Here is a 144,179-nt window from a genome sequence, read left to right on the forward strand (position 1 = left end):
TTTTGTTCTACTGTGCAAGGTACAAGATTATGAAAAGTGTCCAGCTCTGCTTGTTCTGTACTAGTTGCGCTGAGAGAAGAACCCTTCACACTAAAACACTTCAGCCTGAACGACAGCAGAGGTCAGGGAGAACTGTGGCATCACTTACAGTTTTAGGGGCCCGACTGATGTCATGGCAACTAAGATGGCCTTTCCCCCCTTTTTTATCAGTTTTATTTATCTCAAGGATAGGATGAGAGAAAGATAGAGAGGCGGAAAGGGGAGAGAGAAGAGAGAGGTGTTTGTGATGGGAAAGACTTGTCTTTATAAACATAACTTAATTGCCATTCTTTCTCAGTCCAAACACAGTCAGAGCACCACACCCTAGCACTCCAACTCTATAGAAACCGACTGACCTCTTTCCCTCCATCACCACCTGTGCCAGCTCCTCTACCAATCATCCACTAGCACAGAGATTTAGGATTTTCACAGAGGACCTAAAATTAGTGGCTACTCACCCCTGTGTTGTTACAAATCCCTATACATTTATTTATGTTAGGCAGGATATTAGCCTCAGTCACCATTCATTGTCATTGTATGGATAAGAGATTCAATGACTGAGGCTGTTAGTCCGCAACATTCAACCTAACATATCCTTTTGTGTTCCACAAAAGATTAATATTAATATGGGTTTGGAACAATACAAGGGTGAGCAAATTATGACATATGTTCATATTCAACTCATATTCAAACTTTTATATTTTGAGACTGTATGGAGAGAATAGCATATTTCTATGCAATTGATAAGACTGCAATTGTCTGAATTGTAAGTTAAAAGTATTTGATGATGGAAGTGTGTGATTTAGCTAGTAAGAATGGATGATGTAAACACATGGAGGTTCCCAGATCTGTGTTTATGGCTGAGGACTGAGATTTAGTCTGCTCTCTCACACACACTTAGACCCTGTGTCAGCTCTCTTTTTACGGCTTAGTGCTGAAACACCACTCCAGAACTCTAGCCTTCATAAATCTACTGACTTCAAATCACAAGTAGAGAATAAACCAGTGCACTGAGCAGGTATGTGCCTTTATCTCTGTGTGTGACTGTGTTTTTCTATCTCTCTTCTTTTTTCTCAGCCCTCCATTCTCTCTCCCTGCTTTCTGGCTCTGACTTTTCTCTTTTCTTCCTTGCCAAAGCGATAAAGATACAGAGATCTGAGAAAGTACTCTCTCTCTCTGTGATTTTACTGCACAATTCTTGCAGGGAAGTTATTCCATAAACTGCTTCTCTATTTACAAGTTCTCAGGAAACATCACATTTTGTCTGATTTGCATGTATCTAAGCATATATTTGCACAAAATCAAGCAAAGATAATGAATCAGTAGGTGATTATTAATTTTATATATATATATATAAACTGTGTTTAAGTTTGTTCACAATTCAAATAAAGAAGTACATAATTTTAAATAAATTAATAGCTATCAGAAAAATTAAAAAGGCAACAAGAAAGTAATAGAAAATGCCATAATTGAACAATACATCTTAGTGATTAATCAAATTGAGAATCTATGGCACTATCTGAAAAATGTGATGCATCATCCAACTAACTTGTATAAGCTTGAGAAAATCTGGCATCAAGAATGGGATAAAATTGTAAATAAAACTGGTTCAGATTAATGGTATATAAAACATTTAATGTTTTTAATGAGGCAAAAAAGTGCCTTTACAAAGCATTACAAAGTGGGAATTTAACACTTATGAATTTCACTGCTTAGAAAAAAACAAAACAAAACAAAACAATTTTTTTTTTAAATTAAACTATTCCAATTAATGTTGGAAACATGGCCTAGAGTTTATTGTACCATACTGTACATTCCAACACATTAAATTAATATTTCGTGTTCATTAGAAGTTATGCTCAATCTACAGCATTTGTGGAATAATGTTGATTACCACAAAAAAAAAAAAAAAAAATGTAGACTCATCAGTCAGTTGCTTTTATATATATACATATATATATATATATAAAAGCAAAAATCGAGGTTACAGTGAGGCATTTAGAACTGAAGTAATTGGGGCCCATTTTTGCAGGGTCTAAAGACAGATAAGTAGCTTATAATTGTATAAAAGCACTTATATAAATTTTTCTGTTAACATTTGTGTATTATTTGAGCTGTTAAGTTTAAATCATCGTTTTTGAAATCGTTTTGTGTGTTTTGCATTGTTACATCGTCATTGCAACGAAGTTGTAAAATTGGATACAACTTTGCACAGAAAAGGTTCGTAATCAATTTGATCACACTAAAATCATGTTAACATGTATATTGCTGATGTCTTGTGGTTGTACTTGAAACAGTGAACATTTTAACGTTTACAGATTGGCCCTATTCACTTCCATTGTAAGTGCCTCACGGAAACCCTGATTTTGGGGCAGTTGCACCTCTTGGCTGCCCCCCAGCTGATGGTGCCCTAGGCAACCTCCTAGTTCACACATGCATAAACTTGGCCCTGCACAGAGCACACACCTACAAAATTGCTTCAACAGACATAGATTTAACCACAGGAGTCGTATGGATTACTTTTATGCTGCCTTTTATGTGATTTTTAAGGTCTGGTCTTCAAAGGTCTGGTCACCATTCACTTGCATTGTAAGGACCAACAGAGCTGAGATAAGGTCAACATTTCCTTTAAAGTGTTTTTGATCTTTCCGCTGATTTGTTTTATTTTCTCTCCCTCATGTCTCGCAGTCGAAGCCGGCATGCATGATCATTGTTTCCATGGGAACATTGATTGTTCCTAGGAGAACTCTGATAATGCCACTAATTAGCATGCTAACAACACCTGGTTCTCCTCTAATTCACTCCCTACTTAAACTCTTCGTGTTCTCAGTATCCTTGCTAGATTGTTGTTTGATGTGAAGTAACTTACCTCACACTCTCTGCCTAGTTGGTCCTGTCTAGTGTATCTGTTTAGTTGCCTGTCTCTGCCTGCGTGTCGGTAGTGTGGTTACCTTCCAATCTGATGGGCGTTGTTCTCTGCACCTCACTACGCTTCTATGGAGGATTCCTACGAATCTGCTCCTGACTTCCACAATGCACACACTCATCTACGAACACACACTTCACGGATCTGCCCATTGTGCGGCTATGGCACGCACTCAACCACAAAACTCCTTTCCTCAACTGTAGCCGGTGCCGGGATCTCCTGTCTTCGCCAGCACAGATAAAGTTATAATTTTATTGTTAATAAATCTTTTGAACTGTTCCTCTGCTCTTGGATCTCTTTGCCTCGCTCTCTGACAACTTTTCAAACTTTGTTTTCATTCCCATTTAGAATAAAAAATGCCACTTCTGTGAATAAGGTAATTTGTGCAAAAAGGCATTAAATTACACAGTTTATTAAGAGAACCTTTGCAAACGTAGTTGCTGTACATTAAGCAGTGATAAGTGTTACCTGATTAGCATCGCTCCAACTTTAATGAATGTGTTTCCTTCACCCACTTGGTATATAACTTAATATAATTTTTTTTAAATTATGCAGATGATATGGCACTAGTTGCACTTTTATATAGGAATATTCCAAACAATAGATAATATGAGCAGATCTCTATGTTGGAACAATGGTCTAAATCAAATTTATTACAATTAAATGTTGGAAAAACAAAGGAACTGATTTTAAATCACCTAGAACCCCTCTCGGAAATTACATTATGTGGGCAGATGGTGGATATTGTTGTTTTAAGTATTTGGGGGCCTTGACTGACAGCAAACTAACTTTTTCAGATAACGTTGATCTCGTTTGTAAGAAGGAAAATCAGAGGTTATTCTTGCTGCGGAAGTAAGGAGAGTTTGCTGTCAGCCAAGATGTCCTGCAAAGAGTCTATACTAGCCTGGATGGAAGTATTCTAGTGTTCAACATAATCGTTTGGTATGGACAACTGGCATTGGCAAATAAAACAAAACTTGGTAGGATTGTTAAAACAGCTGGAAAAATTGTGGGTGCCAGACAAAAATCACTGGACAACTTATACATTATCATAGTACACAGAAAGGCCTTGTCAATCCCAACTGACATAACACATCCTCTAAATCATGAATTTCAGTTTCTTCCATTGGGACGACGTTATAGGACACCAAAGTCCACAAAGTTAATTTATAAAAAATCCTTTGTTCCATGTGCAATAGGCATCCTTCATAAAATAAAGTAGAAGGCAAGTGGGCATCATATTGGATTTAGGTTTTTTCTCTAATACTTGCTGTATTGTATGTAATATACCTGGAATGTATTTGCATTGGGGTGTGGTAAATGTAATTGTGTTTTGTCGAGACCAAAGGTAAATTTTCAGCTATGGCTGGACAATTAACTAAACTAAAACTAAACTAAACTATTATTTTTTTATAGTAATAAAAAAAAAAAGAAAAAAAAGAAAAAATCCTTTCTGTGTCATGCTCTACTCTAGCTACCATGGGAACTTGGCAGTATGATACTGCAGAAATTGTTAGCTTCTCTATGACAAATTGCTTATGTTCCTCATTTGTAAGTTTCTTTGTGTAAAAGTGCATGCTAAATGACTAAATGTAAATGTAATATGTGAATCTGCATTCCCCTGCCTACTAGTTTATGATGGACCATCTCATGAAGAACATTTAAAGGCATATTCAACTATTAAGATCACAAAATCTGAAATGGCTGCTCCCAAACATGTATGCAGAATGACTTACTGTAGTGCAGCAATCACAGTGTTTGGTTCCTGCGATGTCTGCCCAATGTAAACACTGAGTGGAGGTCATGCTCCAGCCCTCCTTGTTTACAAATCGCCCTCATTACCTCAGAAACATGTCCAATAGAACAAACATCTTTAATATGACATGGCAATCTAGCATCTCAGTCCTAAAAACCAGACAAAGGCGTCCAGATGCATTTGATTTTTCTTTTACAAAATTCAAAAGGATTCCAGAACTCACATCCTCCTGTACAAGCAAAGCTATGCACCGTCCAATACCCCTCAGCTAACCTCAAACACTCTCCTACAAAACCGACCCTTCTTCACCTCTGACCCGAGTTCAGAATGACCTTCAATGTGCTCTGTTCTAGCACGATATGCAAATCAAGCGTCATTCTGGTATTAAGCCATTGGGCCATGTTAGTGTTTATGTTGTTTGTCAGAGGAGATAACAGTGATAGCACTTCCTCCATTTGACCTCCAGAGCTGTTCCAGTCCAGTAAACAAGAATGATGGTTCTGGAATCGTCCGGAGTAAAAGCCATGGCTATTTTCCCTCATCCAAAGATGAGCAGATAGTAGAACTGAAGATCTGAGTAGAGCTTGGTGGTCGAGGCTGGGAAGGGTTTACAGAGTAGCAAGGGAGTAATGGAGAATGTGTTTATGCTCCTTGTTTTGTCTGTTTATGTATCTTCTATCTTAATGAACAGTGCATTATTTCTCTCAGAAAGAGAATTTCAGTGATGCTAAGTTCTATTTTATAGTCTATAAACACACTTAGTCTCTGAAGATCCAGTGCGGCAGGGGGCGCAGCGAGAGGGGAGGGGGAAATGTTGCTTGTGGTCTGACACAGCACTAACCTGCTTTAAATCTCAGGCTTTATAGTAAACAGCTCTGGACATCTCTACAGGGCTTTCCACACACAACTTATTTTATTTACTTCAGTATATTTCTTCCAGAGAGGCCCTTGAGATTTCACAAAGCCTATCTGGTAAGCAAGGAGGAATCAAACAACAGCACTGAATCACTCTGAAGCTATTGTGCTGTTTTGCTTGGGAAATATCCAGTTTGGAAAAAGAGAAAGAAAGATATAGAGAGGGAGTTAAGGTTCTTAGGGTGCAGCAGAGTTCATCCGAGCCCAAATTAGTAAAATCAGAATGGCTTGGTAAACACATTTGAATGAAAAATTAGTGAGAGATAAAATAAATATCTCCTCACTTCTAGACACCTTACTAATAATTTTCATATAAATGAGGACGATTTGTCTCAGGCTAGTTATAATCTATGAACATGGAATGCAGGGGACCAGGTGTTGTGAGTTCATTCAGTAAAACTTTTTTTCATCTTCAGCCACTGTTGAACTTCCATTCAGACAGCTGAAAACTCTCATTTATATCCTCTTCTTTCAGCCATGCCAGAGTGGCTACTTCAAGTTCGCTGTCACCCTTCCAGAAACCGCAAAACCACTAACAATGCATTTAGTCCAGATGTGTCCACTGTGCACAAAAGCTGCTGACCCCTAAACCTGGACCAGAAAAAGGACAAAATAAACAGCCGTGGAAAGCTGTGAATAATATCTTGGAAAAAGGGTGTCAGACACAAACTTTGATAAATGCAATCCTCGACAATACAGTCAGGCTCAAAGGCAGATGGCCAATGTGTGATTGTCACTAAGTATACTTGAGTTTCTTCAAGCTTTTATTGACACGATTGACTCCCAATCTTCACCTAAACTGTGGAATCCATTGTAATTTTCAATAAATCAGCTGAAGACACACCTTTTCCAGGAGTACTTCACTAACTAAAAAAATAAAAACTTTTATACATTTACACTTGCACTCTATCTTTTCCCCCAAAGAAAAGAAAAATCACAATTGACATCTCCTTTATGTCACAGTTGTTTCTCACAGACAGCAGTGAGCTCATTTTGCTTAAGTCTCATGCTTCTCAGACATTTGTCCTCAGAAAAATACCCTAGCAATCCCACGTCTCCTATAGAGTTTCAGAGAGATCTCAACATGTCTCAAATTGTGCTCAGATGTGCCAAGATTCCAAAGACTACAATCAAAAGTTAGAGATCTCAATATGTACTTAAATTTGTCATTACATTCTTCCAAGACTTTCAAGTTTTTTTTAAAGGAATAGATCACTCAAAAATGAACATTGTCTCATCTTGCTCACCCTCATGCCATCCTTGAAAAATGATTTATGAAATGTTTAAAATGATTAAGTGTGAAATGTCTACCTTAAAAATGATTTGGCTATTTTCCTCCTGTCCTGCCAGGAGGCGCTGTAGTATTTTTGAATGGACTGTTTACTCATCTCGTGCAGGAACTAAGAGGTCCTTGACAACAACCTGTTGTTGGAGGAAAAATATTTAATTGGATAATGGATTTTCTAGATAGAAGAACTATCCAAGTGTGGATGGGAACAGAGATTTCCAAACAGTACATTGCAGAGAATGGAACACCCCAAGGGAGCATATTAAACTCTGTTCACCATTATGATTAATGATATATTCTTAAATATCACAAAAGACATGGGATTGTGGATGACGGATGACAGCTCTATGGAAAAGAGGAAGAAATGTTGAGTATGTAATAAAGAAAGTGCAAGATGGAATTAACCAAGTGGAAAGTTGGGGTATAAAATTGGGTTTTAAATTTTCAATTGAAAAAACAAAGGATATGTTCTTTACAAGGAAACAAATCAGAGGTCACTTGAAATTGTATGGGAACTGTTTAGAAAAAATGAAAAGTTTCAGTTCCTGGGAATATATTTTGATGCAAATTTAACATGGAAACAACATATAAAATATGTAGTCGAAAGATTTTAAAAAGTGATAAATGTCATGAGATGTCTTTCAGGACTAAAATGGGGGGCTAATTTTATAGCTTTGAAATATATTTATATAGCTTTAATAAGGTCAGTATTAGATTATGGAAGTATTGCTTATGGCTCAGCGTCAAAGTCTGTGCTAGCAGATCTAGATATTGTGCAAGCTCAAGCTTTAAGAGTTTGTCTAGGAGCAGTAAGATCTATACCAGTGTGTGCAATACAAGTGGAAGCTGGAGAAATGCCATTGGGGTTACGCCGAAACCAGTTGGTAGCCATTTACTGGATTAATCTGAGGGGGCATAGAGACTACCACCCAACAAAAAAGGTGTTGCAAACATGTTGGGAGAAGGAGAGGATGCATAGAGAAAGCTTTGGGTGGACAGGAGATCAAATAGCAAATGATGTGGGAATATATGATAAAGAATATGGAGAAACTGTTATATGGCCCATTAAACCAGTATGGGTGCTGGAGTATCCAAACGAAGATATGGAATTACTGAAGATTAGATAAAATAGCAAGACTTCAGATATTATAGATGAGTACTATAGGTATAGGGACCGTAAATACAAGGACAATATTCAGATTTTCACCGATGGATCAAAAGATTTAGATACAAATGCTACAGGATCAGGAGTTAATGTGCCTAGTTTCCAAGTGGATCTTAATAAAAGAATGTCTGACTATCTAAATGTCTATGCTGTTGAATTATTTGCCATATTGATGGCAGTAGAGTGGATTGAACAAACCAGGGAGAACACATTTTTAGTATGCAGTGATTCTATAGCTGCTCTTGTAAGCATCAAATCAGGCACAGCCAGAAACCATCAGGATCTGCTCTATGAAATCATGTTTAGCTATTCAAGAATAACTAGACAGGGGAAAAAAGTCTCATTCATGTGGGTCCTAGCCCATTCAGGTATCCAGGGCAATGAAAGAGCAGAAAAATTGGCAAAAAAAAAAAAAAAGCAGTCAAAAAAGAAAATGTTGAAATTAATATTAAGTTATCAAAATCAGAAGGGAAAAGCATTGTGTGGAGGAAAATAAATCAAAAATGGCAACAACAGTGGGATGATGCAGTAAAAGGGAGACATTTATACTCAAAACAAAGCAGGTATTGTAAAAAATAGAGAAGTGAGAGAGCAGGCTAAGAATGGGACATAGTAACCTTAACGGTACACTTCACATCATGGGAAAACATCCAACAGGTCTGTGCACTCAGTGTCAGGAATATGAGACAGTTGAACATATTCTTACGTCATGTGAGAAATTCAATCAAGAAAGACAAGAAATGATGATACAATTACGGGAAAAAGGATGGTTAGAGGACAATATTAAAAGTATGCTAGAATGTGCAGACAGTAAACAAGGGAGGAAGTGTCTATTTCATTTTCTAAAAAAGACTGGACTGGACAAGCGACTTTAAATAAATGGACTCTAGGGCTATGTCTCATTTGGAAGGATGCGTCCTCCGGAGGTCGCATTTGTCGGCCGCATACGTCATCGAGGCTGTCTCGTTTCAGAAAAGCGAGTAGGACACTTCGAATGCAGCCTTCGAATGTGACCTTCTTCCACGGAAATTCGGAGGATGCATGAGGTGTATCCTTCGTGGGCACTCACAACCCACAATTCTTTGCTTCAACGGAAATGTCTAAAAAAAATTTATGCCGATTTGCCCGTAAATATGATGTTCAAACACAAGGAATGTTAATTCCCAAGTTGAAGTACCTCAGTAGATGGGTGCAGAGTATATAATATGTATAATTATATTAATATATAATTAAAATAAAGTATTAGACTAAAATTACACCTGTAAAATCTATTTTCTTTTCTCTTTACATCATTATAACTCTTCTAAATTGTACCTCATACATTCCCTTCCAAAGGGACTTTGTTCCCTTCTCACTCGAAGCGCTCGCGCTTGTTAAAGAGTGGCGTGCTGTCATAGCAACCATGTTACGTTCCATTTCGGTTTGTCCTACGAAGGCCGTTTCGTTTAAACGAGAAATGTTTAAAGGAGGACGCTCGGTATACTGAAGTATTCAAAGGACACGTCCTACCTAGCATGCAGCCTTCCAAACGAGACACAGCCTAGGTAAATGTAGAACAGAAGGTGGCAGTAATGCAACAATCCGGATGCCAACTGCCATAAAACTCCAACGATGAAGAAGAACAATCGCCGAAGAGAAAGGCATAGAATACGATGCATTAAACTGAACAGTAGGTGGCGGCATGTGCTCATGACCCCAGTCCGTCATTAAAATAATAGAAGAAGAACAATCGCCGGTTGCCTGTTGTGGCTTTTGTTTACCTCTAATACTCTTCCGAACACTCGTTTTAATAACGTTTCATCACATTTTTTAGCATAAATCTCTCTCGGTCGTACAATATATGCCAATTTCAGTCAAGTAAGTGAAACTTTTATTAGCTAAGTGTGTTTGCTAATTATTCAGGTAATAAATAAAACTCCGTTTGTTGTTAAAACGAATATCCTGTATGGTCGCTTTTGCATTGTTGTCGACCCATTACATTGTATTTCTAATAGTGCAATTCTACTGTTTCGATCACAAATTACTAATAAGTTCTTAAAACGTTGAATGTATGAATCGCTTGTGATGTATCATTCCTCGCATGTAAGTCGCTTTATATACACTTATTTACTCAATTAAAATGTTTACTTTTATTTGATCTTGAACTGGTTGGTGCATAAATCTACTAACATCCTGCTTGCTTGACTGGTAGCACTTGCAGTTACGACGTTTCGCTCTGTTTAAACTCTGAGACGATGCTTTGTGGGTGCGTTTTGAGTCTTGGACTAATAAAGAGAGAGAGAGTGAGACAATGAAAGCTGAATAATGCCAAAGCATCCATGATTTTGCAAGTAGTCTTATCAAATGCTGTACATTTAGATGCCTTTTCACTTTGGTGTATCATGTAAGTTATCCAAGCAACTTACAGTACATTTATTACAGTTACAGTTCCCTTTGCAAAGGTTAAGTGCCTTTGTTTAGGGCACAATGGTGATAGTTAATGAATAACCTCCATAGCTTTTTGGTTACCAGCTTTAGCCATTGCACTACATGACCTGTGATCCAAACCCAGGCCATGGGACGATCCAGCAACTATCAGCACAGTATGCTTGAGCAAGATATTTACCTTTTGGTTACTTTTGGAAGGATTGTTAGTAACCTTGCATAAAGATTTAGCTAAATGATTACATGTAATGTAGTCACGCAGTTGCTTTGCCTCTACACTGGAAGTATTAAATCCTTATCTGTTTATGTGTTCTTGCAGGTTGTGCTTTGGATTGTGACATGCATCTTTAAAGGGGTTGTCAAACTTAAAATCTCACCCAGAACGGCCCCATGGAACCCAGTAACGATGTGGCGCTTGATATTATCATTACCAATGTCGTATCTGTCTTCAGAACAAGGTGCCATTTAAACCTGCGCACCATCGGCTTAGAGGGCACTAATGTCATCTACAAGCCTGAAATGGGAGTAAGTTTATACAATCAAAGTTCTGATAATGAGTACCTGAATTGTGCATAAATATGCATTAGTCATAACGAATGCAATTCCATAGTTCATACTTGCATATTTTAATTACAGAATGTCTCTTAAAGATCATTGAGTGCAAAGATTAGTAACAGCATCAGCGTTATGTATTCACCCGTCGCCTGGAATCATTGGTATCAGCAGTATTAATCAGTATAGGGCCAATCATTTACACACATTGTTGCTTATGTTCTATGGATGTTTTTCACTCTGTTTTTCCAGAAAGTCTTGATGAAGCTGCGGAAACCACGCATCACTGCCTCTATATGGTCGTCAGGGAAAATTATTTGCACTGGAGCAACAAGGTCACACTAATATCTCCATTGTAAATCTCAGAATACGTAATACTAAGCCAAGAGTTGTTTGTGCTGCACTTTAGTCTTGTGATGTTCAAGTTATTTGGTTAACTGGTAAATTGGATAATTTACAACCCCAATTGTGAAAACGTTGGGACAGTATGGAAAAATACAAATAAAAACAAAAAGGAGTGATTTGTAAATTCTGTTCACCTTATGCTATATTGAAAGCACTACAACACATTATTTGATGTTTTACCTTTTGAATTTAATTATTAATATTATTAATTTTAAATATACACTAAATCAGATGATTGCTAAATGCACCAAAAAAGTTGGGACAGTCAAGTGTTTAGCACTGTGTAACATCACCATTTCTTCTAAAAACACTTAACCATATATGCATTTATTATATTAACACTTATTATGTTAATATACTGTATATACTCTGTATGTAGGGCTGGGCAGTTTTTCCGATTAATTCAAATTTGCGTTTTGACACAATGAAATTTTTTTTTAATTGGCAAATCGAGATTTTGCATAAAAAATTTTGCAAACGCTATAGTTAGATACGTTGTAAATCCACCAATGGCTGAATAAGGAAGAGAAAAAGAATTCACAGCATTTGTCTTAATGCCACTTCCGATCTGATCAGCTGCACGTGCGTGTACACGCTTCAAATGAACATGACAGGTTAACAACACGAAGACTGATATAAAAGACATCAGTAATATTCCCAGTATGATTGAACACAGTGTGATTGCAGCTCAGCTTCGTCCATCATGCATGTATACACCGGCTTAAGACCATAACTGGCCTCAGCGTGCACATGTTGATGAATGGTCTCCTTTCTTGTTACCAATTATAAAGCATTAGTTATGTGACAGTTACGGGCGCTTCATATCAAATCATATGAATATTATTCACGCTAGCGCAATCTTTGATTTTTAATGGGAATGACAACAAGGCCTTGAGGGATAGACTTACAGTCTCTTCAATGGCACTGTAACAGATTCGAGGAATGAGGAAGCGGGAGATGGCGAATCCAACTAAAAGATAAATTTATTTACACACAAACACGTTTGCTTTACTGCGTAACGGTGAAGCTTCAGACATACACTCAAACTCAAACGATGGCTGCACTGACACACACACACATGTGCAGGCTCGGCTCTCTCTCACTCTGAGGTCTGGTCCCTTTTATTTCCACCGTCTCTCACTGTGAACACAGAAAAAGCAATTACCAGCAATTCATCTCAGGTGAAAACCCTTACCGCTTCCTCTCTCCCCAGACGAACGCTCGACAACGCTAGGGCATGCCCTAGCCTCCACAGGCACGAACAGTATAAAGCTGTTTAAAGCTCCTAGATCACATCTGATTTCCCACAACTCATTTTCTCTGGAGTTTTTTTGTCTACTGAATCTTCTTAGAAACATATTTTTTCAATGTTTTGTCTGTGGAACGAACTAAGAACACTTTAAACTGCAGTACAGTCCATTGAAGAGACTGTACGTCTATCCCTCACAGCCTCATTATCATTCCCATTAAAAATCAAAGATGGCGCTGCAGTGAATAAGGGCTATAGGCTATATATTGGAGAATTAAACATCCGCTGCTTCTTTTACCATGATGATTCAGATAGATTGCTAATTATTGCTTTGTTCTGTGACGTGTTTCAAGTGTACTGCATCTATAGCCATTTGGCAAGCGATCATTTTGACAGTCTGTGCAAGTTGAATTTTAATGATAAATTATTTCATATTGCTGCACTGCTCAACATGAACCGCTAGAGGGCACGTCTCTGTCTGCAGGGGTTTATGCTTGTACATACAGTTTGTTTTATATACAATGAGTCCTTTCTAGATAAACTTGATAATTTATAGATATTGATTTCTAGATAGACTTGATTTAGATAAAAATGACTGGCTACACTGGCTAAGGAGTATTTTGCAGTTTTTTTTTTATTTTGTTATATTATTTCTGAACATCTGGATTTATTCGATTTTAATTTATTTTACCTTTATACTGCTGACATCTTCCCCCTGCGGTGCATTTGGTGCGTTTGTAAATTTGTCTTGCACACATTTGTATAATGAAAAGAACTTGGATTTCTGTAAAGAACATGCAATTTGAATCATGTTGAAGTATATTTAAAAGTAAAAAAAAAATCTAAATCGTGAATTGTCCATTAGTTTGATAAAAATCGAGATTAAATTTTTTTGCCATATCGCCCAGCCCTGTGTATGTGTGTGAGTGTGTGTACAGTTGAAGTTAGAAGTTTACATACACTTAGGTTGAAGTCATTAAAACTTATTTTTTAACCACTCCACAGATTTAATATTAGTAAACTGTAGTTTTGGCAAGTCGTTTAGGACATCTACTTTGTGCATGACACGAGTAATTTTTCCAACAATTGTTTACAGACAGATTGTTTCACTTTTAATTTACTATATCACAATTCCAGTGGGTCAGAATTTTACATATAGTAAGTTAACTGTGTCTTTCAGCAGCTTGGAAAATTCCAGAAAATGATGTCAAGCCTTTAGACAATTAGTTTCTCATAGGCAGTGTACCTGTGGATGTATTTTAAGGCCTACCTTCAAACTCAGTGCCTCTTTGCTTGACATCATGTGAAAATCAAAAGAAATCAGCCAAGACCTCAGAAAAAAAATGTGTGGACCTCCACATGTCTAGTTCATCTTAGGGAGCTTAGGGTTCATCTTCCAAACGCCTGAAGGTACCACATTCATCTGTACAAACAATAGTATGCAAGTATAAACACCATGGGACCACGTAGCCATCATACTGCTCAGGAAGGAGATGCATTCTGTCTCCTAGAGATTAATGGAGTTTGGTGCGAAAAGTGCAAATCAATCCCAGAACAACAGCAAAGGAACATGTGAAGATGCTGGAGGAAACAGGTAGACAAGTATCTATATCCACAGTAAAAAGAGTCCTATATCGACATAACCTGAAAGGCTGCTCAGCAAGGAAGAAGCCAATGCTCCAAAACCACCATAAAAAAGCCAGACTACAGTTTGCATGTGCACATGGGGACAGAGTTCTTACTTTCTGGAAAAATTTTCTCTGGTCTGATGAAACAAAAGTTCAACCTTTTGGCCATAATGACCATCGTTGTATTTGGAGGAAAAAGGTTGAGGCTTGTAAGTCGAAGAACACCATCCCAACCGTGAAGCATGGGAGTCGCAAATGGGTCTTCCAAATGGACTATGACCCCAAGCATACCTCCAAAGTTGTGGCAAAATGGCTTGAGGACAACAAAGTCAAGGTATTGGAGTGGCCATCGCAAAGCCCTGACTTCAATCTGATAGATAATTTGTGAGCAGAACTAAAAAAGTTCAGTGTTTGGCGAGCAAAGAAGCCTACAATCCTGACTCAATTACACCAGTTCTGTCTGGAGGAATGGGCCAAAACAATTTAAAGGCAATACTACCAAATACTAACAAAGTGTATGTAAACATCTGACCCTCTGGGAATGTGATGAAAGACATAAAAGCTGAAATAAATTATTCTCTCTACTATTATTCTGACATTTCACATTCTTACAATAAAGTAGTGATCCTAACTGATCTTAGACAGGGAATGGTTTCTACGATTAAATGTCAGGAATTGTGAAAAACTGAGTTTAAATGTGGTGTATGGTGTGTGTAAACTTCTGACTTCAACTACACTGGCAGCCAAAAGTTTGGAATAATGTACAGAGTTTGCTGTTTCGGAAGGAAATTGGTACTTTAATTCACCAAAGTGGCATTCAACTGATCACAAAGTATAGTCAGGACATTACTGATGTAAAAAAAAACAGCATCATCACTATTTGAAAAAAGTAATTTTTGATCAAATCTAGAAAGGCCCCATTCCAGCAGCCATCACTCCAACACCTTATCCTTGAGTAATCATGCTAAATTTCTAATTTGGTACTAGAAAATTACTTACCATTATATCAAACACAGTTGAAAGCTATTTGGTTCGTTAAATTAAGCTTAACATTGTCTTTGTGTTTGTTTTTGAGTTGCTACAGTATGCAATAGACTGGCATGTCTTAAGGTCAATATTAGGTCAAAAATGGCACACACACAAAAAAAAAGAAACCGCTTTCTCTAGAAACTCATCAGTCAATCATTGTTTTGAGGAATGAAGGCTATACAATGTTTGAAATTGACAAAGGTGTACACTACAGTCTTCAAAGACAGAAAGAGAAGTGAAAGGCCCAAATGTACAACTAAACAAGAGGATAAGTACATCAGAGTCTCTAGTTCGAGAAATAGATGCCTCACGTCCTCAGCTGACAGCTTCATTGAATTCTACCTGCTCAACACCAGTTTCATGTACAACAGTAAATAGAAGACTCAGGGGTGCAGGCCTTATGGGAAGAATTGCAAAGAAAATGCCACTTTTGAAACAGAAAAACAAGAAGAAAAGGTTAGAGTGGGCAAAGTAACACAGACACTGGACAACAGAAAAACTGGAAAAGAGTGTTATGGATCTTAACCCCATTGAGCTTTTGTGGGATCAGCTAGAATGTAAGGTGCGTGAGAAGTGCCCAACAAGACAGCCACATCTATGGCAAGTGCTACAGGAAGTATGGGGTAAAATGTCACCTGAGTATCTGGACAGAATGACAGCTGGAATGCCAAGGATCTGCAAAGCTGTCATTGCTTCACATGGAGAATTTTTTTGATGTGAACTCTTTGAAGTAGTTTAAGAAGTTCTGAATTAAAAAAAAAAAATTGTAATAGTAATTTTTCATGTTATTAATGTCCATACTATACATTGTGATCAGTCGAATGCCAATTTGATGAATAAAAGTACCAATTTCTTTTCATAAGAGCAAAATCTGTACATTATTCCAAACTTTTGGCAGCCAGTGAATGAATATATATATATATATATATATATATATATATATAGTTGCAATCAAAATTATTCAAATCCCCGCCCCCCAAGACAGTAAGGATTTACAAAGGTAAGCTTTTCTGATGACCCAGAATTTTTAAACTTTACATCTACAGGTGCATCTCAATAAATTAGAATGTCGTGGAAAAGTTCATTTATTTCAGTAATTCAACTCAAATTGTGAAACTCGCGTATTAAATAAATTCAGTGCACACAGACTGAAGTAGTTTAAGTCTTTGGTTCTTTTAATTGTGATGATTTTGGCTCACATTTAACAAAAACCCACCAATTCACTATCTCAAAAAATTAGAATACATCATAAGACCAATAAAAAAAACATTTTTAGTGAATTGTTGGCCTTCTGGAAAGTATGTTCATTTACTGTATATGTACTCAATACTTGGTAGGGGCTCCTTTTGCTTTAATTACTGCCTCAATTCGGCGTGGCATGGAGGTGATCAGTTTGTGGCACTGCTGAGGTGGTATGGAAGCCCAGGTTTCTTTGACAGTGGACTTCAGCTCATCTGCATTTTTTGGTCTCTTGTTTCTCATTTTCCTCTTGACAATACCCCATAGATTCTCTATGGGGTTCAGGTCTGGTGAGTTTGCTGGCCAGTCAAGCACACCAACACCATGGTCATTTAACCAACTTTTGGTGCTTTTGGCAGTGTGGGCAGGTGCCAAATCCTGCTGGAAAATGAAATCAGCATCTTTAAAAAGCTGGTCAGCAGAAGGAAGCATGAAGTACTCCAAAATTTCTTGGTAAACGGGTGCAGTGACTTTGGTTTTCAAAAAACACAATGGACCAACACCAGCAGATGACATTGCACCCCAAATCAACACAGGCTGTGGAAACTTAACACTGGACTTCAAGCAACTTGGGCTATGAGCTTCTCCACCCTTCCTCCAGACTCTAGGACCTTGGTTTTCAAATGAAATACAAAACTTGCTCTCATCTGAAAAGAGGACTTTGGACCACTGGGCAACAGTCCAGTTCTTCTTCTCCTTAGCCCAGGTAAGACGCCTCTGACGTTGTCTGTGGTTCAGGAGTGGCATAACAAGTGGAATACGACAACTGTAGCCAAATTCCTTGACACGTCTGTGTGTGGTGGCTCTTGATGCCTTGACCCCAGCCTCAGTCCATTCCTTGTGAAGTTCACCCAAATTCTTGAATCGATTTTGCTTGACAATCATAAGGCTGCGGTTCTCTTGGTTGGTTGTGCATCTTTTTCTTCCACACTTTTTCCTTCCACTCAACTTTCTGTTAACATGCTTGGATACAGCACTCTGTGAACAGCCAGCTTCTTTGGCAATGAATGTTTGTGGCTTACCCTCCTTGTGAAGGGTGTCAATGATTGTCTTCTGGACAACTGTCAGATCAGCAGTCTTCCCCATGATTGTGTAGCCTAGTGAACCAAACTGAGAGACCATTTTGAAGGCTCAGGAAACCTTTGCAGGTGTTTTGAGTTGATCAGCTGATTGGCATGTCACCATATTCTAATTTTTTGAGATAGTGAATTGGTGGATTTTTGTTAAATGTGAGCCAAAATCATCACAATTAAAAGAACCAAAGACTTAAACTACTTCAGTCTGTGTGCGTTGAATTTATTTAATACACGAGTTTCTCAATTTGAGTTGAATTACTGAAATAAATGAACTTTTCCACGACATTCTAATTTATTGAGATGCACCTGTATATCAGTTCAGTGACACATTCAAAGTCATAGTGTGAATATATAACCTAATATTTCTAAATAACAGGATTTTTTTAAAATACAGCCATGTCATAATTATTCAACCCCTATTGCATGTAGCTGTTTCTTAAATATGTAAGGCTACACAAGTAATTGTTTTAAAACAAAATTAAGTCATCAATCTGCAATGGCACTTAAGTTTTAAAATTTAAGTTTAGCGTTGTAAGCAAAAATTTATTTCTATGCAAAAGATGCAATTAAATATAAGCTGTCTCAAAAGGAGATTATTTCATTACACAAGAAAGGTCATGGCTAAAAGTACATTTCCAAGGTGCTTCAATTTCCAATAGACAAAGTTGGCAGCACCATTCATACATTTTTTAAATATGGTACAACAGCAACCTTCTTGAGGTGTGGAAGAAAGCAAAACTTCACCAAGGGAAATGTTGACTCCAGTTGACTGAATATTCAAGAAGTAATTAGGAAAGACCTGTGGAGTCCTGGAAGAAGGTTTTATAGACGTATGACACTAAACTGAAAATGAGTTTCAGACCCATGGGTTAGCAATCCGTCTGGAGTAAGATGACAAGGTGATGACAAGAATGACACCATCCCCACAGTCAAGCATGGAGGTGGGTCAGTCCTGTTATGGGGGTGTTTTGCGGCTGCAGGAAACAGCTATCCTGACTATGTGACTGACACCATGGATTCTTTCAGGTATCAGGCCATTTTGGCATGAAAAATGTGATGACTTCAGTGTGTAAATTGAAGCTCGTGATCACTGGACTTTTCAGCGAGACAATAACACCAAGGATACATCCAAATTGTCCAAAGTCTGGCTCAGGGATAGGTCGTGGAATGTCCTTAAATGGCCCTTTCAGTTCATCATTAAAATCCCATTGCAAACCTTTGTTGGGATTTCAAGGAAGCAGTGGCAGCACAGAAACCAAAGAATGTCAATGAGCTGGAAGCTTTTGCTCATGAGAAATGTGTAAAAATTCTAATAGAGAGGTGTCTGAAGCCTGAGAACACTTACCTGAAACATTTATTTGCTGTTATTAAGGATAAAGGATGCTCCACAAATGATTGACTTTGGGGGTTGAATATTTTTGACATGACATTTGTGGAGAGAATTGGTTGTTTTTTATTTTAAAAATTGGGTAAATTGAACTCTTTGTTCTCAAAATCACTCAAATGTGTATTAAAAACTTACTTTGACTGTTTACTGAGGTTTTAGTTGATGTGTTTTAATTCACATAACCACAATGTATTGCTGGTCAGGGGGGTTGAATAATTTTGATTGCAACTGTATGTATGTGTATATATATATATGCACACTCACCAGCCACTTTATTAGGTACACCTGTACATCTGCTTATTCATGCAATTATGTAGTCAGACAATTGTGTGGCAGCAGTGTAATGTATAAAATCATGCAGATATGTTCACAATAACCATCAGAATGGGGGAAAATTGTGATCTCAATGATTTAGACCGTGGCATGATTGTTGGTGCCAGACGGGCTGGTTTGAGTATTTCTGTAACTGCTGATCTCCTGGAATTTTCATGCACTATAGTCTCTAGAGTGTAAAGAGAATGGTGCGAAAAACCAAAAACATCCAATGAGTGGCAGTTCTGTGGATGAAAACGCCTTGTTTATAACAGAGGTCAGCGGAGAATGGCCAGACTGGTTCGAGCTGACAGAAAGGCTACGGTAACTCAGAAAACCCCTCTGTTCAATTGTAGTGAGCGTAATAGCATCTCAGAATGCACAACATGTCGAACCTTGAGGCGGATGGGCTACAACAGCAGAAGACCACGTTGGGTTCCAATTCTGTTAGCCAAGAACAGAAAACTGGCTGCAGTGGGCCTGCAATTTGTGTACCTCAGCAGAAATCCAGATTTGTCAGACCAGGCGATTGTTTTTCCAATCATCTACTGTCCAGTTTTGGTGAGCCTGTGCCCACTGCAGTTTCCTGTACTTAGCTGACAGTAGTGGTACCCGAAGGGGTCTTCTGCTGCTGTAGCCCTTCCGCCTCAATGTTTGACTTGTACATTCAGAAATGCTTTTCTGCATAGCACTGTTGTAACGTGGTTATTTTGGGACTGTCACCTTCCTGTCAGCTTGGACCAGTCTAGCCATTCTTCTCTGACCTCTGTCACTAACAAACCGTTTTCGCCCACAAAACTGCCACTTGCTGGATGTTTTTTGTTTTTCACACCATTCTCTATACACTCTGGAGACTTGTGTGTGAAAATCCCAGGAGATCAGCAGTTACAGAACGGTCTAAATCACTGAGATCACATTTTTTCCCATTCTGATTGTTGATGTGAAATTTAACTATACATTACACTGCTGCCACACAATTGACTGATTAGATAATCGCATAAATAAGTAGGTGTACCTAATAAAGTGGCCAGTGAGTGTATATACAGTGTGTATATATATATATATATATATATATATATATATATATATACCGATCAGCCGCAACATTAAAACCACCTGCCTAATATTGTGTAGATCCCCCTTGTACCGCCAAAACAGTGCCAACCCACATCTCAGAATAGCATTTTGAGATGCTATTATTCTCAACACAGTGGTACAGAGCGGTTATCTTAGTTACTGTAGACTGTCATTTCGAACCAATCTGGCCATTCTCCGTTGACCTCTCTCATCAACAAGGCATTTCCATCCACAGAACTGCAGCTCACTGGATGTTTTTTGTTTTTGGCACCATTCTGAGTAAATTCTAGAGATTGTTGTGTATGAAAATCTGAGGAGATCAGGTCTGGCACCAACAATCATCCATGCGTTTATCTAATCAGCCAATCGTGTGGCAGCAGTGCATAAAATCATGCAGACACGGGTCAGGAGCTTCAGTCACATCAACCATCAGAATGGGGAAAAAATTTGATCTCAGTGATTTGGACTGTGGCATGATTGTTGGTGCCGGATGGGCTGGTTTGAGTATTTTTTGTAACTGCTGATCTCCTGGGATTTTCACACAAAACAGTTCACATCAACCATCTAGAATCTCTAGAATTTGCACTGAATGGTGCCAAAAACATCCGGTAAGCGGCAGTTCTGTGGACGGAAATGCCTTGTTGATGAGAGAGGTCAACAGAGAATGGTCAGACTGGTTCGAACTGACAAAGTCTACAGTAACTCAGATAACCGCTCTGTACAACTGTGATGAGAAGAATAGCATCTGAGAATGCTATTCTGAGATGCGGGTTGGCGCTGTTTTGGCAGCACGAGGGGAACCTACACAATATTAGGCAGGTGGTTTTAATGTTGTGGCTGATCGGTGTGTATGTGTGTGTGTATATATATATATATATATATATATATATATATATATATATATATATATATATATATATGTATGTATATATATATATATATTAGATATACACACACACACACACTGTATATGGGTCATTCTACAGAAGTAGTGCAAATTCAGGGTTGGATGAGTTTTACATTTCTTCCCAAATTTCTTTTACATTTATATCACACTGTATCTGAAATATATAAATTCACTATGAGTTCACTGAAATCTTTTAATGGATTTTTCATATTTATTCCTAATTTAAGACAGCGTCCCTATTTTTGTCAATACAGTAACAAAACAACTGTAATAAATAGGAAACAACTACTGTAAGTATTCTTCATTTTTGTTGATTCAATATAAAATAATCCATTTTATTAGATTTTTTGGTACCTATATTAACATTTAAGTAATTGCAGAACTATTTTCTATTCCCTATTATACTTAATTTAGGCAACTAATGTAAAAATCAATCACTTTTTTCTTTGCTATATGTTAAATATTGAAGATATCATGTTGATATTCATAGAATAATAATATGAAACATTTTCCAATTCTGGTCACCATTTAAAAAAAAGAAATCATGGTATAACATTAATTATTTGTAAAAAAACAAAAAAAAACAAACAACAACAACAACAAAAATACTGTTTCGGTTGTGACCTTGATGTTTTGGTAGTGACCTTATTTTCATGGAACACCCTTTACTTTTTTGTTTTACATGTCAAGTCACTTAATGACACTAAGCAAGTATGCTCAGGTTTCAGGTATGTTGTGGTCTGGTGTACGTTCACCCTCAGTTGACATCCAAGGTGGAGTTGTTTCCCTGCAGAAGGTCTCTAACTCTTTCTGTGCTTTCTTCCGTGCCCTATGCTGTTTTTAACTTGCGCTCCATCTTGCACGAGTGTAACTCTTCTCCCTGTCAGTCAAGTTTTTTACATTTTTTAATTTTCCCTCTTGCTTTTGTCTTAATTTTTTATTCTCTTTGTTTTTGTAAGTTAATTTTGATATCTTATGGGGTCATCCCTGATCCTCCGCCAATATTCACTGAGGCGCTCAGCTGTACTCTTGGGTATATTTGCATCTTTTGTGTCTATCTGCCTGTATCAGTCTACAAGTAAACAAATGCATATATTTACTCTCACTGAGCACTTTATTAGAAACATTATGGTCTTAATTAAGTGCCCGATGTGGTCTTCTGCTGTTGTACCCCATCCGCCTCAAGGTTTGACGTGTTGTGCATTCTGAGATGCTGTTCTGCTCACTACAATTGTACAGAGTGGTTATCTGAGTTACAGTAGCATTTCTGACAGCTCAAACCAGTCTGGCCATTTTCTGTTGACCTCTCTCATCAACAAGGCGTTTCCGTCCACAGAACTGTCGCTCACTGGATGTTTTTTTGTTTTTGTTTTTTTAACACCATTCTGAGTAAACTCTAGAGACTGTTGTATGTGAAAATCCCAGAAGATCATCAGTTACAGAAATACTCAAACCAGCCCATCTGGCAACAACAATCATGCCACGGGCGAAATCACTGAGATCAAATTTTTTCCCCCCATTTTGATGGTTGATGTGAAGACTTACTGAAGCTCCTGACCTGTATCTGCACGATTTTATGCATTGCACTGCTGCCACATGATTGGTTGATTAGATAATCACATGGATAATTAGGTGCACATTTCTTCCTAATAAAGTGCTTGGTGTGTGTATGTATTATGTATTTGTATAAATTATGTATATTTTTATAAATAACTTAATATCACTACCAAAGCAAATATGTCAATACCAAAACAACCATAGCTTGTTCGGTAATGACAAAAACAAATTCAGTATTGACTGTTTCGGCTTTGACAATTCAAGCTAATCTTACCCTTATATAAAAATTTCAGCACAGTAGATTTCTTGACATTACTCATTTGAGCAGAGGAAATTCACACAAAAAAAAACCGTAATTTTTTCAAACATCACATCTTGTGTATTATAAGACTAACAAGTTTGGTAATGACACTCTTTAAAAACACATCCAGGTTTTCTGACTTTACAACACTATTATTTCAAAATGTTACAATACATCTACTCTACCACCCCTGGACTAGCAGGTTTGAATCCAGGGCGTGCTGAGTGAATCCAGCCAGGTCTCCTAAGCAACCAAATTGGCCCGGTTGCTAGGGAGGGTAGAGTCACATGGGGTAAACTCCTCGTGGTTGCAATAATGTGGTTCGCTCTTGTTAGGGCACGTGGTGAGTTGTGCGTGGATGCCGCGGAGAATAGCGTGAAGCCACGCGATAAGATGCACGGATTCACGGTCTCAGACGCTGAGGCAACTGAGATTCGTCCTCCACCACCTGGATTGAGGCGAGTCACTACGCCACCATGAGGACATAGAGCGCATTGGGAGTTGGGCATGTCAAATTGGGGAGAAAAAAATAAATACATCTACTCACCACCTGGTCCAGGGAGAGGAAATTGCTTAATTTGTTTTTCTGATCACATAGTTTGGGGTGTGGCCAAGTTTTGCTTCAGTCCAGAGAGACTTATTGTGTTTGTTTCGGTGTTGACAAAAAAACATGGGGGACAGCAATTTTTCACTCTAAATAAATTCTTTTTTTTCTTTCTTTTTTTAAAGGCAGAAAACTCATGTCAACTAAATTTTGGTAGGACTTGACAAGGTACATTAGGATTAAGTGTTTAAAAAATATGAAAAGAACATTTAGGTGTTTAAGTTTTAAAGATTTGTAAAGTTATTATATAAATTATTTCTATTGCCTCTGTTAGAACTCAGCTTGACTTATAAATATGTGTCAGTTGCCTATATACAGTATATGCCCTTTTAAATATATATATTTATGCGGGGGACAGCATTTTGCACCACTCCTGTAGAATGACCTATATATACAGTGCGTATATATATATATATATATATATATATATATATATATATATATATATATATATATATATATATATATATATATAAATACAGTATGTGTGTGTGTGTGTGTGTGTGTGATATATATATATATATATATATATATATATATATATATATATATATATATAAATACAGTATGTGTGTGTATAGATATATATATATATATACACACATACATACTGTATTTATATATATATATATATATATACACACACACTGTATATATATATATATAAATACAGTATGTGTGTGTGTATATATATATATATATATATATATATATACAGTGCGTATATATATATAAATACAGTATGTGTGTGTATATATGTGTATATATATATATATATATAAATACAGTATGTATGTGTATATATATATATATATATCTATACACACACATACTGTATTTATATATATATATATATATATATGCACTGTATATATATACACACACACACACACACATACTGTATGTGTATATATATATACACGCACTGTATAGTATATATATATATAAATACAGTATGTGTGTGTATATATATATATATATATATATATATATATATATATATATATATATATATACACACACATATAAATTATTTTATGTATTTTTTTAGTGAGGAGGAGGCCAAACTGGGTGCCCGACGGCTGGCCCGCTGTCTGCAGAAGATTGGATTTAAGGTGTCAGACTGGGTTTATTGCTACTAGATCATTTTGTTTTTGTTCTTATCAACTTGTTTTGTTCGTATGGATGAACTTTCAATATTTGCTCTTCTGCAGGTGAGATTCTCAGACTTTAAGGTTGTAAATGTGCTGGCGGTGTGCTCCCTGCCTTTTCAAATCCGTCTCATTGAGTTCACCAAAAATAACCGTCCCATTGCCAGGTAATACATTAAAATTCCTTCCTGTGTGTCTCCAACTGCATTTTAAATGCATAGTGTAGTTGAATTTCCATTGTACCCATACATTTAAATAGTATGTACTCTTGCATTGTTAATGGCCAGTATTACTGTAAAACAATTAAGGCCCTGTTTACACCTGCTAATAATGTCCGTCTTAGGTGATCCGAACACAAGTGGTCAGCCGAGACAGATCAGTATTTACATGTGTCTCCTGTGACCACTTGTGATCATATTTTGTCAAGGGGAGGGTCTCTGATTTTGTGACTACATTTATCACTCAATATGTCTGTGTGTTATTGCATGTTCAGTGGAGACTCATCATTATTGGTGCAATGATTGTCATGGAAAAATTTAATAAAAACACATTTGAAATATTCAATAAAAGATCCATGTCAGTTTAAGCTATCCAAGACTAGTGTGAGTACTATAGCTTCCTCAGTGGTCCTCTAAGATCACCGCTATAAAAGAAATCCATTAGCCAACCCATTATTATTAATTACACGCTTGTAGGGTTAAACAAAGAACAACTCCAACCATGTGGAGATATGGAACCGCACTCTCTAATGTTGAAATCGTGTATCCTGCATTGAGAAAAGTGTCAGTTCTTCATAATCAACATGTTTTCCTATTGTTAGATTGCACCAGTAATCTCATCAGTATGTGTTTGTATGGATATATTTTCAGCTATGAACCTGAGCTCCATCCTGCTGCGTCATACAGAATCAAAAACCTCAGGGCTACGGTGCAGGTGTTTTCCACAGGCAATATCACTGTTACAGGTGAAATATTCGCATAACCAGTTTTTCTGTATCAATTTAGCAGATCAGAAGAACTCCATAGGGGAACTTAACTTCTTAATACAAAGCTAAGTCACCTAATATGCTAAATTCATATGGAAAATATCTTGGCTTCGTCTCCCCTGGATGTTGTGTCTGAAGATTAGCTAATATAATTCAGATTTTCAAGCAGTCAGCTATAAATACATTTTTGTTTAATCATCCATGACATTGATTACCAATGACGTGTTATTTATTACCAGAAAAGGTATGATTCATAACCCGGAAACTGTTAAAGGGAGGTTCTTTAATCACAGGGCCACTTTTGATCTCTTTAATCATGAAAAATGAAACTTTTTCCAACAAATTTCACATGGCTTGAAATAAAGATCTTATCATGGCCTTGTTTTGCCTTCAAGTGAATTTTGGTATGTTTGATGGTGTGGATTTTTTATATTGTGTGTGATGGCATTGACATTTGACACTTTTTGGAGGAAAAAGTTGGATAAGCTTAGGACGTGCTCACACAACAAGTTACCAACAGTCATTTAACTTTGAATAATTGATTTTTTTTTAAAATTCAGTCAAATTTATGATTTAATATTCTCAGATTCTACTGCGTTTAGTAATGACACCTCAGATCATGATTTGAAAATCTTAAAATGAATCACTTTCCTGATATTTAAGCTCTCACTCTGTGACCCTGGCTGATGTCTGCTCCTTTGTCACTTCTCGTTTCCATCATAACTAAATATAAAAAATATAAAAAAAATTGAAAAAAATAAAAAAAAAAAATATATATATATATATATATATATATATATATATATATATATATATATATATATATATATCCATTGTACTCTAAAATGCTTGGCATGATGGTAATACAGCTTTCTTAGGGATAGCGATTCTTTGTTATGGTAAAAATTATGCCATTTTTCAAGAATTTTCATGATTTTGACACTTTAAAAATAAATTTAAATAGAGGGGTCAGAATCACCATTAAATGTTGATAAATCTGTCATAATGTTGTTTATCTCTTAATCTTTGACTTATTTCCCTCTCTCCAGGACCAAATGTGCAAAGCGTGGCATCTGCAGTGGAACAAATTTATCCTCTCTTGTTTGAGTGTCAGAAAACACTGGCATAAAACAAACACACACACAGGCACCAGTTTGAAAAAGAAGCACCTTATCATTGAATGTTTTAAGGCTTGTAACTATTGTACTGTATGTCTCCCCGAGGCAGCTTTTGCCACTTCACGTCCAAGCGGGTCTGGGTCGTGTGTTTTCGGAGTCATGCCTTTGAACGATGGTGTTCGGACCCCACAGCGAATAATGACGACTTCCTCAAGCTCAGAAGAGGACCATTAGTGCATTGTGTTGCTGCCGTTGTGTCGTTTAAAAACACTTGAAGTAACTGTATTACAGTGCATGGACACCAAAGTAAAATCTGGCAAACAGTGACATTTAAGGATCACATTTTACTTTTGGCAAATTTTAGCTAAGTTGATTCTAGTGATGTCTTTTACAGCTAATTTAATGATATTAGGAGGAGTGAGAGGTTAAATGGCACACACTTCACATTTAAACAGCAGATGATGTATAGTATATTTCTGGTGTATGCTGTTGGACAAGAGCACTGGTTGTGAAGCTTATGTTAATGTACTATGTGACAACTTTTGTATTTTATAATAAACAAAATAAAGTAATCCCTATATTAATTGATAATTTTCACTCATTTTTTATTTTATTTCTTTATTTTCTGTGATATGTATGTGTGTAAATTTAAGAGAAGGAATATCCCAGCATTACTCATATTCTACCTGGCTACCACATACATATATACATATTCATCATGTTTTGACAGAGTGAGATCATGTGGCTTTCTTAATGATCAAAAATGTAGTATTGTACTAAAAAAAAAAATATCATATTGGTTTACGATTGGATACACCTTCAGGGGCTGACCACAGCAGTGCTCAGCACACAAATACTATATGTGGTTGTGCCACAGAACTTGGCTTTGACTTGCCATGTCATGATTAGGAACATATTTAAATCATTTAAAACAGTGATTGTACAAAGGCCTTTGTCAAAACAAAACTGCAGTGTTTTAATGTGCATTTCAAAAATGTATACAAATCAATCAAACTGATTTATTAAACTCTTCTCAACTGACCTTTCATGCCACGAGAAGTTACATTGTTAAAGGTGCACTCAGTAATTTTACCCCATAAAAAAATGTTTACTCAAAGAAATTAATTGTAATTTTGAAACATACACTGGCTAAACTTTTGGCCGCCAGTGTATGTATAAAATCATGAGCACTCACATGAGATGAGGGCTCTATTCATATCAGTAACCTTATAAAATCTGTTTTATTATACATGGGGCAGGGGCGCCCTCATGGGGGCTGCCATTTTAGAATCACATGACCATCTGAATACTACTGGCTTGATCTCAGTAACCGTCTTGTTATTGGACACTTTCGCTCATTGATTAAATTAATCATGGCTGATTGTGAATAGTGAATTTATTCAATGGCATCTGTAACTAAAAACTATTAACTTTAATGCTGCATCCACAACACCAGGCGTCAATGTGAGTCTAAGATGACATGAACACTTAAAAAATCGCTTGCAAATTTCATCTAGCTCTTCGACTCTTCATTTGAGTGAAATGTCAAACAGTTGCAAGAGCTTTTTCCTCTGGTGAGGATTGTGTTTTAGCCTCCTTTTTTCTTCTGTGACACAGCAGTGCACTGCTCAGTTGATTCCTGCAAAACAGGACAAGTTCTTGAACATGTGAGCACATGATTCAATGCACTTTGCACAGGAACTCCCTGTTGAATAACAATGTACAAGAGGTGTCAAACACTGTAAATCCAGAAGTGTACTTGTGTATGTGGGTCTCGCATCACTTTTGAAGTGTGTTTCAGAATGTTTTGGCACATGAGTGTGCCTGTTGTAGAACAGGTTGCAGAAACAACATTAAGCTGTAACCTGTTTCTGCATCTAGCATCTTGCTAACTAAATCAGAATGAAAAACCTAAATAGTGTGGTAAAAGAAAAAGAAATAAGAAAATAATTGTGTTTTTAGGACAATTTTTGGCATTGTCACATCATTTTCATGGCAATTATTAATGTCATTCCAAACATGTATGACTTTATTTCTGCTGTGGAACACAAAGAGGAGATTTTTTAGAAGAATGTATATACAGTAATTTGTTTTGTTTTTTTCCATACAATGAAGGTTAATGGTGACAGTGGTTGTCAGTCCCAAACATTTTGCCAAACATATTTTGTGTTCCATAGAAGAAATAGAGTTATATGGGTTTGGAACAACATCATGGTGTGTAAATAATGACAGAATTTTAATTTTTGGGTGAACTTACCTATTGTATTACTGTTATAACGTAAAAAAAAATAAATAAATAATGTATTTCACCAAGAATCTAATAAGAACAATCAATGACAATAATGAATTACTGTGATGAGGAGGAGGGCATGGCCGGGCTGTGATGGTGCATGGCCGGCGCTGAATAAGCTGATCAGCGGGAGAGCGAGATAAAGGGGAGCTGGAGGCGCCAGTTCGAGAGAGAGACGCACATGGCCCCGCTGCATGTGTGTTTGTTTTATGTTGTTTTAAGTTAATTTATACCATTAAACTTTCTCCCACTTGCCTGTCTTTATACTGTTACAATTACATAAAAATAAAAACAATCTAATCTAAAACATCTGAAAACATTACGGTAATAAGAATTCGGGCAGGAAATGTGCTTATTAGTCATGAAACTAGTAAAAAATCTTAATGATGCTAAAAGGCTTTATTTGCTTTACGCTAAATCTAAAATCTTTTTTTTTTTTTTACATTTTGCAGTGAAACTGGACACAGAATTATGAAACGTAGGATGGCAGGGGAAGAGTCATTTGTATTTTGGGGTAAAGCACTCACTATCTGATTTGTTAGAGTTAGGGTTAAGGTTGGGCTATAGTTTCTCTGACCAATCAGGTAGAGATTTACTGATGAATTTTAATTAAACGTCCAATCAGGTACTGCTTTCCTCATGAATAGAAATTACTCTTGTGACCTGAATATGTTTTCGTGAGCTTCCCCCCCAATAGGAGGTCTACACCATCAACATGAGGTGTGTTCTCACTTCATGGCAAGCTCCTTGGAAATCTGTTCCAGCGATCGGCCTTTCGTTTCTGGCACAAATACAATCACAAACACCACCAACACGAAGCTCATAGCAGCATAGGAGAAGATCACGCTGGGCAAACCGATCCTTTCTACAAACACAAAACGTTACAGTTAGTCATCAGTAAACACTCTTTTTTTCTACAGAAACTATTTATTGTTTATTTTACAGTACTGAACTTCATAAGCTTGCGTTTTCATTCCAACTCTGCAGGAACAACCCCCAGGTGCCAAATTAATGTTTGGCTGATCGCCTTGTCATCTTTCAAAGTCTTAGGAAATTAACCTTTGTGTCTATTAATGACAAAAATAAAAATGACGAAATCACCGTTTCACCCTCATGTTGTTCCATGTGCAGGGTAGGGGAGTAACAGAATACATGTAACAGGATTACATATTTAAAATACAAAATATAAGTAACTGTATTCCACTACAATTACAATTTAAATAATTAGTAATTAGAATACAGTTACATTCAAAAAGTATTTTGATTACTGAAGAGATTACTTTGCATTTTATTGTCATTTGTTTCATTTAATATTTAGTCCTTTCAGATGGAAAACATTTATACATATAAATGATGTGATCCAAAGTGCATTTGAACAGCGGTGAAACACTTTCTTATGATGTTACATTCATACGAGCAGACAGAGAAGTAAGTTTGAAGCAAGTTTGGAGCAGAAGAAATAGAAATAAACCTTGTGTAAATTGTCAGCTTTACGCTAAGCTAAAATGCTATTTCTAGCCATTTTACACGCACATGTTACCAGGCACGATCATATTTTTTTATCAAGAAAATTCACGTTGGATCATAATTTCTTTTTTTCTAGTAAGACCTTTGATATTTAGGCAAAAATCGTATTCTTGATAATAATTTTTGTATTGTTTTCCTGTAAAAATATCTAAAAATCCTTAAAACAAGATCAATTAGATTGATCTTGTTTTAGAAACAACACTGCATAAGATATTTAGGTTTTTCAGAGAATGTATTTTTAACATGTGTATTTTGTCTTACTGTACTGGAAGAGTTTTTATAGTCAAAACAAGTGAAAAAATCTACCAGTGCTGAAGAAGTAATCCAAAGTATTTAGAATACATTACTGATCTTGAGTAATCTAATGGAATACGTTACAAATTACATTTTACAGCATGTATTCTGTAATCTGTAGTGGAATACATTTAAAAAGTAACCCTCCAAACCCTGTCCATGTTGTTCCAGCCCCATGTAAATTTCTGTTTTTCGTTGGGACACAAAATGAGATGTTAGACAGAATATTAGCCTCATTCACTATTCACTTTCATTGTATGAAGAAAAAAAAAAGCAATAAAAGTGAATGTTGACTGAAGCTGTTAGTCCCTACCATTCTGCCTAATGTTTCCTTTTATGAGAAAGAAAGTCATTAGGGTTTGAAATTACAGTGCTGTGGAAAAGCATTTGCCCCAACCCTGATTTCTTCTGTTTTTGTGTATATCTCATACTAAATTGTTTCAAAAATTCAAACAAAATCTAACACAAAACAAAGGCAATCTGGTTAAACACAAAATACAGTTTTTAAATGATAATGTTATTTATTGAAGCAAAAACGTTATCCAATACCAACTGGGCCTGTGTGAAAAAGTATTTGCCCTTAGTTACTAAATCCCCAAATTTTCGAAACTGCATTCATAATGGGGTTCAGCTGGACTAGACACACCCAGGCCTGATTACTGCCAGCCTTGTGGAATCAAATCAACACCTAAATAGAACTTTTTCAGCAGCATGAATTTGGCTAAAAGGTCTCACCCAGTAGCACACTATGCCAAGGTCGAAAGAAATACATACAACAAGATTGAAATACATCAGTCTGTGAAGGGTTACAAAGCTATTTCAAAGGCTCTGGGACTCCAAAGAACCACAGTGAGAGCCATTATCCCCAAATTGAGAAAACTTGGCATAGTAGTGAACCTTCCAGAAGTGGCTGATCTTTCAAAATTCCTCCAAGAGCACAGCGATGACTCATCCAGGAAGTCACAAAAAAATCAAGGACAACATCCAAGGAACTGCAGGCCTCTCTCGCATCGATAAAGGTCACTGTTCATGACTCCACTATCAGAAAGACACTGGCCAAAAATGCCATTCATGGAAGAGTGCCGTGGCGAAAACCATGGCTAGCCCAGAAGAACATTACGGCTTGTCTGAATTTTGCCAAAACACACCCTGATGATCCTCAAAACTTTTGGGTGAATGTTCTGTGGACTGAGTCGAAAGTGGAACTGTTTGGAAGACAGGAATCCCGTTACATCTGGTGTAAATCAAACACAGAATTCCACAAAAAGAACATCATACCTATGGTCAAGCATGGTGGTGGTAGTGTTATGGTGTGGGGATGCTTTGCTGCTTCAAGGTCAGGGCGACTTGCAATAATTGAGGAAAACATGAATTCTGCTCTCTACCAGAAAATCCTAAAGGAGAACGTCCGGTCATCAGTCCATGAGTTGAAGCTCAAGCGCAACTGGATTATGCAGCAAGACAATGATCCAAAGCATAGGAGTAAGTCCACCTCTGAATGGCTCAAAAGAAGCAAAATGAAAGTTTTGGAGTGGCCTAGTCAAAGTCCTGACGTGAACCTGATTGAGATGATGTGGCAGGACCTTAAACGGGCAGTTCATGCTCGAAAACCCTCCAATGTGGTTGAACTAAAGCAGTTCTGCAAAGGAGAGTGGGCCAAAATTCCACCACAGCGTGGTGAAAGACTGATCTCCAGTTATCGGAAACATTTGGTTGCAGTTGTTGCTGCTAAAGGTGGCACAACCAGCTATTAAGTTTAAGGGGGCAGTAGGTTTTTCACATGGGTGATATAGGTGTTGGATAGCATTCTTGCTTCAGTAAAAAATATATATATATTTGAAAACTGTATTTAGTGTTTACACAGGTTGCCTTTATTTTATGTTATATCTCGTTTGAAGATCTAAAACAATTTAGTATGAAAAGTACACAAAAACAAGAAATCAGGACGAGGGTAAATACTTTTCCACAGCACTGTATATGAGGGTGAGTAAATTATGACAGCATTTTCATTTTTGTGTTAACTATCCCTTTAAGAACACTGTAAAAATCTACACAATTCTCAATCAGTACGATACATGGGCTGATTCAATCTTTTTACCCTTAAAATTAGTTAACAAACTATTGTTTTCATTTTCATTGTCATTTTTTTTTTTTTTTTTTTTGAGTATTTCAGTCTACAGTATAAAGAGTCTTTGTTTAAATATTAATATAATCTTAGCTAGCACTATGCTAGTGTAGCTCTAGTTAGACATGGGAACAACATGGTGGGATAAATTCTAACATTAATAATTGATCCACTGTTTTTCCAGCATAGTAGCTCTAATAAAAACAACACTACCTTTTTTCCCCTTATTCAATGATCTATGGTTAAATGAACTAACATTGCTCTTACATAACTTGTTGTGGGGAAATACGGTGTCTCGCTCTCTCAGAATCCATATATAAATATGATGACTTGCATTCCTGGAGTATGTGGATCACAAGGTTGTGTACAATACCCTGACTCACCACCACAATGCTAGGGTTTTGTAGGTCTCTGTTAATTCGCTGCAACTGCAAGGTAGTTGCTTGGGTGTTCTGGGTGGTTGCTAAGTTGTTACTTTTTGGCCCAAGTCAGTGGTTTCTGTGATATTCTAGTTCCTCGATCTGGCACAGGTCCCTTCTTCAATGTAAGTCTATTAGATTTTTTTTTTATTTTTTTTTTATTGTCTGCCAGGCAAAAAAATCGAATGACCGATTGCTTAAAAAAGTAATAGCACACCTCTTGCCTGAGTTGAGGTTCATAGCACAAATGGTGTGGGAAGGATTACTCACCAAATTTGAGTACTTAGCATTAGGGGTTTGTTCCGATAGTAGTAATAGAATCAGTTATAGTGATGCTTGCCTTAAAAAGCACCACTAATGTTCATTTTTCTTCCTAACAATTTTAGAAAAAGGACTACTGACCAAGACTCTAACAAACAATTGCTGACCCCATGAGAAAGGGCTATTTAACCACTTTATCTAAATTGAGACAACCTCAATCTTCGTTGTTTTATAGGATGACCTTCAGAAGCCAGTGCTGTCTAACTGATACTAATAAATACACTGCAGTAGAACCAGGTCATGATGATTTACTGATATCACTGTACAACCTCCTTTGTGTGTTTGAGGTACCTGTCAGGGTAAGGAAGGTCATCGATATGAGCAAATTGGTGGCCCAGTTGAAGGCAGAGATGACGGACACAGCTTTTCCTCGGATGCCAGTTGGGAAGATTGCACTCAAAACAACATGTACCACTATAGATTGATGATAACACACAGGAAAGTAATATAAAAAAGAAAGAAATATTGTAAGAGATATTGAGGGAAAGAAAAAGCAACTTATGAAAACTATCAATGTGTAACATGAGCTTTTCCAAGAATCAAATATTAACAGGACTTTAATGTTAAGATTTTGAAAAGTATTTGAATTAACTATAATAATTCTCTTATATATATATATATATATATATATATATATATATATATATATATGATATATATATATATATATATATACACACACACACACACACACACACACACACACTATATAGCCACAACATTAAAACCACCTGCCTATCTAATGCTAATCTTCTCACCACAGTTGTACAGAGCACTGTGAAAATCCCAGGAGATCAGCAATTACAGAAATACTCAAACCAGCCTGTCTGGCACCAACAATCATGCCACAGTCCAAATCACTGAGATCACATTTTTTCCCCATTCTGATGGTTGATGTGAACATTAACTGAAGCTCCTGACCCCATCTGCATGATTTTATGCACTGCACTGCTGCCACACGATTGGCTGATTAGATAATCACATGGATGATTGTTGGTGCCAGACAAGCTGGTTTGCGTATTTCTGTAACTGCTGATCTCCTGGGATTTTCACACACAACAGTCTCTAGGATTTACTCCGAATGGTGCAAAAAACAAAAAACATCCAGTGAGCGGCAGTTCTGTGGACGGAAATACCTTGTTGACAGAGAATGGCCAGACTGGTTCGAACTGACAAAGTCTATGGTAACTCAGATAACTGCTCTGTACAACTGTGGTGAGAAGAATAGCATATCAGAATGCTATTCTGAGATGCGGGTTGGCGCTGTTTTGGCGGCATGAGGGGGACCTACACAATATTAGGCAGGTGGTTTTAATGTTGTGGCTGATTGGTGAATATACACTGGCAGCCAAAAGTTTGGAATAATGTACAGATTTTGCTGTTTTGGAAGGAAACTGGTACATTAATTCACCAAAGTGGCATTCAACTGATCATAAAGTATAGTCAGGACATTACTGATGTAAAAAACAGCACCATCACTATTTGAAAAAAGTAATTTTTGATCAAATCACGACAGGCCTCATTCCCAGCAGCCATCACTCCAACACCTTATCCTTGAGTATTTATGCTAAATTGCTAATTTGGTACTAGAAAATCACTTGCCATTATATCAAACACAAAAATGTGGTTCGTTAAATGAAGCTTAACATTGTCTTTGTGTTTGTTTTTGAGTTGCCAGAGTATGCAATAGACTGGCATGACTTAATGTCAATTTTAGGTCAAAAATGGCAAAAAAAGAAACAGCTTTCTCTAGAAACTCATCAGTCAATCTTTGTTTTGAAGAATGAAGGCTATACAATGCTTGAAATTGCCAAAAAAACTGAAGATTTCATTCAAAGGTGTACAATACAGTCTTCAAAGACAAAGAACAACTGGCACTAACAAGGACAGAAAGAGATGTGGAAGGCCAGATGTACAACTAAACAAGAGGATAAATACATCAGAGTCTCTAGTTTGAGAAATAGACGCCTCACATGTCCTCAGCTGACAGCTTCATTGAATTCTACCCGATCAACACCAGTTTCATGTACAACAGTAAAGAGAAGACTCAGGGGTGCAGGCCTTATGGGAAGAATTGCAAAGAAAAAGCCACTTTTGAAACAGAAAAACAAAAAGAAAAGGTTAGAGTGGGCAAAGAAACAGAAATTGGACAACAGATAATTGGAAAAGAGTGTTATGGATCTTAACCCCATTGAGCTTTTGTGGGATCAGCTAGACTGTAAGGTGTGTGAGAAGTGCCCGACATGACAGCCACATCCATGGCAAGTGCTACAGGAAGTGTGGGGTGAAATGTCACCTGAGTATCTGGACAAACTGACAGCTAGAATGTCAAGGATCTGCAAAGCTGTCATTGCTGCACGTGGAGAATTTTTTGATGTGAATTCTTTGAAGTAGTTTAAGAAGTTCTGAGTAATTTTTCACGTTAATAATGTCCTGACTATACATTGTCATCAGTTGAATGCCACATTGGTTAATAAAAGTAACAATTTCTTTTCAAATTATTCCAAATTTTTGGCCACCAGTGTGTGTATATGTATAATTCTTATAGAATTATCATAGCTAATTTAACACAGTTTCATCATAAACTCAACAATTCAAAGGGTTTGTTGACATTACATCATCATAGTAATGAAGTTGTAAAATTGGCTATAACTTTACACAGAAAAGGTTAGTAAGTGATTTTATCATACTAATATCATGTTTACACACATATTGTTTATGTCTTGTGGCTATACTTTTGAAAAAGTGAGTATTTCAAAAATTGGCCCCCATTCACTGCCATTGTAAGTGCCTCAGTGCAACCTCGATTTTTGCTTTTTTTTAAAGAAAAGGAGGGACGATGAATTTTGACGAATGAATTTTTGTGGTAATCAACATGCTGTCGATTGAGCTTAACTTGTATTGAACCCGGAATATTCTTTTAAATTGTACTTGAAACCAGAGTAAATTATTTTCATGGCTGTTGTCACTACATCACAAATTCGGGTCACTGGACAATGCCCACATTCCTGTATGAAGTATGTCTGAGAATATTTACTTAAAGAACAGCCGATTCATCAAATGCAGTACATACTCTGACAGTAGGCAAATTCAGACGCAGGTATTGTCTTCTGATTTTATGGGGTAGATTTGAGTTAGAGTTAGGGTTAATGTTAGTATTATCATTGGTTGTCAGGAATATTGTTCCAGGACCAACAAAGTATGTTGATCCCGGAACGCTCCCAACGTAACTTTTTGAATGCATCTCTAATGTGACGAAATACTTGTTCTTTGTTCTATAATGCATTGTGAAGGTGTAAATGGTGACTGAATCTTACTTGGTCCCAAGCTGATGGAGAATCCAGCTACATATACCAGCAGGCTGACCAGAGAAATCCATTTCAGAGAGGGTGAAACCCCCAGTTCTGCAGGGTCCACAAAAGCTGTCCTATGATCATAAGTGTGGTTTAAAATCCAATGGTCCTTACTATCATTAATACTAATGAGGAAAGGATTTATTCTGTGGCTGGTTTGAAGTTCATGGTGAGATGGGGAGGGCCGAGACAAGCCAAGTAGTGTGTTTGTCTGAATATCAGTCTCATCTCCCATCCCAAATAAAGTGAGGTTTGCTTTGATCATGGGGCCCTGGCATAGGCTGGAAACGTGAGTCCGGCTCTGCATAGTAACGGCCCCCAGTGTTGCTGTTGACAACATCATTACAACAGTTCCGACACACAGGAGCACTTTAGGCCCCACTCTGTCCACCAGAAACACGGCAGGAATGGTCCCTCCCACTTTAGCCACCCCAAACCCTGTAGAGGCAAGAGTTGCCGCCTCATTCCCATGGAAGCCCACACTGCTGAGAACAGTTGATGCATATGCCAGAATATTGGGCTGTCCTGTTGCCTGCTGCAAGAAAACCAACGCAGCACCAATAAGCAGTCTGTGAAGCATGTTGTTGCGGGAACGGAAGAGGTCCAGGAAGTCATGCAGGCGTTCCGCCCCCAGGGCCAGGCGAATTGCCTGAAGTTCTTCCTCCACGGTGTCCTTCCCTTTGATTCCTGCACGAAGACGGAGGAGAGTGGCGTGAGCCTCTTTCTCTCTCTGTTGCGCGAGCAGGAAACGTGGACTTTGTGGCAACAGAGGCATAATGCCGGCTTGCAGCAGCGCAGGTAGCAGCACACCACCGAACATAAACCTCCATCCATTTGGAATACCTGCAAATGCCCAGCTTAACCAGAATCCCAACAGCATCCCTAATACTACCATCAGCTCGTACACGCACACGCACCTCCCACGCCAGGCGGCCGGTGCCACTTCCGCCGCATACAGGCATGATGCGGTGCCCGACAGTGCCACTGCCATTCCAACCAACATTCGCCCAGCCACGAGTGCCCAGAACGATACCACACACACACTCAGAAGTGTTCCTAAAACACACAGCAGGGCTGTGAGGATGATGGAGAAGCGGCGTCCGTAACGGTCCAGGATGGTGCCGCCACCCAGGGAGAGAAAGAAGGCTCCAAGCAGAAGAGACCCGACGACTTGCTCTTGCTGGGGGCACGAGAGAGTCAAAACTTCTCTGAGCTGAAGCAAAGCTCCAGATATCAGACTCATCTCATAGCCCATCATCAACCCACTCAGGCAGGCCACTGACACAGAACACAACAAAAGCATTGCACCACTGCCTAGAGAGAGAAAGAGAGATAGAGAGAGGGGGAAGATAAACAGTTAAAGGAATATTCCGGGTTCAATACAAGCTAAGCTTAATCGGCAACATTTTTGGCAACACGCTGAGTATTTCGACTCGTCCCTCCTTTTCCTTAGAAAAAGCAAAAATCTGGGTTCATGTGAGGCACTTACAATGGAAGTGAATTATGAACATTATGCCACAAATGCTGTGATTGAGCTTAACTTGTATTGAGCCTGGAATATTCCTTTAACACTTCCTTACAAAGCTCTTTAGAACACTTCATTTTGACTGGTCAAATGAGGCATTCTGCAGTCAAATACTTTTCTATATTTATATTATAATTACATTATAATATAAATACATAAATTATTATAATTACAAAATATAATTAAAATACATAATTAACTGTTGTCCCAGGGAACAGATTTCCTGCACTGCTTTGCTAGATTTATGTCCCTTGTAACATTCACGATCTCTTTCTTTTGACATCATAAAATGATTTTAACTCAAATCAATATATCATCCACATGTAACTGGTCCTGCTCGACCCGCTCTGAGCGGGATTCGGACGGCGGCAGCCGGCATGGGAGGTGGCCACGCTAAAGAGGAGGCTAAAGGCTATAGCATCTAGCGTCAGTGTGCCTCTTGACGCCAGAGGAATGAGGTTTTACAAATACCGCACAGCTATCATGTACCATCTGGCTCTTGTTACACACATTTTTTTATTTATATTTCCTAACAAGCGGTCAGGGTTGGGATTGTATCTGTAGTGGAATACAGTTACTTATATTTTGTATTTTAAATACATATTCCCGTTACATGTATTCCGTTACTCCCCAACCATGCAAGCGGCATAATGTACCATCAGTCATTCTGGCAAAATAAACGCTGTCAGGGTGATACACTTCTCTCCTTTGTTGGGGTTTATTTGCAATAATGACCAGCTGACTGTATATTACCCCATACATATTATATTTGGTATATTATATTATATATATTATATATGTAGTGTAGGCTTATTTACAATTGCATTTATTAGTTTAAAGCAGATGCTTTGCATGCTTTTTGATCCAAAGGTACTGAAAATTGAGGAATGATAAAACATAATCGATTCATTAAAGAGACAGCAACATAAGAAGTGCTGCAATGTAAAGTTTCAAAATTGGCTAGAAAAGTGTGACACCTCAGGCGACAGTATATAATAAGTGTAAGAGTATTTTTAGTATTTTTCTGGATATAATGTACACATGATATAATTAAACAGATTATCTAAACTGTCAACATCTAGAGTCCCAAATCATTATAAACTCAGCAAAAAAAGAAACGTCCTTTCACTTTCAACTGCTTTTATTTTCAGCAAACTTAACATGTGTAAATATTTGTATGAACATAAAAAGATTCAACAACTAAGACATAAACTGAACAAGCTTCACAGACATGTGACTAACAGAAATGGAATAATTTGTCCCTGAACAAAGGGACACAAAAAGTGTGAAGAGCACTTTTTGCCAGTCCTGTCTGGTCCAGCGAAGGTGGGTTTGTGCCCATAGGCGACATTGTTGCCGGTGATGTCTGGTAAGAACCTGCCTTACAACAGGCCTACAAGACCTCAGTCCAGCCTCTCTCAGCCTATTGCAGACAGTCTTAGCACTGATGGAGGGATTGTGCGTTCCTGGTGTAACTCGGGCAGTTGTTGTTGCCATCCTGTACCTGTTCCGCATGTGTGATATTCGGATGTACCGATCCTGTGCAGGTGTTTTTACACATGGTCTGCCACTGCGAGGAGGATCAGCTGTCTTTCCTGTCTCCCTGTAGCGCTGTCTTAGGCGTCTCACAGTACAGACATTGCAATTTATTGCCCTGGCCACATCTGCAGTCCTCATGCCTCCATGCAGCATACTTAAGGCACATTCATGCAGATGAGCAGGGACCCTGGGCATCTTTCTTTTGGTGTTTTTCAGAGTCAGTAGAAAGGTCTCTTTAGTGTCCTAAGTTTTTATAACTGTGGCCTTAATTGCCTACCGTCTGTAAGCTGTTAGTGTCTTAACGACCGTTCCACAGGTGCATGTTCATTAATAGTTTATGGTTCATTGAACAAGCATGGAAAACATTGTTTAAACCCTTTACAATAAAGATCTGTAAAGTTATTTAGATTTTTACAAAATTATCTTTAAAATACAGTGTCCTGAAAAAGGGACGTTTCTTTTTTTGCTGAGTTTATATTAAGCACATCCATCACTGTACAAAAGTTTTAGGTAGATGTGAAAATGTTGTATAGCAAGGATGTTTTTAAAAAATTATTCCACGAATAATTGTTATTTATTCATTAACTTCATACGAAGTGCAGTAAACATAAAAAAAACTAAATCAATATTTGGTGTAACAACCTTTGCCTTCAAAACAGCACCAATTCTCCTAGGTACACCTGGACACAGTTTGTCTTGGTTGTTGGCAGATAGGTTGTTCCAAGCTTCTTGGAGAACTTGCCACAGTTCTTCTATCTATTTCGGCTTACTCAGTTGCTTCTGTCTCTTCATGTAATCCTAGACTGACTTAATGATGATGAGTTCTGGGCTCTGTGGGGGCCATGCCATCTCTTGCAGGACTCCTTGTTCTACTTCTATTCTATTTGCAAAAGCAATGTTTGGAAATCTAAAAGGTATATTTCCTATTGACACACTTAAGTAGAAGATATAAAATAACCATCTTAAGACCTGTGTTTTTGTGAAACTTCTACTGCAATTTTGCACAGTATTGTATGTTTAAAACATTTTAAAGCAAGTAAATGCATTTATTTATTTATTTATTTTCCCCTTTTCTCCCCAATTTGGAATGCCCAATTCCCACTACTTAGTAGGTCCTCATGGTGGCACGGTTACTCACCTCAATCCAGGTGGTGGAGGACAAGTCTCAGTTGCCTCCGCTTCTGAGACAGTCAATCCGTGCATCTTATCACGTGGCTCGCTGTGAATGACACCACAGAGACTCCCAGCATGTGGAGGCTCATGCTACTCTCCGCGATCCACGCACAACTTACCACGCACCCCACTGAGAACGAGAACCACTAATCGCAACCACGAGGAGGTTACCCCATGTGACTCTACCCTCCCTAGCAACCGGGCCAATTTGGTTGCTTAAGAGACCTGGCTGGAGTCACTCAGCACACCCTGAATTCGAACACATGACTCCAGGGGTGGTTGTCAGCGCCAATACTTGCTGAGCTACCCAGGCCCCCAAAGCAAGTTCAATTTTAGAGTTAAATTGATCAGTAACATTGTGTGTGACTTACTGTATGGTACTTAATCATTACTAGTTACTATTACTCATTACCAAGTCATTAGTCATAAACAGCAAAGTATGAATTTTCATCTTAAAATTAATTTAAAATATCAAAATGAATTTAAACCTGACCTATAGAATCCATACGATTGAAAAAAGAGAAAATAGGGCTAATATCTAAAGAACACAAATTACAGATAACTTTTAGTTAGCCTGCTGAATACATCCGCTTGCATTACCCTATTTTAGAATGTGATCAATTACCAATGTGTGTTAATGTCTGTTACCTGTATGTTAACCAGTGTACTAACCTGATTGTGCAGATGGGCTTTTCTCTAGGGGTGTGTGTGTGTCCTGACTCGGCAGAGCTGGTTTTATCTGGGGGTCGGTCATTCTTATGGACTCTTCGGAAGTGTACATGTTCTTCCAGCGTTGAGGTTGAACTAGGTGAAGAGTAAACCATAAAAAGAAATAACACAGAACGTTCTGTTCATTTATAACCTGTTTATGGACATCATTGCTGTCACCAGTTTCAATAGAGCTGATATTAGTGTGATAAAAAGGATTTTTCTATGCTTGAATGGGCAACATTTTGCAATAAGGTTCAATTCGTTATCATTCATTATTGCATTAGGTATCCTGAATATCATCATAGCCCTAGTTTCATATATTAAAGTATAATTTCATATTTTTATTAATTTCATACTTCTACATTCATAATTGTATTTTTAAAACATTAATCTCATAGCATTGTTTATACAATTGTAATTGCTGTGTAAATGCGTTGCCTGCTCTGAGCAGCATTAAACAGTCTGCGTAAATACACATAAATGCAACTTCATTTGCAGTTTCTGTGCCACCTTTCCAGAGTAAAGATGGCTTAAATAACGTGAATAAACAAGATTGTTGATACTATAACTAACAAACCTACCATTAATAGTGGCAGAACATTCACCAAGCTTTTCATCTGCTGTCAACAAATTTAAAAGTGTAACATTATGTTCCAATCAGGATTGCACAGCCATTGACAATTTAGGATTTCTCAGTGCCATGCTCTAAGCGCAGATCCAGAAGTTAACGCGTTTAACATTCATGATCATTCTAACAGTCTGCAGTCAGCTGCATTCAAGTCACAATGCACCCGTTATTACCTGTTTTATCGCAATGCTTTCTATGATATCATCACAGCTGGTCGCGTCGCTCCTCCCGGGTGGAAGTAACTGATTCCGACCTTGTGTCAACACACGTTTCTTGTTTTGGAAAGCACAGGGACTTTAAACTCCGCCTATGTTCACCAACGCACAAACAGCGAGACGGAAAGTCAGTAGTAGGGGGGTTGAAGAACTTTGAAACAAGTTTGATTAAAACTTAAATGAACACAGACTATTGCATTATTTAATTTTGAAATGCATTCTGCCTTTAATGAGGTATTTTGGACTGAACTAGATTGAACGGGGACAACTTGTTTTTAATGCAGACTGCATAAGTGAGTTATCAGCTTGTCAGCTGATTTCCTGCCTGCAGAAAACGTCACGCTGTAAAGAACAGGATGCATGTATGTATTTGAGTAGGAAACAGACTGCAGCTTAATTTGTTAAGAAAACACTAAGTGTTCGCATTTGTAAGTAAGGGCTGGTGCAATTATTGATTATTATTATTATTATTATTATTATTATTATTATTATTACTACTACTACTACTACTACTACTACTACTATTATTATTATTATTATTATTATTATTATTATTATTATTATTATTATTACTACTACTACTACTACTACTACTACTACTATTATTATTATTATTATTATTATTATTATTATTATTATTACTACTATTATTATTATTATTATTATTATTATTATTATTATTTCTACTACTATTATTATTACTACTACTACTATTATCATTATTATTATTATTATTACTATTATTACTACTACTACTATTATTATTATTATTATTATTATTATCATTATTATTATTATTATTATTACTACTACTACTACTACTACTACTACTACTATAATTATTATTATTATTATTATTATTATTATTATTATTACTACTACTATTATTATTATTATTATTATTATTATTATTATTTCTACTACTATTATTATTACTACTACTACTATTATCATTATTATTATTATTATTACTATTATTACTACTACTACTACTACTATTATTATCAATATTATTATTATTACTACTACTACTATTATTATTACTACTACTACTACTACTACTACTACTATTATCATTATTATTATTACTACTACTACTACTACTACTACTACTACTACTATTATTATTATTATTATTATTATTATTACTACTATTATTATTATTATTATTATTATTATTATTATTTCTACTACTATTATTATTACTACTACTACTATTATCATTATTATTATTATTATTATTACTATTATTACTACTACTACTACTACTATTATTATCAATATTATTATTATTACTACTACTACTATTATTATTACTACTACTATTATTATTATTACTACTACTACTACTACTACTACTATTATCATTATTATTATTATTACTACTACTACTACTACTACTACTACTATTATTATTATTATTATTATTACTACTACTACTATTATTATCTTTATTATTATTATTACTACTACTACTACTACTACTACTACTACTATTATAATAATAATAATAATTATTATTATTATTATTATTATTATTATTATTATTATTATTATTATCTTAAGTAATGTAATTTTTATACTTCTAATTTTATTCTACTTTTTCTGCACATTATTATTAGCCAATTTGTCATAGCCCATATCTGCATGTATAGTCAGTGTTTATTGTTCAAATTTTATTTTAAAATGGTTTGTATTTTCGTTAAAGTGGTTCACAAGTGAAGGCCTGTTTTATATGTGCTGCACTGTAGCTCTTGGAGATATTGTATTTTCTTTCTGAAGCCTATGCACTATACCATGCATCAAAGAAATGACTGTAAAAACTTTGATAGCAGTGTTGTCTGCATGTTCATACAATATAGCAATATAGATTATATGTTAGTATAGAACTCTACCATGAGATAAGGCTGTATAATCTCATTACAATAGGTTGAGATATATATATATATATATATATATATATATATATATATATATATATATATATATATATATATATATATATATATATATATATATATATATATATATATGCTGTAATTTAAAGGTTATATAATCAATAAATGCAGTATATATTAGTATGTAATGTGAATTATGATTTAAATGTAACTTATTGTGATAATGTAGTTAACATGTAATGTGGTGATCTACTGTGTCACACAAGTTGAGTTTAAGTCATCATCACACACTTAAACTGATGTGATGTGTAACATTTGAGTGGCAACTGTGGCCTTTTCTTAGAGGAAATACATTTATAGATGTACATGATTACATCCATAGATGTTGCTCTGCAAATGAATTTACATGCCATGTTTTTCTGAATAATAGTAGCACCCAGGCATGTTTTCCCATTTGTAAAAAAGAAACTTATGTCCTTTTCTGGAATTGTTTTTTTTGTTTTTTTTTTTTTGCCTATTGATTGTAAAAAGCAGTCTGGGAATTTCACGTTTCTTTTGATTATATAGTACCATCTACTGGCCAAAGCAATACATGAACGTGAGAGAGTGACTTTGCGAGAAAGTGTCAGGCCTGGTCTGGAATCTCTAAAAAAGACATAAAAGACAAAAAATAATGATAGCCTATTCAAAAAATCTTTCAGTGCAATGAAAAAAATAAATAAAAAAAAAAAAAAAAAAATGAAAGAAAGAAAGAAAGAAAAAAAAGATCAAAGTTGACATCCTAGTCTGAATCTTGATACAATTTTGTAATATATGGCAAACAAAGATTCTCCTACCGAAATAATGATTGAAGTACAGAATTAGGACAACGCTAATAATAATAATAATAAGTGACCTTGGAAAACTACTAGCCACAGTGACCGGACAGTTTTGAATCAGAACTAAAGATGTCCGATCACAAATGAATCACTCATCTGAGTCGGTTCTTTCAAATGAATTGGTCACACGTGATAGGAAAGCAGTCTGAATCGGTTCGCGAATCCATTTGAATGCCTCAGAAAGCTTGCGCGCGCAAGCTTTCTGAGGCATTCAAGATATTTTCTTGAATGCATTCATGATATTTTAAATTGCCAATAAGCTCACAGAGTATTTTATAACACGTAAAATAAAGATAACTCTGGTTGCAGTGGATCTGCAATCAATGGAAACCAAACCTGCTAATGCGTCCTATCGTTTGCAAGTGACGAAGAAGGTCTTTATAAAGTTCAACACGTTTGCAGCTTGTAAACGACTTCTGCAGGTAAATACATTTTCCATCCAAAAGAGTATCAAAACACGTATTAGCCTACACGAAAACACATAAAAAGTACCATGCATTACCATGTTTTTTTGGACATGTACCATTACCTGGACGCACTATGTTAATACAATGGTATATGAATGTGGTAATCATATAGCGAAGTACCATGGTATTTTTTTAAAATTGCCTTGAAGCACCATGTAAATATAAAAGTATATGAATATGGTAATCATATATCATTTTACCATGGTAGTAACATGGTATTCTTTGAAGTAGGCTACTTTGAAGCACCATGCAGATACAGAATGGTACATAAATATGGTAACTGTATATCAAATTACCATGGTATTACCAACTGATACCATCAGAAATCACATTGTTATTGCCCAGATGTGCTCTCTCGCTCTCTCTCTCTCTCTCTCTCTCTCTCTCTCTCTCTCTCTCTCTCTCTCTCTCTCTCGTCTCTCTCTCTCTCTCTCACTCACTCACTCACTCTCTCTCTCTCTCTCTCTCACTCACTCACTCACTCTCTCTCTCTCACTCACTCACTCACTCTCTCTCTCACTCACTCTCTCACTCTCTCTCTCCTCACTCACTCACTCTCTCTCTCTCTCTCGCTCTCTCTCTCTCTCTCACTCACTCACTCACTCACTCACTCACTCACTCTCTCTCTCACTCACTCACTCACTCACTCTCTCTCTCTCTCTCTCTCTCTCTCACAAACACACACACACACAAGAAATTTGGCCTCTGATGATATATCCTGTAATTCTGTGTCTAGATGCTGTATTTCTGTATTGTATAGATGAATAGTATACTGTATATACGCAGAATTTTTATACAGGAATGTGCAAATTAAATTATGTTTAAATGGGTATGGTTTTGTAGTAGTAGTCTAAATCTGTAAAATAAAATGTAAAAATAATGATTTTTCATATTGAACATGTGTTTGTAGAGGTAGTAGTATAAATATGAAAAATAAAATGTAAAAATAGTGACTTTAAATGTTGAACACATGGGTTTGTATAAGTAGCATGTCTAAATATGAATTTACGTTTACTTGCACATACATATTGCACATACTGTATACTTGTATACTGTACCTAGGCTTTGATAAACATCATGTGAGTCTTTTAGATGCTTTGTCTAGGACAGTATGCTCCGTGCATCTGTGGTTGAAAAAAAATATGAAGTAGCTTAAATGTAGCAAGCTAATTTTAGCGTGTAGCTTTTTGTGTAACTTGCTACTTTCTCTGAAGTGTAGCTTTTAGCTTAGCTTAACTAAAATTTTGAGTAGCTTGCCCAACACTGCTATCTATCTGACTACCAGGTTTACGCACATTTTATTGCAATTTACAGTAATATCGTCCCACATAAGATATCCAGGAACTTTTTATTTATGTTGTGTCATTTTATGATACCACACCACATTTTAGCAGCCAGTTGAGTGTTGTTTAGTAACCTTTGAGTTTCAGTCAGTCTAGTTTGCACGCTGGCCAGTCGAGAGTCAAAGTACCTTTACAGCTTTCCTTTTCCTAATGTCTCTCTGAAATATCGCTTAAGAAATGCTCAGGTTTAACCTTTAACATTTTACCAGTAATTTTGCTGATGTGTGAGTGTGACCTAGTTTAAGGCCTCAGGTACAGTATTTCTGATGAACTTCCATACACCATTATGTCTGATCTCAGAAAAATAGGCTACTTCCAGGAGGTGGTTGAACTAGAGTTAATATATGCAACCATTGACAGCTGCCATAGAAGTTACAATTATGTATGGTTAAAGATTGGGTCAATGTGCAGGGGTGGTGTGAGCAATAAGTTGAGCAAGACAACTGACGCACAATATGAGGGCAAACAGCTCATAGTCTGACCTTTTCACCAGCTGAGGTAACCAATGTAATTGTCATGGCAACATACCCCCTCAACACACCAGTTAAATTACACCATCTAAAGACTTCATTCCTCTGCTTATTTTCTTACACTTATATTAATGCATTTGGCAGACACTGTTATCCAAAACAACTTAACAGTGCATTAAAGCTGTACATCTATTCAGTTTGTGTGTTCCCTAGGAATTACCAGTTGAGCTAAAGAAACTCTTCCAAAAGAAAACACAAAGATGCAAAGGTTGTTTGGGGAAAAATAACAATAATGTTTTATTGCGAATCAAACAAGGTCACATAGTTCAAACATTTTACAATTTTACAGTACATTTATAGTTACATACAAGCATCCATTTAAGTTTTTGTTCCATATACATTAAAACTAATACATATATTTAATATATACAAACAAACTTAAATAGTCTATTTAGTGGAATGTGATGTTCAGAAAAAACGGTCCATGGAGGCTGGAAGGCTATGGTAAGATAGAGGCTTCTGATTCGTTGGTCCAGGTGCCTATCTACACATAGTAGCAGCAGATCCCTCTAGCATCTCCCATTCAAGTCAAAAGAACAAAAAACAAACTAAGAAAAAGGGGAAGTGCTCTTTAAATTAGGAAGATAATAACAAACTAAATGTGCAACTTGATCCCAGAAGCGTAACTGATCACAAAACATCAGATGCTGATATATTTCCGTGGTTTTAACGTCATGATGACTATATTTATATCTGACACTGACTGACATGCCAGATCACATCATTTAGGTTAAACAAACATATGTAAAAGGGTAAGGGGTGTCAAGATGAAGGCACATACATACTCCCAGTCCCACATACACACCATCCAAAACAATGTCTCATTCCAGCATCAACAATCCTACAGAAGAAAACCTAAAAGGAAAATATACAATAATAAACATCCATCAGCATTAATCTTCTCACTCTCCATTTCACCATCTATCGATCGGACACAACCTGGGGTGAAATTGAAGGAGAATCCGTGCAGTTGGATGCGGACGTTGAAGATGAGAAGTCTTTTATTATGTGTAAAACTCCAGCCTCTTGTAACAAAGGCCTTCTAAGCTGCCGTTACGCCATGTGCAAATACCCCCATCTGGAGGCAGGGAAATGAGACCGGGTTTTCTCTCATAGTGATGCACTACAGGTGTGATTCCATGGGACAGTGTTTCCATGGTAATGAGCTACTACAGGTAAGAGTCTATGAGATGCCAATTCTGAGTTGATGGGCTACAGATAGGAATCCATGGCAGGGGCGTAAGAGAAGCCTAGGAAAGCCTCGGCTGCATCAGTAATGCTGGCTGTGACAAGAGCGCTGTCTGGGGAACAGCCGATTGAACTTGGCACTGGCTCGTCGGTGAACTCCGGGTCAAAGTGCCTTAAGTCATTAGGTCCCGTCTGAAACAAAATATGCATTCTTGTCAAAATGACGTCATTGTACGTGTGTGTGTGTGTGTGTGTGTGTGTGTATATATATATATATATATTTTTTGTCAATAGTAAAAAATTGGCTGATGTGTATATAATATAATATTATTTTGGATTGCTGTCCTTAGGTTCAAGAAAGCATGTTCTTGTCAGATATTGTGCAAGCATGACTAAGTTCTTTTTATCTCTAACATCCAGGACAATGTGGTAATAACCTAAGATCAACAAAAGAGCAATGGAACGTACCACATTAGGGTTGAAGGGGGGAGTTAGCTTCTTGGCATTCAGATCATCCCAGTTTATGGGAGAGAAGAACATGTGGTTTTTTATCTCATTCTAGAGAAAACGTGAAACAGTTTATATATTAGATATAAGAGCAAAATATAAGTAATATCACTAAAATTTAAACACACTCATACAAACTTACAAAGTCATCAGTGAAGCCCAGTCTCTTAGTGCGGTCCTTTTGCAGCAGACCCTCCAGCAGGTGTCTGGCAGCATTGGAGATGTTGGGTTTGAGTTGCAGTGGCTTGTTCAGGATGTTATCGTACATTTCTGCTGTGTTACGACTGTAGAATGGAGGCTGTGAAGCAACCATAAAAAAAACAGTTCTCCATCAAGCTCATGTAAGCATTCAGTAACACAAAGAAATCTCTATGTGAAGTCATAAAGTGCAGCACAGTAGTCAATTCCAATTCAATATAGCTAATTAAGTAAACACATTCAATTAAAGTGGCAAAATCGATTTATTCTGAAATAACTCACCAGGCCATATAACATTTCATACAGCACTGCACCCAAACACCACCAGTCCACCGTTCTGTCATATGGCTGTTTATGCAAGACCTCTGGTGCTAAATACTGCAAGACAAAAGGAGAAAAATTGAGAACAGTTATCTTACTTTTGGTAAATACAACTGCACTGAGGGAGACAACCATCTACTAATCTGTAGATATAGTCAGATGTTGCCATTGAATATCATTTACCTCTGGCGTTCCACAGAATGTCGATGTTGTTCCGTTGGGTTCTATGTTCTCTTTGCAGAGGCCGAAGTCGGTCAGGATGATGTGTCCTTGTGAGTCCAGAAGAATGTTCTCAGGCTTCAGATCTCTGTACACAATGTTCAAAGAGTGTAGGTACCCCAAGGCGCTTGCAATCTCAGCAGCATAAAACCGTGCACGTGGCTCCAGAAAACATCGCTCCCTTTGCAAGTGATAGAACAGCTAGAGAACGACAAAGATAAACGGAGACAGATTAGGCCATGAGTTCCAGATCCTGAATGGTGTATTTAATCAAGGCTTTCTAGACTCTTCAATCCTGAACAATGGCAGGAAATGAGAATGTACTCTGTTTAAAGAGCTCCTGTCCACAGCCCCTCTGAGACATCTGTATAGATAAACTGAGTTTAAACCTCCACAGCTGCTAAATCTGGTTCCCCCCTCGCACACTCTCCCCACCCAGTCATTTCCTGAGGAGAGTTTCCTTTTCAGAGATCAGACTCTCCTCTTTGCTTCTCAGGACAGGATATCCTTTTTCAGTCTGCATCTACCTCACTGTCTCCATCTATATCTTTTACTATTCTATTTTCACTCTCATCACTCTTGTCTATTCCTCTTTCCTGCAATCTCTTTCTCTTCCCCGCTGCGTGTATTTGAAATTCTCAGGTTTCTCTTTGGAATGTTTGCAAAGTGTAATTCTCCCATGGAAGCAAATTTGTGACCTGCTCCATCATTTTGAGTCACCTGACTCGAAAAGCACATTTTATGGGTTTTATGCACTAAAGTTAAAAGGAAATTATCAGCTAACATTTTAAAATGTATATCCTGGCAACGCTTTGGAGTAGAAACATGATGATTATATCATTCGAAAGTTGAGACTTTCCTTTTTGCTTTGGTGCATACAAACAAAAAATGTGCATCTGTCCTAGCCAAAAGAAAAACATGGTATTACCATGGTACATGTTCAAAAACCATAATATTTCCATGGTATGTGTCCAAAAACATGGCATAACCATGGTAGATGCCCATAAACCATGGTATTACAGTACCATGTGCAAAAATGATATTACCATGGCACCATGAGAACAAAACATGGTAGGTTACATTTACAAACATAATTTAAAATACATACCTCGCCGCCATTAATGTAGTCCAGTACAAAGTAGAGTTTATCAGCAGTCTGAAAGGAATAATGCAGGCCCACCAGGAATGGATGCTTGACATTCTTCAGTAACACGTTTCGCTCTGACATAATGTGTTTCTCCTGAACATCACAAAAGCAGAGATCAGAGGTTAAGGTTTATGATAACACAGAGATCTAACTAAATGACAACATACTTAAAAGTATGATCGCAACCTTCTAATATTATACTACAGTTACTACATTAATGTATTTTCCAAAGCTCTCAATATTCGGCAATGGACCAAGAGGCTTTGTGCGATTCCATACCTCTTTCTTCTTCAAGATGGCTTTCTTCTGCAACACCTTGACTGCATAGGACTGCTCATCATTACGGTGTCGGGCCAGCAGAACTTTGCCAAAGCTGCCTTTTCCAATGACTTTGAGAAAGTCGAAGTCTGAGGGTTTGGCAGTGGGGTTTGAAGAGGGACCAAGGTTGATCTGTTGAGAAGGGCTAGGCTGGAGAGGAAACAGAAAGATGATCAGACAAATATTTAGTAGACATATTTATGTGCAAACATATACAGGCATGATTGCGGTGCTCAACCAACATAAATATAAACAGATTTACCGGTGGGGAAGGGTTGCTGTTCATCAGCTCAGCATCTTGTGGAGGGGTCAAGTTCAAGATGGACTGAACCTCAGAACTACAGCAAGAAAAAAAAAAAAAGAGAGATAGATGATCAGTTTACAGCAAAGACAACTTCAAAAGCAAACAAACAAGAATTGCATGAACATGCACACTGAAAAAAACATTAAAATATTACTGAGCTGATATATTAAAAACAAGGTTTTAGCAATAACAAAATTGGAAAAAGTATAAAAAATTAAATAAAGCTTAAAATAATAATAATAATAATAAAAACTTACTGTTTGCATGCATAATTGTTTGTGGAAAGCTTCTGGATAAAGTCATTCAGCCCCATCTTCCTCTGTTTCATAAACGCTGCACATGCAAAAGAAAGAAACAGAAAACCCCCATTTAGAAGTGAGATCACATAATATTCCTTCCTCTCTTTTCTGGCAGAGGCTCGAGCGGCTCCAATTCAACTAAAAAACAAAGCCTACCACTGAAATTAGCGACAAGTCCTCTTGTTTTAGAGTACGTCAACTCCGAAGCTGCCACGCTCGTCTCCGTGTGGATTGTCATCGCTGTACTTTTCCACCGTGGGTCCGTAACCAAAACGACACAAACCGCTACTGAACTCCTACACTACAGTTCCAACTATTTAAAAGTCCGGGGAGGAGGCAAGAGATCATGTTCCGCTAAGAGGCGGGGCCTGACCTATATTCCTCGCTTGAGGAGGCGTGGACTGACGCAGGTCTCTGGTTTGAGGAGGCGTGGCTTTGCGAATGTACAGCAGCGAGTGGGTGTGTTCGAGTTTTGAGCCGTGACGTCTATGGGGGGCCAGCGAATCTTCTGTGATGTTACACATACCGCTGAAAACAAGATTGCAGCGCATCTAACAAGCGGACCAGAACTACATGTTCTGTTGAGAGGAACGTTAAAGTGTTCAGCAGCAATGCAATTAAGGGAACGAGTCAGTACACTTTTCTTTCAAAAGCAACCCTAAAAACTTGGATTAAAGCAATACAAAAACATAACAGTCCCAGTCTTGTCACACATTCTGATAAAAACGTCACAAGTCTACCCAAGTGCAGTTAAACTAGTCAAGCTATTCTTTTCAGTCAACTACACTAATTTACTAACAAACAATTGCTATTGCTAACTACACTGAAACTATTTAAAGTATTTTTAAAAAATAAAAAGTCAATTAGATTATATTATTTAATTCCAAATATAGTGATAAACAGCAACAATAGAGCTGTTCAGCCATGACATCAATTTGTAGGCGAACCCATAAGGCGAATTCGCCATGGGTTCCCTCAGGAATTTTCTATGGGGTTTTTCAATTTGAGTAAAATAAGGTCTGTGGTAAACCTTACTTGAAGATACTTTGTTTTGCACATAAACTACAGACAGTCACACCTCAAATGTAAATTTGGATGGCGCTGTGTTTTTAAAAAGTTGCTAGATAAGAACTACAAATACCACAAGCATGTAAATGACCGTGCTTGACAAAACAGAAAACGGTAGCAATTATTTTTTAGCAACTTGTTAGCAATATATATTTTTTTAAAACACACGACGGCTTCACAATTCATGTTTGGGGTATGACTGTGTGTAATTTATGTTGTAGAACAAAACGTGCATGTATCTTTAAGAAATGTTTACCACAGACATTATTTTACTCACAAATCCAAAACTACCATTATAAAAACCCATAGGAAAATCCAGAGGGGACCCATGGCTCGCAAATGTTAATTCTCTTCCAAGTTTTTGGACTACTACCTGAACAGCTCTATATTAACTAAATATTTTGCAGTCCTTTTAACGCTGCACAGATGCTCAGGTGAATCATTTATCAGTGAATCATTTATGTGAACTAGTTCATTATGAAGCATCTGAACAAACCAACTCACTAAAATGAATTGGGAGTTCTCAGTGCTAAATATAAGTGAATATAAGTGAATAATTAATTAATTTACATTAACTGTCCGCAATAACCGATTCACATGATGTGAATTTCCAGTGATTTGGTAAATGTGGATAAAACTACAATATTGTGGAAATAGCTTAGCTACTTTCACACTACTGAAAGAGTCGTTAAGTTAATAGCATCACTACTTCTAGTAAGTTACTTCCCAAAACTGTTCGGTATAACACCTGTAGCCTATAGGTAAATTCAAAAGAACCATTTGACCATACCTGATCATATGCTACCTGTGCAAGTGCCTCCAAAAACAACCTCTTGCCATCCACAAGTGCACAACATTTATAGATTATGTGCTGGATCTGATTGCAGTTCACTCTTTCAGTCCCTTTCTCTCTAGTCTTGTCCCTAAAGCCCCACTTCAACCGTTGGGCTAGGTGACGCATGAATGGGACAAAAGCAAAGGGACTCGGGCCAAATTTCAGCCCTCACTGGAAAAGTACTGGCTGCAGGAGGCCCGGTGACTTTCAGCTCTATGACTGCCACTTCTTAGAAAATTCAAGCATTGTTATGCATTCCTTTTCTTGCTGTCATTTAAAGTTAGGAGGAAAAGATCCATGCCTCGTGTTAGGAAATTTACATAAGATCATGCCATGCCCTAGTTTGCCACAGTTACGCAATGCCCCAGCCGACTATTGATTACCCTTGTCATTCATATAACTCATTAGGTTATAATAAAAGTTCAAGAGAGAAAGGTTTAGACTCGTTAATGGGTTGGGGTCAAAGCCATTCTGACTCAGGCACTTCAAGTTCAGGCTGTAATTCTAGTAATCATATCTCATTTTGCAACTAAATTTTTTTTACATGTTGAACTAAAACTGAACTCAGTAGTCAAATGGCACTGACCCCAGCACTGCTTTTAAAGTTTTACAACAAAACATGTCTGAGTCACCAGCTGTTTTCACGCTAGTATTACTAGATAAACGACAATGGGACATTAATAAACACAAACAATAAAATAGAAACGAGCAACATCAAATAAAGAAACATCCCAAAAACATAATTTTCTGGTGACACTTTATTTCTGCTGCCGTTCTCACTGCGCTGTAAATCCTGGCAAGCCTTTATTAATAAATGAGGCTTGGCAAAGGTAAACCCAAGTTCTTATTAGTCTGAATTTATATGAGTGCAGTGTTAAAACCGGGTCACGGCCCCTAAGGTCTAACCCACATTCCACCTGGCACAAGTTGGCAATGTCTCAGTAGTACACCCGGTTAAGAAGACCCCCTCTAGTGCGCCATCATTCAAATAAAAACAGTTTCTCAGTACAAACTTCCCGCGATAGATTCAGTGAGATTCAACAAGATCACTTACATGTCAGCGGTGAAGTTTTGTCTTTCATATGGGCGAGTCAATGAAGAAGGTAAAATGCCGAAAACACGGTCAGTCAGGAAGTTTAAAAGTGAAAGAATTTTCTCAAATACGCCGCATTCCATCCCGGCAGATCGACACCGGATATCTGAGGGGCGGAGTTTGTTTCAGCACTCTAATAATGGTGTGGCTTCTTCTTCAGCGACTGCTTTCATCTGCAACCCGGCGGCCAGAGGTAAGTGAACTCAGTAAGGCTGTTTTAAAACCTGTTGAGACACCTACCTAGACAACATTCTTGGCCATCATATGTACGTGCATGAGGCCAAAAAAAATGTTCTACATCGACAAAAGTTCTAAAGGAATGCTAACAGAACTTCTATATTTATGGGATTTAGAATCCTCAAAGAATCAAATAAGTTCCAAATGGATAAACAGTAGCCATTACATTTTTTGGCATCAAACGTTTTGTGTAAAATTCACGAAAATGCTTAATACCATGCATTTCCCTAATACTAATACTAATAGATTGCTAATGGAATTGTATTGAGTAGTTATCGAATAGGATCTTAATTGATTCTTAGAGGACACTTATTTGATCCTATTAGAATTTGTTCCAAATTATGGAAATTTGACAAGCATTCTTTTAGGATTTTTTTTTTATATGGGTTATGATGCCTATTATTCTGTCTAGATAGGCAGCTCACTGGGTTTTAAGACACAAGAGTTATAATCACTGCTTGTTCACTTATAGGAATAATTCACCCAAAAATTAAAATTCTCTCATCATTCTCTCACCCACATGCCATCCCAGATGTTTATGACTTTCTTTCTTCTAAAGAACACAAACTAAGTTATTTAGAAGAATATCTCAGCTCTGTAAGTCCATACAATGCTAGTGAATGGTGATCAAAACTTTAAAGCTCCTAAAAGCACATAAAGACAGCATATAAGTAATCCATAAGACTCCAGTGGTTAAACTCATGTCTTCAGAAGTGATATGATAGGTGTGGGTGAGAAACAGATAAATATTTAAGTCCTTTTTGCTATAGTATTTTTTTATATGTAATATATATAATTCTCCTCCCTGCCCAGTAGGTGGCGATGTGCATGAAGGAAGCAAATTCACACCTATCATATCTCTTCTGAAGACATGGATTAAACCACTGGAGTCGTATGGATTACTTTTATGCTGACTTTGTACTTTTTGGAGCTTTAAAGTTCTGACCACCATTCACACTGTTGGCATTGAATAGACCAACAGAGCTGAGATATTTTTCTAAAAATCTTAATTTGTGTTCTGCAGAAGAAAGAAAGTCATACACATCCGGGATGGCATGAGGGAGAGTAAATGAGGAGAGAATTTTCATTTTTGGGTGAACAATTCCTTTAAAGTGAAGTAAATTAAAAGGCAGATTTGGAATGTATAAGGGTGCATCTTTGGTTTTGTATCCTTTTTGTCCAGTTTAAGAGATTGAATCATATAATCTTCCAACAAACAATGCTTATAGTTTATCAGAAGATGAAGCATGAAAATACTCACTCAAAACACCTTAGTAAATCTCAGTTGGTGTAATCTTTAATATACTTGATCTTGATATGGATGTAAGCAAAAAGTAATTTACTTGCTAAATTTACTCTAGTAAGATTTCTGTGTTCTGTACATTATATTCTCTGTAGTTGACTCTACAGTTATTCCCCATCATTCTTTGCAATAGATTTATGGAATATTTTGAAACTTCTCAACTTTCAAAACTTCTAAACTTTCAATTCTCAGTTCATTACTCCCAATTCTGATTCCGTATCCCTTTGTGCTCATCTCATTCAGATTCCTGTCTCTTTCTATCTCTCATTCTTTGTGTAAGTGAGAAGTTGTGTGTGTGGGTGAACAGGGGTCTGGAAAAGGATAGAAGATACACAGAGAGCACTCGGAGAACAAAGGAGGCTCAGTCTTAAGTGTCCAAACACTTTGTTTATTTATGCTTGAGGATGGGGATTACGTAAAATCCCATTTAAATGCAGCTAAAAACTTAATCCAGGTCTCAAACATTATGTATACCAATGTAGTCTTGGATCATATGCTGGTTTCAACAGCATTATGCAGTTTCCTTCAGATACACACATACATGTCAACCCAAGTATACACAGATACACCTGCAATGACTCCCTCAAGACAAACTCTAGAACTTTACAGTTAGAAACACATCAGAAGAGAGATTCTATTCAGTCAAAAATAATGATGAGGGTATGAGCTATGTAATATAAAACACAAACAAATACACACCCATATATTAAAGATGTGCTATAGCTGTATACAGTTGAAACTTATTGTGCATTGTGCCAAAGAACTACAATACCACATTGCAAATTTATGAGATTACTTAACTCATTCACAGCACCAGCATCAATCTTTTATACATTAAATCATCATTCTATTTTGGGGAAAGGATCAGGTCAACCAAAACAACGTATGTTCACAATCGCTTGATAAATCTCCTTGGTGAGTTAGCAGCACTATCTGGTGTCACTGGGTGTTTGTAATTGTATGGTTTAGAAGTGTTTTACAGAAGTGCTGTTTTGAGCACTGTCCCAAACATAGTTATTAAACTTTCTACTCTGAACCTACATGGCTCAAGGAGATTATAGGCTATGCTTTTACCAGCAGAAAGGGAGAGAGAAATTGAGAAAGGGAGAGCAATGAAAACAACCCAAACAGAAAGAGAAGTGCAGTGGGGTTATCAGAGTGAATAAGATACCAAGAGAAAGAGACAGAGAGTACTGAAATAAGGCAATGAATGAATGAAATTAAGTCTGCTGAGAAAAAGACAGAATGACTTACTGGTGTCAGATGGACAGGAATAATCTGACTCAAGATCTCCATGGTAGTAGAGGTCCATTGCCTGGTGGGGAAAAGGGTAATGTAGGTCAGCACAATGTGTCTTTAGTTAAAACACTCTTTTGTTGTTTTAGTATTGCATGTATCTTTTAATTTAAGTTTAAGGACACAATGGGCTTTGGTCCTTTAGAACAGAGGTTCTCAACTGGTTTTGCTTCAGGGTCTAGTTTGTACATTAGACATCAAGTCGCGATTCAACAATGTACCAAAATTGCTTATCCTACAAAAGTAAACAAAAATGTCCTTAAAATCAAACATTATTGAAAATTTAATATCAATTTGAACTGCATAGGCACAGCTATATGTGTAAAGTGCTTTGGTCAACACGTGTTGTTTTTTAAATGTGCTAAATAAATGTGATTGATTGATATGTAAAATAACATGACATAGGAAAAGTTGAAGATGCATAAACAATAAAAGAAGTACGATTTACCAGTGTAACACAATAAATATTGTATTAATATTACACTGTTAAGAATTAAGAGAACTTAAAAAAAATCCGTGCAACATGATGAAGTACGATTTTTAAATTTTCTCAACAACTGTCTTTAATTGTCCTCAGTAGCATTCCTTTGTTTAGTCAATGTGAATTTCACTAAATGTAAAAAATTCTTGTTGGGAGAACTACTAATTTCTTGTTCAACCAACTATCAATTCGCAATTTGAGAACTTTCATTTTTTTACCATTTCAATTACTTTTGACAATGACGTTCAATGACGTTAACAGAAATCTTTGCCTCTGAAGAGAGGTATGTCTTACAAGGCAAGGCAGTATATACAATTGTTTGACATAGACACACAAGAGACCTCAACCCTTAGCACACAAACCTTAATAATGGTGAGAATCAACAAACCTCATTTAGTTCTGAACTAACTCATTTAGAGCTCCTAACATCGCCACTAAATACATTTAACATTTTAGATACATTTCAGTCTAGTTTCAGACCCTTGCACAACACTGAATCTGCACTGTTGAAGGTCACTAATTATATTTTTCTCTCCATTAATTCAGGTTCACCTGTTGTCTTAGTTTTATTAGATCTCAGTTCGACACTATCAACCATAATATTCTTCTCAATCGTCTGGAATGTATGGTTGGCATCCAGGCTATGGCCCTCCAGTGGTTTTCCTCCTATCTAAAAGAAAGGACTTTCTTTGTAAATTTTGGTAATTTTTCTTCTACTTCAGCTCAATTACAGTGTGGTGTCCCTCAAGGGTCGATTTTAGGACCCTTGTTATTTTCCCTGTATATGCTTCCTCTGAGCTCTATTTTTCAGAAGTACAGCATATCATATCACTGTTTTGCTGACGATTCACAATTTTATTTCCCGGTGAGTGTAGATAAGAATTGTTCATCTGAGAATGCCCTAAATTGCTTCAAAGATATTAAACATTGGCTGGCAAACAATTTCTTCTAATTAAATGAAAGCAAAAGCAAAGTTCTGATTTTAGGTTCCTCCATGTCCTCCTTACCCGGCCTGGTTGCCCAGTTAGGTCCTCTGTCGTCGAATGTACAAGATCATGTGAGGAGTCTTGGAGTAATTTTAGACTCCTGGTTACTTTTCAATAAGCAGATAAGTGCTGTTGTCAAGGGTAGCTTTTTCCACCTGAGATCTAACGCTAAGATAAAACATTTTCTTTCCCATAAAGACTTGGAAATTGTGATCCACTCACTTATTACATCAAGGTTAGACTATTGTAACTCATTGTACATTGGTCTGCCCCAAACTGCCTTATCCCGCCTACAGTTAGTTCAAAACGCGGCAGCTGGGTGTTTAACAGGGTCAAGAAAGAGGGATCACATTTCCCCATTTTTAGCATCTCTACACTGGCTTCCTGTGAAATTCAGGGTCGATTTAAAAATTCTGATTTTTGTCTACAAGGCACTATCTGGTCTCGTGCCCCAATATATCAGTGACCTTCTACACCCTTACTCCCCCACCAGAGTGCTCAGATCTTCTGATCAACTTCTATTGAGGGTTCCTCATTATCGCTATAGATCTAAGGGTGACCGTGCCTTTTCTGTGATAGTTCCTAATCTATGGAATAGTTTTCCTTTCCATGCGAGGTCAGCTTCATCATTAGCCATTTTTAAATCTTCTTTAAAAACATATTTATATTCTGTAGCTTTTGAATAGATCATTGAATAGTTTGAAATGGATAAATACATGATGTTGTATTTAAATGTTTTTATTTGTTTTATTATGTTTTATATTTAAATTAAATCAATCTGTTTTTATATCACTCTGTCATTTTATTTGTTTGATCTGTAAAGCACTTTGGGTCAACTTCTGTTGTTTTTAAATGTGCTCTATAAATAACTTTGACTTGACCACACAAAAACTGACTAATGGTGGCAAAAAAAACAAAAAACCACAACAACAATTACAGCATAAACAAAGTCAGCAAACAGCAAAAAACACTAAACTCATAATGCATTCATGTTGCAAGGCACGCTGGGAACTCGCAAATCAGCAACGTTGTTTAATAGGAAATTGTACGTTCAAACAACCCTCTTAGGCTAGTTGGAAAAACATTTGGGGGAATATTTTTGGTCTAACGTGTTTTTATGTAGATGCAAAGTAATTCACATTTCATAGGATCTGTGACTCAAAACCTCCCATAAGCTGGATAAAATTCAATTAAAATTTTTACTGAAAAAAAAAAAAAACATGTAGGGAAAGAGATGTGGAAACATAGAATTAAGGGAGACATTTTCAAAAGCAAATAGAAAATAAATTAGAAGTGGTGGGTACTGCACTGGTAGGTCACAACACAAAGAAAATGCACTACTAAATGCAAATAATAATATGCAACTAACCACATATTGTAACCACAATGTGCATTGTTGGGATATCAAAATACATAGGCTTATCAACTTTTATAAGGGATGAGAAAACGTTTCCTATGTCTGTTGTTGTTAACATCAAAGGCTGCACGTCCAGTTAGACTTGGTATTTTGGCACAAATTCATCACTTGGTAATATGGCTATAACAATATAAGGATTTTTCTTTAATAATGCACTTCAGATTTACTGTCTATAGAAATGAGTCGGTGGGAAGAATTTTGAACATTTAAAATCGAATTTATTGCATCACATGTGCACGCGCTCACATTGCAGCAGAATTATAAATTTAAGATGGACTGTCACATCTGTCTTAATCTACGGCTAGCAAAAATGAAACCATGTGACATCTGGCATGCAGTTTTGTACCCACAGCAGCAAGATTTCCATGTGAGATGAGCGAGAGAGAAAGAAATAAAGGAGGTGAAGAAAGAGAGAGAGCAATTATTGAAAACCACTTCTTTACAGTAATACCTTCCTTGTAGACTGGGTTAACAGAATGCTAAAATATGTGCGGGATACATTAACATCTTTGCACATGCACCTACACTAAGTGAAACCAGACCCTGTGTGTCTCACAGCTCTTTTATCTTCTTTAAACAGCTAAGATAGAACTATTTGATCTTTACATGACTACAGTAAAGCCCAGCTAGAAAGAATGAAGAGAAAAGTAAAAAGGACAAAGTAGCAGTTCACATGTAATACTTGTACATTTTAGAAATCTGCAGTACAATTTGAATGTGCTGATTTAGAGTGTGTGCAGAGCCAAGTGGATTTTAAATGCAACAAAAGAAATTAAGTTTCACAATGTTGGTTAAAAAGTGTTTGTCTAAAACTCTGTGACAGAAGTCACCCATTCATGTGTGTAAAAATGGTGAGTCCAATGAAGTCACTTATCATTTGATTTAAACTGGTTTTCTGTCAAAATATACCCACGCTCATGTCGTTTTTTTATTTATTTTTAATTACTTTTTGCCGTTGAACACAAAAGCAGTTATTTTAAAAATGTAAATGCTGCTCTGTTCCCTTGCAACGAAAATGCATGGTGATCACTTCTGCTGCAGTTTTGTTTTGTTTATATATACTGTGTGTGTGTATATATACGTATATACACACTGTATATAAATCTTGCAAACATTTAAAAACTACAGTTGTGTTTTAATACCGGGCAGAGAATTTTAATTTCTTTTTGTTCATGTCTGCCACTGGTGAGTGTGTATCAAATGGCTTTGTAGGTCTGAGAACACTGGCATTAGAAGTAATCATGACCTCCTCAAATTGTCTGCTGGCTACATGACTTGTGCCACTGGCGAGCTGTTGCTGTGCTTGAGCCTGGATCTGAGTCAGAACTTCACTCAGTATGGTATATTAAGTGTGTGGATCTGATCTGTTGGTACAAGAGAGTGTAGATGTTCACTTGTTTGTGTAATGTAGGGATATGTGTGTAACTTGTGTATTGGGATGAGTGTTGGAAATGTACTATGGAGTCTTAGATTTAAGACCTCACTACTTACATTTTATTTGTCTGACCAATGTGTGAACCTGATAAACTACAGCAGCCCAAAAAGTATTTGGACACTTAAGATGTGCTAAAATGAATTAATGTCATTGCATTAGGTATAGAATTATCAAACCAAATGGCATCAAATGGTGATTGAGCTTTTCACAGAACTATGACTTTTCTCAGCTATTTTTGCAATTACTTTTATCAAACTGGTTAATTTTAGTGGATGTATGAAGTAATTTTATCTCAAGTTCACACAGGTGTCCAAGCAGAGTAACCACAGGTGTAGTTTTTCAGATTAACTAAGGACTATGTCCATGAAGTTTGACAACCAGAAGATGTCCAGCTTGTAATGTTGCTGGAAACAGGCAGACGAAGACATGATGAACCCAAGTGCAGTTTTATTTACAAACGTGGAATCCCAAAAAACCCTAACTATAAACATGAACTAAACAAACTACTTGACATGAAACTAGACCTGGCTTAAACAAAACAACGTTACATTCACAATACCACACACCAGAGGTAGGGTTCCTTGAAATATGGCCTGGCAAGACATGGCGTGGGGCCTGGCGAGACAGGGCAAAGTCAATGGAAAGTTGGGGCCCTGAGAGGCTCGAGGGGTGGAGCTGATGGGGATGGAGGTCCCCGGTGGGGCAGAGGTGGGCCTGGACCATTGAGCAGAGACGGGCTTGTGACATGGAGCAGTCTGAGGCGTGGCTGTGACATGGCCTGGAGCGGACTCTGGCGTGGCTGTGACATGGCCTGGAGCGGACTCTGGCGTGGCTGTGACATGGCGTGGGGCAAAGTCGTGAAGGCGGAGCCGTGGTAGGCTCGAGGAGCGAAGCCGTAGAAGGCAGAGCCGTGGTAGGCTTGAGATTAAGAGCCCTGGATGATTGGGAAATGACCTTAGTGGTCGTGGGCATGGACTGAGTCTCAGGAACGACCTCCGTGGTCATGAACATGGGCAGAGACTTGGAAACAAAAGCCCTTCTCCTCCTCCGGGAGGCCGAAGTTGGCAACGCTGGCTCTGGGATGGACGAGGCTGGCAACGCTGGCTCTGGGACGGACGAGGCTTCCAGCTCGTTGGCCGTGGCAGGCATGGGCTCGGCAGCCATGACGTGGGACTCCGGCTCAGCAGCCACCTCCCCCACAGTGAACGTAGAACCAGTGATCTGCAGGGCAAGGTGGATATACTGAGCGAGGCTGAGGGAACTGCGACCACCAGGCATCAGGGTGGAAATTGGCTCAGTTAATCCGAAACAGAAACAGTCTTTGAGGGCGACCTCATTAAAGACCACCTCGCTGGCCAGAGAGCAGAAGTCCCCCACATAATCCTCCAGGGACCTATTCCCCTGACATAGGTGCAGTAGTCGGACCGCTGGGTTCATGGTTGGCAGTGAGGTATTCTGTAACATTGCTGGAACAGGCAGACGAAGAGTCGATGACATGATGAACCCAAGTGCAGTTTTATTTACAAACGTGGAATCCCAAAAAACCCTAACTATAAACGTGAACTAAACATAAATGACCTGACCTGACCTGACCTGACCTGACCTGACCTGACCTGACCTGACCTGACCTGACCTGACCTGACCTGACCTGACCTGACCTGACCTGACCTGACCTGACCTGCAAAGTTACATTCACAATACCTCACACCAGACAATGGCAAACATGAGGGCTTAAATACAAGGACATGGGTAACAAGTAAACAAGACAACCAATCACAAGACTAAACTAATAAACAAGATAACAAGACTAATAAACTTAAACCAATGACAAACTAGAACTAATAACAAAGTAATCAAACAAGGAACCAATGAAAACAAGACACATGAACTGGGGAAACACATGACAAGATCACATGAGGGAACAGGAAATCACATGACAGGAACAGGAACTGAACTTGAAAATAAAAGACATGAAAAAACATGAACAAATCTCATAAACGTGACACAGATACTTTGTATCTTAATTTTCAACAGTACATCTTACAATTAAAAACTTAAACTTCTTTTTATAAAATGTTTAGCTTTAAAAGTGTGCTTGTGCTTCATTTCTTTAAAATAAATGCCACTTGGTTTGCTATACTGTTATCTAATGCAATTACATTCATAAATTTGTAAATGTAGCTTAAGTGTCGTAATCCTTTTGGGGACCAATGTAAATGTTTTGTATTTGGAGAGTTGTTATCTGTTTATGTGCATATGTGAGTGTGTTTGTGTGTTGACCTGTGTGCGTTGACGGGGTTGCCATGCCTCCTCATTCCCATACGTGATGAAGGGTCCATTGCAGATGCAACATTCCAGCAGTACAGGACTTCCCAGCATTGGTGACATTGTCCAGGGGCAGATCACATGGGTCTCTGTCTCTGCCTCCTTCACATTATTATCACCATGATGACGACTGAGCATTTTCCATTTTCTTGCCTGTTGGAAAAACACAAAAGAAGTAAGCCATTCTACCAAAAGGGCCTAAAACTTGAGTAATAAATAAGTAGGCAGTCATTTAGAAGACGCTTTTACTTGAAATATAACTTACAGTGCACAGTCGCAATGGAACAATCTGAGGTTAAGGATCTCACCCAAGGCCTTAATGATAAAAGTTCATGGCATTGTTTGCGAGATTTGTACCTACAACTTTTTGGTTTCCTACAAAGATCTTGAACCACAACACAACACCAGTGCATAAGTAAACATTTGTGAGGCAACAAAGTAAGAGCAGATTTTTATAAGATTTTATAAGGAAAATGTGAGTGGTGCATGTTTGTGCAAAGTTACCGCCATAATGCTAGGGTGGTTGCCAAGGCATTGCTGTGTGAAAGCTAAAGGCCAAAGTATACTTCAGTTGTCCGCGTTGCTGATTGCTCTTAGATTTTCTCGACACGCGGACAGTCCTCGTCTGTGCACATCGTCGGACCATGCACCTGCTCTTGACTGTATGAAAAGACTATCACAAAGCAGTTGTAGTGGGCATACGTCGAACATGTTTGTGCTTGCTCGCGGTCAAAAGAGTATACAGTTGTGCTCAAAAGTTTGCATACCCTTGGAGAATTGGTAATATATGTAAAATTTTTAAAGAAAACATGAGTTAGCAGGCAAAACACATTTCTTTTATTTCTTATGGGATTCATATTCAACTGTAGGTTATAACAGAATGGCACAATCATAAAACAAAACATGGCAACAAAGAAAAAAATGAAATGACCTCTGTTCAAAAGTCTGCATACCCTTGTTCTTAATACTATGTATTGACCCCTTTAGCATCAATGACAGCATGCAGTCTTGTGTAATAGTTGGCTATGAGGCCCCAAATTCTTGCAGGTGGTATAACTGCCCATTCGTCTTGGCAAAATGCCTCCAGGTCATGCAAAGCCTTTGGTCGTCTTGCATGAACAGCACGTTTGAGATCTCCCCAGAGTGGCTCGATGATATGTGGCTCGACTGTGATGGCCACTCCAGAACCTTCACCTTTTTCTGCTGTAACCACTGGAGGGTCAATTTGGCCTTGTGCTTAGGGTCATTGCCGTGCTGGAAAGTCCAAGAGCGTCCCATGCGCAGCTTTCATGCAGAAGAATGCAAATTGTCTGCCAGTATTTCCTGATAACATGCTGCATTCATCTTGCCATCAATTTTCACAAGATTCCCCATGCCTTTAGAGCTCACTCACCCCCAAAACATCAGTGAGCCACCACCGTGCTTCACCAGTGGGGATGGTATTCTTTTTACTATAGGCCTTGTTGACCCCTCTCCAAACATAGCGCTTATGGTTGTGACCATAAAGCTCTATTTTGGGCTCGTCACTCCAAATTACAGTGTGCCAGAAGCTGTGAGGCGTGTCAAGGTGTTGTCAGGCATATTGTAACCGGGCTTTTTTGTGGCATTGGCATAGTAAAGGCTTCTTACTGGCAACTCGACCATGCAGCTCATTTTTGTTCAAGTATTGTCATATTGTGCTCCTTGAAACAACCACACCGTCTTTTTCCAGAGCAGCCTGTATTTCTCCTGAGGTTACTTGTGGGTTTTTCTTTGTATCCCGAACAATTCTTCTGGCAGTTGTGGCTGAAATCTTTCATGGTCTACCTGACCTTGGCTTGGTATCAAGAGATCCCCGAATTTTCCACTTCTTAATAAGTGATTGAACAGTACTGACTGGCATTTTCAAGGCTTTGGATATCTTTTTATATCCTTTTCCATCTTTATAAAGTTCTATTACCTTGTTATGCAGGTCTTTTGACAGTTCTTTTCTGCTCCCCATGGCTCAGTATCTTGCCTGCTCAGTGCATCCATGTGAGAGCTAACAAACTCATTGACTATTTATACACAAACACTAATTGCAATTTAAAAAGCCACAGGTGTGGGAAATTAACCTTTAATTGCCATTTAAACCTGTGTGTGTCACCTTGTGTGTCTGTAACAAGGCCAAACATTCAAGGGTATGTAAACGTTTGATCAGGGCCATTTGGGTGATTTCTGTTATCATTATGATGTAAAAAGGAGCCAAACAACTATGTGATAATAAATGGCTTCATATGATCACTATCCTTAAATAAAAGACAGTTTTGGGCTCCATTGTCCATAGCACAAATGTGCACAAGTTGCACACTGAAGTTTAATACTTGGGTGTAGGGTTTTCTTCAAATCCATACTAATTATACCACCACAAATTATAAATAGAATCAAACATTTCATCATCATTGCTAGGTCTCTTTGTCATGTGGTTTCCACTGTACTGCTCAGATTTACATATCTGCAGTAATATAAAGCACTTTAAGAAACAAATAGATAATATCAGATATCAAAGATTAAAGTTCAGAGCAAGAAGCAGATCTGAATTTGAATCAAAGACACAGATTAAAATGAAGTGTGTACAGCTGTATGCGGGTTTATGGAATTCAGCTGATAAAAGCTCAAGGTTCAGTGAAAAGACGTCACTGCACTGACTCAAGATTATTCTATAATCCACAACAATCAGAGGGACACACACTAATACACACAAACACACACACTTTGCTCTTTATCCCCTGATTCTAAGGATGTAGCACAGATTCAAGGGAAAGGTGATCTTGGAACTGTAACTACCCTTTCTCAGGACCTAGTCTTGTGCACACTCACTCAGCCTGTCCCAAATATTTCAACATCAAAAGCTGCCGATTATGTAAGTGCACTTACAGGAAAATGTTAAGATAAAAACGGTTAATCAGCAACTCTGCTCTCCCTTCCTCCCTTTTCTTCTCTCCTCCTAAGAGTGTGTAAGTTAGCATTTCTCTTGCCAGGCTTTGCACAGCCATTGTATTGAAATCTTCCAGACTGTATTTTCCAGGCAGAGATTTACCAGTCAATACAAAGTAAATGCAATTGCTAAAGCAACAACATCATTTTATGGTGCTTTTATGACACTTTTGGCTCACAAGTCGATTCACGGTAATTTGGGAAGTTGACATGTCCAGTGGTGCTCCAACTAAAACTATTTTTAACAGCACTTTGCTTATTCTTTTATCATTATTATGCATGCATTTTTTTAATAAACATTTCAATGAAGAGGATACATGGGATATTTGTACTTTTTACTATTTGTATTGTAAAATAATCTGACACCCAACAGGACCATTTAAAATGAGTAACTAATGATGGCAAAAAGGCCATTAAAATAGTTAAAAACTTAAGATAAATGATGACCAGCAGTGTCAGAAATTAACTTTTCATTAAGGGGTAATATTTGCCCACTGGAATTCATTTTCAGGGGCATATTTTTTTCTAACCCAATAAAAACACTGTATGTCATCCTTTTATTCTTTAAATCAATTTATTAAAATACATTAGGTTATCACCTATAAATGAAATCATCATAAACTCATATTTTGTATGATAGTATATTTAACTAGGCCTAGAATAAAATATATTAGATGATATAAACAAAAATAATTTATTACGGGGTTATTTATTTATTTTTTTTTATTATTTTTTGCCCCCACATTTTGAATTTTGGGAGCATTTTTGTCAATTTCTGTGACATTTTTGCCCCAAGCCCCTGTTAATTTCTGACCTGGTGACCAGTCACTGCACATAAAATATCAACTTTTCCTTATGCATATATATCCATTCGAATCTAAATAGTAATAAACATCAAGTAATATTCATGCTGATTACTGTAAGAAAAAGTTCATTGACATGTTATGGGTCAATTATGCATTATTAGTCTTCTTAAAAGCTAAATATTTTGAGCACTTAAGTGTGTGAATCTGTGTCTATGAGTCTCGTCTCTACAGTCTGGTCTTTCTCAGTTTATGTTTAACTAGCCATCCATATGAAGATATACCATAGACTTCTGATGTAAAGTTAATTAAAATGGCTACACTATAAATCCTAATGTAATCACTGAAACAATCAAGTTGTCCCAATTAAACATTACTAGATATGTCAAGTTTTGGAATCATAACTCAAATGTCTATGTTCCTTGAACTTATTTGACTTAGAAATCTATAAGATAAACATTTTAAGTGTTAATAACTCAAACAATCAAGTACAAAATTGGGTGTTGTAATGTTTGTCCCCCTTGACTGTGACATCATTTGTGAATCATTGCCGTCACACAGCGTACTTCAAGCACTGAAATTATTAAATATAAACAATTATAGTTTAAGCAAATCTCAGTTTAGGCAATTTAAAGGAGTATTCCGGGTTCAATACAAGTTAAGATCAATCGAGCAGTGGCATCTCAGGGTCATTATTTAGTGTGGCGCACAAACAATCACTTAACAATCAATTATTTGACCGATCTTTGAAACATTGATAAATAATTCCAAATTCTGTCTGTCATTTTGACAGATAAAAAAGAAACCAGAAAAACATTTTAACCTTGTGCATCAGTTTTGACTTCACTCTTTGTCCCTCACATTCCCGCAGTGCATGTGCCCTGCTTATTCCCTGGTATTAATATGCGTATTAGATGCGTAACTGGAGCCATCATCATTTACACCTGGTACTGTGCATCTCTTTTATGTTTAGATTTTGAGTAGAGGGTGTCTGATTTCATGACTGCATACATCAATCATTACTTCAGTGTGTTAATGTATGATAATAAAGTGCAAACTGCATAAAAACAAAAAGAAAACACACACACAAAAAAGCAGTGCATCATTTCAGCCAATTATGCATGCATTTAATAAGTGCAAACATCATGTTTAGAGCAGTATTGTTTGTTATTTTAGCAGAGTAACTGTTAATTGAGCTTCACAGATGTGCTTCTCATGTTACAGTTTATGTTCACATCAGGGACTATGAAGTTCTGTGAACTAGTGCATGTGTGTATGCACTTTAACCGGCAAAGTTTGAAAACCTAATTTTAGCGCAGTGGTTGATTGACAGGAAGAAGTTTCACACTAGAACTCATTGGTTTCACAAAAGCCTATCTACTGTCATGTATGTGCCATTATAATGGTTGCTACGCTCCTCAATGCCCTAGTACTTATAAAATGAAAACAATTATGACTGATAAAAATAGACCATGACAAAAATTTTACAGAGAGTGACGAATTTTTGGACTCAAGATGGCGCCGAGTATGGCTGCTGCGTTGCGAGCTCCGACACAACATAGCAATGTTTTGTTTGTTTTGTTCACAATTCTTATGTTGTTTGTCTTGGATGTTGTCTGCCTTATTGTCTATGACAGACAAACACTTTTGGACATTGGTTCAGCAATCTCACACCGAAAACCGGACTTCACATTCCTCAATGCCGACCCGCTGTTTACAAATACGCAAGCGGAGCCCTTTGTCTGGGTAGCACGGCCACGGAAATGCAGGAGGAAAAGGGGAAACAGAGCCGGCGTTCTCATCAGAGTAAGACGCCGTGCAAATCGACCCCCGCTACCCACTATTCTACTGGCAAATGTTCAGTCTCTGGATAACAAGCTCTGCGAGCTGAAAGCGCGGATCTCTTTCCAACAAGACACGAGGGACTGCTGCATTATCTGCCTAACAGAAACTTGGATGTCTGCGGAGATTCCAGACTCAGCCATTGAACCCACGGGGTTCTCCGTGCACCGAGCGGACAGAGCGAAAGACCTCTCAGGTAAAAGCAGAGGTGGTGGTGTATGTTTTATGATCAACAAATCCTGGTGTGATCAGAGGAACGTACATTCTATCACGTCTTTCTGCTCTCCTGATCTGGAATTTATTATGCTTCTGTGTCGACCATTCTGGCTACCGAGGGAATTCACAGCGGTCATTATCACTGCTGTGTACATCCCCCCACAAGCCGACACAGACCGGGCACTCAAGGATCTGTATGGGAGAATAAGTGAGCAGGAAACCGCGCACCCTGAGGCCGCGTTCATTGTGACCGGGGACTTTAATAAAGCCAGTTTAAAATCAGTCGCACCAAAATATCACCAGCACATTAGTTTCAACACACGAGGGGACCGGGTTTTGGACCATTGTTACTCTCCGTTCCGGGATGGCTACAAATCCCTCCCCCGCCCACCATTTGGCAAATCGGACCACTCTTCCATTCTGCTTCTGCCCGCTTATAGGCAGAAACTGAAACAGGAAGCACCCACCCTCAGAACGATCCAGTGCTGGTTGGACCAATCAGATTCTACGCTACAAGACTGTTTTGATCACATGGACTGGGAGATGTTCCGGTCCGCCTCTGATGACGACATCGAGCTTTACGCTGATAGCGTAATGTGTTTCATCAGAACGTGCATAGAGGACGTGATTCCGACCAAGACAATACGGATCTATCTGAATCAGAAACCTTGGATCAATAGCGATGTTCGCGCGGCACTTAATGTGCGGACCTCCGCTTTTAATTCCGGGAATGCGGAGGAGCATAAACAAGCCAGTTATGCCCTCCGAAAAACTATCAGAACCGCAAAACGCCAGTACAGGAGCAAGATTGAAGGACAGTTTAACACCTCCAACTCTAGAAGCATGTGGCAGGGAATTAACATCATCACGGACTTTAAAGGGAATAAAAACTCCGCCATGAACACCGCTGCCTCTCTACCGGATGAGCTAAATACTTTTTATGCTCGTTTCGAGGGAAATAACACCGCCCTCGCGGAGAGAGCTCTCGCGGCTGAAGCTACAGAGGTTAGTTCACTCTCCGTCTCTGTAGCGGATGTAACATGATCCTTCCGACGGGTGAATATCCGCAAAGCCGCGGGCCCAGACGGCATTCCGGGCCGCGTCATCAGAGCGTGCGCGAACCAGCTGGCTGGTGTTTTTACGGATATTTTCAACCTTTCCCTCTCTTTGTCTGTAGTCCCCACATGCTTTAAAACATCCACAATTGTGCCTGTACCAAAGCAATCAAAAATAACTTGTTTAAATGACTGACGTCCTGTTGCTCTGACCCCCATCATCAGCAAATGCTTTGAGAGACTAATCAGAGATTACATCTGCTCTGTATTGCCACTCTCTCTTGACCCGCTGCAGTTTGCTTACCGCAACAATCGCTCCACTGATGATGCCATTGCATCTACAATACACACTGCTCTCTCCCACCTGGAAAAAAAGAACACTTATGTGAGAATGCTGTTTGTAGACTACAGCTCAGCATTCAACACCATAGTGCCCTCCAAGCTAGACGAGAAACTCCGGGCTCTGAGCTTAAACAGCTCGCTGTGCAACTGGATCCTGGACTTCCTGTCAAGCAGACGCCAGGTGGTTAGAACAGGCAGCAACATCTCCTCATCACTAACCCTCAACACTGGAGCCCCACAGGGCTGTGTTCTCAGCCCACTACTGTATTCCTTGTACACACATGACTGTGTGGCAACACATAGCTCCAATGCCATCATTAAGTTTGCTGATGACACGACGATGGTAGGTCTGATCACTGACAATGATGAAACAGCCTACAGAGAGGAGGTGCACACCCTGACACACTGGTGTCAGGAGCACAACCTCTCCCTCAATGTCAGTAAGACAAAGGAGCTTGTGGTGGACTTCAGAAGAAAAGACAGAGAACACAGTCCCATCACCATCAATGGAGCACCAGTGGAGAGAGTCAGCAGCTTCAAGTTCCTGGGTGTCCACATCACTGAGGAACTCACATGGTCCGTCCACACTAAAGTCGTTGTGAAGAAGGCTCATCAGCGCCTCTTCTTCCTGAGACGGCTGAGGAAGTTTGGAATGAACCACCACATCCTCACACGGTTCTACACCTGCACTGTGGAGAGCATCCTGACTGGCTGTATCTCCGCCTGGTACGGCAATAGCACCGCCCACAACCGCAAAGCACTGCAAAGGGTGGTGCGAACTGCCAGACACATCATCGGAGGTGAGCTTCCCTCCCTCCAGGAAATATATACAAGGCGGTGTGTGAAAAAGCTCGGAGGATCATCAGAGACTCCAGCCACCCGAGCCATGGGCTGTTCTCACTGCTACCATCAGGTAGGCGGTATCGCAGCATCAGGACCCGCACCAGCCGACTCCATGATAGCTTCTTCCCCCAAGCAATCAGACTTCTGAACTCTTGATCTCCCACGATCAAAATACATCAGCACTGCACTTTATTACCCTTACTCTTATATCTCACACCGGACTGTCATAAATTATATTATTATTATTATATTATGTTCTCTCTTAACAACTGACTATCAACCGACAGCCTGAATGTCAATACAGTACAATACTGTACATTCTATATATATATACTTTTTTATATATTTTTATTTTTAATTTTTATTGAATAAGGTGTATCTATATAGTTTTAGGCGTATTGTATACTGTACAGTGTATGTTATTATTTGTATATTGTTGAGTGTAATTATGTGTATATCAGATGTTTAAATTGTGCTGTGTTTATTTGATGTTATTGTAAATTGGTATATGTCTCATCACTGTCACGAATGCTATGTTGATCGGAACTGCACCCAAGAATTTCACACACCATTGCACTTGTGTATATGGCTGTGTGACAATAAAGTGATTTGATTTGATTTGATTTGAATAAAGAATTTTTTTTTGGGCAACTTCTGAACATGATGCCACACAGACATCCCTAATAATTTAATCTCAGCACAAAACACCACTAAGATGTTCACATCCACGTCAAAAAGCTCAAGTGACCGTGAAAGTAAACCACAAATAGGCAAATCATCAAAGGGTGTGCATATAATCTCACTAACTTAAATGAACAGCATAACAAAACTAATCAAAACGACAGACTCCCAATATTTAGCAGTCATTGATATTTAATACAAACCAATGCATCAACAACACCTCAACGCAATGGCATACAATTCAATGAAATGATGAATGCTGCTTAACTAATCCAACCAACAGCACATTAGAAAAAAAATTTGCTTTTAAAACTTACCAATGAAGTTCACTACGCAGGTTTGCAGTCAAGAGCAGTAACTTCCAATGCTCATGTCAACATCTGACATAAATATGATCAAATTTTTTGATTGGCTCAGGGACAAAGGTAAACGAGCCCTTCAGGCCATTGTTGAACGCTCGTTGCACATGCGCATGATGTTCTCCAGATCTCCGTTGATTAACAATGTGGATGAAGGGCTAGCCCCGCGCATAGCAAATAAGAATGATTAAATGGCTTTTACACAACATACCTTAATAATAATATAATTTCTCAAAAGAATATATACTTTTTTCTTGTATAATAGACATTAAAACACGTTTAAGTTGCAGAAAATATATTATTTCTTAAAATACATTTATGATGATGGGCAAATTCCAATCGAAAATGATCATCCCTTTGCCCTACTCACTATGAAGGACAGAGCTCTTGATGTGGGCACACTGAAGGGCGCATGACATTACAGTTTGAATGTAGCCATCACTAAAAGCCTTGTGACAGGGCCCTTTGTGAAAAAATTAACTTTCTTTTGTTTGGAACGACCCTTCGAGTGGCATCCCCTTCTTGAAGTGCCCTTCAAGAGCATAAAATGCCACTTGGAAAATGACCGATGCCATGCAATTTGCACAAGAGAGCCACCTCTGGTGGGGCTTAGCCCCACTTGCCCCTAATGTAGAGATGCGGCTGATCGACAGCATTTGTGGCATAATGTTGATTACCACAAAAAGTAATTTGTACCGTCCCTCCTTTTCTTTAAAAAAAAAGCAAAAATTGAGGTGACAGTGAGGCACTTACAATGGAAGTGAATGGGGCCAGTTTTTTAATGTTAAAATACTCACTTTTTCAAAAGTATAGCCACAAGACATAAACAATATGTGTGTAAACATGATTTTAGTGTAATAAAATCACTTACTAACCTATATGTATAAAGTTATAGCCAATTTTACAACTTTGTTGCCATGATGATGTAGTCAACAAACCCTAATACACTAAAATGACTGTTAAAATGATAATTTAAACAACTTACCAACTCAAATAATACATTAGTTTTAACAGAAGAATTCATTTTAGTGCTTTTATAAAATTATAAACTTCACATTTTTGCCTTTAAACCCTCAAAAAATTGGCCCCATTCACTTCCATTGTAAGTGCCTCACTGTAACCTCCATTTTTCCTTCTTTTTAAATGGTTAAGTCTAACTCTAGGTAAACACCATGTTATTAGGTGAACTTGATGACACAAGTTTTGAGAGACACAATTACTCATTTAAATTGAGGGACTCAATTTATTGGATTATGTATACTTACTTTATTAGGGTTGACAGTGTATGGAATAGCCCTAACCAAGTTCCTAACCCTACCTCTAAATATGAGCTTTTTTTATTTTATTTATTTTTTTAGAACTCATTTACTTTACTTATGAATCACTTTTACTTTTGAGGACATTCTAATCTAAGGACAATCTGGACACGCTTTTAGAGTGATTCAGAAATTATTACACAATGATTCAGGGCTTTTATACACCAGTAGAAACCTCTCTCTAAATATTATACTGTTCCTCCTTCACCACGATAGCAGTAAATATATAAAGTAGGTGAAGGTCAAAAACTTCCTTCAAATAACTTCTACCCAGCTGACACTGCTAGTCCACGCTTGGAAGGTAAGAGGGAATTTGGCTCAGATCCACACTCAACTGGCATAGTACCAGAGAGCAACACAGTTGTCGGCCACCGAAAGTCTCAGGGCCCAATACAGAGATAAAGAATCACTTGGACCAGCGCAGTGCTATTGTCACTTTAAGGACCCTAGTGACAGCACTTCTGTGTGGCTAGATGGTAGGTGTATGTGTTTTCCTCAGAACCTAGTAACCATTAGCCTCATTAACCCTAACCAGAGATTCACAGGGGATAAAGGGCTTCAGTGCCAGAGGCTGTAGCGTGAACAAACAGATTGAACAAACAAACAATTACATTACTAATTGGTCCACGCGTAGCCTGATGATGGTCTGATATGATGGTCCAGAAGCCATGATTGTATAATCCTACTGAATTATACAACAAATATGCTGTTTTGTTGTTTTGTACTTGAAACGAGTACTAATAAATGCAAAGTCCACAACAGCTCAGCGGTGTGAGGAAAATTGTTGCTTGATCCGTTTGTTTAAGCGAGGAGTCAACGCTCTGGAATTCCAGTGGCTGACATCAAAAACAGCTTTGAGTTTACTGGAACTAATGACACATGCACTGGATTGTGGACAGGGAATGGTGGTTGGTGTGTTTTTGTGGTTGTGCTAGCACTGTTGCCCATAGGAGCATTTTATAACCCAAAAGTTGCTCTTTCATGGCTCAGAAAACTTAAAAGAGCTCTAAATTCTGTTTATTTGAGTATCAACTTTGTCTCAGATATTTACCCTGAAATGATTTAGGGGGAATACAAATAGAAACAAATGAGACAATAGTTAATATAAAGTAAGATCTATAACATTAATGTGGATAGCATAGCTCAGATAATTTGGTCTTGGAAGAATTCAATGAGAAATTTATCAGCAAATCTGAGCACATCTCTGCTGAGCCATTATAATTTTTTTATAATTTATAATTTTCTTTATTTATCACACATTATACATTTGCACATATACAGTGAAATTCTTCTTTTTCACATATCCCAGCTAGGCTGGGGTCAGAGTGCAGGGTCAGCCATGATACGGCGCCCCTGGAGCAGATAGGGTCAAGGGCCTTGCTCAAGGACCCAACAGTGGCATCTTGGCGGTGCTGGGGCTTGAACCCCCGACTTTCTGATCAGTAACCCAGAGCCTTAACCACTGAGCCACCACTGCCCAACATTAGAACTTCTATGTAAACAACAAGTGTAATGAGTTGCAGAGAGTTCTGTAGGGTTCAATATAGTTTTTAACTGCCTGCCCCATCCTTCAATAACAGCCTCTTTACAAAGCCTGCATTACATTTTAACAGGTTGTACCGCAATACTGTCTTAGTTTGCTGAAATGCCAACCTGATCTCATAGAAACATGTTACTATACCTGCTTTTTTGCAAAATGATTTTTACATGGCTCATTGTATGTATCGCAGAAGTTTCCTGGTGAAATTAACACTAGAGGTGCTAAAACAACAACTTTATTCCCTTTCACACAAATCACAAGTAAAACGGCAGATTATTTGTCCATAAACACTTACTTTTCACACTGTTCCTTACACAATCCTATCTTATGACATCTAAACACTTTTACTATAGCACATGACTTGTAAGATTGTACAACATCTGCATTACATAAGTAACTACATTTAGAAGCTTGTTCGAGTGTGATCAAATTGCATCATAGCTCAACTGAGCGTTGCACTTGCGATGCAAAGGACTGGGGTACGAGTCCTGAAGTGCACACAAGTCGACTTGTGGGTCGAACGGTCATAGTAGTACCAAAAAATGATGTGATAATTGCACAATTGCATGCTCCATCTCACATTTGCTTTATATGACACTATAGGTTAGGTTTAGGTATAAGGTTCTGGGTAGAGAGTTTGGTTTTGATGATTTAAAATATAATATTTTTCGGGAGAAAATCTTACTTGCTTTTAGCGCCACTCAGTGGAACTGCCACAATACTTGTAAGGAACCATGTAATTCATGAGATCAGGCTGTATTTATCTGTATGCCATCAGAAAGTTACTGAACAGAAGTGTTTTATTTTATTTATTTTTTTTATGGCTTAGTTTCAATAAATGGAATTCTGAGAAAGTTGCAGTATGCTTTTCATAGTACATCAGGCTTTTATCTGAAAATAATTAGATTTTGCATATGACCAAGTTCAATCAGTGGACTCTCATCATAGCCAATCAGATGTTATATTGTTGTCATAACAGCCAAAAGTCTTTTTTATATACAATAATTATTTTGTTGGGACTTTACACAAATCACAGAAGATATTGTTATAGGCCACAATGCCACTCAACCTGATGCTGAGAGCAATGTGGTCAATCAAACTTTATGTTCAGTTCAACCCGGTGAAATATGGCACTAAAAAAACTTGCACTGCATGTGTGTGTTTGTGTGATACCACAGACCTCTGAGCGATGAGTCATCGGCACAACCCCCCACTCCTTACATCTTTCTACCACATTAACTCCACGAACACACACAGACACAAACGAGCACACTAACCCTTATGCAGAGCAAGGAGCCTCACTGCTCTCCATATTTTCACAAGGTGTGAAATAAAAATCCTTCCAGGCAATTTTTACTGTAAAACACTATCATATTGCTTCTTTTGAGTCAATAAAACCAAATAAATTAAATGCAATACAGATACCTCACATGGCTGAGTTACTGGGGTAACATTTTGGAAGGAAGTTAAAGGAATAGTTCACCCAAAAATGAAAATTCTGTTATCATTTACTCTAGTTTCTGTTACAGCTGTAACTTTAGCAGAAAGTATGAAAAGTAATTTAGGATGATTGCTCAGAGAAAGATTCAATCCGACAGTAATGATGAAGGCAGGCGGTAAGAGTGAGCTGAATCAGATATGGCTTAGGATGCTGAATGAATTCAGTCATTTATAGTTGCTGCTCCTGTGATTCTCATCATTCATACACTGATATACGTTACATAACATCACCCTCAGGACAGCAACTGGACAGAAAATGTGTCATCGCTCTTGCTTTCTCTTGCTCCCATAATATTTCCTTCTCTGCTCTCTCATTCTCCTTGTCAGGATTTTTAACCAAACCTAACCTTGGCTTGTAAGCCGCCCAGTGAACTGTATCTCCTACATAAAATTCATGAATAATACAGCTTCTGCATTAGTCTTGTGGTTATTTGAGAACTGTTTTTGGCAAAGCAAAGAATAAGTAGGCAATGGGTTATCAAATCAGCCATATGCAACCAACACCAGACCAAAGTTTAGCAATTGTTACTTAACTGACACTTTTATTTGCATTTTCATTTAGTGTGCAACGATACAGATGAAAAACACTTACTGGGTATTACAACCTTTTCAACTCGGGTCCAAAAGGGGGCGCTATTCCACGAAAAAGTTTACACTTACAATGTTCAAGTCCCCAGATACATAAGTCAGGCATATGTGGTATCGTTTGTAAGCTTAGAATCTGAACTTTTCATAGATAACTATCACTTCTGCATTTATGTTACATAAAATAACATAATAAGGCCTGAAAACATCTGCATCGCAAATAAGATCCACCTAGTGGTAATGTGAAATATTAATATGAATATAAAAGTCTTTCAAATAGCACCTAAATAGACAAGTCACATATCAAATGAAAGCTCTCATTCTCAGGAATGTGACAGTACTGTTTTTACATGATACCACAGTTCAAAAGATTTCCAAAAGAATCATAAAGTGAAAAATGATTTCTGTAAGACATCAAATACATATGTCTCATTTATGCAGCAATCACTGCTGCTGTAAGCCACAAATAGTTAAAAACTTGATACTTGCTCTTACTGTAAGCAGTTTTATAAATTTTTTACTTGTCTGTGAGCTTGCTTGTGTAAATAATCCAATGTTATATCTTAGATGTCCAGAACAAAATATGCAGTCCAGCAGGAAAAGCGGGCCAAATCATTGAAAATATATATTATCGACAATTGATGGTAAAATATATAATTATAAAGGGGAGTAACTCAACTTTCTAATGACACCTAGAGTGAGCTTATAGTCCACTCTGAGGCTGAGATACTCAATGAAACAATGGGGGTGGTGCAAGATCTGAAAATTAAAAAGAATATATATGGATGAGCACATCTGTGAGGGCTAAAATGCGTTAGGGCGCCACCTAAATTTCAGATCTGCATATTGTGATGAAAGGTGATTTTATTACTAGCTGACATCTTAGTGGAAAAAAAAAACAGAATTTTTGAGGGAGATAGAGCAAAAAAAAAAAAAAAAAGAAAAAGAAAAAAAAAATGATAAATTTTTGACAATTAGTCAACAGTCTATGTGAATGGTGAGCTTTTAAATTTGAGTGTGAAAAATTGCAGGTGGCAACCCAAAAATGCCCCAGAGTTGAAGAGGTTGATTTAACAAATTTAGTTAGAGTTACTGCAAATTAAAGCAACATAAAATATGCATTTCTCAATAAGAAATATAAGAATATACAAGTCATGAATATCCTATGATTAAAATGTGTTCACACTTATTGTGTATTTCATGGGACTAAACCTTTACAATATCAAGGCTGCACAGCAGAGATTTCTTTCTCTTCCTCTGAGGAATGATTGCGACACAGACTCCCTCTGAGCTCTGTGTCATCTCTCTAATACTCACTGTCCCTGAGAGCCAATCAGACAATGTGGGGAGCAATTGTGGGGAAGAGACAGAGAAAGATAGTGAGAGAGAGAAAAAGAGAGAGCTCAATGCAGCTAACCTAGGCCAGTCATGAGATGCTGTTTAGCATTGCTAAATGAAAAGACAACATGCTCAGCCTCTTATGAATCTCTACGGCATGCTAGGAGCTTTGCGCCATATGGGATCAGAATAAACAAGCAAAACAGGAAAATATTACATCAAGAGTCTTTTTGTATAGTAGGACTTGAAGCAGGGACTTAAAAATCATTAGGCTATAACTGCACCCCCCCCCCAAAACTTTTAAACATTAATCAAACTAAAATGGCTACTTGCCATTTATATACTATACCTTTCAGCAATGTTATGTTAATTAATAGTCATACGCAAAGATTCATAAAGTGTCCCTTACATTTTTCAGATTGTTCCTTTGCCCCTGTCTTGAAGGATGGATGTATGGATAGATTGACGGACTGATGGATGAATAAACAATTTTCTGATATCAGAAAAGCTGAAACACAGAGAAACCAAGGACAAATAGTTTCCCGACCTTGCATGTCTTGTTCTTGTCTGACTGGCAGGGCGTGCATGGGGCACAGGGCTGACAGAGAGGGCTGGGGGGGTGAGGGAGATAGTATCCTCCAGGACTGTAGTGACAGTAGCCATACGGTGCAGGGAAGTGTGTGTACCACAGATTCTGCCCTTCTTGACATTTTGGACATGGTGACAGGTAACCTTTAGTCTGGACCTTCTCCACGTTCACCTTTGGATTCCGCATCCATCTGCGAACCTGAAGGCACATACACATAACAGTTTTTGTGTCAATACATTATAAATAATAAAATAAATAAAGATTCTATGAATCCATTGTAACATGTCATGTTGTGTTAACAACAATAGGATAAGTGTGTTTGATGTGGACATGGAATACCAAAGAAAAGTTTTATTGCTCAGAGCTTGCTCTTTTATAGAACTAAAAATAGAACAATGAGCATTGTTAACATACAGTAATCAAATATATAGTGCTATTAAATATTTGTGGATATCGTAGGTCATTTTTTTTTTTTTCCTCTCTTTCCTAGAAGTATTCATGAGAATTGTTTATTTTGAGGTTTGTATGACTTTTGAAAGCAGACTTCGGTATGTTGACAAATCTGAGCACAGTTTTTGTCATTGTTGAGATCTCTTCTGGAACTCTTGAGGAGACATATGTGAAATTACAATGGCCTTATCTGAAGCAGAAAAGGGAAAAGTCATTTATGTTCTCCAGATGGAGACTAAATGTTTCAGGTTAAGTACAAGTTAAGCTCAAATGACCGCATTTGTGGCATAATGCTACTTTAATCTTGACTCGGGGGCCTGGGTAGCTTAGCGAGTATTGACGCTGACTACCACCCCTGGAGTTGCAAGTTCAAATCCAGGGCGTATTGAATAACTCCAGCCAGGTCTCCTAAGCAACCAAATTGGCCGGTTGCTAGGGAGGGTAGAGTCACATGGGGTAACCTCCTCGTGGTCACGATTAGGAGTTCTCGCTCTCAATGGGGCACGTGGTAAGTTGTGCATGGATCATGGAGGGTAGCATGAGCCTCCACATGCTGTGAGTCTCCACGGTGTCATGCACAACGAGCAACGTGATAAGATGCGTGGATCTCAGTGGTCTCAGAAGCGGAGGCAACTGAGACTTGTCCTCCACCACCCGGATTGAGGTGAGTAACCGCGCCACCATGAGGACCTACTAAGTAGTGGGAATTCCAAATTGGAAGAAAAGGGGATTAAAAAAAATTAAAAATAAATAATAATAATAATAATCTTGACTCGTCCCATGTTTATAAAAATAAATTGTGGATACAGTGAGGCACTTACAATGGAAGTGAGAGGGCCAGTCCATAAACATTAAAATACACTCTGTTTCAAAAGTATAGCCACAAGACGTAAACAATTTATATGATAACATGATTTTAGTGTAATTAAATCACTTACAAACCTAATGTGTAAAGTTGTATCCAATATTATAACTTTGTTGTCATGACGACACAAACGGCGGTAAACCCTGTGATCTCAGTAAGCGATTTATCGCACTAAAATCGTGCTGTCGCAACATTTTTAAAACACTGTGTATTTTAACATTTATGAACTAGCCCCATTTACCTCCATTGTAAGTGCCTTACTGTTACTGTGGTTTTTGCTTTTTTAAATAAACGAGGGATAAGTTGAAATATTTTTTTTTTGTGGTAATCAACATATGCCACAAATGCTGCCGATTAAACTTAACTTGTACTGAACCTGGAGCATTCCTTTATAGAAATGTCTACATTTGCTCTACATTTAATCTAATTACTGTCTAGGTGAAACAATATTTAAGAGACTCTTTTGTGATTTTCTTTCCTATGGGATTGAGTATTTTGCCATGCATTTCCTCAAAAGGCTCTTGTGAAAACCCATTTTCAAATACCATAAAGTAAACTATGTTTTTCAAGATTGCCTCCAGTGGCCTCCAGGAACAGGGCTGGGAACCACTGACCTAGACAGTACTTTGAATTATTTAGTTGTGCATTTGATCCAGTACAGGCATATTAAATAAAACCAACATGCCAGGGCAAATCCTCCTGACAGTCATTAAATGCAAAGCAATGAATCTGAAAGTTGTTCCAAAAGTCACCATTGAATGGCTAAAAGAGACTGGGCATGGGGTCATATGTCTTCTTTGTAGTGTATTTAATGACTTCAATCCCTTGAGTGAAAAGCAATTTTCTGGAACCCAGGGTAAAAACAGGCTGATAGCTTTCCACTTTTTACTTCATTTCATAGTTCTGCCAAACAGCTTTTTTTTTTTTTCTGCTCAGAAAGAAAGCAGGGGAAAATTATCCCAAAACATTCCTGAAATTAGTCAAATACTTCTCCATGTCCTACATACATAAACAATCACATTGTATGGCCACGAATCCAAACAATCCAACCCTGCTCTCTACCTCTCTCTCTCTTGCTTCTTTGATCGGTTATTCAAAGTTATGTCACCCTGTGTTGTCACTGTGGTAGTGTACTTGCACTCAGAGACTCTTTTGCTTTAAGCCTCAATGACCTTCTTTTCTCTTCTCTTCTCTTTCTCTTCTCTTCTCTTCTCTTCTCTTCTCTTCTGACACATGCAGTTGTTATCTTCATTTCTCTGTGCACCAGCCATGCGAGTGTATGCATGTTATTGTTATGAACTATATTGTCAAGCAGTTAGAAATGAATCATTCTTTACTGGAATCAAAGACAGAGTCGATAGCAACTCAACCAACACTCAAACATAGACATATGCCACTCCAAACACTGATGACTCAGCAACAATTCCACGAAACCATAGTCTCCAGAGGAAAAACAACATTGTGCTGCTCAGTGCAAAGCCAGAAAGCGAGTTATCAAATCCACAAGACTAAAAATACACTGACTGCAAGTTGTGTAATGTTAACGCTACACACACAGCAAGAGAAAGCTTCAAGCCGATCCACAATGACTAAAATCAATGCTGGCACTCCAGAATATTCTTTCTCATTTTCTTATCTCTCTCTCTCTCTCTCTCAGGGCATAGTCACACATAAATGCATAATAATCCAACCAAACCTTCTCACTGAGTCACTCCCTGACACCCCCATCTGCTAAGCAAGTTCATGTGTGTGTGTTTGTGTGCTTGTATAAGTAGGATTCTGGACTCAATCCCAAATTACATACTGTCGCAAATAAATATATTGAAATTATACTGAAACAACTGCCATGTTACAGTCACAAAATAAAATCTGAATAGCAGTTTTCGTTTTTCATTTTATTTCTGGGCTTTTGCCACTTGTATTAAAAGGACAATGGAGAGATGATAGGAAATGATACAGAACAAAAAGAAGAAGCGGGGATGGGATCCAGCCAACATGGTTTCATGACAACTCATAATAATTTTTTCAAGATGGCAAAATCATAAGATATCATACGACTTTTATTTCCATAGAGACCAACCAATCAACAAGCAGAATTTCAAACTGATACAACAGAGGTGTCAACTTTTCTCTACCCTCCAACACTTTATTGTAAGAAAGGAAACATCAGTGAACAAATTTGGTAACAGATTCCAAATGATCAATAACCTGTAATACGCTTCACTCGTCTCCTTCCAAACCCTGATATTTTCTTACTTCTGTGGTACACAAAGGTTATTTTTCTATTAAAATCATGGTTAAGTTTAGGGTTGAGTAAGGGGTTATACTCTATGGTCAGGTTTAACATTGGGTTAGACTTACCCAGGATAAATCATAATAACATCATTTGCTGGTTCGTTTATTTATTTCTATGCATTGCATGTTATTAAACAAGCCAACTCGTACAATTACTTACGATTTTGCCATCTCAAATTAATTATTATGACTTGTCATGAGACCGGGTTGAATCTAGCCAGATTCACTCAGATTGACCGAGTGCCACCTGCCAAGCCACATCTCCAACTGAACAACCGTTTTAAAGGTGAACTGTGTAGTTTCTGTGCCACTTGCTTAACCAAACCAAATTTGTAAAAATAATAACCTGTTCCTAAACACTCCCCCGTCTTTCATTGGTCAAACAAACAGATAGTCTACACCAAACTCACACTATTGGTTAAGCCAATATTGTTATGTTGGATTGGACAGGAATGTTTTGAAAATGCCACAGAACCACAGTGTACCACATTTCAGGGGAATCAACCTCCGCATGGCTTACTTATAGTTGTTCCTGCAAATTAAGCTAGTGTAGGAGAAAGTATTTTAACATCGAAACTACACATCTCACCTTCCAACTTATTATCCATTTATAAGTTTTAAGTTGTGCAACCGATTCTCTTACCTTTCTCTTGACAAACTGGAAGGCAGAGCACTTCTTAAAGGAGAAAGATTGTTTCTCTCCATTATGGACCAGCCGCATGGCCTCTGGCTGGCCCGCACACTCTGCGGTCCCCAGTGTGATGCCTGACAGAGGGACAGAGAGGTGAAAACAGGATTTATGGGTCTTTCTGATGCAAGAACAAGAAAGATCAGCTGTATGAGTGATCCCCGTTACTGAACAAACACTTGTGTTTGTGTTTGTGTATACATGAGAGATGTCTGTGCCTGTTGTCATACCTGTGATGCTGTCCTCCCTGGTCCAGGTTGTTATGATCGTCACTGCTGACCGATGATATCGCTGCTGCGCTGATATCGTGGGTTCCGTCTGTATGATGCTACTGGACCTCACTGCATGCCTCTGTGTCTCTGCAGCACCAAGGCTGTGTGTGTGTGTAAGAGAGAGAGAGAGAGAGAGAGAGAGAGAGATAGAGAGACAGAGATTGAGATGGAATAGAGCACACACCTTGTCAATGTGAGAGAATGCTGCAATAGGAGAGCAACACCTTCCTCTCCTCTGCTCTGTCCTCTCTCTCCCTCTGTACGGCTTTAGCACTCATTTTTTTTTATTTGGCAGCTCTAATGCACACACTCTCTCTCTCTTTTCTATCTCTCTCTCCTCCTCCGGCCCTTCCCCCTCTCCATTTCTGCAACAGTGTATGCTCTCTCTCTCTCTCTCTCTCTCTTACTCTCTCACAGTCTCTCTCTCTCCAATCTATCCCCGGAGCTTTGATTGTGTGAATGGAGGGATGGGCGATGAATGAATGAAGGCTGGGATGGATGGGTGTGTTAAGTCTGACCACTGCTGTTAGAGGAACAGCTGCAATGCTGCAAGTCATCTCTGACACACATAAACACACATAAAACACTTTTGCTCTCCCTTTCCCTCTCTAGCTCTTATTTGTTAAATTGTCTTTGTCAGGGATCATTTATGAATGAGCTGTGATTTTAAAGGTGAATGAGTCAATAGGTTCATTACCTCCAAGCGGTAGATGTCACACATCTGCATAGAGAAAGAGAATGGGAGATGGGGAGAATCAACATTCTACAGAGTTTCACAGTTAAAGATATAATGATGAGGTGATCTATCAGCCCCTTGTTCTTGCCAGTCTTGAGTACAGCAAGAAGTCGATAACATCTAAAGATTTGTCAATGGTTGGGCCTTTGTTGTTGGTCTTTTACAGAATAAAGTCAGGATGGACATTTATGGTAATTTAGAACACAAAGTAAAAAAATAAATCATTTATTATTTTAATAATATGGTCCTAATATAATTAGCATACAACAGTTAGTTCCAGTCCACTAATTTGATTAGATGTGCGGCTTTCCAAAATTGCTGTATTTAGTATTACAGCACTGGAAGGCTGCACTTCTCACTGTGAAGGGTAGAGGCATTGAAGTGTGTACTCTGAAGGGAGTAAGACATTACTGTCTCATATGTGTCTGTTTGGACATGTACAACCACTTTATTTTGAATGGGAATGTTATCTTGATAACATGGCAGCAAAACTAATGCTTATAGCTGGTAGGATTGTTGTAACAAAAAACACTTCGTCAAATATAACCTCTTGTGTCTTTAATTCAATTTAATCATTTCAAACTTGTGTACTGTCTCTCTTGTGGCGCTTGGTAAACATGAAACATGAAAATGCATACAGTGTACTGTATGAAAGGAATATTTCTCGCTAGGTTATACCTCAGTTTTCAGTGTCCGCATTGGCGCTATTTTGCCTATGCCTAGAAACGGCCCTGATGACAGGTTTTGTTGAATATTCCAGTGTTTTGCTTTTTAGGTCCCACAGATTTAAAGGGTTAGTTCACCCCAAAATTAAAATTCTCTCATCATTTACTCACCCTCATGCCATTCCAGATGTGTATGTATTTCTGTGTTCTGCAGAACTCAAACAAAGATTTTTATAAGAATATTTCAGCTCTGTAGGTCCATACAATGCAAGTGAATAGTGATCAAAACTTTAAAGCTACAAAAAGGATATAAAGGTAGCATAAAACTAATCCATACAATTATCCAGTGGATTAATCCATGTATTCTGATGAGATCCAATCGATTCGGTTAAGAACAGACCAAAATACAACCTACTGTTCTTTCTGACTATAAATCTTGACAGCAGCAGTCTCCTTGTCGATCATGATTTCAAGCTTTATTACTCTTCCTATCGCCATCTATCACTCTGCGCATGCATCAAGCATAATCGAAGTGTAATCGAGCTTGAAATCATGAATGTGTGTAGCGACTGCAATGACAAGATGTACAGTTGATAAGGAGTTACATTTCGGTCTGTTCTCACATAAAACATATTAGATTGCTTCAGAAGACATGGCTCACATCACTGGAGTTTTATGGATTATGTTTATGCTGACTTTATGTGCTTTTTGGAGATTCAAAGTTCTGGTCACCGTTCACTTGCATTGTATGGACCCACAGAGCTGAGATATTCTTCAAAAAAAAAGTTTTTTGGAGAAAACTTGGCACAGTAGTAAACCTTCCCAGAAGTGGCCGACCTTCCAAAATTCCTCCTAGAGCACAGAGACGACTCATCCAGGAAGTCACAAAAAGCCAAGGACAACATCCAAGCAACTGCAGGCCTCTCTTACATCGATAAAGGTCACTGTTCATGACTCCGCTATCAGAAAGACACAGGACAAAAATGCCACCCATGGAAGAGTGGTGAGGCAAAAACCACAGCTAACCCAGAAGAACATTAAGGCTTGTCTGAATTTTGCCAAAACACACTTGAAGATCCTCAAACCTTTTGAGAGAATATTCTGTGGACTGATGATTTGAAAGTGGAACTGTTTGGAAGACAGGGGTCCCATGACATCTGGTGTAAATCAAACACAGAATTCTTCAAGAAGAACATTACCTACGGTCAAGCATTATGGTGGTTGTGTGATTGGTGTGGAGATGCTTTGCTGCTTCAGGGCCAGGGCGACTTGCAATAACTGAGGGAAACATGAATTCTGCTCTCTGCCAGAAAATCCTAAAAGAGAACATCCGGTCATCAGTCTGTGAGTTGAAGCTCAAGCGCAACTGGACTATGCAACAAGACAATGATCCAAAGCATAGGAGTAAGTCCACCTCTGAATGGCTCAAAAGAAGCAAAATTAAAGTTTTGGGGTGGCCTAGTCAAAGTCCTGACTTAAACCCGATTGAAATGCTGTGGCAGGACTTTAAACGGGCAGTTCATGCTCAAAAACCCTCCAATGTGGCTGAACTAAAGCAGTTCTGCAAAGAAGAGTGGGCCAAAATTCTACCACAGCGTTGTGAAAGACTGATCTCAAGTTATCGGAAGTGATTGGTTGCAGCTGTTCCTGCTAAAGGTGACACAACCAGCTATTAAGATTAAGGGGGCAGTTCGTTTTTTACATGGGTGATATAGTTGTTGGGAAACGTCCTGGTTACTTTCGTAACCTCGTGACACTAGGGGTCACTCTTGGGAGCCCCAAACACCTCTGCTTTTTTGAAAAAGGCCAACGAGAATTGGCAAGTGGAATTTGCACGCCACTCCCCCAGACATATGGGTATAAAAGGAGCTGGTATGCAACCGCTCATTCAGGTTTTGTGCTGAGGAGCCGAGACCAGGTCCCGGCCATTTCAGCGGGTAGTTCAGCGTTGTGGCAAGAGGGACACAACATCTTGTTCCCTCCATCAGGGAACGGAGGTTACGAAAGTAACCAGGACATTCCCTATCTGTCACTCACTCGACGTTGTGTCGATGTAGTGACACTATGGGTCCCTATACAAAATGCCACAACTAGCTGAACTGTGTTACGTGAACTGGCGGTGTGTGACGGGCAGACTGCTGTGTGCCTCGTAGCCAGCGCACCTGGCCATCACATAACCTCCCCCAACACTCTTATGAGCATCGAACGGTCCATCAGGAACAAGTCAACTGCCCAACTATAGGGACAGGCTTGCCCAGCCGAGGCATCTTTTCCCTCTCCTTTCTCCCCAAAGAGAGTGGAATTGTTAACTGACTTGGAGCCATAAGTGTCTGCATCGGGGGGTGTCCCTCCCAAGGGGAAGATACCGCGGAGGCCACACCCCGCCCAAAAAGGGGGGGGGTATTTTGAGTGGAATACGTCACATGGTCTTACCAAGTCTTGTCGGAAGTATGTCATGTGGAGAGGTCCCATGGTAGGTCCTACCCGAAGGGGGAGGAGTTTCTACAGAGCATGGCGACCGGGGGCAGAGGGGCCTCTGCCCAAGGAAGACACAGTTTGCTGTCAGGGAAACGATTTTGCGGAAGATATCACATGGGGTCGCCTTTGGGGAACCAGCACATGTGGAGCACCTACCTCAGTACCGGGACTCATTAGCGCACATACTGGGCCGGTCAGCGATTTTCTCTGCAAACTCAACTGCCAGAGGGCTAAGGAGGAAAGACATCCAGGGATCACAGTCTGTGAACACGACTGGGAGTCAAAAGTGTACGTCTTCACCTCAAGGGAGGGGGAAAGGCGCTATGCGCGAGTGGTACACCCGGCCAGTTTGTCCTGGAACTTACCTGCTTGTGCCTGCCAATACACGGGACGAGACCGGCTCAACCTGGAGATTGTAGAACCTTGCAAAGGTGTTGGGTGTTGCCCAGCCCGCTGCTCTGCAGATGTCTGCCAGAGAGGCGCCACTGGCCAGGGCCCAGGAGGCCGCCACACTCCTGGTGGAGTGGGCTTGTAACCCCGCAGGGGGTGGCACGTCCTGAGCCTGATATGCCATCGCGATGGCGTCAATGACCCACTTCCTTTCTGCTGTCCACCAAAGCAAACAAAGAGCTGCTCGGAGCTTCTAAGGCTCTGCTTGCGATCCAAATAGATGCGTAAAGTTCGCACCGGACACAGCAATGCCAAGGCTGGGTCTGCCTCCTCCTGGGGCAATGCTTGCAGGTTCACCACCTGATCCCTAAAAGGGGTCGTGGGAACCTTGGGCACATAGCTCAGTCGGGGTCTCAGGATCACGTGAGAGTAACCCAGACCGAACTCCAGGTACGATTCACTGACAGAGAACGCCTGCAGGTCCCCTACCCTTTTGATGGAAGTGAGCGCAGTCAGGAGGGCAGTATTCAAAGAGAGTGCCTTAAGCTCAGCTGAGGGCTCAAAGGGAACTCCCTGTAGTCACCAAAGGACTACAGAGAGGTCCCACGAGGTGACGAGGCACGGTCTGGAGGGATTCAACCTCCTAGCACCTCTCAGGAACCTGATGATCAAGTCGTGCTTCCCCAAATACTTACCATCTACTGCATCATGATGAGCTGAAATAGCGGCTACATACACCTTCAGGGTGGAGGGGGACAGCCGCCCCTCCAGCCTCTCCTGCAGGAAGGAAAGCACTGATCCGACTGCGCATCTCTGGGGGTCTTCACGTCGGGAAGAACACCACTTAGCGAACAGACACCACTTCAAGGCATACAGGTGCCTCGTAGAGGGAGCCCTATCCTGAGTGATCGTGTCAACCACCGCGGGTGGTAGGCTGCTTAGGTCTTCCACGTCCCGTCCAGGGGCCAGACATGGAAATTCCAGAGGTCTGGTCGTGGGTGCCAGATGGTGCCCCATCCCTGAGAAAGAAGGTCCTTGCTCAGGGGAATTCGTGCACGGTGGGCTGTCGTGAGGAGCGTGATATCCGAGAACCACATCTGGGTGGGCCAGTAGGGTGCTACTAGGATGATCTGCTCCTCGTCCTCCCTGACCTTGCACAGGGTCTGTGCAAGTAGGCTCACTGGGGGAAACGTGTATTTGCGTAGTCCAGGGGCCCAGCTGTGTGCCAGCGAATCTATACTGAGGGGTGCCTCGGTCAGGGTGTACCAAAGTGGGCAGTGGGAGGATTCCCGGGAAGCAAACAGGTCTACCTGTGCTCGACCGAATCAACTCCAAATCAGCTGGACCACCTGAGGGTGGAGTCTCCACTCTCCCCTGAGGGTAACCTGACGTGACAGCACGTCCGCTGCGGTGTTGAGGTCACCCGGGATGTGAGTGGCTCGTAGCGACTTGAGGCGCTGCTGACTCCAGAGGAGGAGATGGTGGGCAAGTTGTGACATGCAGTGGGAGCATAGACCGCCTTGGTGGTTGATGTACACTACCGTCGCTGTGTTGACCGTCTGGACCAACACGTGCTTGCCCTGGATCAACAGCCGAAACCTCCGCAGGGCGAGCAGTACTGCCAACAACTCTAGGCAGTTGATGTGCCATTGCAGCCGAGGGCCAGTCCAGGAGCCGGCGGCTGTGTGCCTGTTGCATACGGCGCCCCAGCCCGTCTTGGAGGTGTCTGTTGTAACCACAACGTGCCTGGAGACCTGCTCTAGGGGAACCCCTGCCTGTAGAAATGCAAGGTCGGTCCAAGGGCTGAAGAGGTGGCGACAGATCGGCGTGATGGTCACGCGATGTGTCCCGCAGCGCCATGCCCATCTCGGGACTCGAGTCTGAAGCCAGTGCTGAAGCGGTCTCATATGCATCAACCCGAGCGGTGTGACCGCTGCTGAGGATGCCATATGCCCCAGGAGCCTCTGAAAAAGTTTCAGTGGAACCGCTGTTCTCCATATGAATGCCTTCAGACAGTTCAGAACTGACTGTGCCCGCTCGTTCGTGAGGCACGCTGTCATCGAGACTGAGTCCAACTCCAAACAGAGAAAAGAGATGCTCTGAACCAGGGAGAGCTTGCTCTTTTTCCAGTTTCCCAGATGCCGCTGAACCTGGGTGGGCACCTGGCGAACTGAATCACGTAGCCGAGTTGGATGGTCCGTGTCAGCCATCACAATGGGTTGGAAAGCGTGAGCCAAGCGCCCAAACTCCGGGCGAGGGGGACCAAGGGAATGATCATGTCGGACGTACCGGCGGGTGGTGCCTTGCGGCAGGGCGGAGCTCGAGGTGCCACATCAAGGGGATTCGAGCCCCGTGGCCGTGCTGAGTCTAGGGACATCGAAGCACTTACCTGGCTCCTGCCACCCACCATAAGATTGGCCGAGGAGGGGGGAGGAGGAGTCTCGTCCCCGTTGTCCACCGGACCCAATTCCGTGTGGCCATGTTTGTGCCACAGCTGGGCGCACAGGGGTGGGGGGACTGCCGCTGGAGCGCCATACCTGCAAAGATGGGACGGTGGACGGTCGTCATGACAACGGCCGTGCGCACTGGACATGTGACCCAAGGAACAAGAAAAATGCTCTTTTGTTGAATTTTTGGGTACCACAGCCTCTTGGACATGCGGCAAAATTAAATGAAAATGAAACAAAAGATTCTCCTCCCGGCCCTCCACCGGGGGATGGAGTGGTCTGCTCACCAGCTCCAGAGAAGCGGGTCTCCTTGCCCCTGGGTCGCCCTTCTCAGGGGCGCTTCTAAGCCTTCCTCGGGTTCTTGGTGGCCGACCGTGAGAAGAGTGGCGTCTGCTTCCTGCACTGGGCTCCACGCCGAGTCCGGGCCATGGGGGCGGGCTGCGGCGGAGCTGGTGTTGTAGTTGCAGGAGGACTCCCTTGGTGGCGAGTAGATGGGGTGCGGGGTCTTGAGCCGCGCCGGGGCAGGATGTGCTGCATTGGCTCCGTCTGCTGCTTCACCGCCGAGAGCTGCTGGGCAAAGTCCTCAAAGCTGTCGCCGAATAGGTCAACCTGGGAGATGTGGGCGTCATGGAACTGTGCCTTGTCAGCCTCTCGCATCTCAACCAAGTTGAGCCAAAGGTGGCGCTCCTGGACCACCAGGGTGGACATCGCCTGCCCGAGAGACCGCGCCGTAACCTTTGTCACCCGGAGAGCGAGGTCGGTCGCCGAGCACAGTTCCTGCATCAATCCCAGGTCAGAACTACCTTCGTGCAGTTCTTTTATCGCCTTGGCTTGGTGTACTTGCAGGAGAGCCATGGCGACGTAAACCTACAGGCCCTGGACGGGAGTTTCGGGCGCCCGCTCCAGGTGGTGGCGCTCTGTGGACACAAGTGCACCGCAAGCGCCTTATCCACCTGGGGGATCACCCAATACCCCCTGGCCTCTCCGCCATAGAGGGTAGCGAGAGCAGGGGAGCTGAAAGACCGGGACCGGGCAGTAAAAGGTGCCTCCCACGATCTTGTCAGCTCCTCATGCACTTCCAGGAAGAAAGGAACGGGGGTAGGGCGTGGCCGTGGGCGGTGCCCCGAGCCCAGGAACCAATCATTGAGCCGCGAGGGTTCAGGGGAGAGTGGAGGGTTCCACTCTAGCCCGACGCTCACGGCCGCTCGGGAGAGCATGTCCGCCATTTCACTGGGCGACCATTCCCGAAGGTGGAAGCCCAGTCGAAGCCTCTGTGTCCGACTGGACGAGCCCGCTCTCCGATGCTGTGCTCGATAACTCGTCTTCTTCCCGGGCGCCGAACAAGAGGTCGAACTCGCCCTGAGACGAGCCTGAGATCTCGTCCGAGCGGCCGACCGGGGCATGCAAGCGTGCTGGGGAATGGGAGGTCCATTGGGGGATACCCAGCAGAGGTGGTCCCACTGAGGTCCCCAAATCGCCCCCAGTGCTAACTGGCACGGCCTCATACCCGTAAGTAGAAGGACCGAGACGGGGAGCCACTGGGGTGGCTTGCTTGAATGCAAGCCGCGACCGCAATGTTGCCATGGTCATGTTCTCATAATGAGGACAAGACCCATCCACGAACAATGTCTACACGTGGGCAGCACCCAGACACGTAAGACAGCAATCGTGGCCATCAGAAGCGGAGAGATAACGACCACAACCAGGAATAACACACAAACGGAAAGGCATCTTTAAAAAGACGTTCCGTGTGTGCCGCTCTTTTAGAAAGAAAATATACTCTTTTTAGAATATACTCTTTTAGTTGTTTCTGCAGAAGCACCCAGGGGTGTTCACTGCACTCCACGGGTGCAGAGGGGTAGAAGCCACTGAAATGCGCTGTAGAATCCATCAGATGAGGTGAATGAACTTCGCAGACGAATTCAGCTTCAATGAATAGAACCGCTCGGATCCGAAGAGAAAATCTGAATTAGTGGTTGCATACCAGTTCCTTTTATACCCGTATGTCCGGGGGAGTGGCATGCAAATTCCACTCGCCAATTCTCATTGACTTTTTTTCAAAAAAGCAGAGGTGTTTGGGGCTCCTAAGAGTGACCCCTTGTGTCACTACATCGACACTACGTCGAGTGAGTGACAGATAGGGAACGTTTTAGCTTCATTAAAATATATATATATATATATATTTGAAAACTGTATTTTGTGTTTACTCAGGTTGCCTTAGTTTTATGTTATATCTCGTTTGAAGATCTAAAACAATTTAGTATGAAATATACTCAGAAATAGAAGAAATCAGGAAGGGGGCAAATACTTTTTCATAGCACTTATATGCACATGGTCGGTCACCAATAAGGCTGGATTATGTTTGTGTTGGTAGATTTGGTTGGGTATTTGTGGATTTGGAATAATAAATGTGTATATATAAAACACTCATCAGATATTGACTCCTCCCATTAAAATGCATATTTGAGAGTGTGTTGCAAGCAGATTTCAGTGCTTATCTTTTTTAAATCCTCTGCATCAAGCCAGAATATTACGAATCAATGCTATTCTCACAAGACATTTTATTTGGTTTGTAAAGCTAGTGCATCTCAACCTTTTTTCTTAACAGCAATAAATGTACATCCTGTCTGCACACAAGAGAGGAATATGATTACTAACTTGCCCTCCCGTTCCTGACTTCTTCTGCAAGGCAAGCAGGAACAAGTATATTAGGTAGATACTGTATATGTCTGACAAATGGAAAGAACCTCAGCTGAGAGGGTTGAGTCTGGGCCCCAAATTAAAATGAATCTCAAATTAAATGCAATTAAATTATTTTAAAATTATTTTTTTTCTTTTTTAAGTAATCAAAGCACAGTGTAGCTGAGGGCATCTATTATTTATAGAATAGTTTATCAGACAGCAGTCTGTGCAAACTGCACAATGAATTGAGTCTGTCTGGCACACACTGTACTTTACGAACCAAACCAACTTCAGCCTAAAAAATATTTTTTTCAACCTATGCTAGATGAGAATGACAAGTAGGCCACATTGAATCTTTCTGTTTTTGAATAAGTTCTCACTCACAATTTGTTGTCTTTCTCTCTCACCATCGTGCTGTATGTCTCTGCAGTTGTTTTTATCTTTTGCTATCAGTTGAAAGTCAGAGGATACACATCTTTAGATCAAAGATATGCAGAGCAACACAAGAGAAGAAAAAATGCAAATGCGGAGAACTGTGGAGTTGGAAAATGGATCTGGCAGTGAATTCTAAATTCACCCTGAGAAAATTGTTATTGCTCAGAGGATTCTGTTTCATAGCTCAGGAGACGTACTGTATGTTTTGGGTTATGTTTAGTTTAAGTATCAATTTTGTATCTGCTGTTTCTTCTAAAACTCCCATGAAGAGAAAATAAATAGAAACAAATGATACAATTGTTGATGCTTCGCAAAAGAATAGTGCTACAAAATCAATGTGGATAGCATAGCTCATAATTTCTTCTATTTGATGAGAAATGTTTAGTTCATATAAAATCTCTGACGATTGCAGACTTTAGTATCTTCGCAAATCTCAGACCAAAAGATTTTTTTTCTGAAATTAGACACATATAGGATTCCTAAGGTCTATTTCTCAGGAGAAAAATGTGAGAAACAGGTAGGAGCAGGGGCGGAGCCAGGAGTTTTTCACAGGGGTGGCCTGGCAGGGGCCAGCGATCAGTCTGTAGTGGCACAGAAATATCAGGCAGCATTTCCATATCGTCGGCGGGGGGACAGAGAGGTGTGGCGACCTTGGTGTGCACACATGTTAAGACCCCTGTGTGTTGCGGTTGTACAGAGACAGTTCCACCAAAACTAAACTGTGCCCAAGACAAAAAATGACCAAAGAGGCAATTGTGAGTGGGGTGGCCAATGGGGTGGCCAGGCTTTGGTCCATGGTGGCCACGGCCAACCCTGGCCACCCCCTAGCTCCGCCACTGGGTAGGAGATCTAATTTGTGATTTGTCTTTCCTGCGGGCAAGTATCTGTATCTGGATTACTGTAATTAAAACAACAGAAACACATGCACTGTTCTTGAAATTTCCCCTCTTCTCAATATCATCCTTGCATATCTGAGTGTGTGTGAAGTGTAATTTGAGTCATGTTTTGTGGAAAAGATTAGATCATTGTTGGAGCGTTTCGGCCTTGAGTACCTCTGTCCAAAAAAACCACAGGCACCGTGATACCTAAACAACCTCTCCTCTCCTATTCCAAATTTTCAGCTTCTTTCGAAAGAAGCTCTCTCCCTCCCTTACATACATGTATACACACACTTAAAAGAGACAGTAAAATAAAATAAACATGATTCTCTCCTCATCTCTCTATACCACAGGGAAGCCTAGATATCTTTGGGGACACAGTCTCTCTCTCTTTCCCTCTCCCAGAATAGCTTCCTTCCCATCACGTGCTGAAGATGTTTCAGACAAGCAGACAGAATAACTTACACGTGAGAGTGTGAAATCTCACTTTATGAAAACTGTGCATAACAACAAATCAAGCCGAAGTAAAACAGACAGATGTGAGAAATGAATCCTGAGATGGATTGACACTATAATTATTAAAAACTGTTTTCCCATTATAAGTTAAGCATCAACAGTGCTGCTCATGCAAATCCAACACTCTAACTTGAGCGAGAGAGACTTATAGAGAGAGAGAGAGAGATGGCAAGGATGGCAAGTTGACAGGTGGAGTGGGAGGAGCAGAGATGAGTGATGCATTAGCTCATCTTGGTACTGAGTGTGTGTGTAAGTGTGTGTGTGCATGCAGGATAAAAGTGATTGTAATAGGTGACAGTCAAGGCCACTGGCAGGAAGGCAAATCAAAAATGTAATCCTCACACTACAATATGTGCATTTCTGTTTAGATATAAACAAACAGGGTACTTCTCGAATGAGACAATTCCAAATCTGGTTTAGAACAGCTAGTGAGATAAAGGAGAAAATTTGCGTAGATGACATCTTTAGTTGAAAAGCCAGGCAGTATGTGTCAGCATGTCAGATTTTCAAACGTGATGAGTCATTAAGATTCAGTTACATTAAGTGTTTCTCAGACTTTTGCAGGAGAACGAAATGGGAGCAGAGTGATGAGAGAGAGAGAGTGGGTGTGAAAATAGACATATCATGATGCTTCGGCAGGGACATCTGTGAAAGGAGTGTGTAAGTGTTTGCGTGTCTGTGTATGTGTATGTGATCTCTCTAACCAGCTCACACACATGTATACACATACTTCATGAGTTGATCTTCATATGATCTTTGAGGTAGAAAAAGGTAAATAGCTTTGGCTTGCTGTCCACAATGAAGGGACACAAGGCTCTAAGTTCCCTCTGATGGAGGAGTTTAAAATGACCCTATAGGTAACACTTTATAATAAGGTTCCATTAGTTAACATTAGATAATGCATTAGGTATCATAAACAAACATCTAACAATATATGTTTTGTAGCATTAACTAATCTTTGTTAATGCTAGGTAATAAAAATACAATTGTGCATTTGTTGTTCATGTAAGTTCATAGTGCATTAACTAATGTTAACAAATACAACTTTTGATTTAAAATGTATTAGTATATGTTGAAATTAACATTAACTAAGATTAATAAATGCTTAATAAGTGTTGTTCATTGTTAGTTATTTTGAACTAATGTTAACAAATGGAACCTTATTGTAAAGTGTTACAACCCTATAAAGTATTTGTATACTTAAAAGATAGTCCCCCAAAAATGAAATGATGACAGGATTTTCATTTTGGGTGGAATTATTTCTTTAACATCATGCGACCCCGCGTCAACATGTGTGGACGTTATATTTTGGCTTCGCTATACACAACTCATAATTTAAATGAATTCAAACCGACTGAATACTGTTCACAAGACTTTAGACTGTCATTTAAGGTTAAAACTTCTGGTGTACAGCGTCATGTGACACAACAGCATGACGTCGATTTCCGTGAAGCGCTACTATGGGTGCAGCACCAACAAAAATGCCTCTGGTAAGAAACCTCTGTAAGTTTTTGGATTGTAACCTGTTTGGTTGTAAAGAGTAGCCTCTTTAGTTTCGTTTGATATGCCACTTTAAATCAATTCATTTTTCACACGTCAGTGCATTGATAAAGATGAAGTCCACATATGTGGAAATTAGGACCGCATTCCCTGAAAAGTTGAAAAAAAAACCCAAACATGTTAGTTATTTTGAATCATTTTCAACATTAACACATCTGTGGGTCATTTTGCTTCATTTTAAAATAAATTTTGTTCTATTTTATTTTGTTATCACTGTACAATAATGTTCTATTCATTAACATTATTAAATTCATTCCTATATATATATTTACTGTGCATTTTCACATTGGGAATAAATGTATTCATACAAAAGCTGAAATGTATTCATGCATGTTGCTTTCAGAGACTTTATATGGAGTTATGATGAAAATAAGGTGCATTTCGAACTCTTCTGAGACCAGTGCAGACAGACAGCACACTGGAAGTTAAGTCATAAACTAAATAGGGAGCAAGGGAGCAAGGGTGCATAGCTTTATATGCAGCTAATTGCATTCACTCCTAAAATCTGACCAAAAGTTCAGTTTCAGGCTGCAGATGATGTTTGGGCCACTCAACATGTTTGGCAGACATGGGACAATCGTAATCAGTACATAGATTCAGAATTTTATAATGCAAAATTTTATATTAACATACTGACCATTTCTTTTAATCAGAATTATTAATTCAGCTTTTACAGTAGATCAGTTGTAATTTCTATAACGTTTCAAAAACACGAATAACCAACACTCCTGGACACATAATAAACTATTTGATGAAATCGTTTATTATGAATTTTTATTTTTTTAATTATGAAATGATTATTATTATTTTATTTTATTTTTGTTTTTTTGCTTATTAGGTTCTACTAGTTACAAATCAAAAAGGGACATAGAAAAAGCACACAGCTGTCACAGGGAGTCTCAGGAGGTTAAGCCACACTTAAAAATCTTGGAATGTCCTTGCAATAGACAGTGTTGGATAAGTTACTCAAAAGTAATCCACTACAAATTACTAACTACTTCTTTAAATTGTAATCAGAATGCTGATTCACTACAACCCTAATAAAATTCCATTTAAACTCATTATAACCATTTTGAACTGAATGTAGCATGCCAGACTTACTGAAATGACAGTACATGCAAACAGCAGTTGTTTTATCTTAGAGGGAATAGGGAGGGTTGTATATCTTTCACATTCTCTTCACGTAAAGGGACTGATTGAGGGACAGATCGATTATGCCCTGGCTGATGCAACAACACATGGGAGACACAGTGTGTATGTGCTTGTGTGCGTGTGTGTGTGTGTGTGTGTGTGTGTGTGTGTGTGTGTGTGTGTGAGTGCGTCTCATGCTTAAGACCATGAAAGTGACCGTGTCAAATATGACATGAATTTAAGCTGTAAACATATGCTGCTCCAGACCCTCTCTCTCTCTTTCTGTCTCTCTCACTCACACATGCCACTGCAGGCCATGTGTGTGTCTTCTGTTTTCTTTAAGTCTCTAAACTGCTTGGCATTTCTGAAAAGGCCAAGCCATAAGAGGGGCAAGATAAGAGAGAAAGAAAGAAGGAAAGAAAGCAACTATGAATGATTTTAAGCACCAGAGATATGGCAAGGAGAATCACATTATTTTGGCAGTCTATTTTAAACTCCTGTCACAGATTAGCTTTAATGTCTTTTAGTCATACAAATAACTGCATTGAATGTTTTTTTTTTTATAGCTGTGATTTCTTCAAACAATGTCTTGTTCTTTTTCTTGTCCTCAACTCAGTTAAAGGGATAGTTTATCCAAAAATGAAAATTCTGTCAACATTTATTCACCCTCACATTGTATCTGTGGAACACAAGGTATAATAGTTGTACAGATTTAAGAGTTTCACGTGAGGCTTGAGCCCAGCTAGTTAAACAATATGTCAAATGTGGAATGATCATTGCTTTAAAATATAATCTTGCTGCTTTTATGGTCAAACAACTTCTAATATATAGAATATTTGATAAATTAAACTTTACTGTGTTTATAACTTTCTTAACATGCATTTTGAATATAAGGTTAGAATCCATAGTGATACCAAGATTCTTGAAATGAGAGACTATTTTCCACTTTTCTCCCATGACATAAACATTTGGTTCAGAATCACTGGGTTGTCTCTTGGTGAAAAACATACATACTGTTTTCTGTTTATTAAGGTGGAGACACGAATCACTAAGCCATTGTGCAATACGTGCCATCACAGCAGTGAGTTTACATGTGAAATGTTGTTTAGTCTTTGCATGCACATACACTACAGTATCATCTGCACTTCACAATCACTACAAACAGTGGGTAAATCATTGATATTTAGACTAAATAAGAGTGGTCCCAAAATGGATCCCTGGGGTACACTAACACCTCAATAAAGGCCCAGAGACAATTCCCTATTTATCTTTACTCTCTGTGTTCTTCCATCTAAGTAGGATTTTGTCCATTTAATTGCCTTTGGTGTAAAATTGAACTTTATCAACTTTTTTAAAAGGATACTATGATCAACTGTGTCAAAGACCTTTCTTATATCTAAAAATATGGCTCCAACAACTCCACCCTTATCTAATCTCGATTTAACATTCTGCAGAAACAGCAATTTGCCATCTCCGTCGAATGATTTGCTCTAAAGCCAAATTGCTTTGGATGTAATCTAAAAGGGCTGTGGTTAAGATGGGTGGTAAGTTGTTCTGCTACATGCTTTTCGATGATCTTCGACACAACAGGCAATATACTAATAGGTCTATAATTATTCAGCTCTGTTGGATCACCATGTTTAAAAACAGGGGTTATTATTGATGTCTTCCATGCCTCTGGGAAAATTCCTAAATTAATAGACTTATTAATAATATTTGTAATTGGACCAGATAAACTTCCACTAAATGTTTTAAGGAACACTGTATCAAGACCATATACATCCTTTGCTTTTGAATGCTTAAGGGTACTTATCAACAGCCCAACCTTGGACTCTGAAATATCAGTAATGTCAAATAGTGGTTGGCTATAATTTGTATTCAAAATATCTAATGCATGGTTGAAAGGGGGTTAACTTTTAACTTTGCAGATTCAGCAAAATGAGAATTAAAAGATGTAGCTATTTGAGCTTCATCTGATATAATGGTATCATTGACACAGATTTCAAGGTTCTTACAATTAGTGTTATGATGTTTCCCTAGCAATCTCTGTAAATTATTCCAAATTAGTTTAGGATTACCCTTACCCTGAATAATTATAAAAAAAGTTTTTGCTTCTTTTATTTCTTTTATCACTTTATTTCGTAACATGACAAACTTAGATCTGTCTGTGGTCAATTTAGTTTTAAGAGATGTTTTTTGTGCATTATCTCTATTTTTCATTAATTTCAAAATATTACTGTTTAACCAAGGAAGAGTCCGTCTGCAGGATAAAAGGGAGAGTGAAGTCAGGAGAGTGCAATAACGGCCTGCCGCAAAGTGTAGCTTTCACCCACGTGAATGCCTGCTGACACGGCTCCGTCCACTGGACCGGATCTGGTGCCCCCTTTGTAGTCAGATCTGTCAGCAGGCTGGTGCTGGTCAAATAGCTAGGCACAAACCTATGATAATAGCCAGTCCCAGGAACTGTCTCCTTTTTGGTCTTAGGTCTCGGGCAGGCTGCAATCACTCCGGTCTTATCAATTTCGGGCCGCACCTGCCCATGACACAATTGGAAGCCTAAATACCGTACTTCCACCTACCCAATTATGCACTTCTTTGGGTTTGCCGTGAGTCCCGCCCATCTCAATGACCTCAGGCATCAAACTTAGACACTGCATTGACTTTTCTATAATCCACACAGAACCGGACCGAGCCGTCGCTCTTAGGAACCAGCACCACCGGGCTGGCCCAGTCACTGTGGGATTCTTCTATTACCCCCATATCTAGCATGGACTTTAAATCTTCCCGTACCTCTTATTTTTTGTGTTTGGTTAAATGGTAGGGACGACCGCGTACCACTACCCCTGAAAATCTGATGTGCTCCACCTCTTTCCATTCGTTTCACCTCATAATCGATTTCCCCAACTCGCCATGCGACCTTAAAGGTTCCTTGCCACTTGGCGAGTAATTTAGAGCTTGATGTGGGGAGCAATACAAGGACTTTATCTCCCGGTGTAAATTCCCGTAGTCAAGCACCCCTATTATACAGCCCGCTTTGATGTTCTTGAGCCTGGAGTAAATTCTCATGAATTAATTGCCCCAGTGTGTGGACTTTTGCTCTCATGTCAAAAACGTATTGAATTCATTTTTGCTATTTGAAGGTCCCTACTCCCAATTTTCCCGTAGGACGTCGAGCACGCCGCACAGTTGACGCCCATACAATAATTCAAATGGGGCGAACCCCGTGGAGGCTTGTGGGAACTCTCGCACTGTAAATAATAGGGGCTCGAGTTACTTGTCCCAATTTCGAGCGTCTTCGTGCACAAACGTACAAATCATATTCTTTAGGGTCTGATTAAATCGTTCGACAAAGCTGTCCGTTTGGGGGTGATAAACACTGGTCCAAATCTATTTAATCCCCAATAATTCATACAGTTGCGTAGTGTGCGTGACATAAACGTTGTGCCCTGATCAGTGAGGATTTCTTTCGGAATCCCCACTCTGGAGATAATTCTGAAGAGTGCCTCCCCAACACTTTGCACTGAAATGTGCAGAGGCACTGCTTCCGGATATCGCGTTGCATAGTCCACCAGAACCAACACAAATGTGCTGTTTGGGTGGTCGGCAGATTCACCAGCTGACATTCACTGCATACTGCACACCACCTGCAAACATCCCCGCGAATGCCCGGCCAATAGAAACGGGCAATTAGATGGTTCAGTGTTTTTTCCTGCTCTAAGTGACCCACCATTGGATTATAATGAGCTATCTGGAATAACATTTCCCAACGGCTCTTCGGTACTAACAACTGGGTTGTATCCTCCTTTGTCTGAGTGTCCTGCGTCACTCGATACAACCGATCCTTGATAATCGAAAAATACTGATATGCGAGTGCAATGTCTGGCTGGATGCGTCGACCATCAATCACTCTCACTTGGTCAAAGACACACCTAAGGCACACCTAAGCATCTTCTCCAGAGGGAAATCTCCTGCAGGGAATCCTCTAAGATCTGGGGAAGCTGATACGTCCCCCTCCCTTACGTCCTCCTGACATGGCGCTGATGCAGATGGCCCTGGCACCGCCTCACCAGCCAGCAAATCACACACCACACACTGATACACTTTGTTGCAGGACCCATTCACACATATTCCCCTCAATAATGTTGTAAATGCCGGCCAATTTGTACACAAGATTAGTGGATGGGAGAGGTGGGGACTACCCGCAACCTCGACACTATGCTTTTGTCCCTGAAATTGAATAATGACCGTCACTAAAGGGTCATTTTGAATATCCCTGTGCACACACCTTACTTACACCTGCTAACCTGTGTCCAAAGCCTCAGACTGAACCAAGCTTTGGTGAATGGAGGTTTGATTACAACCTGAATCCACCAAGGCTTGGTAGGTATCCCCCTTAATACTCATAGGTATCCGGTATGCTCCTGCTCGATTGGGGGCAGCCTGTGATGCATCAGGGATCCGGACCAATGTCTCCACCTCCATCGCAGGGCATCAGTCCTGGAAGTACCCAAATTCCCCGCAGCTCCAGCAGACCGGCCCAGATTTCATGCCCACACCCTGCAGCAACGGATTCACCAGCCTTTGTGGGAGAGCGGAGAGGGTTATGGAAAACCGGTTGGTTGAAAGGCCCAAGGGACCGGGGAACCGGTTTTGGGGACATAATTCCCCATTTCCGGGGAACCGGAAAAGGACGAGGGGAAGGAGAGGGGTGGGAGGAGAGAGAGAGGGAGAGAGAGAGAGAAGAGTGCTCTCCGGCCCCCGAGTACACTGCCATATGGTCCTCAGCCAGCTGGACCGCCTCATCCAGCGATGCCGGTCTGTGGCACTGGACCCACTCCGCTGTCCCTTTCGGTAGCCGGGCGATGAACAATTCTAGTACCACCAGATCGAGAACCTACTCGGCATTGTGATCTTCAGCCAGCAGCCACCTTCGGCTGGTGTCACGGAGCTGTTGAGCGTATGCGAACGGGCGGCCGAGCTCGGAAATGTTGACGATGTTGCTCTGGGCTTTGGCCAACCTGGTGCATGATGGCTTTCCTCAGGTCTTCGTATACCAGGAGGTTGGACGCAGGAAGTTGTTGGGCCATGAGTTGGGCTTCCCCGGACAACAGTGGCAGGAGGCGGGCCGCCCACTGAGTGCTAGGCCAGTTCCATGCTTCATCTCTGGGTCATCCTGAGGTCCCATCTTTGCTAGCGTGATGTGTGGTACGGCCATAGGTGGGTCCGGGGTCATGGCTGAAGACCTCTCCTGGTGTACCAAGCTCCGTAGCACCTATCGGTCCTCTGCTTGAGCCTGGAAGAGTGCCAGGAACTGCTGCTCCTGTTCCATGTGCAGCTCAAGCAGAGATTGATGTTGGGCTTGGTGGATGCTGGCTAGGGTCTTGAACACTTCGGCCAGCGACGAGGACTCCATGATGGCATATTCTTCCTCCTAATCCTGGGATTCGGCACCACTGTGGCAAATCACTAGCTCTCTTTGTGAAGGAGGAAGCGATGGCTGGGTAAACTCTACAGCGTAAGTCTTTATTTTCCCACTTTTCAGTGTAACAGATATGTTTGCTTTTTAGCATAACATAAATGATGGCACACATCAACACAGCTGCATGCATCTTTATCCCTCTCCAGTTCTCACTGCAACACAAAACAGCTGTTAGAGATCATTTCCCACAGGTGTCAATCCTTACCGCTCTTCCTCTCCCAGCCTCGCTCTCTACAGATGTTGCTCGGCCACGCCTCCATCTCCACAGCATGTATAACAGTTAAATAAAACAATACAATTACCATTACACATGCCGGTTTGTCAGTTTGTTTGAGGAAGCTTTCCCAGGTTGCCATGGAACTCTGTTTTTTTGTAGAATGATTGCAGCTGGATCGAGCATAACTTCACATTCCAAATTTGGAGAAATCCCTCCACTGACAATACAATTAATGACGGGGGGGGGGAGGTGGGGGAGGCATCAATGCTAATGGCCCTGGAACCCCCAAGACTTTTCCTGCATGATTTTGTTATAAATGGCCACTTACGCTGCTTAGCTAAAATGAAGACTGCTCTTAGTCTTATATGATAATAAAAGATGATCTAGTGTGTGGAATCCCCCTAAAGACATTCACTGGTTTATCCAAAAATTGCTTTTCAGTGCTAAAAGAATTTGAAGCTTACTCTCATCTTCGAGCTGGATGCGTCACAAACCAGGCTTGACTGGATCACGTGGAGCGCTAAACTACGCGGTACAAACCACAAACCTGAATTAAACCGATAATTCTCTATTTTGAAGCACTATGGAGAATGTCAAACATCTCATATAGCCAGACAGACCCGACGTTCTAAACAGCGCTGGGGGAAAAATAAAAAATAAAAGGGGAGGGAGAAGTCTACTTTGTTTTATAATAACAAAGGCAGTTTTAATTATAGATTTTAAATATTTAGGCTACTGTTTGTTTGTTGTTTTTTGGGGGTTTTTTTGTTTTGTTTTTTTTAACAAAAGGTTAAATTGTTTTATAGAAACCATAGTTATATTGACCAATTCAATAATGATGAGCCATCCATGTTCAAACCTGGTAATCCTTACAAATATAAAAAGTAAAATCAAACTCTTTGAATTATGGGCCAAGCTATCAGTTTTTCACATGTATGAAATCTGTTCCATTTTAATGCTCTTGTAGTGGAGAAATTATAGTTTTGTTTGCCTTCAGATATTCCAAGGGATGACTTAACACTAGAATGCATTTGTAACTTCACCCCTCTTTAATACGTGGATCAAAAAAGACCAAGGTGAAATCTAGATGCTTATTCTTTACATAATTACTTATTTTTTCAAGGGAAATTAACTCTCTCTCTCTCTCTCTCTCTCTCTATATCTCTATATATATAGAGAGAGAGAGAGAGAGAGAGAGAGAGAGAGAGAGAGAGAGTATATATTTTATTAAATTCTGAAGACTTTCAGATTCATTGAAAACAAAGTATACACTTTTGGGTGAGAGTCTAAAAAAGCCTATATAATAGAAATATGGGTAATTTCCATGTATGGTGGTAAAATAAGAAATGTCTCAACAACTGGGATAAAATGAATTTATTTTTTTTTTTTTTTACAAAAAACAAAACAAAACAATTGTTATAAACTTGTAAAATTACAACCTTATGTTCCCTATATTGCCATATGTCAATATATATCTATATTACTGTACAATCAATCAATGTAAAAAAAATAAATAATAAAATACAAAATAAAAAACAATTAATAAAAATTACCAGTGTTAAATACATTGAAAACCATAAGAAAATACATATGGCACCTACATGTGCATTCTAGGGGTTGTCATGGAAATTTTTAGAAGACACTTTAATTAAGGGATACTTGAAGTGGCAGATCAAAAGACAACTTCATGTCAAAATATAATATGGATTAGAAACACAGTCCTAACTCACTAAAATGGCGTTCATATTTATGTCTATTAAATGCTAAATTGTTATTTTAATTTATTTTTCAAACTCAAATTTGTTTTTTAGTGTCTTTTATTGAATGTGCAACTGTGATTATGTTCACATTTATTATAAATGATTGATTTTATAAAAAAAAAAAAATTATTGTACGGGTTGCGATAAGATAGGGGGCTCAGAGTGCAAAGTTGTCAGGGGGCCCAAAAATATCTACGGCACCCCTGATGACAGACAAGGAGTCACTCACAGTCCAGAAAAGACCAAACAAAGAGAATATTTAACATAGATAGAAGGGAAAAGAGAATTATAGAGAGTAAGTGACAGAAAGAGGGAGAGAGATGAGTCAGAGAGATGAAAACAATAAATTTGAGACAGGGTAGAAAGGACGGCTTGTGTTCAAGTGAATTGGATATGAGCAGAGAGATCCCAGAGGACTCGGCCTGGATTCTAAAAAGTAGACTTCACTCTGATAGCTGATTGGTCCAAAGCCACCTCCAATTCATCCGTTCCTAAGGCGGATTTGTCTGATAGGCTAAACCGTTCAATAATGAGCATCGTTAAGACAGAGAGAGAAAAAAAATAATGACACAAAGAATGTAAAGATCTCATCAAGACCTTTCTCCGTTTCACACTCAAGCACAGCAAGGCACACTGCTCACTCACAGTTTCTTGAAACCTGTCGCATTTGTAGATTTTACAAAAAGCCTGAAGAGGGATTTTAACCTAGATTCATATTGCTGCTTCAGTTTTGTGCTATCAGGTAAAGAATGCTTATGAGGAACACAAGCATACACATGCACACGTCCTGCATTTTTTCCTGGAGGCTTAGTGGTCATTTAATGTCCAGAGTGTGTTGAATGCCATTGTGCCACATTACATAACTCAAAAAAGTCTTCCTGGCATTTGAACCAGGGCTGATAAAATTCCACTGCCCTTCAAAATGTCTTTCAAGACACACATACAAACACACACTCTCAGACTTAGTGTCAGGTGATGGGGGAGAGAGAAGGCGAGGACTCAAATGCAGCAAGAAGGATGGGCTTTATTTTAATTAAAAAATAAACAAAACGAACAAAAACTACCCCGAAGGGGAAAACTCCAAGGTCCAGGGCAGAACTCCAAGGTCCCTTGCAGAACACTGCAGAACAAACTGGGCTCGATGCACCGGGCTGGAACAGACACAACTGGGCAAGACAGGAACCGACAAGGAAGACACATAACAGCATGAACAACCACAACGAACTGGCCCGGTACAGAAAACACAATAAGATTAAATAGGGAATTAAATAAGGTGGGTAACGAAAGAAGACAGGTAAGGTAAATGAAGTAATAACAAGGTAAACCAGGAGGCGGGGTTACTCTTAAGATGGCACAGATACGAGTGCACATGGCAATGAGAAAATGCAAAGCAAAGTGCACTCACACAAAACTAGTATCAGGATCCAGCCACAAAAACTATAAACAAGGCCAACCGAAGTGACAGGATCTTGACACTAGATACACAAGACAGGCACAAACAGAAAGACAGGTGACAGGATTACAACACAACAAAAACTCAACTAGATTGTCGGGATAACTAACCCCTCTCCATGGGACTTCCAGGTGTCCCAACCTGCACAAAAGACAAGCAAAAACAGTAGAGAGGCAGGTAGTTAAACAAAAACACCAAACACAGAACAGTCAAGGGCTAGGCTGGAGGCACAGGAAATACCAACCAAGGGAGGCAGGGTGGGGTAAACCAGGGGGAAGGCCTGGGAGGAGGGTCAACATCAGGGGCGGGGTCTGGCGGCCTGGGAGGAGGATCCAGGTAGAGGGTGGGATCTGGCGGCCAGGGAGGAAGCTTGAGGAAGGGGGCGGGATCCGGTGGCCAGGGAGGAGGCTTGAGGACTGGGATGAGGTCAGGCAGGGAGGCGGAAGGGAACTGGACAGTCTCGTTGGCGACCGCAGGGAACAGGACAGACTGGGCAGCGGCGGCCGCAAGGGAGAGGTCAGTGTTGGTGCGGCCACAGGGTTGAGCACCGAGACATAAGCAGCCCAAACACACAGGAGGGCGGTAGCCAGGTATGAGATGGTAAGATCCACTGGCATACCGACCTCCATGACCAGGACCAGAAGAGCTGCTGGCAGGGGAGGGGCCACCGTGGCCGAGAGCGCTGGCAGCAGGGAAAGCAAGGACTCAAATGCAGCGAGAAGGATGAGCATTATTTTAATTCAAAAATAAACAAAACAAACAAAAACTACCCCAAAGGGGAAAACTCCAAGGTCCAGGGCAGAACTCCAAGTTCCAGGGCAGAACACTGCTGAACAAGCTGGTTCACTCTCATTGTGACTGGTTCAGTCACATCTCATTTAAGTATCAACTTTGTTTCAGGTATTTCTCCTACAATTCTGCAGGAGAAAAAAATGGAAAACTTTAAGACAATTGTTGACAGAGTAAGAGTATAGAGCCTTAACATGATTGATTAGCAAATTATTTAAATTTATTACATTTAAGTTTATCTAAGTTTAGTCATGAAACTCTACATGATGCAAGTTGATAGGTCCTTTGGACATGTAGTCTGTTAGCCAATCATCTTGCATGGAGCAGTTAATAGGTCCATTGACATGTAATCTGTAAACCAATCAAATTGCCTAATATCTCTTTGTCTAACATTTAAATTGCCTTAGTTGTTTGCAGATTAGCTGATTTTACTGCAGTACAATACAATAGTTCTCTCTCTGAAACCCTCCTCCTCCACAGCACACAGGTCTAGATCTGCTTCAAAGGGATTGTATGTCTAATTGTGCAGCAACATGTCCAACATGCTCAACACAGCATGTCTGTATATGTGCTAGCAGTATTTGCTCTGCAGCAACAACATCTTAAAGGGATAGTTTAACCAAAAATGAAAATTCTCTCATCATTTACTCACCGTCATGCCATCCCAGATGTATATGACTTTCTTTCTTCTGCAGAATATCTCAGCTCTGTAGGTCCATACAATGCAAGTAAATGGTGATCAGACCTTTGTAGCTCCAAAGTAATCCAAAAGACTCCAGTGGTTAAATCTATATCTTCAGAAGTGATATAATATGTGTGGGTGAGAAGTAAATCAAAATTTAAGACCTTTTTTCACTCTGAATCTCCACTTTCACTTTTACATCTGAAAGTGAAAGTTAAAGTAGAGATTTAGACTAAAAAGGACTTAAATATTGTTCTGTTTCACTCACACCTATTATATTGCTTCTGAGGATATGGATTTAACCACTGAAGTTGTATGAATTACTTTTGTTTCCTTTATGTGATTTTTGGAGCTTCTAATGTCTGATCACCATTCACTTGCATTGTATGGACCTACAGAGCTGAGATATTCTTCTAAAAATCTTTGTTTGAGTTTTGCATAGTTATAAGTGATTGATTATTAAGCTTATATTTCCCATAAATTGAAGCAATTTTTTTCTTTAATGATAACTTTCATTAGAAAAAAGAGCATGAGCTTCACTTCTCTCTTTTATTATCCTTTTGGGTGTGTCTTAATAAAAATAGATGGGCCATGTTTTTTCACATTTTCAGAAATCAGAATGTATGCATTTTTTTTTTTTTTTTATTTTTTACTATTTTATAAATATATATTTAAAGTCAAAGAATAATCTCTAATATTCTGGGTGGGCCCAGACCCCAGCCCACCCTTGGATATGCCACCGCCCTTGAAATAATAAAACTAGATTCTTGAATCTTACTTCTCTATGTGTGTGCTTTTTGCTAGCTACACATTGTTAGCGAAATCTGACAAAACATCCCATTGGGACGTTTAAGGAGGTCCTCATTTGGACAAACAAATCATAAATAAAATAAAATAATACTTCATTAATTCTAAAAATGCATTTTTTCTTTTAATGATAGTGTTTGGGCTAGGGTTCAGTCTTTAGTAATTATAATTATCTTTATGTAAAACTTATAGTCTATGGAACAGTATGTCTCCATTTAGATGGTGTCAATTATTATTATTATTCTTATTATTATTATTATATATATATATATATATATATATATATATATATATATTTTTTTTTTTTTTTTTTTTACTGATCATGAGTAAAAATATTAGTGTTTTGTCTTTTTCTTTCTGGTGTAAGTTTAGGGCAAATTTCTGTGGTGTTCTGCATTTGATTACAATGTCTGGTTTAGTCTGCACTGACGGTCCATGGCCTTTAAAATGGAGTGTACAAGAATGAGAACACAAGCAAAGTGTTCCCATCCAATATTATGCAACAGCAAGGTCAATGACTCTCTTGTCAACATATTTGTGTTTGTAAACATTTGGGAAGTTTAAAGCAAGTGGACATAGTGGAACATCATAGTTGAACATTCTTATTGGTATTCATATTTTGCTATGCTGCTGCATACCTGGACAAGCGAAACAAGAACCCAATGTGTTTTCTTTCCAGATAGTCTTACTCCCATAATAAGATAGCAGTTACCAAACTAATCATCCTGTTCAAATATATATACATAATACATTTCTTTTTACCTTTGCGTTATATTGTGATATCACAAGTTTGCATGGTGTATGTCATATCATCTTATAAACACTTCTTCATTCTGTACATTCCATTCTGTCAGGCTTTCCCAAGCAAATCATGTGACAATGCATGAATGTTTTTGTTCAGTGTGCAAAGATGATGGTGATGATGTTAACCATGTGATTCTGGTTTATCATTCACCTTTAGTAAACAAAATAAATCCACTTCACTTTTGTCATCTTTGCAAAATAATCATAATCTTGGAGCAACCTAGATGTCAGAACAAGTACTATTTTTATATTTAAAGATATTTAAACATTTTGTAAGATGTCAACATGACCACAGGCTGATAATCTGATCCTTTAAACTGGAATTTATATTGAAGTGATACTGGTGTTTACAAATACTAAACTATACATGGTGCCAGCACTGGACACATAAAGTGACTGTGGACTTTTAATTTATAGGGGAGAGCGGCGATAGTTTTCACACGTTTTACACCAGTAAATGTATCCTAGGGTAAGTCTATTTTTAAAATAACATTTCTGTATGGACATATCCCTTTAAGAGTACCCTACATTTCCACTTTTAATTGTTTAGGGGGAAAAACAGTTTAATGAAGACATATTGACCTTTTATGACAATAGCAGAGTATGTTGTCAGACTATATGGATTACGTTTTCGCAATGTGAATCAGGACTACAAACAGTTCAACGAACAAAACCGATAACTGAAAATGAGTGAAATTTTTAGCAGAACATAACCGAAAATGGGAACGAAATGCCTTTCAAATGTTCCAGAGTAAAAACATTATTTTTAAATGCTGATAATCGATTAATAACCTGTTAATTTTGTTCAGACAATTTTTTAATGAAACCAAAGGGTTTATCACAGTAAATGTTTGGAACTACACCACTTCCTGTTGCCTGAAAAAATTAGGCTTCTCTCTTTTATTAGAACATAAGCATGTTTAAAAACCAATGTTAAAAAAAAAATTATAATAATTTGTCCTGCAAAAAGTGAAGTTTAGTCCAAACTTGCCCATGCAATGATTTTAAGTGGTCAAAGGTATATTTGAAATATTTTTGGTGATATATTTAGTATGAACAGTACATTTCTTGAAAAGGTGTTACTTTATATAGGCTACTGTATACCATGCTTCTTATGATTTCCATCCTGAAAATTCCCCCATATGGGAAAAATGAAATCGCTTATTTTTGCTTATTTTGGGTGAAGCAAGTCACTTATTTTGAGTTAGTTCTTCCAAAGCAGGTTTGTTTCTCTTGTGAGATCTGGAAACACTGCAACTGGTATATCATCCACCCTTAGCAAAGAGTACTGTCATTTTAAAAAGAATGTTATTAACTGTTATTTTATCTCATTCTAAATGGTTACCATTTGGAAAGTAGGCTGTGGAATGCTGGAAAAAGAACGAAAAAATACTGTTTCTGCTCGGAATGAACCAAAATGAAAAAAAATATTTTTTTGTCCCTCATGTGAACTTTTGTTTCTCAGCTAAATATAAATATTAAAACCATTATGAAGCTCAAAACTATTCATGAAAAAGCAAACCAATGAAAAAGGTAACTTTTTTAAATTATTAAACCATTGTTTTGGCCAACAGATATTGTAAATAATCAATCATATAAAATTACAACAGGAAAAAAAACCTTAGTACACAGTTCAACCTTTCGGTTAAAATCTACCTTCATGGCACTGGAGTTTTCAATACTCTAAAGCAGAAAAAACAGTTTAAAACTTAAACTTTATTTTCATTTATGTCTTCAGTGTTCCTAAATGATTACTGGAAAATACAAGGTAAAGCAAGGCCTCTCTGTAGATATACTGTATGTCTCATTTCAACAAATAGCACAAATAATCTTTTGAAAAATCTGTCACTTCCTTATTAGAAGAGGATTGAGGAAGAACTCTGAGGTCATTGTTCTCATTCTCTCCTGATTTTCTCAATCCACACAGCCATAACGCTTATGGAATCCTTCCCGCACGCACACACACACACACACACACACACACACACACACACACACACGTTGGTGCGGCTATCCTTATGAGGACTCTCCATAGACATATAATGATTTTTATACTGTACGAACTATAGATTCTATCCCCTAACCCTAACCCTACCCCTAAACCTAACCCTCACAAAACACTTTCTGCATTTTTACATTTTCAATAAAACATCATTTAGTATGTTTTTTAAGCGATTTGAATTATGGGGACACTAGAAATGTCCTCATAAACCATATTTATAGCATAATACCCTTGTAATTACCAGTTTGTAACCTAAAAAAAATGTCCTCGTAAACCGCCTACACTTCCTTATTAGAAGAGGATTGAGGAAGAACTGTGAGGTCATTGTTCTCATTCTCTCCTGATTTCCTCAATCCACACAGCCATAATGCTTATGGAATCCTTCCTCAAACACACACACACACACTTGAACTGTCACACACACACACACACACACACACACTCTCAAACTCACACACACAAATGCACAAACACACACACACACACAGGTTTGTTTCAATGTATAATTGAGGACATCTCATAAACGTCCATTTATTTCATAACAGGATAATTATATTTTTTATTCCCTAACCCTAACCCTACCCCTAATCCTAACCCTCACAGAAACATGCACATTAGTAGATTAAAGCTAAATAAGATTTGGCTGATTTATGGGCCTTTTTTACTAGTGAGGACCACCTAAACTGTCCTCACTAGTGGGTTTACAACAAGTTTCTCTATATTAGTGAGGAAATTAAACAAATTTGCACACAGATATAGTGAAACCTGTACACACACACACACACACACACACACACACACACACACACACACAGTCAGCAGTCAGCTTGTCTCCACTCATGGCTTCTTTTATGCCTTTCCAGGCCTTCACTTGCTTTAAAATAGCACCTCTCTGTGGACAGGAAGTGGGGTGTGTATGGACAGGAAGTAGCTGAGATGAGCTGGAGACGGCCGTCTGCACAGAAATGTCAAGAGTCACACACAACACTAGTCACAACTCAGCAGGTAAAAAGCATGTGTGCACATACACACACACTAAAATAAGTAAAAAAAAAATTAAAGGAATAGGTCACCCAAAAAATTTAAATGTAGTCATTATTTACTCATTTCAAAACTGTATGCTTATTTATGGTTATTTTTTGAATGGAATACAAAAGGAAAAATCTTCACACTGCTGTTTTACACACAACAGTTTAGAGGGACCATGTCTGGCAAGCTCCAAAAAATAAAAAAATAAAGACAAAAAAGCACAGTAAAAGTATCATGAAAGTAGTTCATATGAATTAGGCACTATATTCCTAATAATTTTCCCCTCAGTGACCTGTTAAATTAAGTACCGCTGCAACCGCATCACTGAGTCAGCGAGTTGAACTCAAGAACCAGTTCGGTCCAATCCATGATTCTTTTCAATCATTTTCAATGATAAGAACCTGCTCAAAAGAACAAATATGACTGATTTAGTTTTAGAGTTCAACATGAAGGACGGGTGAGTAAATAATGATAGAATTTTCAACAAAAAGGTTCAAACACAAACTTTAGCAACAGAATATATCACATAGTAAGCATAGCACACACACATAGCACACACACACACACACACACACACACACACACATATCTTCTCTGTCATCCCCCTTTCCTGTCTCCATCACTCACTAACTATTGTTTATTTTTAGACCTTTATTGTTGGACAGAGAGAGAGAGAGTTTGACAGTGTGTGTGCAAATCAGGTATCTTTTTTTTAATGCATATACTGGAAATTTATCTCTGACAGCAGAATGTCTAATGCATTCTCTTTCTTCTAAGCAAACAAAATTATTCTCTCTCTGCCAATCATACATGATTGGATGCCTGTATTTGTAACCTCCAATAACCTTCAAATCTCTCTCAGGCACAAAAAAGCAATGCTTTTGGGACATATAGGTGTAGGGTGTGTAAGTACGTGTATTTGCACATGTGAGGATGCAGATAACATACCAATTTAACTGGAAACCAAAACAACCTGTGGATTTAGACAACATGGCAGCATGTGTTTGTGCACTCCTGTGATACATATTCACGTTTCTGACTATGACAATGCACCAAAACACGGCAAATACACACAAACGTAAGGAGAGAATTAATGATTAGTAGAAGATGAATGCAGGTTTGGGTTGGGTGGGGGAGTATACTGTTAGTTTAAGAGCGAAAGTTAGTTGAAGGGAATTTTAAAACAACAATAGAAAACTGTGCATCATGCCGATATGGCCAGCCAGAGTGCAGTAACATCCAGTTTATTCACAAACACTCATACAGTGAGCTGTCAAAACATTTAGCATAATATAAAGCATGAGGATACATAAAGCTATATAAAGTATAAGGCAGTCACATGCTTGCAAAACAAAGACCTGATGGGCAATTTGAGCAATAGGAGGTCAAGATTTGGCTGGTAAAGGCAGTTTGCCCCTGCTGTTAGATTCTGTAACTACGAGTTAAAAGTCTGTTTCTCTAGGCTAAAATAAATGTAAATTAATTGGCTAAAACAAAACTAGGCTAGAGCTAAGTGCCCATTAGCAGTGATAGCAGCATGCAGGTAACATACTTCCAACAACCATTCCATTGAATGAAAATGCTAATGGACAGCTTTCTCCAAGTATTCTAGACCTTCTTGGGTAGCATGTAAGAGCTTCAGGAAGCTTGTGCCAGTCTAAATTGACTTCCCCTGTGGGAGGCCCTCTGAGATGTCCAAACATATGACACGTCAGTTCACATTAGGGTGGAACAAAGTGACTTTTGTTCACTGGTGTCTTTTGTTCGCTAGAACCACCTCCGTTTACAGAGGAAACCACTGATGAAAGCAAAACCCTGTTTTATTATGTGACACACACACATAACACAAGCATTTTGGCCATGTAGTGTTGCCAGTGGTACATCTGCACCCTCTTTCACAGTTTCCGGAGAAAGGGTTCCGGAGAAAACTATTCTTTTTTACTTTCTTTCTTTCTTTGGAACTTTCTTTGGAACTTTCTTTCAAACTTTCTTTCAAACTTTCTTTCGAACTTTTGAACTTTCTTACTTTTGAACTTTCTTTCTAACTTTCTAATTTTCTTTCTTTCGAACTTTCTTTCAAACTTTCTTTCTTTCAAACTTTCTTTCGAACTTTCTTTCGAACTTTCTAATTTTCTTTCTTTCGAACATTCTTTCTAACTTTCTTTCAAACTTTCTTTCAAACTTTCTAACTTTCTTTCAAACTTTCTTTTGAACTTTCAAACTTTCTTTCTTACTAATTTTCTTTCAAACTTTCTTTTGAACATTCTTTCTTTCAAACTTTCAAACTTTCTTTCTTTTGAACTTTCAAACTTTTTTCAAACTTTCTTTCTTTCTAACTTTCTTTCAAACTTTCTTTCTAACTTTCTTTCAAACTTTCTTTCAAACTTTTGAACTTTCTTTCAAACTTTCTTTCAAACTTTCTTTTGAACTTTCTTTCAAACTTTCTTTCAAACTTTCTTTTGAACTTTCTTTCAAAATTTCTTTCAAACTTTCTTTTGAACTTTCTTTCAAACTTTCTTTCAAACTTTCTTTCAAACTTTCTTTTGAACTTTCTTTCAAAATTTCTTTCAAACTTTCTTTTGAACTTTCTTTCAATCTTTCTTTCTAACTTTCTTTCAAACTTCTGAACTCTTACTTTTGAACTTTCTATCTTTCTAAATTTCTTTCTAATTTTCTTTTGAACTTTCAAACTTTCTTTCATTCAAACTTTCTTTCAAACTTTCTTTCATTCAAACTTTCTTTTAAACTTTCTTTCTTTCAAACTTTCTTTTCAAACTTTCTTTCGAACTTTCTTTCAAACTCTCTTTCAAACTTTCTTTCTTTCAAACTCTCTTTCAAACTTTCTTTCAAACTTTTTGAACTGTCTTTCTTTCAAACTTTCTTTCAAACTTTCTAACTTTCTTTCTAACTTTCTTTTGAACTTTCTTTCAAACTTTCTTTCTTTCAAACTTTCTTTTGAACTTTCTTTCAAACTTTCTTTCGAACTGTCTTTCTTTCAAACTTAATTTGAACTTTTTCAAACTTTCTTTTGAACTTTCTTTCGAACTTTCTTTCAAACTTTCTTTCAAACTTTCAAACTTTCTTTTGAACTTTCAAACTGTCTTTCTTTCAAACTTTCTTTCAAACTTTCTTTCTTTCAAACTTTCAAACTTTCTTTTGAACTTTCTTTCAAACTTTCTTTCTTTCAAACTTTCTTTCTAACTTTCTAACTTTCTAACTTTCTTTCAAACTGTCTTTCTTTCAAACTTTCTTTTGAGCTTTCAAACTTTCTTTCTTTCAAACTTTCTTTCGAACTTTCTTTCAAACTTTCTTTCTTTCGAACTTTCTTTCGAACCTTCGAACTTTCTTTCAAACTTTCTTTCTAACTTTCTTTCAAACTTTTTTCTTTCTAACTTTCTTTTGAACTTTCTTTCTTTCAAACTTTCTAACTTTCAAACTTTCTAACTTTCTTTCAAACAAACTTTCTTTCTTTCAAACTTTCTTTCGAACTGTCTTTCTTTCAAACTTTCTTTCAAACTTTCTTTCAAACTTTCTTTCTTTTGAACTTTCTTTTGAACTTTCTTTCAAACTTTCTTTCTTTCAAACTTTCTTTCTTTCAAACTTTCTTTCAAACTTTCTTTTGAACTTTCTTTTTTCAAACTTTCTTTCTTTCAAACTTTCGTTTGAATCTTCTTTCTTTCAAACTTTCTTTCTTTCAAACTTTCTTTCAAACTTTCTTTTGAACTGTCTTTCTTTCAAACTTCTTTCGAACTTTCAAACTTTCTTTTGAACTTTCAAACTTTCTTTTGAACTTTCTTTCAAACTGTCTTTCTTTCAAACTTTCTTTTGAACTGTCTTTCTTTCAAACTTTCTTTTGAACTGTCTTTCTTTCAAACTTTCTTTCAAACTTTCTTTCAAACTTTCTTTCAAACTTTCAAACTTTCTTTCAAACTTTCTTTTGAACTTTCTTTCAAACTTTCTTTCAAACTTTCTTTCGAACTTTCTTTCAAACAAACTTTCTTTCAAACAAACTTTCTTTCAAACGTACTTTTTTCAAACTTTTTTCAAACTTTCTTTCTTTCAAACTTTCAAACTTTCTTTCAAACTTTCTTTCAAACTTTCAAACTTTCTTTCAAACTTTCTTTCTTTCAAACTTTCTTTCTTTCAAACTTTCAAACTTTCTTTCAAATTTTCTTTCTTTCAAACTTTCAAACTTTTTTCTTTCAAACTTTCTTTCTTTCAAACTTTCTTCAAACTTTCTTTCTTTCAAACTTTCTTTCTTTCAAACTTTCAAACTTTCTTTCAAACTTTCAAACTTTTTTCTTTCAAACTTTCTTTCTAACTTTCAAACTTTCTTTCAAACTTTCTTACTTTGAAACTTTTTTGAACTGTCTTTCTTTCAAACTTTCTTTCGAACTTTCTTTCAAACTTTCTTTCAAACTTTCTTTTGAACTGTCTTTCTTTCAAACTTTCAAACTTTCTTTCAAACTTTCTTTCTAACTTTCTTTCAAACTTTCTTTCTTTCAAACTTTCTTTCAAACTTTCTTTCAAACTGTCTTTCTTTCAAACTTTCAAACTTTCTTTCTTTCAAACTTTCTTTCTAACTTTCTTTCAGACTTTCTTTCTTTCAAACTTTTTTGAACTGTCTTTCTTTCAAACTTTCTTCTTTCAAACTTTTTTCAAACTTTCTTTTGAACTTTCTTTCAAACATTCTTTCGAACTTTCTCTCAAACTTTCTTTCAATATTTCTTTCTTTCTAACTTTCTTTCTAACTTTTGAACTTTCTACTTTTGAACTTTCTATCTTTCTAACTTTCTAATTTTCTTTCTTTTGAACTTTCTATCTTTCTAACTTTCTAATTTTCTTTCTTTTGAACTTTCTTTCAAACTTTCTTTCTTTCAAACTTTCTTTCTTTTTAACTTTCTTTTGAACTTTCAAACTTTCTAACTTTCTTTCAAACTGTCTTTCTTTCAAACTTTCTTTCAAACTTTCTTTTTAACTGTTTTTCTTTCAAATTTCTTTCAAAATTTCTTTCTTTCAAACTTTCTTTCAAACTTTCTTTTTAACTGTTTTTCTTTCAAATTTCTTTCAAAATTTCTTTCTTTCAAACTTTCTTTCAAACTTTCTTTCAAACTTTCTCTTGAACGTTCTTTCAAACTTACTTTCTAACTTTCTAACTTTCTTTCAAACTTACTTTCTAACTTTCGAACTTTCTTTCAAACTTTCTTTCGAACTTTCTTTCGAACTGTCTTTCTTTCGAACTGTCTTTCAAACTTTCTTTTGAACTTTCTTTCAAACTTTCTTTTGAACTTTCTTTCAAACTTTCTTTCTTTCAAACTTTCTTTCAAACTTTCTTTCAGACTTTATTTCAAACTTTCTTTTGAACTTTCTATCGATCTTTCTTTCTTTCAAACTTTCTTTCAAACTTTCTTTCAAACTTTCTGTCTAACTTTCTTTCTAACTTTCTTTCCATCTTTATTTCATACTTTCTTTCAAACTTTCAAACTGTTTCAAACTTTCTTTCTTTCTTTCTTTCTTTCCATAGGGCAAAAAATAATTATAATAATATTTTTCATGTTTTATATATAAAACTTTCACAAGGAAATATATTGCTAATATATATTGTAATTATATTTATGGAAATGTGTTTTGAATATGTTTAGTTATTTATTTTTCCACATTTTTTACCATTTTGTATAATTTTAAATAAAAATACACGAATATCATTTCAAAAACAAGTCAACAGTAATTTTCTGTGAATAACTATCTTAATTTTAATTTAAAAAAATGTTTTGCCCCTTTGGTGCATTTTGTAATATATTTTGAAATTTGAAGGTTTAAATAAAATATATATTCTATTTGTAAATATATTTATTTCAACTATGTTGTTTACAACATCTATTACTGTAACAATATGTTTCAAATATATTTTAATAATAATAATAATACAGGTAATAAAATAATAATATTTATTATTATTATTACTTTTATTATTATTATTAATAATAATAATAATAATAATAATAATAATAATAATAATAATAATGCTATTAAAAAAATGTATGATAATTTATTTGCCACATGGGTTTCCTTGCTCAAGAGGGATGTGTGGTATAAATTCATCTTTTCATCAGTGGTTTTGTTCACAATAATGTAAGATTGATGGAAATATCTGAATGTTTTTCAGTTGAAAGAACATGGCTTTGATGTCTCAGCAAAGATGCCTTTTTTACGTAAGTATTCTCTCCCTCTCTCTGTGCCATCTGCGGACACTTTTGAAAGTCTCCATGGAGAGTCTCTGAGTCACATTCATTTACCTGCTGCGTTCATATAATGTATGTGTCTGTGTGTGTGTGTGTTGGAAGGACAATGTGGACGGAGAAGAATCCCAGGAAATGCTCCTTTCTCTGCACTTTGTTCAGGACAGGAAATAAGTTGTTGCATGCTCATTGAATACTGTAATAACACACATACAGAGACATATGGACTCAAACAAACTCTTGATACACTCCCTGAATGGTTGACAGAGGCGCCTGTCTGAAGCTGAAGGAGTATAATGGACTGAAAGAGACATTCACACAAAGCATCTACACGCATGCACAGGGAAAACACAGTTGTAGTCTTCTGAGTCAAGACGTCTCCCTTTTGTCTAATGAATGCCACACCTAAAAACACACTTACTGCAATGGAGTCAAGATGTCTGCCTCTCTCTAGGTTCTTTAACAGTCACATCTTCAAAATGAACATGCCCTCCATCCATTAGCTTACCCAAAGAAGAGTAAATATATCCTTTGTTTTTGTTAAGCAAAATGTGTCCAATAATTGCAAGTATATATGGCCTTGAGATTGAACTCCCGATCAGTCTCAGTCACCATTAACTTTCACTGTATGGAAAAAATGCAATTGCCGGGCCAGTTTTGCCATTAAGAACTGGACCAGGCAACTGAAGAGAATTATCATCATTGTTATAAGCTTCAGATTAAGGCACATACTAGCTATTTATGTTATAAAGTTAGATTGTTATGTATTTTATAACAGGTTCTGAATTTGGTGCGGGATTGTATTGCACAGTGTAAAACGTTCCTGAAAGTTTGGCCTTCATAATGCGGGAATTCCTGCACAAATCACACAAACTATAACATGCTGGGGAAACATAGTCAAATTAATCCCTGCAGATGAACAAATAAAATCAATAATTGTATCTTTAATCAGTGTGTGTTGTGTATATCAGTGCTATCGGCCCACCATCCCCTCTCCCTCCCTCTTGCAATAGTAATATTCACACACTAAAGAAAGCACCTTCTCACATATTTTCTCATTTGTTGTATTAACATATACCCAAAATAAATGTAAAATAAGAATATGACATTAATAACATGAAAAAATAAAAATGTATAATAAAATATAAGAAATGTACAGTAAATCAGTACATCACAGCACAGATTTGCAGGGAAACAAGTGACTGAAAAGGAGCACCATAATGCATAAGACTTGATCAAAATAAAAGGTAGTAATTAAGAAAAACAGGTCTATATGAGATACGAAACAGTTAGGTAAAATAGTATTATAATAATTATTATTATCATTATTATACAATTTTGAATATCTTTGTGTCATATGATAAAATATGTTTTAGATGCTAAATGTTTACATTTTTCACTGTATTCCATGAAATGATGAAGATACTCAAAGGGCAGGATCCCTGTGCTGTGGAGTCACTTGCAATAGTTCCTCATTTTTTATACATGTTTGTTTAGTTCAGTTTATGCAATTTCATCTGTACAGCATAGAAAAAATTAACTCATTGAAGATGAAACAGAAGAGCACTAAAAATGATCAACTTTATTTTTCATTTCAGAAATCTGGTCACCTTAGAATTTGACCTCCACTGATTTCTAATATTTAGACTTGGTTTGATGTTCTTACACAATTGTCTGCCCTTATTACTAGTTTTTGTCACCTAACAGTAATATTTGTATCATTTAATAACCTGTAAAGGATAAACCAGTGATATGAAGTTAAGTCAGCAATGCAAATCAGCAGTCATTTACCAAGCTACCTAATAAAGAATGATACGGTGGAAATGATGCTGTTGTGATGCAAGTGTGATAACCCATAAGAAAAGGAAATGTAAATAAAAGCAATGACGCACTAAATATCTAGGACAAGGTCAATCACCTGTGTGTTTGGATTGTGTCTGTGTGTGGGTGTGTGTGTTTGAAGGGACTGTTAAAGGAGGTGTGTCACTGTCAACCAATTCAAACAGAGGAAATGTCTCTATCTATCTATCTATCTATCTATCTGTCTGTCTGTCTGTCTGTCTGTCTCTCTATCTAAAAATCTGTCTGATGGTTTCTCTGGTTGCTATCTATGTGACAGCCTGACTATGTAGCTAGCTGGTTGTTTGTCTTACTGTAATGTCTGTATTATCAAACATAAAACTTTAAAAACTAGTTCATATTTTCAAACAAAGTCAAGCCAACATCGAGGACAAACTTTACTTATCTAGTTTACATTTGTTAATCATTTACTCACCTTCATGTTGTTCAAAACCCATATGACTTTCTTTCTTCCTTAGAACTAAAAAGGAGATGTTAGGCAGTACCAGTCAGTAGGCAGTAGTTTCAGTCACCATTGACTGTCATTGCATCTTTTTTTCCATACAATTAAACTGAATCATGACTGGAGCTGTGTTCCTCAGAAGAAAGAAAGTCATACATATCTGCCATGCCATAGTTATCTTAGCATTCTGTTACAGTTTTTCTCAATCGCTTTGGCTCAATACTCGAATGAACCAGATTTTAATTTCTTATTAATTTAAACAAATTGCATGTGTTTTGGCACGTGTGCAAAAGACTAAGTACAATTGTCTACAATTTGCACAATAACTAAATACACATGGCTTGCTGATCAAAACTGATGAGCAGATTCTCAGTGAAATTGTCATACTCTTCACAACTTCTAAACATTCTTTCATCGTGTGAGCCATCACATGCAAAATGATCCATTCAATTATCCAAATCTGTCAGACATACATGTATGTTCTATAAATATCTGTGACATGGAATGTTTTTTTGTTTTTTTTCCATTGTTGCGGGTTGCTGTTTTTTTTTTTTTTTGTTTGTTTTTTTTTTTCATGGATGAAATTTTGAGGCAATTTTCTGTTCACTATATATGACTTTACATATAAGAAATGTGTGAAAAATGGACATGCAAATGTGAATTTTCTGTTACAAAAATAAATTTACATACAAATGTGTATATCCTTTTTCTGTGTACTACAGTATTAATACAATATTGTAATATAATATTGACTTTTCCCAGTAAACTTTTACCTACTGTTGAAATCGGTATCTAAAAAGCTCAGTGTGATACACAGTAGCATTCAGCTAGACAAAACTGGCATTCTTGTATAGTACAGTAAGCAGTCAGTGTCAACAAAAAAGTAGAACAAAAATGAAATTTGTATATAACAAACATTTCCAGGGTTGACTGCCATGGTGAAAAACCATCTAAACATTTTGACCAGTACAGCTCACATGATGACAAAAAGACTTTTCATTTTGGTGGCATTGGCCAATTTACTGACACAATAACTAGGTTTTGAAGCATGAATTAAATGTTTTGAGTGAGTTACTACATTTTGCAGACATGCAATAGAGTTGTGATGTCACACAAAATAGTTGTGACAATTGCACTTACAGTTTAGAGAATGTTAAGACTGTTTCAAAAATAAGCCAAAGTGACTGAGAAAAACGGTAATACTCTTTGAAGTATCATACACTACCTAAATCGCTGCCATAACTTCCCCTTACGACAATAGGAATTACGCACAAGCCTTATCTTTTCATTATAATTGCCTGTATTGTTTACACATCCAGAACAAATATCCATTCATCAAAAGTGTATGAATGGTCCATAACTAAGTTTTGAATCAGCTGAGTGCATTTCAGGGTGCGTAATTGGCCCTCACTCTGTTTCTCTCTTCAGATGTGGGTTTGTTGTCTCTTTAATATGGAGTGATGTGCTGATTCACTATGATGCAGAGTTGTGATTGATGGGCTGAGATGCTTATTTCATGTGATAAACTGTCTCATTGTTGTATGTAAGTGCTTCTCTTATGATATTGTTGCTCTTTAATTGTTTGGGACACTTCTAAATGATCTGATGATGCAAATCAAACTACAGTATAATCTAAATGTTGATGAATTTGACCACTGTTGATTATGTCTTCATGGTTTAAGTCAGATCAAGGTAGAGGCACTGCAGTGTTTTTATTCAGCTATATTCTGAAATAATTATTTTAAAAGTCAGCAAGAGTTCACAGCTGTTTAAATAATTCATAATTCTCAGGGAAAAAAAACCATACAGGAAGAAGAAAACAAAACAAAAACAAATGAGATCTCTTTACAATAATTAATTATTTTTACCTCGTAGGCAGGAGATAATATGTTTAGCAAATGAAGACTTTTGCTAAAGTCTCCTGCTTTTGAGGTTTATCTCCTGATAAAAGACCTCAATAATCTCATATGTGTTTCCACTGGAGATCTCAGCAATGTTAAATTGTGCTCAGATTTGCCAAAATACAAAAATCATATCACATATCTTCAACATACAGTATCTCATCAATCTGATCTACACTGAAAAAAGTGGTAACCTGCAATTGTTACATTACCTCAAGGATCTATTTCTACTTGATTTAACCAATAAAAATGATTTTGTTGGTGTAACCTAATTGTTTATGTTGATATAGACAGATACAATAATGTTGAGCAACAACATTTTCCTCTGGGCTATCTCACTGACTTTTATGATAAAATATTAAAATCTTTTCTGTTAGCTTCCTTTCCATATCTCAATTCCATAAAACAAATGTGACCTCCCATTCTCTCTCTCTCTCTCTCTCTCTCTCTCTCTCTCTCTTTCATTACCAAACACACACACACACACCGTGTATCCCTCACACTTAGAAACTCATATCAGACACAAACAGAGGAACACAATTTCCCCATCACGCATAAATGTGTCTGCATGTGTGGTTGTGTGTGTTGTTACCATGGAGCGAGACCATCTGGATAAGTGGTACAACACTAGTCAGCAGAAAGGGATCCAGCAACACTTGAATTCCTTTACTGTAAGCATCAACACCACAGTGAATGTGGTCATGCTGAGGAGGACTGTCTCATATAAGACTGTACATTATCTGTCAGTATACGGGCATCATCTTACTTTCAAATGAAAAGATGACGACAGAGTTGGAAGATTGGCGTGAGGTGAACACTGCTCACTGTTATGCTCTAAGAAGAAAGCATTGCATTGCATTAGATAACAAAATATTAAACCAAGTGGCAATTATATTAAAGAAATAAAGCATAAGTAAATTTTTCAAACAAAACATCGCACCAAAAAGTTTGGTTTAATTTATAAAAAATAAAAAAAATAGATTTACTGTTGAAAATTAAGACAATAATGTATTTTGACACTTTCTGGTTTGTAAAACTTTGTGCAACGTGTTCATAGTTAATGTGATGAGCTATACCTGTAGTTACTCTGCTAGGACACCTGTGTAAATTTCAGGGGAACTGACTTCATACATCCACTAAAAAGTCATTGTAAAAATAGTGTAAATTTAAATTAGTTGTATCATTAGTTTGCAGATACCACTAATTCATACATTTTGTGTGTGTGCCTTAAGTGTTCAGATACACTTTTGGGGGGCCACTGAATAAACACAGTGAGGGTCAATGTGTCCTGACATTATGGTAGTAGCGTACTACTTTTAAAAGCTCAGACATCATGTTTGCTATCCTCACTCTTGAACACTCACAAAACCAGTCACAAACACACAGACAAATACCCAAATACACAAATTGTAAATATTTGACAGGTTTGACCCCAAACCGTCTACTTTTTTGCATTTCAATTGTGTCATAGAGCTTAGTCATAGTTACACAATTATGTTGCAGTAAAAGTTGCCTGCACAGAATCTGCATTTATTTTTTTGCCCTGATTGTGGGGTGAAATGGCTTCAGAATGGATTTAAATATGTTATAATATGTTACAGTAAATGAAGCTGTGTACTACTACATTCTTATTTGTAGCTGAAAACATTATCAAATTAGCCAAAATATTTAATAGTCAAGTCATTTTTATTTATATAGCACTTTTGACAATAAACATTGCTTCAAATCTGCTTTACACAAAATCATACCTTAATGTCTTAAAGCCCCCAGAGAACCACTTTATAAACAAAATAAATAATTCCTTAATGTCTAATAAACATGCTAGGGCCAGAGGACTTTGAATCTTTTGAATGGGAGTAGTTCGAATACAGACTATATTAGTTTCATAACAGTGTTAAAAATATACAATATAATATTAAGATTTTAAAGAGTGGTGTCTGATTGCTTCCAGGAAGCTTGGCTCAGTAACTGACTGATAGTTGTATGCCATATGCACATTGCCTGAAATAAAACAACAAATCTGAATGAGAAGTATCCTGTCTCTTTATTATCCTGAGAGTGATTCAGACCTTGTATAATAGATGCATGGATTATGTGATTGCTTCAGATCATTAAAGTGCCATATGATGAGAGTAATTTCATGTGTAACAGCCCTAAAATATCTGACCATCTCCAAAACACATAAATACCATCTTTTCTGCTTTTCATAGTGTAATTTTTTTCCTCCACCCCTCTACACTCGTCTATCGGCATGAAGGGCGGACGAGGTCGTCATGACCTTTGCTGTCATAGGTCATGAAGAGCTAACAAATCTTATCGAAATATTAAAAGCCACAACATGTATGTTAGATCCAATACCAAAAAGCTCTTAAAAGAGGTATCCCTGTAATCTCAGAACCTTTTCTTAATATTATTAACTCCTCGCTATCCTTAGGACATGTACCAAGAAACTTTAAAATGGCAGTTATCAAACTGCTTATCAAGAAGCCACAGCTTGATCCTGGAAAACTCCCATTTATGTCGAAAATACTAGAAAAGGTAGTGTCCTCCCAACTATGTTCATTTCTACATAGAAATGGCATATATGTACAATTTCAGTCAGGATTTATGCCCCATCACAGTACAGAGACTGCACTTATCAGAGTTACAAATGACTAGCTCTTATCATCTGATCATAGCTGCATTTCTCTTTAAGTGTTTTTAGATCCTTCAACATCATAGATCACGACATTCTCTTGGATAGGCTTGAGAATTATGTTGGCATATGTGGACTTGCATTAGCATGGTTTAGGTCCTATTTAGCAGACCGCTATCACTTTGTCTGTGTAAACAAGGAATTGTCAAATCACACAAAAGTTAAGTATGGAGTGCCACAGGGATCAGTTTTAGGGCCTCTGCTTTTCTCCTTATATATGCTTCCCCTGGGAGATATTATCAGGAATCTTGGAATAAGTTTCCACTGTTATGCCGACGATACCCAACTTCATATTTCTTCGAATCCCAATGAAATCTCAAAATTGTATCAATGTGTATCAATGAAATCAAAGATTGGATGGCCAGAAATTTCCTTCTACTCAATTCTGACAAAACAGAGGTACTAATTATTGAACCAAAAACCTCTAAATATAAGCCGCTAAAATATAATTTGACGCTCGATGGATATACTGTTACATCGTCTTCTACAGCGAAGAACTTAGTTGTTATATTTGATACCAATCTGTCCTTTGAAAATGAAATTTTCAAGGTTTGCAGAACAGCATTCTTCCACCTCAGAAATATTGCTAAGTTAAGACACATGCTCTCTGTTGCTGATGCTGAAAAATGAATTCACGCATTCATGACCTCAAGACTAGATTACTGTAATGTATTACTAGGAGGATGTCCAGCAAGTTCAATAAATAAACTTCAGTTGGTTCAAAATGCAGCTGCCAGAGTGCTGACTAAAACCAAGACATATGATCATATTAGCCCCATTTTATCGTTGTTACATTGGCTACCTGTTAAATTTCGTATTAATTTTAAAATTCTGTTAACTACGTACAAAGCTTTGAATGGTCTAGCTCCGCTGTACTTAAGTGACCTTCCACCCTGCTATATTCCATCACGTTCATTATGATGGCAAAATTCTTGCCTGTTAATAGTTCCTAGAATATCAAAATCAACAAAAGGAGGTAAATCCTCATCCTACTTGGCTCCTAAACTATGGAATTGTCTCCGAAACAAAGTTTGGGATGCAGACACACTCACTCAGTTTAAGTCTAGTCTAAAGACTCATCTATTTAGCCAGACATACACCTAATCTATCCATCAACTCACAATTAGGCTGCTTTAGTTAGGTCTGCCAGAACCAGAAACATTTATCATGATCTATAACTCTGCAATAAATTGAATGGCATCTGCTCTAATATATTCTATTTGTTTCCCTACCTCAACCTCAGGATTCATTTTTTTGTTTTGTTTTTTTACTATATAGATACACATTATTCAATAAAAATTAAAAATTAAAATATATATATAAAAAAGTATATATATATATATATATATATATATATATATATATATATATATATATATAGAATGTACAGTATTGTACTGTATTGACATTCAGGCTGTCGGTTGATAGTCAGTTGTTAAGAGAGAACATAATATAATAATAATAATATAATTTATGACAGTCCGGTGTGAGATATAAGAGTAAGGGTAATAAAGTGCAGTGCTGATGTATTTTGATCGTGGGAGATCAAGAGTTCAGAAGTCTGATTGCACGCAATGCACGCAAATAACTAATATTGGCATTATATTCATGTTGTTTAGCCAGAGGGGAACTGGCTCCCACAGTGAGTCTGGTTTCTCCCATGGTTATTTTTCTCCATTAACCAACATCTAATGGAGTTTTGTGTTCCTTGCCACAGTCGCCTTCAGCTTGCTCAGTGGGGTTCTAAATACAATTATTATTTAATTATTTATTGTTAAACACAATTTACATTCATATTTAATCAAACTACACAATGACCCTAATACTTTATAGATATTACAATTACATTTTCTGTTAAAGCATGATTTCCTGTAAAGCTGCTTTGAAACTATGTGTGCTGTGAAAAGCGCTATACAAATAAAAACTTTTCTGTTGCAGGAAGTTTTATTAGCTACGTGATCTTCCGCCATTTTCTTCATGGGTCACGCACACAAGAGACAAATAAATGAATGGGCAGAGACAGAGTGGGGGGTGGGGGGGGGGGGTGAGACAGACAGTTTTTAAATGTCTCCTTATGTTTCCTTGAGTTTATTTAACCTGATTACACTCTAGGTATTTCTAACAAGTCAGCAAAATTCATTGGAGCATTAGGTCCCCTCCACCAAGCACGGGCCTTGATGAAAAATTGCCTTGATATGACCTGCTGTTCTGTTCACATAGAAATGTACATGCATAGGTTTATCTGGCTGTCTAAATGGACACATACCAAAATGTCTGTTGTTTTACAATAATGCTCATTATTGTTTTACAGATTAACTCTTACAAAACTAATAACAGTTTTGTTTTGTTTTGTTTTGTATCCAAATATTACTATAACACTGGTGGTCATGAGCAAAAATAAAACTATAAGCAAGTACACTTCTTTACTATGTGTTCATGTGTATTAGTCTATTTTTCAAATTTATACCATTTATATATATATATAAGTATGTACAGTCTATAAACAGTATTTGTGTGTGCTATAATGGTAACACTTTACAATGAGGTTCCAATTGTTAACATTAGTTAATGCATTAGATCCAACGAACTAACAATGAACAATATATTTTTCAACATTTATTAATCTTGCTAATTGTAAGGTTTAAAAAATACAATTGTTCATAGTTAGTTCATGTTAGTTCAAAGTGCATTGGTATATATAAGAATAAAAACTAAATGAATATACTGTCTATGTATATACAGTTTATGTGTGTGTATCTGTACATGTAATATGTTTACATATACACATACATACAAAGGATATATATATATATATATATATATATATATATATATATATATGTGTGTGTGTGTATGTTTGATGATTTTAGTGTATGCATAAATACATACAACACATCCTCTTTGTGTTTTCTAATTTACAGCATATAAAAACCCTATATATACACAATGTAAAATATACACTGCATACAGAATTTATAAAATAAAATGTATGGTTCATAATATATTATATTATATTATATTGTAAAAACAGATTATTGCAATTGGATGGGGGGGGGGAGTACCTGGAAACTACAACCCTGGGTGTGGGTGAGAAACAGATCAATATTTAAGTCCTTTTTCCTTCACTTTCACTTTCTCCTGCTTTTGTTTTTGGTGATTCACATTCTTTATGCACAACGACACCTACTGGGCAGGGAGGAGAATTTATGATTAAAAATTACTTAAATATTGATCTGTTTCGCACCCAAACCAACCATATCATGTCTGAACACATGGATTTAACCACTGGAGTCTTATGGATTGCTTTTATTCTCCCTTTATGTGGATTTTGGAGCTTAAAAATTCTGGCACCCATTCACTTGCAGTGTATGGACCTACAGAGCTGAGATATTTCTCTAAAAATCTTAATTTGTGTTCTGCAGAAGAAAGAAAGTCATACACATCTGGGATGCCCGGAGGGTGAGTAAATCATGAGAGAATTTTCATTTTTGGGTGAACCGTCCCTTTAACTAGCATTAACAAAGATTAACAAATGCTGTAAAAAATATATAGTTAATTGTTTGTTCATGATACCTAATGCATTAACTAATGTTAACGAATGGAACTTTATTGTAAAGTTTTACCAAAGACATGGTGCAGGTATCAGGGTCTAGGCCAAGAGTGATTACAAGTAGTATCTTCAGAATGTTGTGCATGAATGTGTGTGCATGTATGCGTGCTCACAGGGTGGTACAGGGCTTCGTCTGTGGTCAACCCATAATAAAATCTGCCAGTGTGGGCTCTGCCCTTTGAGTGTAAATGGTATGTGAGCACGCAGAGACGTGACTGAACACATTCACAAGTTTCCTTCAGTTTTCTCACACAAATGTGCACACGCCCTTAATTAACTGAGAGAACCTTTCAATACAGATCCAAGATATCACTGTAAAAGCTTTCCACATGAATTGCCCCTGTTGTGCTTTTCTGCACTAGAGCTTGGCGCACACTGACTTCAGGACTTTTCTTGGTGTGTGTCTTATGTGCCTTTTTCAAACCCAAAGTTTTAAACTAAAAAGTATTGTTGCAGTACCATGGTAAAATGATGGTATAATATGGTAATACAATGGGCCCAAAAGTCCCAAAAATATGCAGTTCATTACATCAAATGTTGACAAATTCCAATTCACCAAGTCTGACAACTAGAAAGTGTATTTTATTATTATTTTATTGTTTCAAATCCCTGTAAAAAAAACTTTTGCTTGAAAAGAGTACTTTTGCTCTGTTTCTTTACAATAAATATCACCTGGTTTGATATTTTGTTATTTTTAAGGTAGCAAGTTTTAATAATTTTTTTTAACTGTGGCTTAAGTGTAAATACTTTTGGGTACTCAAACATATTTTGAAGAATACCATGGTACTGCCATAAACATGATAATGCCATGGGTAAAATTTAAAAAAGAATGTTGAGAGCTATGGATCAGACACTTTAATTGAGAGATTTGTCCTGAAGACCAGAGAAGCCTTGCACAGTTATGAGAAAAAGGTCAGTTTTATCTTCATGGTGTCCATCACTGGTGTGTAAATCCAACTCATGAGCTGATTCATATGGAACATTCTGAAGCGCATTGTGAGTGTCTGACTGAAGCACAGAACAGCAGTGGGCTTTTGCAGAAAGAAGTACACGTGTTTGTGATGTGCTATGTGTCAGAAAGTCACTTCCCACACTCTGTAAAACTCATGCTTGGATAGTTCTTGGAAACAGTACATTGATTCACGCACCCTGTGGAAAACGAACATGCAAGAGTCTGTAGCCCCAAACCCAATCTTTATACTCATATGGTGTACCATAGGACAGACAAATCACATATAAGATCTCTTTAATCTGATGTGTTTCTTCTAAACCACAATGAGATTAAATGGAGAGCAAAGGGGAGCAAAATGTAGGCTTTTGCTTAAATCTCCAATTTCTTCTAAGAAAGACGTAGATAATCTTGTGTCTCCTCCAAAGTTTCAGAAGAGATCTCAACAGTGTCTCAAACTGTGATCAAATTTGCCAAGATACCAAAGTCTGCAGTCTAAAGACTGAGATTTCAATATGAACTCAAACATTTCTCATCAAATTCTTCCAACACACAATTATCTAAGCTACGCTAGACACATTTATTTAATAGTTATGTTTGCTTGACAAAGCCAACATACTGTAATGCTGCAGACATGGTCTAGGGTTTTTCCAAAGTCACTAAACCAAGACTAAAATTATTCATTTTAAGCTACATCCACAACACTTGGTAAAGACCATCAGACTGTTCTGACTCTAGTAGCTATGACATTTCTTACTGATCTCACGTATGGTTTTCGCACAACAGACAATCAAATGTCAGAAAAAATCCTATAGACTTACATTGAAGAATGTTCATATGTGTCACGTCATGTCATTCTTATGTTTTCCCAAAGGACTCTTATGTTGAAAGTTTGAAGAGACTCTTATTTTGAAGTTCTGTTTCTTTCTCTGTTATGTCTGTCTTCCTGTCCATTGCCCTAATTGTGTCTCAGGTGTTACTCATCTTCTTGTTAGTCCATGTGTACAAATACCCTCTTATTCTTTGTTTCTGGTTGGTTCTTGTTTGTATGTTAGTGTGTTATGAGCTAGTAAATTGCTGTAGTGTTTGTGTTTCTTTCTTCTTTGAATAGTTACTTTCATAGTTGTATCCTTTTCTTTTGTTTACTATTAAAGTTCGGCATTTGGATCCCCACTGTCTTGCCTCTTCCCTGCTCGAGCCCTGACAATATGGGCCAAGACTATTCAAAATCCAAGGCCCTGTTTACACCTTGCTTTAAAATGCGTTTCATATCCTGATAATATATTTTTGTAACTGGATTGCATTAACTCTTTTCAGCCAAATGCGTCTCCACTGTGATCCGAAAGAGATCTGATGAAAGTTACCTGTGCAAAATGGAAAACGCTACTGACATATTACATAAGAGGCAGTGGTAAGTGAAAATTCTCCTTTTAAAAAAGTGAATTTAAAAAACACTGATGGATAATTCAAATGCTTTCAATCACTTTAACAATCTGGGTTTTTCCTTCTTTGAAAAATTATTTGGCAGCCACCAAAGCTACATTTGGGGTTGCCGAAGCAAATTTAAAACAGTCTTGCCCATAGTAAGTGCTAAATATGCTTGCCTGAAATGTGCGAGTGAAGCCTGATTTCATGTGAGTGTTGTTAGAAAACAGGAAAGAGATGGGAGTGAGTGGGGATTTGAGAGAGGCGAGATGTTCCAAGTGGCCTTTAAAGTTGTGCTCTATCTCCTTTTTCTTTTCCATTTGGTTTTGTAGAACTTTCAGACAAGGCTTTGTCAAGCCAACAAACTGTCTCGACATACTTTACCTATCTAGGTCTATACTTTTATTGTCAATTTTTTTTATTTTTTTCCTCAAAGAATGTTTGGTGAAACATCTGAGACAAAGTTGATAATCAAGTGGTGTAATTTTTTTTTATTTTTTTTTGAAAGCCCAACAGAGCCACAGTGTTTACACATTTCATGGAAATTAACTTGCAGTTGCCTGTGATAAGAGAAAGTATTTAAACATTTAGAAAATGACACTTCGCAAGGGACCAAAAGCAAAGTACTTGTATTTTGTGATTCATGAACTTCATTCCCAATCATACAAGACTAAGATTATGCTGAATGCTTCCTCTATAATTTGTAAACAGATTTTAAATGACCGATGAATCACACAGTGAATCACCCTGCATATTTTGCTTCATCTCGAGTGTGTTTGAGTATAGCTCAGTGTTTAATGGTGACTGATTTTAACCTCTGTGAAGTGGTTTGAGTCTTTGCCCCCCTCTCTACCAATTCCAGAGTTTTCCATGCCCCCAAATGGAAGATTTAAATCTCTGACCAGCCAGCAGTTGGTCCACACTAACCCAGCCTGCAGTTTCCTAGCAACCCTGTGCATGCGCACAACATCTCCGGACCAAACCGTGGCGGCTAAACCATAGAGTACACCATTGCAGCATTATTTCACTTCCTCTTCGTCAAAGGGTGTAACGGGTTACGGGACCAAATATCTTTTCCTGCATCAATGCGAAGGAGTCCGTAACCCCAGAAATGATGATGGGCAACATGTAATAGCCGCCTGCATTCTGCTGTGGAAGGGTTAGTTTGTCCACACCCTCCCCGCAATGCACCTGGGCGCCCTCTGCCAGTGCCAAAGTCACATAACCTTTAACCTATTGGAGGAATTAGAAGTCAGAAAAGTGGGACTGTTTGGATATTTTAAAAAAAGGGTGTCTGTTTAGTCTAGAAACCTAATTTTATAAGGGCTGTATTCTTTGCTCCATTTACCTATACTGACATGGTTTTTTTCAGAGTGATCACGCTGAATTTGGAAGAGGACAATTTTTTTAATGAAATTGCTATTTCCGTTTCATGCTCCCCATTGTTAATGTGAACGTGACTACTTCTAGATTTCCACAGGACCAGAACCCGTGTCTCAGAGCTTGCAATACTGAGTTAACATTAAGAGCTAGAGGGAAATGTATTCACCCTTATGTTGATGCAACAATGCCTGATGGGAGATGGCGCTTGTCAGTAATTCACTTGAGTAGGGCTGATTTCAGGGTAAATGAACTTTCGTAAACAGCATGTCGATTTTACGTGTGATTTGTGTTGGTTTTTTCCACCTTAGCACAATGGCCTATGGAAGCCCTGAACTGCAAGGTGAAAAATTTAAAAAAAAGTGTCTTGGTGCCTTAGGCTCGTTAAGTCCTACAACAACAACAAATCAAACAATTTCTTAAGAGGCAACATATGAGAACTTGTTTGCTAGCTAACAATTAGCATGTGCCACCAACCTTGGCCTCAATGTGCTGCTACCAGTATGCACATAATACTTTTGTTTAAAAGTTGATAGAATGTCTGTGGTACTTCATCTATGGATTTATAGGTGTATAATACAATAACAAGAATGGCAAAACAATCGTAAGAAAAAAACATAATATTAGAGTATTGATGCATGAAATCTCACAATTTAATGTACTTTAAATTCACATTTCATATGGTATTCAAGTGTGACAGTTATTTCAGAGTTATTTCTGATCGTTTAATGGCCTTCACCATTGGGAATATCGATGCTGATTTTGATATTGTGCTTTTCAATTTGTTGGCCTATGAAAACATGCGCAATATGGACTTCTTGACCATTGCGACGCGTCACTCAGTCTTGTCTATCTTTCCCATTATTATCACAGTCTACACTGAAAGCACCCGTTGCTGCATATCACGTCTCACCATATTAAACAATCAAATAACTAACGTTGTCACACTTGACAGTGAATGCCATATGAAACGTGTAACCTGAGGTATATTAAAGTGTGGGATTTCATGAATCGGACTAATACTATAGATGTTTTTGTCTTAAGGTTAGCAGAACATACTTGTTATTGTATAATGTATTGTATAGTGTTACTATTAATCCACAGATAAAGTACCACAGACATTGTCAACTTTTAAGCAAAAGTATTATGTGCATACTGGTAGTGGCATCTGGTGGATGAGATTGGTAGCGCATGTTAATTGTTAGCTAGTGTTTTTTTTTTTTTTTTTTTTTTTTCCCCTCAAAGAATGTTGATCTGAGACCAAGTTGATAATCAAGTGGTGTAATTTTTTGGGGGGGGGAAGAGGAAAAAAAAATTGGAGGTTATTTTGTTTTTGTAGGACTTTGGCTCGGGAAGGCACTTTGCAGTTCAGGGTTCTGTAATGTCCAAACTAGTAACACAAGTTTCCAGCACTAATCTACCAAGAAAGTGAAAATGCTATGTGATGCCACACTTATCTGATGTACACCAATCAACCACAACATTAAAACCACCAGCCTAATATTGTGTCGGTCCCCCTCGTGCTGCAAAAACAGCACCAACCCGCATCTCAGGATAGATTCTAAGATTATATTCTTCTCAGCACAATTATACAGTGCAGTTATCTGAGTTAATGTAAACTTTGTCAGTTTGAATCGGTCTGGCCATTCTCTGTTGACCTCATCAACCAGGCATTTCCGTCCACAGAACTGCCACTCGCTGGATGTTTTTTATTTTTGGCACCATTCTGAGTAAATTCTAGAGACTGTGTGTGGAAATCAGCAGGAGATCAGCAGTTACAGATACTGAAACCAGCCCGTCTGGCACCAACAATCATCCATGTGATTTATCTAATCGGCCAATTGTGTGGCTGCAGTGCATAAAATCATACAGATACAGGTCAGGAGCTTCTGTTAATGTTCATCAACCATCAGAATGGGGAAAAAATGTAAACATGATTCTCACCTTCTGTAGGTGGTCTTTGCTGATGAGTGCTCCATTGTTGTTGGAGGGATCAGAGGGCATTCCAGTTTTCCACTGACGAGTCGCCTCAAAACGAGAGAGGAATTCTGGGTAAATGCTCAGTTCAACAAAGATTCTGCTGGCACACAGACAGCAAAAAAGAGGGGGGAAGAAAGGGAGGTAAATAAGTATCTTTAGCAAATAATGAAGGACTTCTCAAATCATACAATTATAATTGGGATCTGTGAACTCATATTTGGACACTTAGGTGTGTGTTATGAAAAACTCAGAGAAATACAGCGAGAGAATAAGTGTTAGAGATCATGATATGCTTTGCTCCTATAATATGCATTCTGAGCACCTCAGTGTGGCAGAAATCAGAACTACATGACAGTCGGAGGCAATTCTTGACTATAGACAGTTTTAAATGGAATATTAGCTTACTGCATACGGTGTTGTATACATTTAATGCTGCATATTATGTGCAGTAACCATAAACATTTAAAAAAGTATTGTAAATTGCATGTTTAATTCAGTGAGTGGCATCATCATAGCCAATATCTTTTTAACCGCACACCTATGGTGAAATGATTGGGATTGTTTGAGCAGTGTATTGTCTTTTTTTTTTTTTTTTTTTTTTTTTTGGGGTGCAGAAAGCAAGAGTAATGTCAATTTGGCTAAGCTAAAAAAATGTATCCTGATTGGCCAAGCTGTGTATCACCTGACTGGAGAAGCTGGATCATACATTAGTGCTGATGCATTGCTCCATGTCAGCATCAGCAAATATAACAGCAGGGATTAAATGTAAAGAAATGAAAGCTTCTTACAATCTGGCGCACTACATTGGGTTATCGGTCTCTCTGTGGCTATGCTCCCCGTAAATTAGATCAATGGCACATCAGGGTGGGACACCAAGGCATCCCCACATGCAGGCCATACCAAACACAGAGTTGACCACACCAGTTGGAAACCCTTGAAGACACACACCCACATAATATTTAGAAATATGTACCCAATTCAGATATGGCCCGTATGGTGAAGTCAGTGTAATTTCGCCCCTCACCAGCTTCCGCCAATGGCTGACACATCATCCAGGCAGAGACTGAAATCAGTTCACTTGGCTTGGCCACCACAGTGTTTCTTGTGGCAACAGCAGGGGGCCATCTTCCAGGCCAGGAGGTACAGCGACAGGTTCCTCGGGCTTAAGACCAGCAACAGACAAATTGATTTCACAAAATACACAAACCATGTGATCAGACCAACTAGAAAAGTGTGATGGTAAAGACCCCATGAAATTACGTGAGACTCATAGTTTACTGTGACGTATTTTGTACTGAAATGGGAAGTTTGGCCTGTACAAATCAAACGGTTCGTCCCTTTTTCAAATTGCCAATATCTTTTAATTTACATCATAGCCATGAACACTTGCTACTTGCTAATGCTAGTCGGTGGCATGAGTAAGAGGGACTTTGTCATTCTACAGAGCATGTTGGACAGAAATTTGTGTACGCCCCCTGCGTGACATGCACAGACCTTAGCAGGGATGGGTGCGGAAGGACAAAAAAGGGTGCTTTTTTTGTTTTTTTTATTAGTAATTATAAATTCTTTAATTTGAGTATTTTACCATTTTCTTGTATATACAGTATATACTATACATGATATTTTTCATTTATCACAAATAATAGCCTATTCTGTTATATTTCTCACAAAAAGTACCATGGTACTACACTTGTTTATTTTCAGACATGGTCTGTGATAACCCCATGTTTATGACATGTCATAGTAAAACCATGGTATTTTGTAAAGTACCTTTTTGAGTACCATGACAGTATCGTGAAATATGAACATGATCAATCATTCAGTACCATGGCATTACCCTGGTAACGTGGTGCACAGTGCAAAGGCATAATGAGAAAGTCGATCGCCTCACGCTCTCATTGTGTTCAGCAAATGCTACGGGGTTTCTGAATAATGTATAACATGCGAGTTAGGGTAGCTGGTGGAGTTTCTGGTACCCCCTAGGGTATGATGGTCCACCCCTAGGGAGTTGGTGCCCTACGCAGACTGCGTGATATGCGTATAGGGAGCGGCGGTACTGTGGTAGCCCAATGGTATTTTTCTGAAAGTGATTAGTCTAATGGCTTATTAGTTTCAACAAAACCAAACTGGCTTTGGCTTAACCAGACAGCTCCTTCAGTTTATGTCAATATTCTATAAAAGACTAATTTATATCACTGAAAGCGACGCGACCCTTCCCATTCTAAATATAAATCTGTCTACACTAGTGGTACGTGATGTCGGAAATGTGGTAGCAATCTAATTCTTTTGATGAACTTACAACACAATACATGGAGTGGACTTTTTATCTGACCTGTTACTCGTCTGAGGTAATGACACTTCAATGTTCCGGGGCAAATTCAAAACGGCTTTTTTTGCTTCCTTGAAGGACACTCCTGTGGGAGGGGATGCCACTCAAAAGCTTTGAAAATGAATCTTTTCTCGGAGGGCCCTTCCACAAGACTGTTAGTGATGGGTACACTTCATACAGTAATGCCATGTTTCCTTCAGAGTACCCACTTCAAGGGCTCTGCAGTTCTGAGTGATTATAGGGCATAGGGAGGATTGCTTGCGCCCCTGCTTCCAATGTTCTATGCACGTCAGTGCGCCCCTGAGTGCAAGATGAGTCCTCAATACTTTTGGTCTGTTTTTCCAAATGAGAGCAGATTTACACATTTAAAATGTAGTTAATTTTATCTTTTAGAAGTACAGAACACTAGCATATAGATGGCCTTTAGAGCTAATAGATTTGGACTAAATGCCACAAAACTCTAATTTTGATTTCATAGTGTCTTTAAAATAGTAAGCACACATACCAACTCCTACAGGACAGCATATTGTGTAGTTGAGACAACCCAGGTGGTCCATCTGACTGCATTAGTGTGACGCAAAGTAACGGAAGTTGTATGCTGCTCATGGAATGTCCACAGTTTGGGCAAAAGTTATAGACTTCCCTGGGGAAAAAAAAGAGCGAGACTGGTGAACTGGCAGGGAATACAGCATGGACACACTAGGGCTTAAACTGAAAGAAATTGTTCAGTCGTCATTGTAAATGATAGACCGATATATCATCTGGACAAATTGATTTGGCCGATATGGCAATTGTTATATTGGCCACACAGCTCACTAGATATTGGTATCCATACTAATTTATTGCCTTTATACTATGGTGCTGTATTACAGTACAGTAGTGTTACCCTGGTCTTTAGACTCTGCCTGGGCAAATTTCTCCACACAAGCCTCAGGTCTGCCAGTTTATTCAGCACTTGAGATCTTTCAGCTGGACTTTTGGCTGACCAATCTTGAAATGCTCTTTTGAGTGCACTCACCGCAGCTTCCACCTATAAGCATTCAGAAAGGGTTTACTCACTTATCCACGTTTTTCCTGAATGCAAAAGTGTTCCATAACGGATGCCTCTCTTCAGATTCCGGTCTCTGATGTTTTCACCCGCATCAGCATATAATCTTAGTGTGATGTGGAGTGTATTAACTGTAAAAATTGTCAAAGCATGTGATACATTAGGGTTGTGATGACTTTTTTTTGACCGTACCTCACCTATCAAAGTTTAAAGAGTGGGTGCATGACGTGAGGCTATGAAAAGAGGTGAGTTACGTTGATATCATAAACTACATAAGTTATTACAGCCAACAACTGCACAAGTTGACCCTGAACTCGGTTTTACTCTAACTGGCATAAAATGGTTGTTCTCTGTCTGTAATGCTCGTATTGGTAGATTTTATCTTGCTTCTTATGGTGATCGGAGCCAATAAACAGTCCAGCAGCGATTTTAATCCTCATGGTAGCACCTAGAGGTTAGTCTGGAAAAATGTCCAAAATCCAGCCATGCAACTCTGTGGCAGTTGATAGGTTCTTTGACTTATCTGTTAGCCAATCAACTTGAGTCTCTCTCTTTGTTAACATATAATTGGCTCAGTTTTGCTGATAATCTAGTTTCTTTGCAGAAAAGAAATTTTTCCTCAAATGCTATTTGCTCAGCTGGTTTGCTGGGGCTTTTCTTCCATCAGCTTAAAGTACAGTAAGGTCTGCTTTTGGCCATGACATATAGAAGCACATCTTTAACAAGGTAAGCCTTCGCCAAATCAGGCTGGCTCACATCGCTATCTTAGGTCATTAGATTAAATAAATCCACACATAGCTAGTCTAAATCACTAGTTAAATAATCTCTGGGTTTTCCTTGCTTGGCTACACGGAGTTATAAATTATAATTATTATAAATTATACACTATATTTCCAAAAGTATTTGCTCACCCATCCAAATAATTGAATTCAGGTGTTCCAATCACTTCCATGGCCACAGGTGTATAAAATGAAGCACCTAGGCATGCAGACTGCTTCTACAAACATTTGTGAAAGAATGGGCCGCTCTCAGGAGCTCAGTGAATTCCAGCGTGGTACTGTGATAGGATGCCACCTGTGCAACAAGTCCAGTCGTGAAATTTCCTCGCTACTAAATATTCCACAGTCAACTGTCAGTGGTATTATAACAAAGTGGAAGCGATTGGGAATGACAGCAACTCAGCCACGAAGTGGTAGGCCACATAAAATGACAGAGCGGGGTCAGCGGATGCTGAGGCACATAGTGCGCAGGGGTCGCCAACTTTCTGCAGAGTCAATCGCTACAGACCTCCAAAGCTCATGTGGCCTTCAGATTAGCTCAAGAACAGTGCGTAGAGAGCTTCATGGAATGGGTTTCCATGGCTGAGCAGCTGCATCCAAGCCATACATCACCAAGTGCAATGCAAAGCGTCGGATGCGGTGGTGTAAAGCACGCCGCCACTGGACTCTAGAGCAGTGGAGGCGCATTCTCTGGAGTGACGAATCACGCTTCTCCATCTGGCAATCTGATTTACGAGTCTGGGTTTGGCGGTTGCCAGGAGAACGGTACTTGTCTGACTGCATTGTGCCAACTGTGAAGTTTGGTGGAGGGGGGATTATGGTGTGGGGTTGTTTTTCAGGAGCTGGGCTTGGCCCCTTAGTTCCAGTGAAAGGAACTCTGAATGCTTCAGCATACCAAGAGATTTTGGACAATTCCATGCTCCCAATTTTGTGGGAACAGTTTGGGGATGGCCCCTTCCTGTTCCAACATGACTGCGCACCAGTGCACAAAGCAAGGTCCATAAAGACATGGATGAGCGAGTTTGGGGTGGAAGAACTTGACTGGCCTGCACAGAGTCCTGACCTCAAACCATCCGAACCTTTGGGATGAATTAGAGCGAAGACTGCGAGCCAGGCCTTCTCGTCCAACATCAGTGTCTGACCTCACAAATGCGCTTCTGGAAGAATGGTCAAAAATTCCCATAAACACACTCCTAAACCTTGTGGAAAGTCTTCCCAGAAGAGTTAAAGCTGTTATAGCTGCAAAGGGTGGGCTGACGTCATATTAAACCCTATGGATTAAGAATGGGATGTCACTTAAGTTCATATGCGTGTAAAGGCAGATGAGCGAATACTTTTGGCAATATAGTGTAGCTGTTTAAGCTATTCAGCCAAGCAGGCTGAGGCACACACAGAAATTTAGTTCATTAGCATACACTAGCTAGCATGTTCACATGCCAACTCTGTATGTATGTGTATTTTCTAGCAGTAGCAAGTCTTGGTACTTTCTCTGCAGCAGCAGCGTTAGCAGATCTTGTCCACCAAGACACATATAGCAAAGTTCAGCCATGCAACTCTGTGGCATAAGCTGATAGGTTCTTTGACTTAAAGTCAAATAATCTGTTAGCCAATCGGCTCGTTCACATTACGTTAAACCAATTGGCTCGCATGATGTAAGCGGATTGGTCCTCCTGGCTTGTTATTGGGTAGCTGATCAACTTGAATCTCTTTGTTAACATAAATGGCTCAGTTTTTCTGATGAGCTGGTTTCTTTGCAGCATGCTGCAAAGGTTTTTCTCTGAAACCCTCCAACCCAGCTTCCACATGCCTAGATCTGCTTCATGGGGATTGTTTGTAATGTCTTTGTGCAGCGGCATTGTCTATATACAGGGGTGCCTCTAGGATTTCAAAACTTCAGGAGCTGAGGCCAAAAGATTAGGGGCTGAGGGGTTTTTTTGTTTGTTTTTTTTTTTCAATTTGATTCTGGTGACTTTTAGAGCAGCATTTTTACATTTCCAAAGCATGTAAGGATTCACATGAAAATGAAGTTTCTCACAGTGACCTTCAAAAGCCAGCTGTGCCAGTACCATAGTATTTACAGGATAGTTATCTGAAGTATCTTAGTACAGTGAATGATTTTCATCTAAGCATCTGGAACCTTTTGATTGTAATTAACACCTTATTAGGACTAGTTACCTTTTATAGAAGTTCGAATAGTCTGACTGTAAGGTGGGGGGTGTCTAGCTGTTCAAGAGGTTTGACTTCCTCATGCAGTTCTTAAAGCTAGAAAGTTCTCAGTAGAATTCAAATAGGGCCCATTTTCATTTGTGCCGTGATGTCGAGGGAGGATTGGTTTCACTTGCGTAAGTAATCTGCTTTGTGCTATACAGTATATCCCAAGTTGACATGTGCCAGCTCCATGAACGATGTAGAATGAAGCAGAGCAGATCACTTCACTTCCGCCAGTGGTACTGTGATGATGCACGTGCCACACTCGCGCAAAAACCAGGCTTTAATTATGCAGCGCAAATGTGCCTTCAGATGAGCAGCATATTTAGCGCGTATACAGTTAACCAATATTTCACAAGTTGTTTGGTGTCTTGCTTTTATACTGGCAGTTGGTAGGATGTTGTGTAAACTTGTGTCTAAAAAAAGGTTAGGCAAAGCCCATGACCTTATTTTCAGAAAAGAATAAAGATTTAAGCACCAAGTTGTATTAAAGTGGTGTCTTCCAGTTTGTCCTATGCATGAAATAACATGCAGCATATAATAAAAATTTTTGTTCC

General features: G+C 38.3%; 3 protein-coding genes, 1 long non-coding RNA gene and 1 pseudogene across 8 annotated transcripts; 2 read left to right on the forward strand and 3 right to left on the reverse strand.

Annotated features, from left to right (window-relative positions):
* The first annotated feature begins 9,791 nt into the window (after window positions 1-9,791).
* LOC127418690 (TATA box-binding protein-like 1) lies at window positions 9,792-27,675 on the forward strand. The gene is made up of 7 exons (XM_051659401.1): window positions 9,792-9,946; window positions 10,833-11,038; window positions 11,318-11,400; window positions 24,888-24,951; window positions 25,051-25,154; window positions 25,857-25,951; window positions 27,022-27,675. The coding sequence occupies exons 2-7, from the start codon at window positions 10,904-10,906 to the stop codon at window positions 27,099-27,101; spliced, it is 561 nt and encodes a 186-aa protein (XP_051515361.1). The 5' UTR covers window positions 9,792-9,946; window positions 10,833-10,903; the 3' UTR covers window positions 27,102-27,675.
* Window positions 27,676-27,741: 66 nt separating this feature from the next.
* On the reverse strand, window positions 27,742-43,325 carry slc2a12 (solute carrier family 2 member 12). Its single transcript, XM_051659378.1, has 6 exons — window positions 43,169-43,325; window positions 42,329-42,460; window positions 37,384-38,733; window positions 34,358-34,480; window positions 30,113-30,245; window positions 27,742-28,729 (listed from the first exon to the last, which is right to left on the reverse strand). The coding sequence occupies exons 2-6, from the start codon at window positions 42,435-42,437 to the stop codon at window positions 28,636-28,638; spliced, it is 1,809 nt and encodes a 602-aa protein (XP_051515338.1). The 5' UTR covers window positions 42,438-42,460; window positions 43,169-43,325; the 3' UTR covers window positions 27,742-28,635.
* A 5,210-nt stretch (window positions 43,326-48,535) lies between these two features.
* On the reverse strand, window positions 48,536-86,089 carry LOC127418670 (serine/threonine-protein kinase Sgk1-like). Of its 4 annotated transcripts, XM_051659374.1 has the most exons (14): window positions 85,796-86,089; window positions 85,521-85,642; window positions 81,226-81,465; window positions 65,259-65,456; window positions 58,618-58,678; window positions 52,786-52,861; window positions 52,487-52,562; window positions 52,186-52,374; window positions 51,868-51,999; window positions 50,724-50,960; window positions 50,502-50,597; window positions 50,164-50,319; window positions 49,983-50,072; window positions 48,536-49,706 (listed from the first exon to the last, which is right to left on the reverse strand). In XM_051659374.1, exons 2-14 carry the CDS (start codon window positions 85,596-85,598, stop codon window positions 49,539-49,541), a joined length of 1,797 nt encoding a protein of 598 aa, XP_051515334.1. In that variant the 5' UTR covers window positions 85,599-85,642; window positions 85,796-86,089; the 3' UTR covers window positions 48,536-49,538. The 4 variants fall into 4 exon arrangements, with proteins under 4 accessions (XP_051515334.1, XP_051515333.1, XP_051515337.1 ...); XM_051659373.1 differs by lacking the exons at window positions 85,521-85,642; window positions 85,796-86,089 and adding an exon at window positions 83,755-83,857; XM_051659377.1 differs by lacking the exons at window positions 58,618-58,678; window positions 65,259-65,456; window positions 81,226-81,465; window positions 85,521-85,642; window positions 85,796-86,089 and adding an exon at window positions 55,785-55,943.
* A 25,846-nt stretch (window positions 86,090-111,935) lies between these two features.
* Window positions 111,936-121,964, forward strand: LOC127418700 (uncharacterized). Of its 2 annotated transcripts, none has more exons than XR_007893530.1 (4): window positions 111,936-111,982; window positions 112,164-112,215; window positions 114,612-114,753; window positions 120,944-121,964. It is a non-coding gene; the product is annotated as an uncharacterized LOC127418700 (long non-coding RNA). The 2 variants fall into 2 exon arrangements; XR_007893531.1 differs by having other exon boundaries at window positions 111,955-111,972.
* Window positions 121,965-133,830: 11,866 nt separating this feature from the next.
* Window positions 133,831-144,179, reverse strand: part of LOC127418517 (2-aminomuconic semialdehyde dehydrogenase-like) — a 13,070-nt pseudogene continuing 2,721 nt past the window's right edge.

Source organism: Myxocyprinus asiaticus, chromosome 28 (genome assembly GCF_019703515.2).
Source record: "Myxocyprinus asiaticus isolate MX2 ecotype Aquarium Trade chromosome 28, UBuf_Myxa_2, whole genome shotgun sequence".
Lineage (NCBI taxonomy): Eukaryota > Metazoa > Chordata > Actinopteri > Cypriniformes > Catostomidae > Myxocyprinus > Myxocyprinus asiaticus.

Coding starts and splice junctions, on each gene's coding strand:
- LOC127418690 (XM_051659401.1), top strand. CDS start 10,904: ATGGAACCCAGTAACGATGTGGCGCTTGATATTATCATTACCAATGTC. Junction 11,401..24,887: donor ATTTGCACTGGAGCAACAAG/GTCACACTAATA, acceptor GTATTTTTTTAG/TGAGGAGGAGGCCAAACTGG. Junction 25,952..27,021: donor AGGCAATATCACTGTTACAG/GTGAAATATTCG, acceptor CCCTCTCTCCAG/GACCAAATGTGCAAAGCGTG.
- slc2a12 (XM_051659378.1), bottom strand. CDS start 42,437: ATGTACACTTCCGAAGAGTCCATAAGAATGACCGACCCCCAGATAAAA. Junction 38,734..42,328: donor AAGCCCATCTGCACAATCAG/GTTAGTACACTG, acceptor TTCTCTCTCTAG/GCAGTGGTGCAATGCTTTTG. Junction 30,246..34,357: donor GACCTTCCTTACCCTGACAG/GTACCTCAAACA, acceptor TTGTGTTTGTAG/AAAGGATCGGTTTGCCCAGC.
- LOC127418670 (XM_051659373.1), bottom strand. CDS start 83,853: ATGGCTGGTGCACAGAGAAATGAAGATAACAACTGCATGTGTCAGAAG. Junction 81,466..83,754: donor AGAAGAGAAGAGAAAAGAAG/GTCATTGAGGCT, acceptor ATGTGCCTTCAG/GTTCGCAGATGGATGCGGAA. Junction 50,598..50,723: donor CATTCTGTGGAACGCCAGAG/GTAAATGATATT, acceptor TTTGTCTTGCAG/TATTTAGCACCAGAGGTCTT.